This window comes from Nelumbo lutea, chromosome 4, assembly GCF_056320005.1.
Source record: "Nelumbo lutea isolate HS-2025 chromosome 4, American lotus-T2T, whole genome shotgun sequence".
In the NCBI taxonomy this organism is placed as follows: domain Eukaryota; kingdom Viridiplantae; phylum Streptophyta; class Magnoliopsida; order Proteales; family Nelumbonaceae; genus Nelumbo; species Nelumbo lutea.
This window is the reverse complement of record NC_142687.1, coordinates 37,319,806-37,463,984: the sequence shown is the minus strand read 5'-3', so window position 1 is coordinate 37,463,984 and position 144,179 is coordinate 37,319,806. Positions and strand designations below refer to the sequence as shown.

Sequence of the window (144,179 nt, the reverse complement as noted above, 5' to 3'; positions counted from 1 at the left end):
ATATATGTATTTTCATATTCCCAATCTTATCTTCCTTTAACCAATTTACCACTACCTCTGAATCACCTTCAATAATTAGTCTCCTAATATTCAGTTCTCTTGCCCTTTGAATCCCTTCCAAGATTGCTAATATCTCAGCCCTAAAAGAGTTACCCTCACTAATCAAGCAAGAGAAAAGGGCAAAAGCATTTACTTCATCATTTCTGAAAATTCCCCAATAATTGATAGCCCAAGATTCCCAATGCTCAACCCTAACTCAATTTTCACTATATATATTAATCTTATGTTTTATTAGTATTTGTTTGTTGATGTTTTTATTGGTTCTTTTAATACAAAATTCAGAAAAAAAAAAAGTAACTTTTTGAAATGACTATAGTTTATTATGAGTTATGACTTATGACAAATCTTTTATAGGTGGCAAACATTAGAGAGGAGATGAAGAATAAGATATTCAAAGAACATAAAATATGTTATTAAGATTTTAGTCTTTTCATTTGGAATTAAGTGAATTGATTATCTTAAAAGAAAGACATGATAGTATGTAGTGAGGGCTATACAACTATCATACATCTAAACAAATCAATGTATTATATATATATATATTAAAACAAAGAAGTCAAGAAATCTTCTCTTTTTTTGGAATTTTTTGTTTTTTTTTATTCTATGTCAACTTTTAAACAACCAATGAGAAGCACTTTCCCAATAACCTAAATAATCTATGCCCCTAAAATTTATCCCAAACTACCTCCCACTTTCTCCATAATTATCTCTAATTCCTATTTATCTTCTAAATTATCTCTAATCCCTATTTATCTCCACAATTATCTCTAATTTAGTAGAGAGTTTCTCTCATAAAGTATCTCTAATTCCTATTTATCCTCTCCCCAACTTTTTATCTATATCTATTTAAAGAAAGTTTGAATTTAAAAATTTAAGAATTATTTAAATATTCTAACAAATTTATATAATAACTTTAAAATATTTATTACAAACACAAAAAAATAATTTGATATTTTTACAAAATATATCACGAAATTATGTACTAACAATTTAAATTATGTTTTTCTGGATTATCAATTTAAATGCTTTTCAAATATTTAATAATATGTAATAGCTTTAAATAAATAAAATTCAAATAACAAAAATTTTCAATATTTAAATAACTAAATATTTATCATAATTATATTTTAAATAGTTAAAATAACGAAATTATCTAATAAATAATTTTATATTTTTGCAAAATATATTACGAAATTATTTATTAACAATTTAAATTAGATTTTTTTGGATCATCAGTTTAAATGTTTTTCAAACATTTAATAATATGTAATAGCTATAACTAAATAAAATTAAATAACAACAAATTTTAAATATCTTATAGATTATTTAAATATTTAAATAACTAGATATTTATCATAATTAGATTTTAAATAGTTAAAATAACGAAATTATGTAATAAATTTAAAAAATTTTCTTTAAAGTAGAAAAATTAATTATAACATAATATCGGAATTAATAATAATTTAATATATTACAAAATTCATGATGAAATTATTTAATAATAGTATAAATTATGATTTTATGGATAGTTAAATTCCATAAATAACTAATATTCTAAAATTTAAATATTTTACATATTATTTAAATATTTAAATAACTAGGTACTTTAAATAACAAAATATTTAACATAACTAGATTTTAAATAGTTAAAAAAAAGAAATTAGGTAATAGATTTTAAAAAATTCTAAAAAGTATAAAAATAATTATAGCATAATATTGAAATTAATAATAAATTACATAATATTGTAATCACTTATATCAAGTAATAATTTGAGAAAATAACTTTCAAAAAATTAATATTTATTAATAATAATTTTAAACTCTTAATCTGTATTTATTATATAGTTATGTATACTAAAATTAATATTTATTGTATTTCAGTAATTATTAATTGTTTTTGTCATAAATGTATTTTCAAGGATTATGTATAAATTTATTTTGTTTTGTTGTTTAATAGAAAACTATCAATAATTATTGGAGATTAAACTACTATTAGTGAAATTTTTAAATTTAATTTATTGTACTTATTGTATTTGTTGTATTTTTTTATAACTGATTGATTAATATTTATTAGAAATTAAACTACTATTGAGATTATACTATTTATTGACTAAGTTAATATATTTTCAGTACTTATTGTATTTTTGTAATTATTATATTTTTCATTACCAATATATTTTCAAAAATTGTGTATTTTTGTTATAAATTTTCAATAATTATTGGAGATTAAAATATTGTTATTTATTAGAGATGAGACTAGTAATTTAGCTGAAATTATGAGTATTCATGAGTTGGTTTGGTTCGGTCATAGGCTATTTGGCCAACCATATTGACCCGATCAGGTTGGGGAGTTAGTCAGCTGAAACTGACTGACCTTTTGTGAAAACTGAACCACTCAACTTGTATCGGTTTGGGTCAATTTTTTTGGTTTGGTTAGTTAGTTCAAAAGATTTAAACTTAAAATTTTAATTTAACTTTAAAAATTATAGTGCAATTATTAAAAAATAAATTAAAAATTTAGATTTATGATATGAAACTTTTTAGACTAAGAAATATGGGAAATTTTCCACTTTTATGTTAAAAATTATATTTAAAATATAATATATATATATATATATCCATGGTTAGGTCATTTGATTTTGGTTGGTTTACAAATGGCCAAAGTGAAATTGATCCAAATTGGTTAAATTGGGAAGTTTTTGAACCAAAGCCGACCTAAAATACTAGAAAACCGACCAACTCAAGTCGAGCTGATCGGGTTGGTCGGTTTCATCAGTTTGATGAATAAACCTAACTGAAATTAATTATTGTTATTTTTGTATTCTAAAAAAATTATTAAAAGTAGTATATAAAATATGAATAATTATTAATTATTTAAAAAGTTGAAAATACAAAACAATTGTATACTCTTATGTGATTCTATTAGGGTCATTTACTAGAACATATCTTATAGTTTTACATATTTACTTAAACCTACCTTATAGTTTTCATTTTATTAAAACATCCCATATATTTTACAACTTATTTATTTAATCAACCTTTCATTAAGGGGTGTTTGTTTTGCCATTAGGCCCATGATTTTTTATTCCAAAAATACCCTTAATATTTGTTTTTTACAAAAAATAAAACTAACCAAATATAGCCAATAGAGTGGTTGACCGTGTCTTATAAAGAGCAAAAATGATATTTTTGTTTTTATTTTCTTTTGATTAAAATTATTTAAATGAACATTAGGGTCAACACTGTCATTTTCCACTGTTATCTAATGAAAGATTGATTAAATCCATTGCAAATTATAAGTGATGTTTTAGTAAAATTTTAACTATATGGTAGATTTTAGTAAATCCAAGAAACTATAAGGGGTATTTTAGTAAATGGTCTTTTCTATTACTTAGCTTTCATTTAATAAATCTCGTGCATCGCATGGGTCCCCGCTAGTATATACATATGGCATATACTATAGAGTCAGGTTTGGGCTGGGTTGGGTTGCCCAAGAAATCAACCCTAACCCTATCTTGAGCATTAACTTGGCCCAACCCAATTTGACCTTCTCTAGTTGGGTTCTGGCCGATCCAACCCAAGTTGCAGCCTTAGATAATACCTTACACCAATGATAAAATACATACCAATACTAAAAGGTTAAATGGTTGTGGGTTTTATAATTGATTTCACATCCCCTAAATAACTAATGTGTTTAGTTAATCTTTTTTCGAATCAATTAGGGAGATAACCCCAGTGGTAAAGGATTTGATCCCAAGTCTCTACTCCGATGAGTCAAAGGCCCTACCATCTAAGCCACTATCAGTTGGTGACACTTGTAATTCATGTTAATATAATATTTTATATTATATAATGTATAAAAATAAATTTGTTTACATATTATAACATAAAAGACATAGGCCCAGCCTAGAATTCTGATTGGGCTCAACAGAATTAAGAGCCATGGTAGTTTCTTGTTTTCTTTTTTTTTTCTTTTTCCTTTTGTTATATGTTAAAATCCACTCAAGCATAAATGTAGACTAGGGGGTGAGCAAATGCATAGATTCTACCTAGAACCGAATGGAACCAACCCCAAACTGACCCTAACTAATCTGTTACAGGGTAGGGCGCCTGGTTCCAAATTCTTGGAACTAACTCCCACCCAAATTCTTGGTTGGCGGAGCCGACCTTGGAACTGAACTTGCCTTGAAATAAACTCTAAAATATTTATAAGGATGTGAAAATTTGAACCAAAACACTCTTGGTACAAAAGCCATGGTCTCACTTTACCATTGAGTTACTTAAGTTATTTGATGATTTATTTTCACTTTAATATTTAAATGTGTATAATAAATAATGTAAAAGGTAATTATATGTTTTCATTTCCACAGGTAGACCTTAGAACTAACCCTGGAACCGCCAAAACCAAAATGAACCCTCATAGAATATATTCCAATTCCATAAACTTGGAACTAATCCCTGCAGGGTAGGTTACAAGTTCTACCATGAAACTAAACTGAACTGACTCATGCTCACCCTTAATATAGATCGTGTCTCAACCCAGAACACTTCAAATGAAAACCCCATTATTTCCAAAGACAAGGTTAAGTATATCTTTGGCATTGATGCTGGTGCTGCTGATGTGTGGGTTAGAAGCACCGTTAGAAAACTGTCTTTCTTTTTTGTTTGGAAATGTTGCTGCCAGGTAGGACATTTCCTGGAGCAACAACAACGCTTTCTGTTTGGTACCAATGCTCTAGAAAATGTTTTCTGCACTGGTACCCATTATCCAGTGCTTCTACTATGTATATATTATCTTACATCCAACGGTGGAAAAAAAACACATATTTTATCCTATGGTCCCAATTGTTAAATATACTATAAAAAAAAAGAAATTCAAGAAATCATGAGAAAAAATGGCAAAAAATCTGAAAATTACACAGAAAAAAACCAGAAAACTCATACATTAATATAGAAAAATTCTAGACAAATGGAAAAATATAAAACAAAGTATGAAAATCAGAAAATTGAATGAAATTGCATGGAAAAAACAGAATATAAATATAAATATATATAAATATAAATATACACATCAATGTCTTCATTTTATTTCTTTTACACTATGTATGTTAACCATGGAAATATATTGATATCTTCCTTGGTTATAAAATGCCATAATTTTAACTTATGACAGAGAATAGTTAATAGATGAATGCCAATCGCTTGCTTTGCTATAAAAGATATTCTTAATTATTTTACTTATAGTGAAAAAATGAAGAAGAGCAAACTAAAGTCTCCTCTGTAGTTGTTTTTTTTTTTTCTGATATGGTTTTAGAAAATAGTTTAATCTGAAATCAAAGAGTTATTCGATTTCAACAAACAAAAATTATGAATTTATATATCCTAAAACATATAAGAGTCTCAAATGGACCCAAGGGTGAAGGAAACACCGCTTTGTTTTTCCAAGTGATGAAAGAGCAAATATCACACTAATCGACCAAAACATGATCTCCAATGACTGGAAATTAGAATACACCAAAAAACTGAAAAAAATAACTCGGAATGCTTGAAGAATACAGACCTGGTATCTCCGACGACTGAAGAGACGGTGACTGAAAAAAGAACTTGAAGAATACATACTTCTAGTGAATGAAAAAAAGTCTAGTGGCCGAACAGACAGTAGAACTAGACCTGGCAATCGGGTTGTGTGGGTCGGGTTTGGGCTGGGTCAAGGTATTTCAGGTTGATTTCGGGTCGAGTTGAATTTTGGGTTGGGTTGTCAAATTCTAGACCCTAACCCTAAATGTTTGGGTTAGGTTTGACCCATGGGTCAATTCAGGTCATCCCAAAAAATAATTGAAATAAAAAAAAATAAAGAAAAATTACATAAAAATGTTAAAATTAAAAGAATTAACCTTAAAATTTTAAATATAAAATAAAAACTTGAATATTTAACAATTTAAAGAGTAAACAATAAAAAGTAAAGACTAAATAGAAAAAATTAAAGAGTTGAAACTTCTAACAATGCATAAATAATCTCAATTAGACTTGACAATCGAGTCAGCGGGTTGACCTATGACCCGACCCAACCCAACCCAACCCAGATTTTTTCAGGTTGGATTGGGTTGGGTCATTTTCACGCTCGGGTTGCTAAATATGAGACCCTAACCCTATTTTTTCGGGTTGGGTTAGGTCAGGTTTGCGGGTTGGGTCAACTTTTTGCTAGGTCTAAGTAGAATTTTAGATCTTCGGCGTTCTGTTTGATTCTCCTATGACTGGCTGCACTCGACCTCCAATAGCTGAAAAAATGCAAAAAAAGATTAGGGTTCATTAAAAGCAAAGGAGAATCATTTTACGATATGGTGCATTGCAGTGCACCATATCAATTCAAATAATGACCACATTGGGTGTCACATCATTGTCACCTCATGTCCCTATTGGCATCAATGATCTGCAATATGAGAAAACGTTAAATTCGGCATTGCTCCAAACCACGTCTTCTCTATTTCCAAAATAGCTTAAAACACCATTTTTTATAGAAAATAGTTTCAAACAAACAAATCTTTTCTAGAATACCATTTTTCCGATGTAACAATGATGTATCACCGTTTTCTGAAGCAACGGCAACAATGCCTAACAAACGCTAACTGTTTCAAATTCAAATGCACAAACTTTACAAATTCCTCTCTAGGTTTTGGTTAAATCATGAGCTATTTAGCTTATTTTCAGTGTCTGCCACGGCCCACGGGCCCTAGCAGATTATTGGCTTCATAATGATTATCCATTTTCCTGACCAGCGCACTTTATTTTAATGCATATTAAAGTACTTGTCCACTTACCAATCATCTCTACTCCAAAAATTCAATTACACTTTATTCACCAATTCAAAGTTCCACTCACTACTGCACTACTGGCCCAATGCAAAATGTGTTCGGGAAAGAGTGATAATTATATGGGGAGCATTTACAAGGGAAAAGCCCGTCTGAGTCACTCGATTTTTCAGTACTATTTGATTTGGGAATCAAAAAGGACTGATCAACTTTTGGGATTTATTACTGAGGCTTTCCTTTTAAACGTTGTTATTTAGAATTTTAGATGCCTACTCGCATAAGTTGATGTGTGGCAAGGAAAAGGGCTTCTTGTAATAATAATAATAATAATAATAATAATAATAATAATAATTTATAAGATCCCCCCTCTATTTTGCAATTGCTTTATTTGATACACCTTTTATTAAGAATCATTTGTATATTTGTCAGAAAATGAATTTTTATTCCAAAAGTATCAATAAAAACGTCTCATATCAACCTTCTAGAAAGAAAAACTTCCCCCCACATTATTTTATTTCAAACATAAAACAAAAAAAAGGAAGACAAAAAGTAAAAATAAAGTAAAATTGATCATAAGAGAAAATATTAATTTTATTGTCTATTATATTTTTATTTTCTATTCGTGTAATTTCGAATCAACATATTTTGGTTATGTTTTTTTTTCTTTTAATTATTTTGGTTAAATAGATGTCAGGGTCAAAAGTGTCATTGTACAATTTGTCTAAGAGAACCAGCAATAACTCAAAACTCAAAAGGGTTACCAACATATCCAATCGATTTGAATCTAGGTAGATTCAAAATTGATTCGTTTATATTTGAATCCGAATCTTGTATTGTCCATCGGATTTATATCATATTCAAATCAAATTTGAATTGTAATCGGATATGGAAAAGTAAAAATAAATTAAACTATAAAATGATCAAAATATTATATGTTAATAATAATATGAACTAAAAAAGACTCAGATACCATATTTCATGAATAAAATTAATTGAAACTTACTTGTTTGCAACTTGAGCTTATGACATTTTAGTTAACACGACAATTAAACCATCTTTATTAGTAATAGATACAATGTAATTTAAGAATATATGATTATGTATATTTAAGTCAAATCAGATCAGCTTGGACATGGGCATGGGTAGCTCCATATTTGATTCAATTATTTACAGATCAGATTTGTATCATTCCAAATTTGAACAATCAGAAACCATTTGTAGCCCTATAGGTGATTGCAAAAGTGATTTAGAATCATGCAAACTATAAGGTAGGTCTTAGTAATTAAGGGAAACTATAGTGGGTGTCTTAGTAAATGACCCAATATGAAATGAACGGCTCAGCTCCATAATGGTTAGTGTTTGACAGTATTTACTTCATTTTCATTATGGCTGTGTTTGGTTTGTACTTTGAAGGAAATGGTAGGGAAAGGAAGGAAAAGGTAGGGAAATTCATACAAGATTTGTAAAAGTTTCCTTACCTTTCCCTACCTTTCCCTACTTTTTTTCTTTTAAGCCAAACACAAACTAAGAGAAAGAGAAAGAGAGAGACTAGATTAATCTTCAATTGCAAGGTAACATTTATCAAGTTATATATACTTTTAATGTAAAGGGACTTGGATGTTTTTCATATAGAGGGCTTGTGTGGATAAAGTATATGGATGACAGTGCTTAGTTCACCAACCTCTCTCTCAGTTTCTCTCTCTCTCTTCTTTTATATTTCAAACATAGGATTCCTCACAAGTCATAATGCAGACAAACGCAAAAAGATCATTACTTGAGATGTGAAGGCATCTTGCCCTACTCACTGTACCTACTCCCTCTCTCAACAGTCTCCAAAGGTGGTCGGGGCCCTTTGAATCCATCTCTCCTTTACTTCCCGTTAAGTCAAGTCTCTTGGGCAAAAGGCACACAACGTGATTGAGGGACCAATTCATTTCTGGATTGGTCCCAGAAAAGCTTAAAGTAATTTTCAGAGTGCCAAATTTGGACATGGTTGGACGATTCGAAACATTCACTTTAAATGGGATTTTCCAAATAATCCTATACTCAACAACATTGGCCTCTGTATTTCTTCTCAGACTCACCAATATTCCAAAGAAAAGCTCTATTTTGGGTTCCAGACATCCCTTCCAAGGGAAGCCTACTTTGCCATACATTCTGATGATTAATTCCTCACTCATCACTACCTAGCTTATTAGCTATAGCTGGTCCCCTGAATAGATTATAGAGCCTTGGACGAAATGACCATCTTAATTTGGAGATATTGGATGTTGATTTGTTCTTTGTATAGAACTCATTATTATGGCAATGTGCACACTGCGTATTTGTTACGTTGGGTTTTGTTCTTTCATTGGATCCCAGAAGTACAGATCGATGAAAGAAACAAGAGTGGGCGAAATGGGTCAGCTGATTCTTGGTGAAGAAGCTCATTAGAGAGAAAAAGCTAGCTATCTGAAAAAGAAATTATCACTTTTGTTCATTAAGCTGGTTTTAGCAATGTCGGCAGCTTCTACTTAAAGCTAGCTCGTCCTTGTATTCTGGGGTCACGTTCAGGGAGAGAGGGGAAAAAAAAAAAAAAGAGTGACCTAAATTAAGCTACTCTTGGAACCTTTTTATTTGCTTAATTTTATTTGGATGAGGAAGCTTTAGCAATGTCGGCAACTTCTACTTAAAGCTAGCTCATCCTTGGAAGCTTTTTAATTGCTTTTATTTATTTGGAGTCTTGGATTAAATGACACTGAGGGAATCTTTATCCGTAACTGCATATAAATAGAAGTAACTTGTAAATATTGTATTTCATGTATGAAATACTTGTTGGGTTGCTACTTGCTAAGCATTGAAGCTTTCTATATTCATTTACTAAATAAATTAAAAAAGAAAAAGGCTAAAAAAGAGACTGTCTAGGAAGGAAATTTTATTTGTAATGCAATTTTATCTGCATCAATACAATTGTATGGGAGTGCAAATTAAAAGAATGCATGGGTTGAGCATTTGTCAGATTTTGAATGGGCCTGGATCTCAAGTCTCGATCCGAAGTCCGAACCAGATGTAGTTAAAATTCTTTAACTTGGGCAACCTGATTTGCATGAGTCGAGATAGCCCATCAGTCACAACTAGACCTGTTCACAGGCCAGACTTTGGGCCCAATTTTACAGTTCTGTCTCGGGATGGGCCCATTAGAGTTTTGGCAAAAGCCAGGCCCAAGCCCGGCCTTTGAACAGGTCTAATTACAACAAAAGATATATTTTTATACATAATATGTAGTCATTTTTTCTTCTTTTTTGGGTACAAGATGGAGACTAAAGTCATGTTTGATTCGTTTTTATGGGCCTCATTCAATTTAGAATCTCTAAATTGAATAATTGTGCACCATGTTGCTTATTTTCATTCTTTAAAAAATCTCTATGCCAATGGCCCAACACTGCCAGCCTAGGTCTCTAAACTGACAACATGTGCTTTATGGAGAGATATTTCCGATGTAAGGTTGCAACAACATGGGCCATCATTTACGATGTTTTATTATATTTTATGGTTTTGTTATCTTTATTTAATATACTATTATCAATTTGATGAAATTATTAAACATTGTGTATTACATGCTATTAATTTTGTTTGAATTTTACAAATTTTAAGTTCCACTTCTATTTACAAGTTTTAAGATCTTTTCTTCATTTGCACAATTGCCTATTCATTTCAGCAATTAGTTTTAAATAAGTGCCAATTGATTTCTTTAAGTTTTCTTTTATAGTTTTTCTATGCAATCAAATGCAAAAGCTTTGCTAGTTTCTTGTCATTTTTTCTTTTTCATATTTGTGTTATTGATATGGGTTCACATGTTTATATATATATATATATATTGATGAAAAAATTAATAAAATTGAAATTTGAAACCAAATGGATTCAAACTTTATTTTCCATTCTTGACACAAAAAGAAATCTTTTCCTTTTTTTCAAAAAAAAAAAAAAGCATTTGGTTTGTAGCAGCATTTTCTCATTCTATCCATTCTGTCTATTCTATAATTTTATTTTTGGAAAATTACAAGAATAAGAATTGGACCAAACAAAACCTAAAGCACCAGCAAACATGAGGGGAAGCACAACCCCAAAGATCCTCCAGCCTTGCTCTTTCAATAAGACACTAACATCTAGAGGTGATCATAGGCCAGGCCGGGCTTCACACTTATGGTAAAGGCTATAGCTTAAGCCCAGGCCTGACTCAGCCCAAGGTTCCAGGCCTAAAACATAAGCCCTAGCCTAGGTCTATACAGGCCCAGACTGGGCCAGGCCTGATTCTAGGCCAATATCTTCTGTATATAAAGCATTATATATCTATAATATTTTATATTAAATGACATAACATGCATACAAATTTATTTTATACATGTCATGTTATAATATTTATATATAAAATATATAATATAATGTAAAATAACATGTATACATTATACACAAAATGTTTAAGTTTAAATATATATATGGGACATTCCGGGCCTAGGCCGGGCTTGAAACATTAAGCTCAAGCCCAGCCCTAAAATTTGTAAGCCTAGTGTGGGACCGGTCCCAGGCCGAGCCTGAACACAAAACCCAAGTCCAAAACCGGAATTTCTGGGCCGGGCTTGAAATATTATGCTCAAGCACGACCCTAAAATTTGCAGGCCTAGTGTGGGACCGGTCCCGGGCCAAGCCTAAACACAAAACTCAAGTCCAAAACTGGAATTTCCATGTTGGGCTTGAAACATTAAACTCAAGCCCGACCCTAAAATTTGCAGGCCTAGTGTGGGACCGATCCCAGGGCGAACCTGAACACAAAACTCAAATCCAAAACCAGAATTTCCGGGCCGGTCTTGTACAGGCCTGACTGAGCTGAGCTGAAATGATCACCCCTAATAAGATCTGATAATGTCCATATCATGCGCCATAATCACCAGAAGATCAGTGAGATCATTGGCTTATCTAAAAATATGGGACACTTTGATGGTCATTTGGGGATTTATATATGATGTTCCAGACATGTTTAATGTGGCGAAACTTTCCAAGGAGGAGAAATTACTCTATCAACGCAGTTAATGACCAATTTCAAGTCTCAACAAGTATTGTGGTTCCATCACATGTCGTCGACCTCGAAGCTTCAAAAGCCGCAAGCTTCAGCAGCATGGTTTTCAAAACCAAATCGGATCAGACAGTTGAATTGGAAAAACCAGAAATTCGTTAGGTGATCGATTCTGTTTTATTCTAAAATTGTTATTTTCTTAAAAACCGTTGGTTTGATCAACAAAACATTAACCTGGGCGTTCGAATCGTTTGACAGTTTAGCCATTTTTATTTTTTCTGTCAGAACGGGCCGTCCGTTCGATTTGAACTATCAGCTTCACCATTCAAAGAAATCAATCCAATTGCCATCATGATCCATAGTCCATATTTTAATGCAGATTAGATAAAATAAACCTCTTTCATTGTTAATAAGGCTGCATTTGGGTTGCAGTGCAATTTTATTTGCACTAGTATAAATGCATTGGAATTAGTTTAATTTTTTGTTTAATTTTACTTAATTTATTCTGCTTCAGGTTTTATTTTACTTCATTTTAATTTGTATGCAATAAAATAAAATAAGGTAACATTTAAAACAAAAATAAATCAGAATTTGCACCCAAATCATTTATACTACTATTGTTTGCATCAGTGCAAATAAATCTGCATTGCAACCAAATACAGCCTAAATGTTGTTGGGATATTGTCTCCTCTCAGTACTTTCGGTCAAAACGTAAATGATATCTAAATGCCTAATGACTATGATAATTAGGGGTGTCAATTGGACCGGATTTGGTTCAATCCGATTCGATCGATTATGAATCTATTACAAATAGACCAGGTCCAATCTAATCTGATAAATACTTTGGACCATTTTGGACTGGTCAAATCCAATGTCTAGACCATCTAATTTGTTCACATTAGTTTTATTTTAGATTCATTCCGATCTAAACCTGGTTTCTTATCTTCTATCAATGAACCAGATATATATTGGTTCAATCAATCTGGCCCAATCCAATATAAATACATTATGGATGGACCAGGTCCAATCCAATCCCATAAATATTTTGGACATTAAGTCTAAACTGGTCCAATTCAATATGTGTTATTGATCTATCTAATCCCCGCTATATTTGGCATTCCTTATTTTAAGTACTTATCTCTTTTTTTTATGTTTAAAATGCCACTAGAACACCGAGTTCTTAAATTCCAAAAGAAGATAAAACCTTGAAATAAGGAATGTCAAATGCATCCTAAATTGATTTTGATTTAGATGGCTTTAACCCAAAACCGTTCCATTGACACCGATGATGATAATCTCATGCTTAATGTTTATGTTCAAAAGGCTGAATTTATTATGATATATAATAATGAATTATGTTACACCCAAGCATTTTTTCCGAGAGTCAATTGATAGCTTGATAGATTTCTGATGTAACCGTTTTCGGCCACGTACCAATGTTTTGTGATGTAAAATTTTTTGGCTAAGTACCTCGTTATTTGACCCGGTGGTGGCGTGTCTTAGTGATGAGCTACTTGGTGGTGAACTGCTCGGTGGAGAACTGCCTGGTGGCGAACTGCCTGGTGGCAAATTGTCTGATGGCGAACTGCCTAGTGGCGAACTACCTAGTGGCGAACTGCTTGGTGGCGAATTGCCTAGTGGCGAACTGCCTAGTAGCGAACTACCCAGTGGCGAACTGCCTACTAGGTGGCTGGTGACTTAGAGAATATTGGAGCTCCCTGGTGCGGCGCAATCCGACTACCCTCAGCATGAGGTGGTCTTCTTTCCTTTGTAGGCTGCGGGAGCTGAGGGACCTGCGAGAACTTCATCTTTTCCTCCTCTTTGTAGGTGGCGGGAGCTGAGGGACCTGCGAGAACTCCATCTTTTCCTCCTCTTTGTAGGTGGCGGGAGCTGAGGGACCTCTGAGAACTCCATCTTTTCCTCCTTTTGTAGGCGGCAGGAGCTGAAGGACCTGCGAGAACTAAATCAGAGGTCCCGGGGGTATTTTCCCGGCGGGGGCTCTCCGACGCTTAAGTTAACACTCTTATTGTAGAGAGCTTTGAAGATAATATGAGAGAGCTAGAGAACAGGGATTACTTCCCTTTTTTCCTCTCCCTCCCCTTTGGGGGGTGAGGTCTTTATATACCGGAGTCCTCGCGGGTTAGGTGGGTGAAAAGCCTCCAAACGGTAAGACTCGTCGCATCCGGTCAGAACCGAGGTACGGTGGTGAACTCCTCGAGGTCGTCAGGCTGGCGCTTGTGTCAGGCGGCCAGGTCGGCGCCTGGGCCGGGTTGTCAGGGGGGCGCCTGCATCATCGACGGGTCAGTGTCTAGGCCAGGTCGTCAGGTCGGCGCCTGTGTCAGTCGGTGGGTCAGTGTCTAGGCCAGGTTGTTCGGTGGGCGCCTTATGGGCGGCTTGGCCGGATCATGCGCTAGGCAGGTCCAGGTCGGCCAGGTCGCGCAGGCCGCACGCAGCTCGCGCAGGCCGTGCGCGCACCGTGCAGGTCACGTGTGCCGCGCGCAGTTCGCGCAGGCCGCGCGCAGGTCGTGCGTGCCACGTGCAGGTCGCACAGGCGCGTGTCAGGCCGCACGCAGGTCACTCCAGGCTGGCCAAACTGGTGCCCGAGTGGGTCACCAACTTCATAAATTTGTTGGCTAGGTATTTTCCCAGTTGTCACGAGGTGCCACGTGTCACAATTTCACTGGAGGGCTAAATCTACTCTCATCAATTTCCATTGACTCGTTAATTGATTCATAAAACAGTTTTGGCTTAGTAACAGGTCTTACATTCATAATTAGAGATCAAATCCGTAGATTCTAATTTCTCTACCGTCCACTCCTATTGTGACCCGCGACTCGACCGAGTCAATCTCGGGGCCATGTGACCCCAACCCCGAGCACCATCAGGCATCAATGGTCATTTTCTCAAAAAGAAACTGTCAATGGGTGTAATTTATGTCAATGGGTCGTTCAAATTCTGAATTTTTGAAATAGGAGCTTATATGGCACTGTCAATGGGTCGGGTCTACCTGACAACTGAACCTATCACATCGATTAAGTTGGTTCTCATTGTGTGGTTCTGGTTTTGTCCCAATTAATAAATTGGACAAGGACCGGTTCTTGCTGTTCCGAATTGATTTGATTATATAGTTAATAATTGGTTTCTTAATTTTTTTTAATTTGTGCTGTAATTTATGTCTAAAAAGATGAATTTAACAGATTATATATATGATAATTTTGATTCAAAATACTTATTTTGAATATATAATCATTTTATTAAGGTTATATACAATTAAACTTTAGTAATTACTAAATTATAGACTAAGAAAAACTGGGTCAAACATGATTGTCCCAATTAATAAATGGGACGATTTGGGTCTATCATATGGAATCGGTTAATTATATCAGTTGCATCCATTGTGTAGGCATGAAGCAAAATTAATAAGAAGAAGAAGAGGAGGAAAAGATAAAAACTGGTTCAACTGTGGCTCGAATATGTCTCAGTTGGCTTCAATATTTTTTTTTAGAAAAAAAAAAAGAGAATGAATCTATGTTGCCACTTCCAAAACACAATTCAATTTGAGCTCAATTCACAATATGCAGAAATTCATAGGTTAGACGAATCCAGTTTGCTATGTTCGATTCACATGACAATGATTCGCAGAGTTCATGACTTCCATTCTAAGATGAAATGATGAATAAGGGGGTGTTTGCCATTAATTTTGTTTCAAAACAAAAATCGCCATGAATAGTTTGTTGATTTTCTGTTGGGGTAATAGTATATAAGTGCAAATTCTGGGGTTTAATATCAATAAAAGTAATATATTTAAAAAAAATTCAAAAATATGTTAAATTTTTAAAAATAATATCAATAAAGGGAAAAACACTGTTCTTCTTCTTCTTCTTGCCATTTGTTTACCAGAGCCGCCGCCCGTTGCCACCTCCGCCCACCACCGCCACCGCCTCCAGCAACATTTGTTGGAGGTGGCTAGAGGAAGAGGTGGCGGTGAAGATGTTGGTGGTTTTTCCGTCCAACGCCGCCACCTCCACCTCCGACAACGTTGCCAGAGATGGGTGGAGACTGAGGTGGCGGCGGCGGGTGGTGGCGGGCAGCGGCGGACGGTGGCTTTGATGAAAAGAAGATGAACAGTGCTTTTGCCCTTTATTGTTATTATTTTTAAAAAATTAACATATTTTTGAAATTTTTTAAATATATTACTTTTATTGATATTAAACCCCAAAAGTTGCACTTATATGCTAGAAACCCTTTTTTGTTTTCTAGTCTGTATTTAATTCTCTATATTTATAATTTTTGAGCTTTTAAATTAAATGATTGGTAAAACAAGATAACTGACCCCATAAAGATAAAGGCCCAAATGAAAATAATGTCAACAATTTTAAGGGTAGAATACATAGGCCTATACTTTTGGGGTAGTGACATTTAGATTCCTTAGCTTCCTTTGCAATAAAGAGGTACCCTATGTTTTGGGATTCTAACACTCTATTTCGCAAGGTTTTTAAAACCAAACCGAACAATGAATCGATCAGGGGCGGTTCCCAGGTCGAACAATCCGACTGTTTGAATTGAATAGATGGTCCGTTTTAACAATAAAAATAAAAAATGTCCAAATTATTGAACAGTTCGATCGCCTAGGTCAGTGGTTTGCTGACCAAATCAATGGTTTTGGGGGAAATAACAGTTCTTGTGCAAAACAGAACCGGTCACCTAACTGATTCCCAGTTTTTTCGGTCCAGTCCAATTTTAAAAACCATGCTACTTCGATTAGTTTTGAACCTTTATGAGATCATTTTGTCCTCTCCTTTATTGGATCTCCAAAACTTTTTCTCTTTTCCTTCTTTTTTATTTTCTTTTCATTTGTTCAAAAAAGAGACAAAGGAGTTGAAAAAGACCTAAATATCACTACCCCCAAGCTAAAAGGCCTCGATATGAGAGTAGAAGCGGGATAAATTTGGCCTTGTTTTGTTTGTTTGTAATGCTCAGTTTGAAAGGATTACAAATACAAATATATAGAATGCAAAATCTTATATTTTGTATTGTTTTGTTGTATTTATATTGTACATATTTGCATTTATACTCGAAGACTCAGTTTGAAATGAGTATAAAATTTAATTCCAAACTGAGCCTAAGAAGTAAATAATGATATACCAATTTATATAAAAGAATATGCAGGTGGGAGGAAGCAGGGGAGGAGCTAGGGGTTTGGTCCCCCTATGGGTTCACCAAATAGTGTATACAGTTGACAGTGCATTTACTTATAACTTGTATTACTATTACCTATTATTTGCAAAGTAAAAAAAAAAATATAATTAAACCAATATTCAGTCAAAAAACCCGATACCTCTACCTAGAACCACTATCAATTTGAACACTCTTAGAAGAGAAAGCTTGGAAATGTGGAACCAAATTTGCATAAGTTACAAGTTTGAACAATTAGATTTTTTTTTTTGTTTTTTTGTTCATTGTTCAAGTTTTTCTTGAAAGATTGAACACTTTCCAACAACCAATAGTGCCTAAAAGGATCAGATTCCATAAGGTGGAGAACCGATAGATTGTTGAGAACTTGAATTGAATGAATTTGATTATTCGTTTATTTGTATAGCTGGAGTCTAACTTTTGATATTTTAAGTTTGACCATAATGTCAGATAGACATGATACTGAAAAAACGTATAATTAATCAACTAGGTCATAAAATTGATAAGCAATCAGGTGGGTTTTCATCTCACGTGGGCTTTGATTGGTTTTGGAATCAAATGATTACCCTTTTTAAATTCTTAAATTGAATACAAAGACTAGTAGATTGCATAAATGCATAAGTAAATTGTAAAAGGTTTTATTACTTTGAACCTCTTCCATTTTAAAAGATCTTTTATCATGTAACTAATTAATTAAAGGAGTTTATTGAATTTCTTTTCTAATTTTTTATTATTAGTTTGTCATTGTGTGCATACTGAAATTTCTTCATTCAATATATGGAAAATGAAATACCAAAAAAAAAGATTTTATAGTACAGATTTGAGATACAACTTATAAATTGTTTGAATTTTTTATATTTTTTTCTTTATTTATTAGTGTATTTTTTATTAGTTTAGTGAAACACCAATTTTGAAATAGATAAGCATTAGCAATGAATTATATGTTTAAACAAGAGTCCCAAATAGGACTTTCCCGTGGGCGCATGCCATGACCTGTCCAATGCACGCAAACACTTACATCTCCAGGCCACTGCCTAGCCTGCCCTATTTGGGCTTGCCCAGTACTAGGGGTGAATTCAAGCCGAGCCAAGTCGAATAGTATGAGGATTGAGCTCGGTTCGAGACTGTTCTATAAGGCTTGAGCTTGAATTCGAGTTCGGTTCGAGCCAAAATCTTGAACTCGAGTCGATTTTGAGAAAATATATTTTATGAAAATAAAAAATTATATATAAAAATATTTTTTATTTGATATTTAAAAAATTAAGAATTATAATAATTAATAATTATAATATTTTTATTATATATATTTGAGCTGGCTCGTAAGCCTCACGAGCCAAGCTCTAGTAGGCTTAAGCTTGGCTTGTTTAATAATCAAGCCAGTGAATTGGGCTCAAGCTCAGTTGAAACTGAGTCGAGCTGAGCTTTTCACGAGCCAAGTTCAAGCAGCTCGTGAAAAGCTCGACTCGTTGCCACCCCTACCCAGTACCCAACCCACTCACTTGCACTTGGCTACCTACCTTGTGCCCTCACCCAACCCAACCACCCCGTTGTAATTAACAAGGCAAAAGGCAAGGAAATCCAATTTAAATATATAAATGTTGGGGTAGGTGCTAGCACAGAATTGATACCAATTCACAGGCGGGCATTGGTGCATAGAGTGTGGGTATTTGATATTTTGGATATTTATAGACCTACAGTGAGATTCGGGAATCTGCATTATATATATATATATATATATATATATATATATATATATATATATATATATATATCAACGTAACAGAAATTATCAAACAAAAATGAATGTATAAACATAATAAAAAATTAGAATTTAGCTACAAGATTCAAATTAGAATGATTAAACTAATCTAATAAGCAACAAAACCACAAAATTTTGAATTAGGAGCTAAGGAAATCTTGAAAGCACAAGAAAAAAATCTTATATATTAACTTTAGAACCATGTATTAGATTTTATTTTTATTATTAACATTTTTACTATGAAAATTGGGATCTATGTTTAAGTAAGCATATTAGCTTCTGGCCCCTACTAAGAAAAAATCCTGACTCCGCCCCTAGAGGAAGGTTATTCACTTATGGATTGGAGGAATAAGATAGGAAGAAAATTGATGTGATCCCCACTTTATACAAGAGAGAATTAAGCTAGAGGAAGTGGTGCAAATTTTATATCAGTCACAAACAAATTAGGTCAAGAGTGTAAATGACAGTCACAAGCAAACAAATGCAAATTTTGTAGCAGGTCAGATTTGCATTATAAACAAACAGAGCATTAAAAGCGATAAAAAAAGTCAACAAATTCGACTAACAACTCAGGTTGGGTTAATGTCAACCCCACCTGACTTGCTACCCTAGTTTGTAGGTCCAATTAGGTGGTGAATGTACCAACATTTTGTGTCACTTGTCCCAGAAATTTGACTTAAGGTGGTTTAGAAAGAGTTCCTCAGCGTTAAAGAGAGGGTGTTAGGTGCCTTGTCTACGTTGGGTGCAACTTGGTTTGGGTTGGTTTGAGCATATTTTCAAATTTTGAATGGGCCGGAGGCCCAGAGCCCTTTAATTGAATTTTCTATCGAAGCCTACCTATCGGTCGAAATTCTTCACTCAGGATATGCCTAGGGCTGTCAATGGACCAAATATCGGTCCAACTCTGGTCGAATCCAACATGCCATTATAGATGGATCAGGTTCAATCCACTTTAATAAATATTTTGGACTGGTCTGGTCCAATTTAATGTTTTATTGGACCATTCAACCTGTTCAAATTGGTTTTAATTCAGATTGAATCCAACTCAAATTTGACCCATTGACATTCCTACTCTTATTTTCTATTAACACATTAGATATTGGTTTAACCTGACCCAATCCAATACAATTCCATTACAAAATGGACCAGGTCCAATTCAATATGTCTTATCGACTGTCCACCCCGTTTAAAATTGGTTTTGATTCGGAAGGATCTAACTCAAACTCAGGCGATTGACAGTTTGGCACCTCTAAATATGCCACTTACGGCGTGGACCCTAGGTGTTTGGGTCACTCCTAAAAGTAAGTGAAAAGGAAAAACAGAAAGATAAACCCGAGGCTAATCACACCAAATTGCTGAAAAACAATAAAAGGTAATATGTGAGTTTGTGCAAACTTTCTATATTATAATATAAAATTTGCAGAATTTGTCCATGGTATTATTGTAGTTCCCACAACTACAAAAGTTCTCGTGAAAATTTGCCCAAAAATAAAATGGTGATGTTCCCTGATGGTGCTATAAATCCATGACAAGTTGCTATTTTTTTATTTCCGAAAGTAATCGTGTTGAAATTCCGGTATCCCCTATTGGCTATTGAGCTATCGAAGAACAATTATTAATTAAATATAAAGGGCATTTCTTACGCCTTTTTTATGAAGTACAACACGAGGACTTTCCAGAAGGTCACCCATCCTAATACTAGTATACATTAGAATATTAGCTATAACCCCCAATACTGGCAACAACAGGATTTGATCCCAAATCTTACAATTACCTAGAAAACTTACCAATTAAGCGGCTCAAAGATGAACCTCTATAGTGTTCATTTGGGACGGTTAAACTGCAGTGGCTTCTGGATTTCCGAGATGAACAACCCCGGGCAATAGACTATTCAACCCCCCAATCACGATGGCAGCAGTTTCTTAAGTCTCCACTACAATCAACAAGAGATCCTATCAACTGAGCCGCCATCTATTGGTTGCCTATAGACTTTGTTTGGCTTCAACCTCTTTAAATGGCTTAAGCAAACGACCACCTTAGTTAATAATCAGCTGAATGGACCCTTAGACAAGAATCGACTTGCCTAGAGCATCAGGACGCAAATCAACACAGCTTCCAATTAACACTGACACTGTATGAAGCCATTTTAAATTAAAAATTTGTATCATGTTGAAGTATCTAACCTTTTCTTGATGTACCTAAAGAATCTTAGATTTTCTGCAGCAAAAACCTATACACATATCGTGAAAGCAAAGGATTCCTTCTGGGAACATCTTTTCATGAATTAAACATAAATATATACAATATATTCTCAATGTACGATTGGATACTATGTGAGCATAATTTTTGCCATCAGGAGATCGGGAAGATATTTTTAAATAACTCTTGGGCCAAGTCTCGTTTGTCCTTCCTGCTCCATGGGCCTATTGCTGGACCAGCCCAAGTTTCGTTAACTAGCTGGGCTCTTGGTACGGACGACGGTGTCCGTGAAGGGCCTGATTAAACACTGCGATATAGGCTCTGACCATGATGGCTGGGACTTGAGCCCATCTTTCCTTCAGTAATGCTTTCAAAACTCTTCGAATTTCTGTATGTTCAACTAGTTACTCCAATGCTTTCTTTGTCATTGTGTTGCTTTGCAGAAAATGATTTTAAGATTCATAACTAAGGCTGTGTTTGGTTTGAAAGAAAATAAGAGAGCAAAAGAATTCTCTCAAACTTTTTTCTTCTCTCTAGTTTTCTATCAAACTAAACATAACCCAAAAGTTTTCATTCCAGCTGCAACCTGACACAACCCTCCTTTCTGGCACATGGGATGGCGCTTTGAGACAAGCTTTCACTAGTCTATTGTCTTACATTTACTCATTTATATTTTGCGTTCTCACTATGAGGCGTTGAATTGTAAATTTTTTGGCTAGTGGAAGATGGGTGATAATGGGCCGGCCCAGGCCATGAAGTATTGGCTGAGGCCCAACCCTGAAGGTAAGATGGGCCTAGGCCCAATTTCCACATCAGCAAAATTCAAAAACAAAACCAACCATGTTGATGCATTGTTTGGTTAGTCTGCATTTTAAAAGGGGGTATTCGATAAAACTAAATTGTTTGATGATATGATAGCTGCTTCAACATGGCTCTCTTGGCTAAACAAGCCTGGAGAATTTGTACTAAGGAGAATAATCTGTGGGTTAGAGTAATAAAAGCTAGATACCTTAATAGGAAGGATTTTCCCTCAAACAATCTTCAGAAAAAAAGGATCTTGGGGTTGGCAAAGTATATTGGCTGGCAGGGTGACCCTCTTTCCCCTTCGCTTTTTATCTGTGTTATGGAAATCCTCACCTTGTTTTGTAAGAAGGCGGCCGATGTTGGCAATTGGAAAGGCTTTGCTATCTGTCCAAGGGGGAAGGTCAATATTCTTCAGTTTGCTGATGATACCCTATGTTTTGTGAATGCTTCTCCATCCTAGTTGGATTCATTCTTGGAATCTTAGTCTGATTTGAGGTGGTTTCTGGACTAAAAGTGAACTTGAACAAAAGTCATATCAATCCAGTGGGACAGCTTTGTAACTTAGAGGAGTGTACTGTGGTGTTGGCTTGTATAACTAAATTTCTTCCCGTGAAGTATTGGGGTTTGCCTTTGGGGGCTAATTGGCACTCTTCTTCGATTTGGGATCTGGTCATTGAAAGATTGGAGAGGAAATTTTTATCTTAGAAGTCTAAATACCTCTCTTTTGGAGGAAGGGTGACCTTGATAAAAAGTACCTTTTCAAATCTGCCAACTTATTTCCTTTCCTTGATCCCTATCCCAAATAGAGTAGCTAAAAGACTGAAGCAACTTTAGAGGAATTTTCTTTGGAGGGGTTAGGAGGAGGAGAACATGGTTCATCTAGTTAATTGGGACCAAGTTTGTCTTCCAAAAGCTGAAGATGGTTTAGGAATAAGGAAGTTGAAGAATTTTAATATTGCCCTCTTGTGCAAGTGGACTTGGAGATTCTCGACTAAGAGGAATGCTTTGTGGAGATTCCTTATTGTTGACAAGTATGGAGTGGAATGGGGAAATTAGAGAACTAGAGCTCCTCCTCCAAATTAGGGCAACTCTCTTTGGAAAGGAATTATGAAGAATTCTCCTATTTTTTGGGAAGGGATTTCTATGAATGTGGGTAAAGGTGATAAAACAAAATTCTGAAAGGATGCGTGGTGTTTGGATGGCTCCTTTGCTGACTCCTTCCCTCTCCTTTTTAGATGTGTTGTTAACCAAGATGCTACTATGGTTGATTACTTCTCTTTGCTTGAGGATTCAGTGTTTTGGTCCCTTCTCTTAAGGAGGAATTTGTTTGATTTGGAGTTGGAATAATTTTTGGAGCTGATGACTCTCCTTCATAAGCAAAAGATATATGTGCTTGGGGATGATAAATGGTGCTGGAAATGGAAGTCGGATGGTGTTTTTTCTATGAACTCCATGGCTTCTAAGTTATGCATTGTGAGGCATACTGATTTCCCAGCTACACAGATATGGAATTCTACAAGCCCCTCTAAATCTAATTTTGTGGTTTGGATGATAGCCCTCAACAAATGCCTTTCCAAGTCCAATTTTTTAAGGAGGGGCATTCAAATTTTGGATTCAGCTTGTTTCCTTTGTGAGACTGCTACAGAAACTATAGATCATTTGTGTCTTCAATGTTCATTCTCCTTTCATATTTGGATGCATTTTCTCAAAGCGTTGGGTGTTAGGTGGGTCATGCCGAGATCGTTTTAGGAGCACCTTTGTAGTTAGAAATCAAAAGGTCTAAGAAAGGGAAGTTGATGTGGAAGACAATCCCAATTGTTGTTTTGTGGTCCATTTGGGCTGAAAGGAATGGTAGAATTTTCTATAATAGATTTAAAGGTCTTGATGATGTAATTCAGAGAGCAATGCGCAAGTTGATTTCTTGGATTTCCATTTCTACGGAGTTTAGAGATCTTAGCTTGTTCGATTTGTTTTAGTCCTACTCCTGGTGGAGATTGTAACCCTGACAGTTTTTCAGATTGCCTTCTTAGGTCTAAATTTCAGTCTACATTTGAGTTTCTGATTTGAATAAAATTACGTTACCTTTTACAAAAAAAAAAAAAAGAAGTATATTGGCTGGTAGGAAAATTCTATTAGAAGGAGCTTGTCGGGAAGTAAATTTAGGAACTATAGTGTAGATTTCAAAGAATCCCTGGCTCAAAAATCTGCCTAACCTGCGGGTAACGAGATCAACACCTCAAAATAGTGAAGTCTACTAGGTGAAGGATCTAATAGACCAAGATTCCAGATCCTAGACAACTAAAATAGTAGGAAACATTTTTATTGATGAGGTTGCAAATCATATTCTAAACATTAAGCTGACTGACTTGGAAAAGATCTCCATCAGGAATCCTCTGAGTGAAATAAGCTTACTTCTTAGCAAATAAGAAGTTATAGGTGTTGATATGAGTGTCTAGATGCTCTCGATTGGAATAATATTGGTGTAAGGATAAATCCTATGCCGATGGCATGGCCTATAATGTGTAAAAGTATCTTTATGCATAATGTAGTATTATTCTTCTTATTAATTGTGCTTGTTTGTTTTGTTGTTTAACAAACTATTGCCATGTCAGCATAACTTGTTTGGCTTGGCCAATAGGTTGACTAGGTAATTGAAAAAATTTTGGCACCTAATCCTACTTAATGGACAGTTGCATTTGATCCAACGGGTAGAACTAGTCCAAGTGACTCTAAATCCAAGCTTATCACCTATCTATTGGGCAACCTCAAATGGTAACATTTCCTAACATTAGTAAGAGTCCGTACATATATAAATTGTGCCCTTCCTTGAATAACATAACACAAATCATCTTACAATTGATACTTTGGGAAAAGTGTCACTTCGGACAAATGCCAAGTTGGGTCATCTAAGCTCTTTTGAGTGTTGCTAAAGTGATGGTCAAGTGGACTTGTTTTTCCATTCAAGATTCTTTTATTTCGGTTGTGTATAGTTGCATTCAGGTCTATGTTTAATATTGGTATCAGAGCTGTGTTACAATCAACTACTATAGGACTGCTACACTAGATCACTTCAACCTATTAAATCTTATATTCACCTCCATTTGTCTTTGTTGCTAAACAAGAGAGGAAAGAACCCCACTTCATTCGACCTAGAGTAGGAGGGTGGTGATTCACTTCCAGCTAGATCCAAGAGGTGGTCTAACTCATTGTATACTTCAGTTTGCATCCTTTGTGCAACCCCACAACATTGCACCATTATAGGCTTGGATATCATTTTCGTATCAGAAATCGTGGAGGCTTTTTTTTAACTACAATTTAAAATGAATTCTAGAAAGGGCTAAATTTGTTTTTGGGCAAAAAGATAGTGATGAACACCCTATCTTGTTCATGACCCAAGACAAGCCTCAACAATCAACTAGTGATTTGAAGCCTCCTACAAGTTATTAGTGATTAGAAACCCTAAGGGTTTACTTTGAACAAACCCTACAAAGTGAGTGGTTTCTTGTCTCCATTTCATTTTTTTGTGATTCAAAAAAGAAGAAAAAAAATACTCACGTTAGTTTCAATACTGCATTTATTATCACTTGGGATTGAACGAGTGTTGGCACATAGTGATCATTCAGACCATCAAAATACAAAGGATACCAAATCAGTACCCCATGGACTCCTACGATGAGTTCACAACTCATCAGCTACTAGCGATGAACTCCATTGGACGACTGCGATGAATGTATAACTCATCACATAATTGAGACAAACTCATACTTAAGACAATTCGCGATGGACTCTAGTTAATGAGAACTTGCGATGAACCTTAGATGCATGTGGCTCTACAATAAACCTCGGATATGCGAAGTTATGCGATGAGCTTCAAATGCACGCAGTTTTGCGATGAACCCGAGATCATTACAAAATAGTAGGATCACTGTGAAATGGAAATAAGTATCGGCTATACGTGCAACCTTAAGTTACACGCGTGGTAAGGTGCCATGTTGGTTTAGTAAAAGTGTGCCTACTAAATGATTATGTCACTAATGCCACATCGGTTGAATGGACACGAAAGGAAATAGCACACACGGATTATGAGAATCCTCGAAAGTAAGGAAAGTCAGTCCTTGAGGGATCTCATAAGATACATGGCGAAACCCTAGCAGTGCTCCTCAATGACTGACAACGAATACAATATTCCCTTTCCTAATGGCAATCAAACACTTTTGGCTCTTTTTTTTAGGGACCTCGGGATCTCCCCTCATAAATAAGAGACAGCCTCATAATGCTTCCGTCATTATTCGATCATTTAATCATCTTATCCTGCTGCCTTATTACTTTCATTTACCCTAATCCCCAGAACCTATCTTTTGCACCCAGTCTTCCTTCGTCCTTCAATGAGACCCCCGAATGTAGCCTGACCACCTCACTTACAACGAGAACCTATGAGAAATCAACGTTGCGCTAAGATCATTATTAATGAGAGAACACTAACATCACCTGAAAGTTTAATTGTTTTTGTTGCAAGCCACTACCTGATCCATACAACCTCTGAATAGAGCTAAATACTTCTAACTTCTCTGCATAGTTTGATCGATTGAGTGTGCTATTTTTTCATATGGATAGAAAGGTTATTATTATTGAATTAAGTATAATCGAGAAACTAAATGGCACTAATTTCTCCACTTAGAAAAGAAGGATTAGACATATTCTTGCCCAAGATGATTTGGATTACTTATTAGATACTGAAAATATACTATTGAAAATGCTTATTAGACATATTCTTGCCCAAGATGTACCTACAAATCCTATTGAAAATGCTTTTCTTGCTTAGATTAGAAAATAAGCTAAGTATGAAAAAGACAATAAGCTTGCTCGTTCTACTATTTTGACTTTTATGGATCCTAAGGGTGAAATGTTATTTAAAGAACATAAACACACCAAAACAATATTTGATGTTATTACTGGGACAAATGGAAAATTAACAAAATCTTATATACAACTTCTCATTGAAAAATTCTATGATTTTGAAATAAAGGAAGAAGATTCCATTACTAATAGTGTTAATGACTGTTATTGCTAAAGAATTAGTTGTTGTTGGTAACCCTATACCGAAGAGAATTCAGGTTTCTACTATTTTGCATAGTTTACTAAATCATGGAAACAAGTGGTAATTTCACTCAATTTGTCTGGTGCAACTGTCACTATGGAAAATTTACCCATGTTACTTGTTGTTGAAACTGAGAGAAGAAATAAAAATAAGAACCCCCATGCCTTAGTAACTAGTCCTACTCCTGAACCATCTAAATCGGGTGAGAAACCCAAACCCAAGATCCGAAAGGGAAAGGGTAAATGGTTCAAAAAGAATAACTTTAACAAAAGGAAAAAAATAACTTGTTATAATTGTGGAACTCCGGGTCATTCCAAATACCACTGTCCTCCAAAGAAACAAAAGCCTGGTACTAATACTAAGGACATAGTTTGGGTGGTTTCAAAGCCGTTCATTGCTGATTCTGATTTGAGCTTGTGATGGATTGACTTCGGATCATCTCAACATGTTGCAAGATCAAAAGAATTCTTCATTGACTTGAGACAAATGCAACCCAACACAAGCTTTTCATGGGAAACAACTCTTATTCTGATGTCTTAGGAGTAGGAACCATAAAAATCCCTATTAAAAATGGAACCAATTTCATTTTGTCAAACACTTTGTATGTTCCTGCTCTTAGAAAAAACCTAATTTGTGTACCTTGACTTGATGGAAAGGGATTTGGAGTCTATTTTAGGAGTGGGAAGGTATCCATAGGAACACATGGGAGAATTCTATTATGGGGGATGAGAGAAGATGGTTTGTACCAACTTTCTATTAATAATAGGATTTAATGCTTCTGCTTATGTTGATTGTGCTTTTACTACTTGCTTAGACTCTTACAAATGGCATTTGAGACTTGGTCACATAAACATAGACAAATTAAAAAGGGTGTGACAATAGTTTGTTACCTCAAATGAACATAGATTTTAAAACTTGTGAACCCTGCTTGCAAGGAAAAATGCATAGAAAACCATTTGGAAATGATAAGAAACCTAAAGAACTCCTAGAAATAATACATTCAGTTGTTTGCTGACCAATTAATGTGAAAACTCATAGGAAGATGGAGTACTTTGTAACTTTTATAGATGACTTTTCAAAATTTTGCTTTATTTATTTATTAAATAAAAAATTTGATGTTATAGATGAATTCAAGGAATTCAAAACTTTAGTTGAAAACCAAACAAGAAAGAAAATAAAAATACTTAGGAGTGACATGGGTAGATAATACATCTCTGAACTATTTAATAGTTTTTGTTTAGAAAATGGAATTATACACCAATTAACCATTTCTTACAGACCCCGACAAAATTGGGTGGCTGAAAGAAGAAATAGGACCCTCTTAGACATGACTAGATCTATGCTTAGTCATTCGAACTTAGGAAACCAATTTTGGGGGGAAGCATTATCTACCGCAGAGTCCCTACAAAGATTACTAAATAGAGTCCCTACAAAGATTAATAAACTAACTCCATATGAACTTTGGGAAAGTAGAAAATTTGATCTTACAAATCTAAAAAATTGGGGATCTACTAACTATGTTTGGGTATCTAACCAACTTAGAAACAATTTGGATCCTAAATGTTTTAGAGCAACATTTATTGGTTATTCTGAAACATCAAAGGGTTATATATTTGTGAGACACAAATATGATGGTTCCATTGAACTAATTGAATGTAGGGATGCTGAATTTTTGGAAGATGAAGTTGACCTTAATGATCCTAAGAAGTTGGTTGACTTTCTTGAAATAGAAAAATAAAAGACTGTTGAAAGTCCTATTGACTTTAAACCTCCTAAATTGGACATAATAACTAGAATACAAAAAGAAAGAGTTTCCTCTTCTAGGTACAAAGACTTTTATACATTTCAAAATAACTACATAGTAGATTGTGAAGCTAATTTGTATAATTTTACCAATGTAGTGGCCTCTATTAATCATGAAAATTGGAAAACAAATATGGACAAAGAATTTGACTCAATGGTTAGGAATCAAGTTTGGGACTTAGTGGAACCACCCAAGGATAGGAAAGTTACAGGCTGCAAATGGATACTTAAAAGAAAGTTAAAACCCAATGGGTCAATAGATAAATACAAAGCAAGATTGGTAACAAAGGCTACACACAAAAGAAGAAATTGATTTTGAAAAAACCTATTCTCTAGTTGCTAGATTTACATCTATTGGAATAATACTTGCTATGGTAGCTTATGTTGATAGGGAACTATTTTAAATGGATGTAAAATCCACATTTTTAAATGGAGAACTCAATGAAGACATATGTATGCAACAACCGGAAGGATATATAGTGAAAGGAAAAGAAAGAAAAATGTATAAATTAAAATGGCCACTATATGGATTATAACAATCTTCTTGTATGTGATTATACACTTTTCACAATGCCATTATAAAACTTTGTTTTATTCCAAATACATTTGATCACTGTGTATATGTCTTGAATAGTGGGAGCTCAACTATATTACTATCTCTTTATATAGACCATATCCTAATTGCTAGAAATGATAGAAAAAATAAAGAACTTGCTGAAATCTCAATTTGAAATGAAAGATTTAGGAGATGCCTCATTTGTTCTTGAGATAAAAATAGAAAGAGATAGAAAAACTAGAACACTTTCATTATCTCAAGAAAGATATATAGATATTATTCTTAAAAGGTTTAGAATGGATGAGTGTAATCCTATTGACACACCAATCATTCAGTCTACAAAATTGACCAAAGACATGTGTCCAATGACTAAACAAGAAAAGGATGAAATGGCTAAGAAACCTTATGCTAAAGCAGTGGGCAACCAAATGTATGTCATGTTGTGCACTAGGCCTGATTTAAGTTTTGTTGTCAACTTAGTTAGTAAATATCAAAGGAATCCAAGAAAGCCTCATTGGCAAGCAGTGAAAAAAATTTTTAGATATCTAAAATGAACTAAATGTACTAAGTTAACACATTGTTGTGATAACTTTAAAATATTAGGATATTGTGATGTTGACTTTATAGGGAATGTTGATGATAAAAAGTCAACAACCGAGTATGTCTTTCTTTCTGGAGGAGTTGTTTAATGGGCCAATAAAAAGCAAGGATGTGTTGAAAAATTTACAATAGAGGATGACTTCATAGCTTATAGTACAACAGCCTCATAAGCTGTATGGATAAAGAGGTTTATTGAAGACTTCAAGATAAGAGAGTTGCAAAGTGATCTGGCTCAAATATACAATGACAATGAATCTACAATTCAAACAACAAAGAATGGCAAAATTGGTCCCAAGGGAAAACATATAGAACTTCAGTACAAATACTTACTTGATATCTACCAAAGAAAAGAAATCCGGGTAGATTATGTGCCTACAAGAAACATGCTAACTGACCCATTCACTAAGCCTATATTAGGCAAAAATTTTAAAAGGCACATACATGAATTGGATCTCAAAGGCTAGTTGGCATCTCGGGCCTAAATGGCCAAGTGTAAGGATAAATCCTAAGGCTGATAGCATAGCCTACACTAATGGGTAAAAATGTCTTTATGCTTAATCCAGTATTATTCTTCTTATTAACTATCATTGTTTGTTTTGCTGTTTAACAAACTATTGCGATGTAAGCATAACTTGCTTGACTTGGTCAATAGGCTGGCTAGGTAGTTGAAAATTTTTTGGCACCTAATCCTTACTAGTGGACACTTGCATTTGATCCAATGGGCAAAACCAGTCCAAATGACTCTAAATCCAAGATGATCACCCATCTATTGGGAAACCTCAAATGGTAGAATATATATATATATATATATATATAGATATTTAGAGAGAGAGAGAGAGAGAGAGATAATGGGCCCTTTCTTGAATAACATAACACAGATCACCTTGCAATTAATAGTCTTTGGGAAAAGTGTCACTTTGGATGAATGCCAAGTTGGGTCATCTAAGCTCCTTGGTGTGTTGCTAAAGTGCTGGTCAAGTGGGTTTGTTTTTCCACTCAAGATTCTTTTACTTCTGTGGTGTACAGGTGCATTCAGGTCTGAGTTTAACAACAGGAGTGAAGGATGAGCAATACTCCTCAAAGAATCCATGGTGTACAGCCTAACTGTAAAGTTTGGAAAGAAATCTAAAATTTAAAGATAGATCCAAAAATTAAACATTTCATTTGAAGATGTGTTTGAGAAGCAATGGAAGTAAGAGCGAATCTTAAAAAGAGAGGTTTATCTAATTCTAATACTTGTCTGGCTTGTGGTAAATCTCCTGAAATTGTTCTTCATGCTCTCTTCCTCCGTGAGCATGCAAAAGTAGTGTGCTTTGGTTCAATTTTCAATTATTATTCTAATTTGGTTAAGAATTTTGTAAACTTTGTTAAGTGGTTGGAATTCTGGGAAACTTCTTGTTCTGTAGGTAAATCCAGGAAGGAGGAGCTATTAAGTCAATCTGCTTTCCTACTATGGATCATCTGGAAAAGCAAAAACAAATGCATATTTAATGATTCTCCTCTTAATCCTTATTCTTCTATCGTGGATTTTAATAGGTCTTGAAAGGAGAGGAATATGACTTTGCCGAGAAAATGGCAAAATTCTTCTCTCAAGTGTCTAAAGAAGTCAATCAACTAGCTTTTTGGAATCCCCCACAAGAAAATTTCATGCTATTTTTGTGTTTGGCTGCCTTACAAGCTGAAGCCATATCTTGTCTCAAAGGTTTAGTTCTAGCAAAGAGCTTCTTCAATAGGCCATTCATAATGAAAAGTGATAACTTATCTCTCATCATAGCTCTAAAAGAAAAAGAACCCTGTAGTTGTTCGAGATGCCTATTTTTTGTGTAAAGACATACCTGAAGTCTATGAAGATATAATTGTGTTGGTTTCATGTGTCAAGAGTAGACCTGTTCATGGGTCGGGCCAGGCCGGGCTCAGGTCAAGCTTTCACTCTGTATTAATAGATTTTTCTAAGGCTCGAGCCCGAGCCCAGCCCGACCATCGGGCCTATAACTTGGGACCAAGGTCGGCCATCATAAAAAGCCCGAGCCCGAAATTTAGCCCATACTGTTACTACTGCTGAAGCGGCTGAATATATATATATATATATATATATATATAGAGAGAGAGAGAGAGAGAGAGAGCGAGAGAGAGAGAATATATATATAGAGAGAGAGAGAGAGAAATTATGAAAAAAATAATAAAAAATGTATATATATTAAATTATAAATATTTAATTTAATAAATATTATATTATGTATATATTTTATATAATATATAAAATATATAATGTTGAGTCGGGTCGGGCTAGGCTCGGGCTGAGCATTTTTGACAAATCCCAAGCCTAGCTCGAAACACAATCAGGCTTACTGTGTTAGGCCCAAGGTCAGGCCTACGGGCCTAATTACTTGACCAAGCCCAACCGGGGTGCAGACCGGGCCGGGCTGGGCCTTCGGGCTTTAGTCCAGGCACCCTATATCAGGGCACCGTTCGCGCATTCAGAGGACGCATGGCACACCCTCCGAATTGTGTGAAGGTCTGAAGATAGTCTCGGTTAAGCAAAACACCTCTCTTCTCCTCTCGCATGTGAAAAATCTCTGTTCTCTCTCTCTCTCCCCATCCGCCCATCGGCGACTGCACAACCATCACTGACAGCGAGATCAATCTTAAGTATTGTGTTTTTTGCATCTCTTCTTCTTCCATGAAAATAATCCTACTGGTTTTGGATGGCATTCATCCACCCGGCGGCAATAAAAAACCATCACCAGTGGCGGAATCAACCTCATGTATTGTCTACTTTGCATCTCTTCTTCTTCCATGAAATTAAGTGCATTGAACCAGGAACCCTAAGATATTTTACAAGGAATTGCATAAGCTTGATTGATATAAAAGTGTCCATTTTTTTATCCTATAGCGTCTAATTAATTGATACCCTACACTATCAATTTGTGATATTTATCTGTTAGATTCACCAATCTAAGTAATAAAAGATCTATTAAATTCAGTTATGCAGTTCTTTGTTTCAAATTTCATTTTGGGAAAACAAAAAAGTTGGGTTCTGCAGGTTATGTGATTTATACATTTATAACACATTAACAAAATAATTTAGCTCCAATTGACTAGTTGTAATACTTTGAAGAACTCAGGTCAATAAAAAAGTAACTTTTGTCAGTTGTTTGAATTTTTAAGGTTTAATTTTCATGCCCAAATTTCATTTATTGCTAAAAGAAATTTTGAGATCGATTTCTCTTCCCTGTCATCAAGTCAATAGATAATGAATGTTGTACTGGATAAGGTTTGTTCTAAAATTTGGCCTTTATTTGGTTTGACTGCATATAATTCATCAGACATGCATTTCTCTTATTCTCCTTCTTTTTTAATAAGTTAATCGATATATACATTCATTGGAACCTTGGCTGCAATGACTTCAGCCCGTCACTTTCTTCTCACTTTATTCCCACTACATGTTTGTTGTGAAAAGCAGGCAGCTAATCAGCTGCAAGCTACTGACGAGGTACAAATCAAAGAAAAGTAGAAATCTTCTTGTGTCCTTTGCTTGTAGGAAAAAATCCTTGCTCCAAACTATATGGGATTGTTAAATTATGGTCTAAATCAGGAGAAAGGGTCTCCTATAATCATTATCATAAATCCTTGTCTTTCTGGTCTATGAGATTAATTTTTCACAGCTTGTCCAAAAGCCCTGCTTGATACCCCAGATATGGGGAGAAGACTTTGAACTAATTCTGTAAAACAACCATAAAAGGGTCATCTTAGATCCTTGCCCCCAAGTGAGCCACCCCCAGCCACTTACAAGATAAACTAAATTAGATTAAACCAAACAAAGAAATTATTAGACTGAGATCTCCTGAAAAGTCAAATATGTTCTGTCCAGCAGCAATTTCAACCACAAAAAGAGCATCTTAAGGTTGTTTGAAGATTGTAGGATCTTCTCAAATTGGTTTCACTGCTAAGCCAGCTCCCGTGTGGGCCCCATTTCATCTTAATAATGTCAAACATGGTTTTCAAAACCAAACCGGATGATCGAACCAGAAAAACCAGGAATCGGTCACCTGACCAGTTCCATTTTTCCCTAAAACTGGATTTTCCCCAAAAATCGTTGATTTTGGTCAGCAAACCACTGAACCGAGTAATTAACCGTTCAAACCATTTGGATTATTTGAATGTTTTTTACCATTTTTTATTTTTTTTTTGTCCGAATGGATCGACCGTTCGACCCGGTAATTGGACCCCTGACCGGTTTGGTCTTCGGATCGGTTTCAAAAACCATTATGCCAAATAAGCATAGGAGAGCAGCTTTGATTCTTTTTTATATGCCTCAAGTTGATTCCCATCACTATTGCAAGTAGAAATGGATCATGTAATTTTTCTTTTTTTATGGTTTCAATATAATGTAATTCTTCAAAATGAAAACATCTCTTGTATTATGTGTTATAGGATTGACATCATAAATTTAACAGCCTGCCACATTGGTTCATGTGCCCTACCTCATTTGTTAATAATCCTTTACGTAAGTAAGTGGTGTGTGGATTTTCTTCATATGACCCATAAAATTATGTTCTTTAGCATATTATTTTTTACATATAGGAAGAAGCATTGGACAAGTATTTAGTGAAGTCATATCCAATGCATCTCAACCAAGTCAGGTGAATTTTTGTTAGAAACTTTAGATCCTAATCATTTTTACAAATTCATGCAACACTAATAAGTTATAATGTTCACATGTATGGGTCATCGGTCATCATGGATTGGACATTATGAAGACCAACAACCACATGTAGGGGTCATCCCTTCAGTAGTAGTAGTTCTCAGAAAAGAGGATAGTATGGTTAACTTGAATGGAATTTTAAGTATGGTTTAAATGCCTTCGATTGGAACCTGTCCAATTATGATACAGCCATACGGGAAAGACATGATACCGGAATCTGGTATTGGGTGGGTTGTCAATTGTCATACACAGAGAGAATAAATTGAAAGTGAACCTTCTCATCCAAATAGATGGTTTTGTTTTCATTTTCTATCAAGTTTGCGAAGAGGCTACACAATGGTTATTCTCCAAATATCCGGAAGTTAGTTACAAATCATCTCCATCAGTTAGCATATGTTACCATGTGAGCTTATTTATCACCATTTCAGAATGTTAACTAAAACTGGAAATGGCTTCCTCCACTGAGAACCTGAAATGACCCCATTTCAATTTTCAATGAAAATACCTAATTAAAGTTAATTCGAATGCAACAGAATAACTTAATAAACTGTATCAATTCACTTCATGAGGCCCCCCATAAACAATTTTCCTCCAAATTGAATTGTTGAATCACTTAGACCAGTCGGTCTTACTGTAAAGCTATATCAATCTATTTGTGAAAAAATTTTCTACCAAGACTTGAAAGAAACAGGATTCAGATCGGATAATAAGAAGCTGATAGACCAGCCTTTCGGTTTTACGTAAATATAATAAGAAGCTGATGAACCAAGATTCAAAATTTTTTAACTGAACCGTTGGTATCTTCTCCTAGATACACATAAACTCAAGTCAGTGCATTTAAATTAAAAATTGTAATTACAAGCACATAAAATACACAAATAAAGTACCGGAACAACTATAAAGCAACCTTTGCGGGTTTAAATTTATCCCCGACACACGGATTATACATTTCTTTCCACAATCACATTTTTTACTTCAATAGTTTTACAAGATGTACTCTGAGAAATCGATTGGAGCTCATTTCTGCACTAATAAATGAGATATTAAATGATCAAATGGCCTTGTACGTATTCTGTATTGGGAGCTCATTCCTGGTAATAACAAGTTATTTTCTAATGGAAATTTGTGTGTGCTATGAAATTCAAATTAAATGGATGATAACCATGAGTCCATGGCTGCTTAAGATAATCTGTTTAATACAATCTAACAAACTCTATTTATCTAGATGACCATCTATTTGAATTATGATTTGGAAGGCATTGTTACATCACTCAAACATACAATGCTATCTACACAAAACAAATTTAGGCACAGTTTCCAGTATTGGTTAGTGTGTATAAAATCAACAACATTAACTCACAAACATCTATAAAGAAGCAAAACAATTCCGTGTTATTTTTTTATCATTAGTGAGATCAAAGAGTTTTATTAGTAATAAACATAGAAGAAAGGAAGAAACAATCACTTATGGCACCCGTGCAAGAGACAGATAGAAAGCCTCTCCAGATTCCAAAATTAAAGGTAAAATCAATATACCAAAAATGGGAAAGGAAGATATGGTCTCTTTCCCCTTGTGCGTGTCCTTGGATTGAATGAGGAAAAGTGTAAAGTGTCTTTTCATCCCTTGCCCTTTTGCATCTCCGTATGGAACCACTTTTTTGCTTCTTTTTAGTGAGGTATGGTATCTGCCTGCTAGTATTACAAAACTATTTCCTTTGCAACTTACCACATGTGTATACCAAAAAGGGGAAATTCTGTGGCAATGCACTATAATAGTTGTAATAGGAAGCTTATGGGGTGAAAGGATTGCTAGAGTTTTGAAGAAAAGAAAAGAAACTGAATGTACAGCTCTTGATTGGGCTCATCACAGTTAAAAACGCTTGCTAGGTTTTGACAGAAAAGGAGTTCAAGGGTGTAACTGTGGATGAGATAATAAAGGAATGACAAGTGCTAGCAGGGTACTCTGTGGAAGACATCAGAGGGTTGCCGATTGAGTGGTGTACGAGGAGGGGGAAAAAAAATTATACTTTGATGGTTGTCGATTGGCTATTCAGATTCCTAGTTAGAAAGCTCAAGTACTTGCAATTCACTTGACATGCTTGTTCAAGCGAACCCTAGATATGCAAACAGTTCACTCACTTCACTGGATGCTTTAGCCAGGGATGGGGTCACTGAGGAAAACCTAGTACTGCTGGTTGTTGTGGCTTCCTGCATCTCTAGGTTTTGGGGATGCATGGAGTTATTCTGATTTTTAAATAAAAAACTATAGAAAAACGAAAAGCAGTTGTACTTCAACTTTTTACAATAACAGATTGTTAAGGTTGATGATGTTAAAATTTCATGCAAATTGCTGATGTTAAAATCGTACTAGATTTTTAAAAGTTAGTGATGTTAAATTACAAAACTAGAAAAACTAAGATAACTGGAATAAACCCCTCTTTTCATGGAAGAAGAAGAGATGCAAAGAATCATACAAAGAATTTTAAAATTTATTGATGTTAAATTACAAAGTAGAAAAAATAAGGTAAGTGGATTAAATCCTAGTTCTCATGGAAGAAGAATAGATGTGATAAGAGCAGATTTGGCCCTCCAATGATATTGTGACATATGGCATCTCGGAGCAAATAGGTGATACTCAGAACCACTTAGGCAACAACTTGCCTTAGCCAAGATGATGGTATCCAAATCTGGCGACCTGGCACAGGCGCTGAACTAGCGGCCTAGCATAGGCACCGACCTGGCGACCAGCGAGACGTGCTCACTGACAAGTTCGGCATGCATATCCCAACACTCCCACGATCCTTGAAAGTTGGCCCATGCATCGAACAATCCGGAGGGTGGTCAACATGCATGGCGGTTGCCTCTGGGAATCTTAGACCACTTAGATGACCTCTCAGAAACCTCGGATGCGGTGCGTGAAGCCCATGCCAAACAATACCTATATAAAGGCACCAACCCCAATGGCATAAGGGGGCAAGTAAGCATATTCTAGCTCTCATACTTTGTGATTTTTAACTCGCAGTCTACTATGAGAGTACTGACTTAAGCATTAGAGCGACCTCACCAAGTTAGCCACCCCGGGTCCTCTGACAATGATTCCTTGCAAGTCTCTAAAGAACTACGAAGTTCAACAATCAATCCAGCTCGGCCCCCCAATCAGTTCGGCGCCTAACCTGCCTAGCTTGGCCCAGTCAATTCAACACCTAACCTGCCCAGCTCAGCCTAATTAGTTCAACACCTAACCTGCCTAGCTCAGCCCAATCAGTTTGGCACCTAACCTGCCCAGCTCGGCCTAGTCAGTTATGCACCTAACATGCCCAGCTCGACCCAATCAGTTCGATACCTAACCTGCCTAGCTCGGCCCAGTCAGTTCAGCACCTAACCTGCCCAGCTCGGCACCTAATTTTCCCCCAGCTCGGCACCTAATTTTCCCCCAGCTCGACCTAGTCAGTTTGACATTCAGTTCCTCATCCAACAAAAGTTCTCCATTTTGACCTCTAAACCATCGACCACTTGGAAGCAGACCAAATGACGAGGTACTTTGCCAAAAAATTGATTCATCAAGATGCAAAAAAGACAATACCTGAGGTTGATTCCACCGCCGATGATGGTTGTTTGTCACCGGCGGTGATGATTGTGCAATTGTCGTCGGGTGGGTGACTGCCATCCAAAACCATTAGGGTTAGTTTTCATGAAAAAATAAGAGATGCAAAAAAACAAAATACCTGAGGTTGATTCCGCCGCCAATGATGGTTATTTTTCGCCAACGGACAGATGGGGAAAATGAGAATGAGCAAAGATTTTTCACTCGTGACAGGAGAGGAGAGCAGACGCATTTTGCTTAACCCAAACTACGGCAATAGCCACTAACACCACGCATCCTCCAAATGCGCGAACGGTGCCCTGATATAGGGTGCCTGGACTGAAGCCGAACTCATAGGCTAGCTTAAAAGGAAAATATGATTCCGGTACTTTTGTATAAGCCTTGCCCCAATTTTTCTGGCTAACTTGCTGGACTCAATTCCTTCTCATCATTGAATTAGCTTTTACAAAAAACATAAAAAACAAATCAACCATGTTGTGGAAAAATTATCCTTTCCTCTAGGTTAAGTATAAGCCCAATGTAACACTATAAGATTTTTGATCGAACAACTTTATTCCATTATATCCTTGATGAACATCAATATCTTACACCCCAAAACAATCGACTTTGGTTGCAGCCATTCTCAAACTAGTAAGTACCATCAAAACAGTTGATATCAAACACAAATTACAAATTAAGAGATGATCAATAAAATTTAATAACTGCAAAGCTCAATAAGAAAGGCCATTACCAGTGATGGTGGGTCTTGGGAGGAGGGTGGACCTTTTCTTCGGCACAAAGTGGTTGCTCTTTGACTTGAAATCATGTTCTCATGCTTGATAGTCCAAGATTTTACCAATTTCATTGCTCAAGTAATAGTGAAGATCAATATCATTCATTTTTGTCCGGTTGAATGAGTTACTATCTTAGAGAGGAAGTAAAAAGATTTAAAGGACTATAGAATAGGTAATGTTTATATTTCTCAAGATCTTATTTAAAGTCATGTATCAACAACCATTCAACATAAAAGCTTAAGCTTAAGATGTTAGATATGAGTCTCCTGAATAGGTTTTTATTCTCTGATACACCTAGGGGTGAGTAAGAAAAACCGAAAAATCGACCAAAACCGAATCCAAAACTTAGATAATCGAACAGGTCGATTTAATTTCGGTTCGATATTTAACAAAAAAAAAATCTAAGGTACCAGTTCGATTTCGGTTAACTAATATAGAAAACCAACGGTTAACTAAACCGACCAACATACATATATTTCTATATATTTTATGTATACTTATGTATATTATATATTTTTTATATTTTCCATATATTATAAATTAATAAATATGCATTATGTATATTTATAATATATAATATATTATTTATTACTTAAAATATGATATTTTATATATATTTATAGCTTTTTATTATATATTTATATATTTATTTATAATATATTGTAAATATAAAAAAACAAAAAACCAACAAACTGAACAGACAATTAACCGAATTGGTCAATCGGTTAACTGATCAGCTTTGATTCGGTTTCAGTTACCAATCTTCTAAAAACGGGTTATACTGGTTCGGTTTCAGAAATAGGCCCACAGTTAAATTAACCACACCATGAGCACCCCTAGATACAACTTTTCATTTGGAAATCCATCAGGCTTGAAAGCATGGACAAGCACAAGCATGCTTCTACCTTGTGCTGAAATTTAATTACTTATAATAGGAACGTAAATGATCAAATTCTAGACTACTTGATCAAATAGGCTCTGATACCATTTCACATAATCATTTAACCTAAAAGCTTAAACAAGTGATAACATCACTCTGATCCTAAAAGCTTAAACAGGTAGATATAGACGTGACGTGAAGCAGCTGGATTGTATGGCCAAAAGGCTCCACCTATGCTTCTCTTCGTTCAGACATTTTGTGCTAAGAAGACGTTTGACTCTAGCCCAGTGTTGATGCACCATTAAAGCTACTGCTTCACTATGTGCTTGGAGTGGAGATGCCCCCAGAATATTTTAGCCCAGTGTTTGATTGTAAATTCTGATTTATTCTTGTTAAATTTTCGCTTTATTTTGTTTATTAATTTTCATTACTGATGAAATAAAATAAAACCAAATGAGAGCAAATTTTTTATCCAATTTGCACTCAAAATAGGTCAATGTAAAAAAATAAAAAGAAAAATTAACCTAGGAATTTGTGTTTATACCCATTACAACTAAAAATAAATATATCAATACAAAACTAAACCAACTTTATATTTACATGTATCAGAATGCATTCTATATATTTGCATTTACACTCTTTTTAAGAGAAGAGTGCAAATACAAATATATTGAGTGCAAAACCGTGATCTTGTTCGTTGCACTGAACATATGATCTTGTTTTTTCTAAACAAAAAGGACTGCCACCTTCGTTTCATACACTTCTTACACCGACCAATCACTGCATAACAGGTGTCCAAGACTCGTTTAAAATTGAGTTACTCCCATGTGTACTGGTCTGGAACACCTCTCATAAGGTGATTGGCTAGCATAGGAAGTGTAGGAAAGAACACCCACTTAACTATAACAAGGTGAAAATGAGCTACTAGAGACCTAACTTGTTTCATTATGAGATTGATTACTTTGATTCTTCCCAGTGTTCTCGGATTGATTAATAGTAGAGAGAGAGAGAGGCAATTGATTCCTCTCCAATGTGATTGCAGGGCAAAAAATTAAATAAGCCGCTCCATTGTTGTTACATGTGAAGAAGCATGTGTATTTGTTCTGATTACAAATACCAGTCCATTTTTGTATGCAGCATCGCTTCCGACATGACAAACTTTGTTTCCCCTAGCTAGAATCTAAGAGAGGCTTGGATTTTATCAACCACCAATTTAATCATGTCTAGATTAATTATGTTGTCTGAATTTAGATATGTTAAGGGTCGACCATGATTCCAGAGTCTCTTTTTTAGGATTAATGCATGCTTCTTTATAATAATAATAATAATAATAATAATAATAATAATAATAATAATAATAATAATAATAATAATAAAGAAGAGTGCACATGAGTCCCACTGGTATATCATGGAGAGCCCACGATTTTGTGGGTTTTATCATACCCCTGATATTATGGAGGGATGCCGACTGACCATCTCAGCTACCAAACTATTGACAAAATTTTAATACTTTTATATAGAGGATAAGATAGTTGATGCCCCATATAAAAACAATTAGTTGGTTTTATCGCATCATATCTAAGTCTGGATCTGCTAGCAACAATGTTACCGACAAGCCTATCCAAAAGAAACTACAGCCATACATCAGAAACATCTTGATTGTCATCCAAAGGGAGATGTTCCAAATGCATGATTGTAGGCTATTGTGTCTTGTGAGTAAAAGACCCGAGCACAGCTTACTAGTTGGCAAAGTTTAGGGGTTCTAATTTTAAGGCTGAGTTCCAATCCTATTTTCATCTTCTATTACTAATTGGTGAAGTCTCTAGGGTTTCTAATTTTAAGGCTGAGTTTTTTTATCCCATTTTCAAATTCTAGTAGTCCCATTTGCTCTCTAAAGAATTTCATAGTTGATGAAAGGTAGTTGTTAAAAAACAAAAAGATCATACAACTTAGTAGGCATAGACTACAAATTGATCAGATCTAATCGGATATGCATAGATAAATCCAAACTTGACTTGTTAAAATTAAGACTCCAATCAATTCATATCAGTTTTTATCATATTCAAATGAATAAAACAATGATCGAAATATTATATAGAAAAATGCACTACACCATACTGCAGAATTCTGAAATCTACTGCAATCTTATACAATTCAAAATGATAAATACCCCTATTCTAATATACTAATACCCGCCTGTGTATTGGCATAATTTCAAGCTGACACCTACCTCAACTATACTGTGGGACTAAAAATTCTTAGAGTGTACTGAACAGTCATTCTCCCAGTATTATATATTATTAATAAAATAAACTAAAAATAACTATGATTATGAACAAGATGAATTGGAAATGAACACTGTTGATCGAATCGATTCCGATTACAGCCATGACCAAATCAACCACACTGCTGAGGCCGAACTGTTAGTATTACCTGGTCGTGATCCTTTGAACATGTCAACAAAAAAGTAATGGTGGCCCAAAACCAAATTCCTGTGGCACCAGATCTCAGAATAATATCTCTCTTCTTAAAAAAAAAAGTGACTAATGCAGGCAATGCCCCAAGCCCTTCACATGTCATTTGTCTCCATCTTTGTCTATAGCTTTTAGTGTAATAAGGTGATTGACAAACACATGAAACCCTGCTCCAGTACTGCAACCTCAGAATCTGCGACATGAAAGATTCATGGGTCACGGTCTTCTTGATCTTTGTTAGCACCACCTTAGAAGCTGTCACATGGAAGACTCATGGCTTTGTGGAGAGAGATTGTGGGGCGGCCATTAATTCCCCAGCCACGACACAGATGAGGCCAAAATATTTCAAACACGATGAATCCATGAACACAAGAAAGCAAAAAAAGGAACCAGCAGACGCTCCCTTTTTAATTGGCTTTTCATGTCTCGAATGTCGAGGATTTCCGACATGTCATCTTCTTTCCATACCTATCACATGTCATATAACAATTGTGAAACTGTGTAATCTTTCTTCTTTTGAAAGATAAATTGTGTAATCAGATATTTATTTATTTCTACTTTAGTTTTTAATTTTTACTTTTGCATGGTCCATGATCAAATTCATTGTCGGTCGACGCTTCTTTTGCCTACTCTTCCCTCACTGTATTCTACTATTCTTCCTTTTTGAATAAACCCTAAACCCGTTACTGATTTGTTTTTTTATACTCATATTAAAGTGTTCCTTCAAAGCAATATATTGCTCCTTAATCAGATTCAAGATACATGAGAATGCACCCATGCGACAAAGTTTAGATGATGATTATGATGATCTTGACCCAAATAATCTGGGCTGTACTGAATGAAAAGGAGGCATTCTCACTAGTTCCATTAAAGAGGGTTTTATTTTTTTCTTCACTTCCATTTTAAACTCAAAGCCACATGAACATCATCTCCAATACGCCAAATTCGTTTGGATTACTTCTAAACCTTTTTCTTTTTTAAAACTATAAAACATAGGATGCATTATGGGGTTGTTTGGCATCATTGCCGTTTTCTAGAATAACGACGCCACATCAGTGTCACATCGGAAAAATTTGTGTTTCAGAAAATAGGTATTTGTTTGGAACCATTTTTTTATAAAAAACAGTGTTCCAAGCCATGCCTCAGAAATCGGGAAGCTATGACTTGGAGTAATGCCAAATTTGACGTTTTCTAGAGCTGCAGGTCGTTATTGCCAATAGGGCAGTGATGTGGCACTGATGTGACATTGGATAATGGGTATCAATGCTAAAAACATTTTCAGGAACAATGGTACCAAATAGAAGCACTGTTTTTTTCAGAAAACGGTACTCCAAGCCACACATCAACAGCACCGTTTTCTCAACTGCAACATCAATGCCAAACATATACCATATATATCCGGTTCAAAGTATCATTACGTGTGATTTAAAGGGAAGATACCCATCATGGATTGAAATTGTTTCTGTTTAGAAGTTTTGAATCAGACCATCTATAGGAAGGGTATTAACCAATAATTATGGCCATTTATCCTAAATCCTACTATTTAGCATTTAATGAACTTGAAAGCTGATACATATCGTAAGCCAAACTCTTTCTTGAAGTTGTTTCATTGATAAAATGAAGTCTAGAACTAATCACATTGAGTTCGATCCGATCACCAAAAATTTAAATGCAAATTAATCTAAAAATGAATTTTAGCGGCATCCACCGCACTTTTTTAACTCCACACATTATTCTAGGTGGAGGGGTGACAACCTTAAATTTTTATTAATCATTATCAAAAGAAAAATTCAAAACTGCAGAACATAACCCACTTTTCCCCAAAACTCAAACTTACGTAATTCTCTCTTGGACACAAGTTCGAATTGGCTCCCCATAGAGAATGCACCACATGAACCCCCCAACTGTGCAGGGGGACAAGCAACACCCACCACGTTTTTTTAACCCCATACTTTATTCTAAGTGGAGGGGCGATCATCTTAAATTTTTACTAATCATTATCAAAAGAAATAGCACCATAACGTTGGGATAAATAGCACCGTAACGTTTTTTTAATCCCACACTTTTTTCTAGGTGGAGGGGCAACATTTAAAATTTTATTAACCATTATTAAAGAAAAAAAACAAAGATATAGAGGAGAACCTAGCCCATTTTGCCTCAAAACTCAAGCTTAAAACACTTCCTCATAAACAAGTTCGAATTGGCTCCCCACAAAGCACACGCCCCACATGAACCCATATCGCATCCCAACCGTGCAATGGGATAAGCAGCACCCACCATGTTTTTTAACCCCACACTTTATTCTTGGTGGAGGGGCAGCAACCTTAGAATTTCATAAACCAATATCAAAAGGAAAATTCAAAAATAGGAGAAAGTGTAGCTCAATTTACCCCAAAAATTCAAGCTTATATAACTCTCCTTGAAAACAAGTTCGAATTGGCTCCCCACAGAGCACGCCACACATGCACCCCCACGGCATAAAGTGTGGGCTTAAAATTATAAAATGTGGCATGCTCTACGGAGAGGCAATTCAAATTCCTAATTCCAATTGATGTTGTTTGGTTAATTTGGAAGATAGCATTGGAATTAATTGGGATTTCAATTTTATTCCTTGTAAAAAAGCTTCAAATTTTGACCTTTTATTTTTTTTTTCTTTTTTGAAATAGATATTATTTGGCATTCAATTCACATATAAAGATATAAAGAAAACATGAAAAAAAAAAAGAAAAAGAAAAAAACACATAATAAGATAAACAAATCTCGCCAACAGAAAAAGACACGATTTTTTTTTTGCATTTTCTTTCAATTTTCCTATAATTTTCTTTTTTTGCATTTCTGTAATTTTTTACAATTCCCATATTTTCTTGAAATTTTTTGCATTTTCCTATATTACCTTGCAAAATTCTACACTTTCCTACATTTTTTCTGAAATTTCTTACCATTTTCCTACACTTTTTTGCATTTTCTATAGTACATTTTTTATAATTTCTTCAATATGGGAAATGAACTAGTGGGCCATTATGAATGGGTTGGTACTCAACGCACACCCAATTCACTCATTTGCCACCCCTAACCTAGAATTAATGAGATTCTCAATCCTAGGGGAAGGATTGGAATTAGGGGTGCAAGTCGGGTTGGCCCAAGTTAACAGTTTATACTGTTTCGGGTTCAAGCTTCGGGTTGGGCCCATTGAATTTTTTGACAAAGTTCCAATCCTAACCCGAAAAAGTTGCACCCCTAGTCGGTATGGCCATACCCTCAAATGGGAGAATGTCATTCCCCCACAAATGGAAATAAGGGTGTAATGGACCAATTTTGGACCGGACCTCGTCCGGTCTAAAATCAATTTGGATAGATTGGATTGACCAAAAAGACATAGTAGATTAGATCAATCCGGTCCAAAATATTTATTAGATTGAACTGGGTCTGATCCATCGTAATAAATTTATATTAGATTTGATTGGATTAAGCCAATATTTGGTCCATTTATTTATATAAAATAAGGATATAGGTGTAAATGGATTGAAACCAATCTAAATTAAAATGAACTTGAACAAATTGAACTGCTCCAAAATGGTCCAAATTATTTATTGGTTTGGATTGGACCAGGTCCATTTGTAATGGACTCACATTGGATTGAATCGGATTGGACCAAATTCAGTCCAATCAACACTGCTAAATGGAAATGATACTCTGATTCTATCCAATTAAACAATTATAATTGGAATAGCTCATTTTGATTCTAATTTCAGATCCTATTCCAACAAACCAAACAGACGCTCAGTATCAATAATTTCTGAGTTTAGAAACATTAGAATCAACAAAAGCCAATTTTAGATTTCTGATCAATTGTTTTTGGAACCAATTTGTGAATTTCTCCACTGATTCAAAAGAAAATTAGCATTTTTTAAATTTAAAAATCAGATTTCATTGTCCGTGGCTTCCATTATCAGTTTATCACTCTCCTTAATTTGCTGACCTTTTGCTACAGCGGTGTCTGAGTCCCACATGATGGGTTCAGATTTAAAAACACCCAATATTTTTTACATAGATACACATAAAACAACCCCCCCCCCTAATGAACATGTTCTTTCATAAGCCTTTGAAATGTAGAATAAAGCATTTTTCCACCAAGTTTCAAACTGATTTTTCTGCCACCAATCATCTTCAGGATCATAGAAGTCGGTTATGTGTACATTTCCTTTAAACATGGAATATATGGAAACTTGTAGCTTTCCTTCGTTGTGTTTTTTTCTTGTCCTATAGCCCTAGAATCCGGTTTCTTTCATTATTTATAGATACAGTACTTGAGATACAAAAAAACTTATTGCACCGAAAACAAAAGAAGAAAAGAATCAAGTAAACTTCAGTCCCATTGTCATTCATCACTGTGACAGATTCATCATCCAAACTTGTTTGGAGTCGGCTACATGGGCCTTTGCCATTTGTTTCCTCCGTGGAAATTTCTTCTAATAGATCATATCTTACAAGTTTATCTGATGATTGTGACTACGAAAGTTGATGGGACCCTGGATCCAACCCCTAATACATGAATTTTCTGCAAGTACATAGATTCTCGTGATCTAGACTGTATAGTTCATCTTCATGAAGTCATGAACTACTTTCCATTGATTGCTTCCAAGGGCGAAATTTTCATCTAATAATCTGTATATTTCATGTCCACTCAAAACTTATAAATTTATATTATAATTGGACCCCTCCCTTATAATAATCTTTTTTTTTCAGGGAAGTAGTTGTCAGTAGTTGCCAAAGATATTGTCTTCAAAATTAATGCATTTCTAGGCTTGTAGAGCCATGTTCATCCTAAGTTCACCTATATAACATCGTCTCTTTTAGGGCAACTGTTTTCCTCTCCCCTATAATATAATGAGAATTATATCTTTCTCTCTCTCTCTATGTATCTTTTCATATCAACACCCATGAAGTTAAAAGTTTAATTATTTCAAGAAGTGATATCACAACTTCAATTATATTCTCCTTTGGCCCTACTACGCTGCCTAACAATCTTTAACCCATAAAGTACATGGTAAGATTTCATTTTCTCACTTAATTTAATTTCATAAACCTACATTTTTTTAAATTTAGAGGTTGAAAACTTCTGATCAATGTTTGATGAATTGATAATAAAAAAATGTCTCAAGGTTAAATATTAGTAATTTTAATTTCTAGAAATGTAAATTTAAAAGTACCCCTTTCAAGGAAACAAAAACCCAGTATAAAATTAAATGAAAAAAAAAAAGCTATAACTTAAAGGAAAATTAGATTTTCATTAATTAACATAAATTGAGACCCATTTTGGTAAACTAATCAAACTTTAGTTTTTCTAGATACAATTATAAATAGAATTACTAGAGAACATATATAAGTCAAACCATTGGACTAGAAAAGAACTAGACTTATCCTTTCTTTCATGAAATGTAAAGATGAAAAGTGGGGTGGGCCGGTTGGTGGACCATATATAAGTTGGGTTATTATAACCTTCCAGTCAAAGTTATTATAAAACCCCCAACATGGGATAATGGATGGAACTGTCTTGTTTGAATATCCAACAGAAACAAGTGTTGCACAAGCTAGAGGCATGTGCCTATAGCGCTAGCCTTTGTCTAAACCCAAGATAGGAAATATGTAGTGAGAAGGAATAATAATGCTGAGTCTACTGACTCTACAGGTTAGAAGAGTTCACAAGTGTCCAGGTAAGCTCCATCTAACTACTAAAGCACCCTCTAGGCTCTACCATGTCCCAACCCTATTGAGTTTTAGAAAATATAATCTTATGGTCAAGATTTCAGCAACTATCCAATTATGATCAAATTTAAATTGTCTTGAAAATCTTTATGGAGGGACCATTCAGTCATGGACAACAAACAATGTTTGGGTCAATTAGTCATGGGTCCTTTGCACAATAAGCCTAATTCTATATATAAAAGAGTTTTTAAAGGGTGGTCAGTTGGGAGTTGCATACTTGGATTGATACATGCATCTCCATCAATTAGGTTGGATCATGCAGGGTGGGTCCCAACAAGTAGATACCCCTTGGATGGTGTTTGTGTGTGCATTGTGACATGCTGTCTAACCTTAGTATTCCACAAAATCAGGGGGAAACAGCAAGCCTTGAAGCCAAAAGATGGGATGGGACACAAACAGTCAACCAAACCATTGTGGAACAACTCTCTTCTACTTGAAACGAAATTCTCTTGATGTTCTGGAGTCCCTATAAGTATCCGTTTGGGAGGATTAAGCCCAACGATTTCTGGCTTTTCAAGGTGGTTTCACTTGAACAATTCATAAGTCATATATGGCAAAAATCCAAATAGCCCAAATTGGCTATCAGTCAGTTATTTGAAGGGCTATCCGCTTCAAAGCAGCTAAACCAGCTATGTTCAATCTTCAGTTCAGACCTCCTAAATGGGTTTGTAAGTGCCCATTTGGAATGACTGAACCCAGCAACTTCTGGTTTTTTAAGATAGGCCCCACATGGTGAAAAATCCCAAAAGACCAAATTGACAATCAATCGGTCATTTGAAGGGCTTTCCACTTCAACCTCTTTGACGATTCTAGAGAACTCCAAAGCAGATGAACCAGCTTTGCTGAATCTTTGGCTCAGCCTTTCCAAAGAGGCCCTAAAATAGAACTCTCTCCGGTTCAGCTGTAATTGTTAAGTTATTCAGAGCTTGCAAAGAAATCCCGGTTGCTCAGGAATAATGGGGCCAGAGCAAGAAGCTGTTTGGAAAGGGACATTATCAAGGAACAGATGCTCTATTGGCTATTTGGCTCTACTTGTTCTCCACTTAGAAACAGCAGGAATCCATATTTAGCCCCTTTCTCAATCAGATTTTGTTTTATGCACAAAATATTCACACATAAAAACACCGCCCATTGATTGCTTTATCTTCTCTAGTTCTCTTCCACAAGTAGTCTTCGTATTTATTTTCCTGCTAAATGCAGCCAAGTCGGGTCAAACCCAACCTACCATCATCCTACTTGCAATGCAACAAGGGACCAATTAGCTAATCCACACCAAATCATCTAGAAGAATTTCTGCAGATCATGGTTTTAAGTTTTGATGAAATTCTGCAAATTTTCAACTGAATTTCATTTGGAGAATATTTTGGAATTCTTTGCAGAATTTGGGATTTTGTTATCCAAAAATTTAGATTTTTATGTAAATTTTACAAAATAAACAATATAAATAAGGGTTTGATTATAATATGATATCGAAAAAACTTATAACCAATCAATTGGCATCATAAAGTGGTAACCAATCAGAAGGATTTTCATATTTTCAGTATCATGTCTTTCTGGCATCATAGATTTTCATATAATTATAAAAATAATTAAACAATATTAAAAATATAAAACTCATGAAAAATAATTTTACCAGAATTAGGATCTTTTGAAATTTCTTCACTGGCATTGGGTCCAAAATAGACAAATCTATCAAATTTGTTAAGGAGCTGATCCAAATATATCACATCACAGATCCAAATAGTTATTATACTAGCCAGAAAAACTTTAGCTGTTGGGGGCCAAGATCATAGGCTGTTGAGACAGTTTCTGAAAATGCCAGTTACCATAAGAATATGTAAATTAGTAATTACATCTCAATTTATTTTGACTAAATACCAAAGCATGGGCGTGAATTGGTGAACTGCCCCAGCCCAGAAACTGTCTTAAAAGCATATATTGTTGGGCCCCAACAACCAAAGTTAACCCGTACTAACCAGTCCATTTTCGGTTTCTAGTCGATCAGATCAACTCTTGGGATTCATGTCAGTTGGTAGGTTCTCTGACTCGTCCGAATAAAGACCTGGGATCAAATCCCGCTGCCACCAGGGGTTGGGGGATTTAAGGGAAAGGGGATGGGCTGCCTCCTGTTGTATAGCTTCATGAAGTGAAAAAAAAAAACTCTTGGGATTCGTGTCTAATCAGAAAAATTGATTGGATTCGAGTCTGATGATTCAGATCACAAAGGTGGTGTGCATGTATCATAACTCATAACAACTAGAAGTCTGATCTGTGTAGTTAAGCTCAAACTAATCCCCCGTTTGGATAATCTTTTACTTTTGAGCTTGGGGCTGGGATAAACAAAATTGTCAAAAATGAACCAAATGTGTTAAGAATTGCTTTCTAAAACATAACAATCTAAATCTAAAACACCCAAAGCACTTTTAAGCCTCAAAGCACAAAGCCTCGGTGCGAGGGCTTTCTAGTTACCACTTCTGGCATTCCAAATTAAGTACCATACAGAAAATTCTGAAGTTGTGTTTGGTGAAAATTCTGAAAATCAACAAGAGTGTTCCAAAAGCTAGAATCATGACCGTAAGCTACTGTGAATGGTTTTATCCAGAACAAGATTTCTCAGCCAAAGCAGCTCAGTTAGCACAGCTCACCCCAAACTTAGAAGCTATTCCAAATAGGGCCTAAAAATGGCGTTTTTTTAAAAGTGGGCCTTGTGGGCTTATCCAAACACAACGTAAGCTTTCTGATCAGCTAGAGACTGGTTAGATGGATGACGAGGTCACGAGGGTACACCTTATACATTGGCCGGGAAAAAATGACACAGCTAATTCAGAGGACCCCCTATCCGACGAACGGTCTAGATGGACACCATCTGTCCGTGTGGACCATTGATTTACAGGGCTGTCTACTCATCATCAATCCGAATAACCAGATGGTTTATGGCCCACATCCAATTTTTAATCTGGGCAATCTTAACGGTCCTGTGGGGTGGGGCCATACCATGTACGAGGACAGTTAAAAACTTGTTCTTCTCAAGTCTCAACAGCAACGACAAATCTCCATTGATCCGACAGTTAAGATCAAATGCTCAAAATGCAACGGCCAAAATCTCCTGGAGTCATGATCCAGAGTGGCACCCTCCAAATTCCCAATTTGAATGAACACGGTTTTGGGAAATTTGGCTCAACCCAATTGGCCAATTCCCTTAATTAGAAAACTTAATCCATGGCCAAAAGAAATTAATTATTTAATAGATCTACTTATATTAAATACTCTATGGCCTATGCTCTACCAAACCACATCGTTTGGGTCCCAAAAAATTCAATTGGGTCCCACTTGATAAATCTCAGACAATCAAGACCGTCCGATCCATTTCATTCTTTTGAGTAGTCAAAAGAAATGTTGGTGAACAGTCCAAAGTTCTTGTTTAAAAAATCATAATCAATTTATTAAAAAAGCAAAAAAGCACAGATCTCACAAACTATATAAATAAAATAAATAACGCTCAATTCAAAAACGCGTTAATTTTTGGCGTTTTTTGCTCTCACACCTTCGGCCCATTCAAACAGTGTATAAATAAAACCGCACCACTCAATAAACCTTCCGAACTTCACCACTATTTTCTCTCTTCTCTCTTTCTCTCTCTTGCTCGCTGGCTCGCTCGCTTGCTCTCATGGCTCTCTGCAACTTTTTCCTTCTCCTTCTCATCGTCTCTTCCCTCTCCCTCTCAGTCCAAGGAAACCGGAACTTCAACAAACTGAGACCCTCTTTAAAGTACTCTTTCTCGTTCCCTCTCACCTCTCACCGTCTTTCTCACCCCGACTCTCCTGCCACAGCTACTCTCCTTCCCTCGCTCGTTTCGGCAACCAGACGGAAGCCTAATCCAAACCCTGGTTCTCTGAACAAGCCCTCTGCGTATAAATCTTCGTTTAAGTATTCAGTGGCTCTGATCGTTTCTCTCCCAATCGGCACCCCGCCACAGAGCCAATCAATGGTGCTGGACACCGGAAGCCAGTTATCATGGATCCAGTGCCACAACAAAACCGTTGCAAAGCTTCCTCCAGCATCGTTTGATCCTTCACTCTCCTCCACGTTTTCCGTTCTCCCCTGCAACCACCCTCTCTGTAAGCCCAGGATTCCTGATTTCACTCTACCAACCGATTGCGACCAGAACCGTCTCTGCCACTACTCCTACTTCTACGCCGACGGCACCTTGGCTGAGGGCAATCTTGTCCGGGAAAAGATTACGTTTTCCAGGCTTCAGAGCACCCCTCCTCTGATCTTGGGCTGTGCTCGGGACACCGGCGCGGCGGAAGGCATTCTGGGGATGAATCTCGGCCGCCTGTCATTTTCTTCGCAAGCAAAGATTTCGAAGTTCTCCTATTGCGTGCCGCTTCGTCGGAAGCTCGCGAAGGTCCCACCAGTAGGAACATTTTATCTTGGTGAGAACCCGTACTCCGGCGGGTTCCGGTACGTTGACCTGTTGACCTTCGACCGAAGTCAGAGTCAGCAAATGCCAAATTTTGATGCTGCAGCGTATACGGTTGTGATGGAAGGAATACGAATTGGCGGAAAGAGGCTGAACATTTCGCGCGCAGTTTTCCGGCCGGATCCCAGCGGGGCCGGTCAGACGATGATCGATTCCGGCACCGAGTACACGTTCCTGGTGGAGGATGCGTATGTTAAAGTGAGGGAGGAGATTGTTAGATTGGTGGGACCGTCCAAGGTGAAGCAAGGGTACGTGTACGGTGGAGCTTTGGATTTGTGTTTCAACGGAGATCCCGTGGCAATGGGACGGCCAATAGGCGACGTGGTGCTGGAGATGGAGAAAGGAGTGGAAGTTGTAGTTGAGAAAGAGAAGGTTTTCACAGACGTTGGCAGTGGGGTCCATTGTCTCAGCATCGGACGGTCGCAGTTGCTGGGGGTAGAGAGTAACATAATCGGGAACGTTCATCAACAAAATCTATGGGTGGAATTTGATCTTGTTAACCGTAGAGTTGGATTCGGAAGGGCGGAGTGCAATATGTCAGCGTAGACATGCAGAAGCACCGGAAGACTATTCTATTGTGAATACACTTGTCCATATGTTAACCGTCGTAGAGTGGACTCCGATACTGTACTAGGGGGCCCACCCCACTACTCAGTGGGCCCCATGAAAAATCAACAGTGATGATCTAATTAGGTAATCTATGTACTATGATAAACTTATCATGGACACCCATGAGAGTTTACCTACCGTCCGATGTCACTGGTGGACCCGGGCCCACCACGTTGTTTCATGCGTGGACCTTGGCCCATGGGTGCTGCTGCTACGTGCATCATCTGCAAACTCCCGACATGAGTATCGTTCACATCCAACGCATAGCATAAATTCCCGTTTTCCCGACATGCACGCGAAGAGAAGTATATTCCCTACGTGGTTGTCCTTGTCTTGATTCATCTACTATATTAAATTTTGGCAATAAATAATTCATTTGTTTATTATTTATTATGATCTTGATTCTTCGATGTGATCAACGGTTCTGATGCCTGATACATGTAAACCTATCTCCGGCCTCTGGTGGGACCCTTCATTGTAATAGTCGTGTGATGATGGTAAAAGAACAAGTGAGGTGGTGGCGGATCTTCAGGTGGACTATTAACGCGTTTTGGATGGGGTGGGCCATTTGTCCAGACAGATGTCACATAGCTGATTGTTTTTTGGGGGGACCCACTGACTGAGATTATCTGATGAAATGAATGAGGCTTTATTCAGCAGTAATAGAAATACGAGATCTCGATGATTTGGTTGAAACTTGGAAGGCACAGGTGCAATGATGGTCCATGCGGATAGCCGGTCACTTCACAAGATTCTTGCAGGATAGCAGGAAAAGCTCTCACGTTGGCTTTGGTGGAGCTTTCACCGTCAACTGTCAAAGGCTGAGAAGCTGGGAGCCTGGGACTGAGGAAGTAAGTACTTGGGGAAGTGAAAGGTAAAAGCGAGGGAGGGAAGGGTGGAGCTGGCTGGGGACTCGTGAGCAATAATAAGTGGCAGATGGTGAAGTGATTGGTAAGGCGAGAGCGAGAGGACAGCAAGATGAGCGTGGGCGTGGGCGTGAGAGTGCGTTCAGTAAATGCAGACGTGATCAACAACGCAAACCAAAAGAGGAGTCGTTGGGATAAAGCCGAAAGGATTCGTGGTCGATATAAAGGGCGAGAACAGCTGGCGGAAAAGAAAGAAGAGACGAGAGAGAGAGAGAAAGGGATCACTTTCAATTCTCGAGAATCCATCCAATCTACAATTCTACATTGCATTTGCTAACAATCTGGCTTTCCGTAAAGGAAGAGAGATGTCAGCACTTGAGCAGCGATCACCTAACGCTACTCTTCTAGTGGTTCTGTTCTGGCGAACTCTTTATTTCTATCTGAGGTCCCACCATCACTTAGTAGTAACGCCCACGCGTTTTATTTTTAAACAGGCCAGTTTGCTTCTGGGTCATGACTCGTGGATGTGGATGGGGACGTGAAGATATCTTTGTTTTTCGATCCAGAGTCTATACGAAGATGATTAGATACTAGACAAAGCTAGAAGCTTTGGTAGGGGCTGCTGGTCTTCCTAACTTTAACCAGTCAAAGGGAAAGGAGTTCGATGTCTAAGAAGGGAAATGTATCAAGGTCACGGTCACACAATAAATTTGAGTACATACTGGGAGTTAGTGTAGGTCCTGGAGGATATGGTGAGTTTTGTTTTATTGCAGGATGCGACGACCCACTCTGCCCGGATTGTGAGGGTGGTAAAGCCGTAAAGGTAATGTGGGTTCAGTGCAGTGGACTTGCTCTTCATTGCTCCTTTAATTTGTCCTTGTCTTTCAATGGTGATAGCAACTAGTAAGCTTTGTTAGTCAAAAAACAAAAGCACCTACGAAGCTTTTAAATGTCCAAACTTTTGTCATTACAACACAGTTTTCCCTTCAATAATTTCGAAGATTAATTTAAGCTAGGGGTCTGGAATCAGAATCGGAATAGCTCATTAAATTCTTATTCCTGTTGGGATGGCATTCTCCCATTTGAGGATAGCTCATTAATGGTCATTCCCTGCCCCTCCCAAATCCCATTCCTACTTATTTTAATTCCCATTTTTATTCATGTCTGCACATCAGACTATGAGAATGGACGTTCCAATTCCGAAGGATTTCAACTCCAAATTAAACGGACCCCTATTCCTGCAAACCAAAAGGGGCCTAAATTTCTTATAACACGGTACATGTGGTAACTTACCAACTTCAGGTGCATTGGTGATTGAGACCCATGATTTGGCTTTATTTGTATGATCAAAACACACACACATGGAACTGCATCTTTCCGCCTAAGCAATTACTTGACGCCCATATGTCCCAACCACTATCTGGACCCCTTACATTGAATTATGAAGGCTTTTGCTTATAAAAGAAAAGGACTTATAAGGGCACATTTGGATATCTACCTTTCTGGGATCTCTGTTTTGGTAATCCCGAAATAGATCTCACATTCTCTGTTCAATTTTTGCTGGATGATGTGAGCCTCACAGTTGATGCTTCATCTTTTTTCGCCACAAAGAGACACACCCATGGATGCACTAGTAGAGTTAGGTAGAGAAAATATCTAATCTAGATGACCAAAAAATAATTTTGAAAATCTGTAGCTCAGATGGTTGCTTCAAAGCGAGCTGAGGGCTACAGGTGTTGGCTACCTTTTCTTCTCCTCATGCTGAGTTGTGGCCTAAAAGAGTTACATCATATCTCGTGGGAAGTACTCTTCTCTGGGCATTCTATATACCTGGCACTAGAAAAGAAAATCTAAGTAGAATTTGAACCATATGGTTGATCTGAACATGAAAAAAGTAAAAGTAAATGGTTAATGCGTAAGTACTTGGTTTGTTTGTTGGAGGGTATAGATTGGAGCGAGGTCCACTGAAAAGGTTGGTTTACGTTTCTCCTCCAAATAAGTTCTGAACTCTCACACTTGGATAAATAGATGAATAATTATCATTTTATTTGTGGGCCCTAAGTTCATGGGTTCAACCACCCATAATATGGACTCTAGAGATCTGAATCAATTAATAAGATGAAAGACCCACCAGATAAGCATTGCTGAAACAGCACATTCTCCACTCCCATGGGCTCAAACTTCGATAGAGTTCTGAAATCATTAACGGACACGTGGAGGAAAAAGATCTGCTTTGGCTTAAAGTTTAGTCCACAAGCCCGTGCGCGGAGGATCAATTCAACCGCAGGAATCGAGGCCCAATTGTCTCACATACGAGATTTGATGTCATAGCCAACAAAGGATGAAATCTCATTGTTGACATTCTTTTAAACAATAAAGCACTCGCTCTGACTACACACCAATTAGGGTTTGTTCAAGAAACAGGTGCTGAAGGTGAAATGGTGATAAGATTTCAAAATGAGAAAGGTTTTATTGTTGGTATTTGATAATATTTTATGAATAGAATAATCACGTCAACTCTTGTGTTTCATTAATCAGCAATAATATAAGGTTGTTTTATGTATCACTGTCATTTCTAGTTAGCAATGCTTTAATTTGTTCAATACAAATTTTAGGAAAAAGGAAAAATATATTTTTTTACTATAAATGTTTTAAGTTATCAATATAACATTTGGTATCATTTTTATTTCTTCAAAAAATGTTAAATTTAGTGTTTCTCAAGTTTTTTTTAAAACCAAAGGACATATAACCGTTCTGGGTCTGGTTCCTAAGTTAAATGGTTTGATCGTCTAGTCCAAACAAACAGCCCACTCTAATTTAGAAATTTGGAAAAACAAAAAATGGCAAAAAAAATATTGTTCAGGTCAATGGTTCGATCAGCCGGATCAGTGGTTCACTAACCAAATCAATGATTTTTTACCAAAAAGCAGTTTTGGGGTAAAACATAACCGATCAGGTGATTGGTTCTCAATTTTTCTAGTCCAATCATCCGATCTGGTCTGATTTTGAAAACACTAATGTTTCTATTATGAATGCCAACACCCAATCCAATGCTTCTATTTTTTAGTGGAAATGATCTTGTATGCGTTTGGTTCCATGGACATTTATGGGTAAGCCGTTTATTTGTACTTTTTTTCACTTTCAGAGTGTTTGGTTCTGTTTACATTTATTTAGTAAACATTTATTGGTGGTGCCACATAGGTGTCATATTAGCATTTTCTCTCTCTTGCTCTTCTGCATACATCGAAAATGTAAAAAGTGAACTTTGGTTTATGTGCATACCAGTCGTTTGTAGAAGTTATTTTTTGAAACTTCTACAAACGGTTAGGCATTTATTTACTGTTACGCTGAATTGGCGCCTATTTATCATAAATGGTTGCAATTATTGCATTTCTCGGTTTTACTAGCAAATAAAGTATAAATGTTTATTCAATAAACATAAACGGAACCAAACACACACTTTAAACATTTATTTATACATTTTCACTTTAAACGTTTCATATTTTTGTTGTTTGGTTGAGTTTCATTGTAAACATTTTTTACTCTCCACCTCATATTAATACCCATTAAAGTGTGTCACATCAGCATTTGGTTTCAAAAAAAGTTGGGGTATTGGGAGAAAAAAGAATTTAATGTATCATCAAATGCCTCATGTACAAAAATCAAAGCGTTTTATTTTTCTACCATTTATTTAATAAATAGTGAAACCAAACAATTCATTTTGCTTCATATGCAATAAACGTTAATACCTATGTGGTGCTGATGTAGTGGCTTTTTTTTCAATAAACGTTCACAAAACCAAACAACATTTATGATGAGATGTAACAATACACCTAAAACGTTGAAATGATAAATGGCTTTTTTAACTCTAAAAAATTTCAGCGTTCTGTTTTGAGTTCTTTCTTCAAGAATTACCAAATCCCCAACTAAGTATTCAAGGAATTTTGAGGATTGAGGATGCACTACTTCCATATACGTCTAGCTTTTCTATCCACAAAAGCTATCCATAAGATGTATTCTTCCATACTACTTCCAATATGATCTACAGGAGACCAAATCAGCCCCCCCACAAAACATCTTACAACACATCCTCATTATGTATTAGGAATATCTCTCGATAATAATCCCAGAAATAATGATGTCATCATTGAGAGATGCTCCTAATACACGACGAAGATGTACTGTAGGACATTGTGGGGGGCAATCTCATGGGGGTGGATTTGAACTCAATTTACAGTGGCACATCTCAATCATGTATTGATTGCCATATCAAACAATACGAAACATGTTTGAAAATTGTGTGGAAATGTAGCATATCGGGTCTCCTTCCAGATTTATAATGCTCTTTATTTCCTTGCTAGTTGGGAAGAGTACAAACAGAAATATGTACAGTACGTGCAAATACAAGTTTAAAAATACAAAATATAAAGCTTTACAAATTGCAATATACCTTTTTGCATTTACACTCTTTTCAAACTGAGCCATAATCAAAAGAACCCATACCCAGAGAAATTTGAATTCAATAAACTCAAATAAGAGGTGAAGATCAAACCTTTCTAGGAATGGAAAAACACTGAGGAAATATGCGTCAGCAGTTTTAGCCCATTTGGGACAGTTGAGGCGTTGAGCTCAAAATTCAGTTCAGCTGCTTTGAAGCGCTCTAGATAAACTATACAAAAAGTTTAAAATCACAACCCTTCAAAAGATTGACTGGCATTATATTTACTCCTTGCATTTTTCACGAATTAATAGAAATTAAATCTAATGAATTTGATTGATCAATTGCATGAAAAACACATTTGTACACATTTTAAAAAATAGTTTTTTTATTAAAATCAGTTTTCAACTTGGCTCACGTTATAAAATTACAAAACTTGTTTTGAGTTTGTAAATAAGAGCTTATTTACATTCCTTAAAAAAAATAGAAAAGTATAGAGGCTTGCTACTGTGCAACACGCACGCAGGCGTGTTTGTGCATGTGTGTGTATAGCGCAATTAGGTGTACTTTGTTCACACCTGCATCACTTGAAAAGGGAGGCTTTAACTTTTGGTGCGAGACTGACCGTTGATATTTCAACGGCCACGATTCGATCAGGTGCGATCAAGAGGCACTATTCAAAATTAATAATCATTAACTTTTAACTATATTGTGACTGTTCAAAGAGCCTTTTTTAAATCAGCGGGTTCCTCTACCTCATAATTCTTCAGAAACTATTTATTGCCATGAGTTGGAAGATTTGTGCAAGGGTCATTTGGAAACAAAGAACCAACAGGGTATGTAAGGTTTAATTCCAACCTCGAATTAGCAATGGATTGCATTTATATATTCACGTCTTCTTTTTGTACTTTTAAATTCTTTATGCTTTTTTTTTTATTTCTTACTTATTAAGCTTATGTGCATCCATGCATTTGTGCATGGGGACAAGTTGTTTAACGAGATTTCCTAATCAACACAAAAAATTTCCACGTGGCAACCCATTTCTGGGTCCAAAGGCCTTAGAGTTCCTCTCTCAACCCTTTTTTATGGGGTAAAATTAGGCCCACAAAACTTTTTGTCAAGTATCTAAAATAAGTCTTTCCTTATGAACGATTCAAAAAAAAAAACTCCACAGCCTACATGATGGGTTCAAAATACTTTAATAGAGGTCCAATCCAAAAAGGGCTTACATGAAGCTTCTAGCTTTGCAAGGTGGGTCTCACAAGGGAATCCTAGAAGCTATATTTGATGAAACACCTACAAAGTTCATGTACAATATGACTCAGTTATGAAATCTGACTTTCTAGTGATGTGAAACTACTACTAGCTTCTTCAAAGTGGTTCAGTTAATAAAATTCAACCAAAGTTGAAGCCCTCCCCAAAAAGCTCTAAGCATTGCTTAAAAAGCTCGACGCATAACAAAAGCCTGTGGTTAATTAGAAGCCCACTCCTAAGAGAATTTTCAATTAATTCAAGAGAATTCAAATAAGATTTCTTGGTGTGATTGACAAATAAATAAATAAATAAGTGTTAAGACCACCTCTTTCCAAGAGGAGAGAAGGGGCAAAGACATGATTTTCGTCTATTCCAGCAGCTATTGCATCCAATAGCTGGAAGGAATGCGTAGTGGTCTATTGGAAGCAAAGAGCCACAACGTTAGGAAGGCTATATATGATTGATTTCAACTTCAAATTTGTATGGATTCCATCAGCCAAATTGGCAACTTGATGCAACCCATTTGGTTTGTGTAGGAATACAAACAAAAGAAGCATTCTCAAAATCTTGCATTAGATTTAATCCTGTGAAGGTGTGTGTCCATTTGCCAATTTGGTTGATGGAATGCATATAAGTTTGAAGTTAAAGTCAGTAGACCAAATGGAGATTTCTATATGCATGTCTCTATGTGGATAAAGGTTATTTAGATTTTGCATTGCTGTTTTTACGAAAAATGTGCTTTGAGTTGATTAATATAAATTTGACATGAGGCTTTTTATGGCTGAAACAAGCATACCTTAGTGGGAGGCTGTTTGGGGAAACGTTAAATCGACATTTTAAGTAAATCTGAAGTGATTCTTACATGTGATGTGATGTAACAACACATCTTTCACTAATTTTATATTATATTAATCAACTCAAAACATGTATAATCAGTAATGGTATTGGTACCAAAAAGGATTTCACATGTTTCTTAAGCTCTTTGTGGGGTAGATGTAGGCAAGAAAACTTCTCCAAGTGTCTAGAATAGCCTTTCTTGATGAGTTTATCCTAATCATGTTCTTCAACCCAATTCAAACAGAATTTGGTAGGCACATTTGGTGAATAAGTGTGCTGACATAATAGAGGAAGCATGGAATTTAGATTCGAGAATATGTGGAATTTAGATCAATCAACAAAAATAAAATAATAATAGAGGAAGTGTGGATCCTACCTAGAAAGGGTTCAAGAGGCCAATAATTCCAAGCAAAGTCTAAAATAGTAGCTCAAAAGGTCAAAGAATGGAACAAGATAAAGAGTAATCGGCAACATTTTTATTTAAAAGAGAGAGAGAGAGAGAGAGAGAGAGAGAGAGAGAGAGAAAGCAAATATTGAGAATGTAATCATTAAGGCTCATTTTGGAAGGAGTACAAATACAATTTTGTAGAGTGCAAAACCCTGTATTTTGTATTATTTTGTATATATTTGTATAGTATATATTTGTATTTGCACTCCTCCCAAACTAAGCCTAAGAAACAAAGAAGAAGCCTTGCATGCAAAAGAATCTTAAGAGAGAAGAAATATTTTGAGCTCAAAAATCAAAAAATACCTAGCTAAAATATGGTGACAACAACACCAAAATTCTTTCACACAACCACCTTAATAAGAAGAAACAAGAATCCAATAATTGGAGTTAGAATCTGATGATATCTAGGCACCTGTTTGGCATCAATGTAACGGTGAGACATCAGTGTCATGTCAGAAAAAACGGTGCTCCAAGAAACACCTGTTTGTTTGAAACCATTTTTTCATAAAAAAGTGTTTTTATAAAAGTACTTTCGCAAAAGTGTTTTATAAAAGTGCTTTTGTAAAAGTCATTTCATAAAAGTGCTTTTATAAAAGTACTTTCATAAAAGTGATTAAAAAGTGCTTTCGTAAAAGTGCATCTATAAAAGTGCTTTCGTAAAAGTACATCCATAAAAGTACTTTTGTAAAAGTACTTCCATAGAAGTGCTTTCATAAAAGTACTTCCTTAAAAGTGCTTTCGTAAAAAGTACTTCCTTAAAAGTGCTTTCATAAAAGTACTTTTTAGTGGGGATCCAATGGAGCGGGGAGTGCTCTCTCTGTTCTCACCCCATCCTCGTTTCCCCATTCCCGTCCCCACATGGGAAAATCATTTCCATCCCTGGCCCATTTGGGGCAGATCCCCATAGGGATAAGGGAAATGGGGAAAATAGCCATCCCTAAATAAAATTATTTTGGAAACCAAACCAAAATAATAAAGTCCTTGGGAATGCCATTCCCATTCTGGTTTAAGGGAATAGAAGCCCAGAATTATAATCAAAATGGCCCATTCCCATTCTAGGCGGAATGAGATCCCCATTATGGGGAAATGCCCATTCTTGACCCCACTTTAGGGAATGTCATTTCCATTCCAGTTTAAGCCTTTTGATTATCTTATATTGATGAAAATACCCTTGTTGTTTCCAACCCTAATCAACCAATGTTGGGAGTCTGTTATGGCTATGAGGAAGAAACGTAGACCTCCAAAGTATCAGTTGTCACCGAAATGATCTTCGACAAGGTAAGACTAGAGCTATAAATCAGACCATGCCACCCACGGCCCAGCATAATAGAACACAGGTCATGCCAAGCACGACATGATCCTATGGGTTGTGTTGGGCCTAGGGTTTCTAGTCCATGGACCGGCACGACACAACACCACTATGTGTGTCGTATCGCCTACGGCCCATGTGTCAACACAACCTACAAAGGGCCGAGTATAACCTATTTGGGAAACTAGTTGTTGAGGCCCTTAGGGTGAACATCCCCTCCCAATAGCTAGTTTCGGCTTTTTTTAGGGGGTTTATATAGAAAAACCCCCTTAACAACTATACACTATAGCCTATAACTCTATAAACAACTATATAGGGGGCATTTATGTATTTTGGCTTTAAGGAGAAGAAAAAGACAATAATGCCCCTCTAATAGCTATATCCTATATAACATCTAATTAAGACTTTGAGGCAATTTGGGTAATGTGATAAATGACTTTATAATGGCCAAAATACCCCTCCTAACAACTAAAAAATGATGAATTTTAAGGTATTTTGGGTAATTGAATTATTTTCAATTCTTATAAATAGCCCCATCCTCCACCATTCTCATCACACCAATTTAGCAATTCTCTTCTCAATTATCATACTCTCTTAGTCTCTCATACAGTCGCATACACTTAGCAATTTAGGAGGAGGCTTTAAGGCTTCAATCGTTGAAATCAAGTTGAGATTCCGAACAGATAATCTAGGTAAGTGCAATTAAATTAATTTTTATTTTTTAGAATTAAAAAAAATGGTTGGCTTCTCATTCCAAAACTAATTCCCCAACATTAAGTTGACTAGCCCAACATGGAAAATATTTAAAATAGAAGAAGTTGAGCGGAAGGGAAAATGAGTCATTTGCCAAAAATGTAAGATTGACTTTAGCTTCAGTAGCAAGGGTGGTATTGGCCACTTGGACAGACATTTGCTCTTCCATGAGAAACAAGAAATAGACATCTACTTTAAAAATTTGTTGGATGTTGAGGATAAATTACAAGACAAATGAGGACATGACACTACACAGTCTACACCTAATGAAGCAAATGATTAAAATCAAGGGGATGGAGTAATTTTTTCAATTTTATTTAAATTATTTGTTATTTTTTCAACAATGTAATTTTTTATTTTTAAATTGTATTTTTTTATATTTTAAATAAAACAAAATTCTTTTTTTTCAATTTGTTGTCCATTTTGTATTTTGGTAAGTATTTTTTTCAAATCTTTGTTCAATTATATATATATATATATATATATATATATATATTTTAAAATCTATCAATACCAACCAAATTTATAATGTGTGCAATACATCTCATGTGAATCAATTTCCCATCTAAAATACTAGTTCCCCGATTAGCAATTTGATTTCTTAAAAATGCAACTGCAACATCATTTGAATTAGCATTATCAACTGTGATGGAAAAAACTTTATGAACTCCTCATTCAAGTAAACATTTTTCTATTGCCTTACCAATAGCCTCCCCTTGTGATTGAAATTAGACAAAAATTAAGATTTTTTTTATTCAATTTCTAGTCATTATCAATAAAGTGGGCTGTTAAACACATGTAGTTAACACTTTGCAAGGAAGACCATGTGTCAGTTGTAAGACAAACCCTTTAACACAATTTTTTTAACAAATTCTTTAACTTCAACTTTTCATCCAACTACAAATGATAACAATCCCAAGAAGCAATCCATCTAAATGGAATACGAAACCTTGAACAAGAAAGTGTTATAAATTTCTTAGAACCCTCACCATCCACAAACTTGAATGGGAGCTCATCAGTAATGGCCATATGGGTTAACCTCTTCCTAATTGCCTCGTGGTCAAATTTCTATCAACTAAGTTCAAGGGGATTCATATTCTCACCAGCTCCCTCCTTTGAGTTCAAATGCAAATTCAATTTTGCTTGTTTCGTGCCCAAGTTATAAGGGTTTTTGCATATATTCATGTGATTTTTTAGTGAGCCAGTCTCATTTTTTAGGGTCACAACAAAATTCCCTATTACAATAGTTACATTTAGCCTTTGGTTCACCATTATCTAAAACAAATTTAGAAAAGTGTTCCCATACTTCTGATGTTGGTTGTATAGTTTTTCTAGTTCCTTTAGCGGTTGTACTTGTAGTATTTGTCGAACCAGTTTGACTTTAGGGTTTGGGATGTGAACTCGCATCCTCTATAATAGTCAATGTATCTCTTGTTTGATGTGACATCTTCAAAGAAAATATAAATTAGAATTAAAAAACAAATGAAACTAATCACATAATATCACATTTAAAAGTCAAGAAAGAATGAATTAGCTTATATTGCATGGTGAAACTGTTGAAGCCGTGATTAAAAATACAAACAACCTAAGCCAAGAGCAATTAAGTTAAGTCCAAACTTGAAACCCCCTATTAAAATAAAAAATAATAATGTACAAGAGGCATGATGTTTATTAGCATGATAAGTTTAATGTTTAATGAAGAGAAACAAAGCTCATAAGTGAAGGTGAATGATGCGCTCTCAAATGGCTTACTAGTTTGACTGATAAGCAATTACATGCTTCCATATATGGTCTCCAAAAAACCTAAGACTACAAATCCATTTGAGAATATTCTCCAATCACTATGATTTCTAGTCATGGCGGATCCAGGAATTCAACTCATAATTTTTGAGTTATCAAGATGAGAAGTTGAAGAAAGAATTCACATAACAAAGTTTTATAGTTTTCAATGAAAACTAGACCTTGAAGTTCTTCTATTAAATTATAGTCTTTAATTATGAAATGTAGAAGGGCTAGCAATCTTTTGGTAGTTTTTGTTTTATTTTATATTGTTGCCTTCTATATATGTTGAATCCTAGCTTCGTAAGGAGTGGATTCCAAGTTATTCTTGGAATTAGTCCATTTCTTGGTTATAGCATATCTATGGATGGAGTAGGGGTTCCATAGAATACATTTGTAACAATCATTTCCATCTATTATACCCAGTAAGTCTCCGCATCATACATTTTTTTTTGTTTCAAATGAAGCAAATTACACTTAAAATTGTTTCTTTCTGTTTCAGATATGGGTTGTTCACAAGTTTGCATTATGCTTTTTTTTAGTCAAAACAATGTTCAACCTGGGTAAGCATTAATCTCTATTTTTTTTTTAATTTTAATATTCTTTTTGTTTGTATCAAAGAAAATGTAGTCAGATATTGATTTTTATTTGGAGTACAGATTGTTTTAAGCAATTCTATGTATAAGGGCCTATTCGTTTCCTCTTAACTCTTATATCTTAATAGGAACCATTTAACGTTAAGAGAAAAATGGTTGTTCATTTCCTCTTATCTCTTACCTCTTAGAGTGCAATTATATAATTTTTTATTTTCCAATAATACCCCCAAAAAGACAAACTAAAACTCTCATATATGGGGTCAAAATTGATATTTGATAATTTTCATAATTCAAAATTCAAAGTTCAAAGCAACATTCTATGCATTCAGAGTTCAAAGGAAAGAAAAGTTCACCAATACCAATATACCTTTTAATGTAATTATTGCACTTTCAGATGCCAGACTTCAGAGTAAACAAATAGGCCCTAAGTTTACTTTACAAGATGGGTCTGTGTTAAGCAATTCCCTGTTAAGTAAACCTATGCAAACCTGCCTTCATTTTTTTAAGAGGGGAGTAAGTAATGTTGTATATGTTGACTTTAACTACTATGGAGTTGTATGGGTGAAGGCGATGATTATTTTAGGTAATTAATGATCTTTTGTTAGCTTTTTATGGTGTTAGATAGTTTTTGTGTGATTTTGAACAAAGATAGCCGAGTATGTAACAAAGGGGAAAAAGAATCAAAGGAGATTGGTTAATGACGAATAAAAGGGAAAAATAACAACACAAAAATATAGTACCTGAGTTGTAGAGTCATCGTTATCACCCGTCGTAGTATCACTTGTCAGCATTGCCATCGTTGTTGGTGAGTGGTGCCAACCTGCCAGATCAAAGAGAGGATGAAGAGAAGACTATAAGAGTATCAATATTCACTATTCAGTAGTGAAGAGGAAGACAGAGATTAGACAAGATGAAGAGAAGCATAGAAGAAGTCAAGAAGAATTGACGAAGAGGAACTAAGGAAGAATCGAGGGTTTTGGCCTAATCTGGTAATCCCTAATGAGTAATGGCCAATGTAATTATCTAATTACTTATTTACAAATAACAATTCGATTAGTTTGATTAACCGAACCTTTAAATAGCACGCTATAAACAAAAAAACTGATTCTAATAAAACTGTATTTAAAAACCATACCCTAACTGTTTATAGCAATTGTGTTATAGCAAGGGTTTTAAATAAAAGTCATTGCTATGGATGTTTTTAACAACAATTATATAAAAACCCGTTGCTAAAAGTGTATTATAACAACAATGTTTATGATAAACTATTGCTATAGATAACTTATAGCAACAGTTTTGCACCGTAACCATTGCTAGAAGTATGTTGTAGCAATGGTTTTCATGGTAAAGCATTGCTATAGATATCATTTAGCAACGATTTTCTTATTGAACTATTGCTATAGGTGTCCTTTAGTAATGGTGTTTTTAATAAACCGTTGCGAAAGGTTATAGCAACGATGTTTATGATAAACTATTGCTATAGATAATTTTTATCAACGGTTTTGTATCATAAATGTTGCTAGAAGTTTGTTGTAGCAACGGTTTTCATGATGAACTATTGTTATAGATATCATTTAACAATGGTTTTAGAGAATAACCGTAGCAACATATCCACAAATTTTCTTTTCTGTACTATTTTAGCTACAGTTTTATCTATTGCTATAACCATTTTACCAATGGTTGACCTAATGTTTGTTGCAAGAGATTAAGATTATAGCAATGGTTATATCTGTTGCTAAATGATATCTATAGCAACGGTTAAATAGAACCTATTGCCACGGTGGAAGAGGCATCAATTTTGTATCTGTATTTAGTCCATTGCTATAGCTCTCTAGCAATGGTTTTACTCACAACAGTTTTGTTCGTTGTTAGAAGTTAAATTTCTTGTAGTGTATCTGTGCTTATCCTTTTTGATAGTTCTGTCTTAGTGAAGGCTTTATCAATTGGTGTTTTTTATTTGCTTTGGAAGTGTTTACATTTGTTTGACAAAGTTAGTTTTCTCTTTAGGCTCTATTTAGAAGGAATATAAACACAAATATGTAGAGTGCAAAACCTTGTGTTTCGTATTATTTTGTATGTATTTGTATCGTTATATATCTATATTTATACTCCTTTCAAATTGAGCCTTTGGTCATCTAAAATTGCAAAAGTTTGTTATGTTAATAGATGGTCAAATATGTCAGCCCATTGTATAGCTAGGGAGATTAAAAATACTATGCTCGATCTATTTTGGGAGGACCATCCTCTACCTTTTTTGGAAAGTAATATTGTACTTGACTCTTTCTTATAATGTTGCAAGTTTTTTAGGAATAAAAAAATAATTAAAAATTCAAAAGATTGAGAAAATAAAAAATAGGGATTTATTACTTATATATAACAAGAATGAGAAATTATATGCAATTTCTAGATCCAACATGTTTCTACCTTTGAATGCATGGAGAATAGGGTCGAAAAAGGTTTCAAAATATGATCCATTTACATTAGGTTGGCAGTAGGGTCTCCAATTTACAAAAACCCTATGTGAACCGGCCCCATTGCAATCCCTATTTTGAAGACACATTATTTGCCTCACTACTTTGCTAAAATTAAGGGTGTAAATGGTACTTGAGTATCCAATTTCAAATTTGATATCTGATGTAAATGAATCAAATTCGGATTATTCAATTAATTTAATGGTCGAATTCGAATTAAGTTTTAATATCGATTCATTTATGGAATCAAATTCAAATATATATTGATTCGATTCGATAAATATTCAAATTCGATTAAATATAAATAATATATATATATATATATATTTATATATTTGTGTAATATAAGATTTTGTCTTATACATTTAATACTCTTACACCGTTTTTAGGAAAAAAAAGGTGTAAGAGTATTATCAGGACATTTAAAAATGTACAACCTTTTTCATAAAATTGACAAAAACCTAATAAATGATGCAACAATCAATTGATTTTTTATATTCTTTTTTTTCATCGAGATATGCATAACCCCTTTGTCTTCACCGAACCTCTCCCCACAACCCACTTACTTTCACAAGACTCTTCTTCTCCCATTCTCCTAACCTTCAACTCTTTTCACTTTTACAAACTTTACTTCTCCCCATCTTCTAACCTACAATTTTGTTTCTCCCCATCTCCGTCTTATCTCCCTCTCCTTTGGTCATGGTTGTGTTACCATTCTTTGTTTTACTGTTTTAAACTTGTGATAAGAGATTCAGAGGTAGAAGAAAAAACAAAGAAAAGAGCACCGGGTTTCGTCAAAGACAAATGAACTTCATGGTGTTCTTTAAACTTCTTCCATTCAAATCTCACCTTTCTTTGTTACTTCTTTATATCTCTTTTTTATTTTTAGATTTTCAGGTTTTTTTTGCTATTATTTTCTACTTATTCTAGTGTTTTGAGGCTTTTTGTTTTTCGCTCACAAACCACAACAAAAGAATTTCTTCTTGTGTAATCTAATTTTTAAATTTAAAATTTTTAATATTTATAAAATCAATCCAAATCGAATCCATTCAAATATTTAATATTTTAATTGAAATTGAATTCAATTGGAATTTATAAATATCCAATGGATTTCAAATCTAATTCGAATAAGTTATTTTATAATCAGAGTCCAATTCGAACATGATTCGATTCGAATTCGCTCCGTTTACGGGCATACCTAAAATGTGTTTTTTTCGCTTTAAAATCTCAATTTCAATATAAAAATTAAACATGAAATTACACAACTGGCCCTGAACAGCTTTCTCCGTGTTTATCATCTAAGTTCTAACGTGGCACTGAGTTGGTACAACGCTTCCAACTCTGGCTGACAGACGGTCACCGCTAACATCGCCAATCCTTCTAAAATCAAATAAAGCGCGCGAAGAAATCTGACTAGGGTTTGGCGCTTGACTGATGCAAGGAGAGCAAGAACAACTCCGGTTATCGGTTAAACAGTAATGACGCTTTTATGCCATTCCATCATTGCTCGGTGGTGCCAACTGTCAACTCTCCGTGCAGGAACGGTCAAGGGTATTTGTTATATATCTCCAGGCCCTCGAGTGATAGCATAGCACACAGTATCTGCGTTTTTTTGGTTGCAGCAGGCCCCCGTCGATTTATCAGTTGCAGAGAAGCCATGACTATTGAATGCCTTGTTCTGGGTTAGTTCTTCTATCCAATTTCTCTGTCTTCCCAATGGATTCTTATTCTTTGATATCTATTGAGTGAAGAAGTCGAAATTCCCCACTTTCAGGGGCCGGGCAGGAAGTTGGGAAGAGCTGTGTCGTGGTCTCAATTGGCGGGAAGAGGATCATGTTTGATTGTGGGATGCACATGGGGTATCTCGATGAACGACGATACCCAGATTTCTCTCTTATCTCTGAATCCGGGGATTTCGATAATGCTCTTACCTGCATCATAATCACTCATTTGTATGAAACCTCTCTCTTTCTCTCTCTCTCTCATACAAACAAACAAACAAACAAACAAACAGAACAACACATGCACACAGACAGGCAGAGTCTATAACTCTATATATACCCTATTCAATCTATTTAACTCAACCTTTGCAGTCATCTGGATCATGTGGGAGCCCTTCCTTACTTCACGGAGGTCTGTGGATATCGGGGCCCGGTTTACATGACTGTGAGTTATTTTTATAGGCTTTTTTTGTTATTTATATTTATGTTTCCACTCGACTAATGTGGCTGTAATCTGATGGTGCTAATCATGTATCGATGGTATTTAACGGGAAATTGTAGTTCTGCATAATGTTAATCGTGTTAAATAGGAACAATGGTCATCTTTATCTCTGTTTAAAAATCTTTTAATGCTACGAAGATAAAAATGAAACCTTAGAGATACAGTTTCTGAAAAATTTATGTAGTTTTTTGATAGAGATAACTCGAAGACAAGCACATTTATATGAGAAAAGAAGAGAAATGGAAATGAAGTGAACTCATTTTAAGGTGGAAGGACAAAGATTAAGGAAGAAGATTAAATGATTCAGCAATTCAACCAGATGGGTTATCAGGCCATTGACTGAGTCAACAGTTTTTTCGTAGGTGAACAGTTTGGGGGTGAAATGGGCCCGAAATCATAGCCAGATGACCCATCTGGTTGAATTGCCCGAAATCATAGCCCAAAATCATAACCAGCTGGGTAGACTGGTCCAACCAGCCAATTCAACTCCATGTTGAAAACACTTGTAATTATTTTATGAATTCCAATAACTTTTATCTTTGTATTTGTCTTCAATTTTTATGCCTTTTTTTTTTCTTAAGCTAGTTTTTCTTTTTTTTGTTTTTTTTTTTGAGTTAACCCAAGTTTTTTATGATCTTTGTGTTTACAACAAATAGACATTTCCTTAAATCTATAAAAAGAGATAATTATACGACCAGACATGTTTTATGGGGCAGAATGTTGGGAATCAATAAGTACACGTTTGTAGATGAGCAGCTCATATTAGGATGCTAATTGCTCTGATGGATTGGTTGTGTGACTAGAAAAGGGTAGTATTTTAAATGAATGCATTATTGGGAACTTAGGGATAGCCCTAATAAGTGGCATGTTGAATTTGTCAGTTGGGGAATTGCCTCTAAAGGATCTTTTTCCTTCATCTTTCTCTCTTTCTTCTTCTAAGGGTAAGCCCATTGCTGATTTTATTGTGATTCCAAATTCTCCTCAAAGGTTTGATTGGAATCTGGGTTTTAGGAGAAATCTTAGAGATTATGAAATTTTACTGCTCTCCAATTTGTTGGGTATTTTGGATGGATTTACCTTGAGCCTGGAAAAGAAGATTGCTGTATTTGGACTCCTCATGCTTCTGGGTTCTTCTCGTGTGCCTCTTTCTTCAAAACCTTAGTCCCCTCTTCGTAGGATCTGTAATCCTTTCCAGTTAAAGAGGTTTGGTGTAATTCTATACCTTCTAAAATTAGGGTTCTCTGTGGGAAGTTTTTCATGAATGTATGAACACTAGTGATTTATTGCAAGCAAAGAGGACTAATTGGTATATGTCTCTATATTGGTGATTGGTGTGTACTATGTAAGTCTAATGGTGAGTCTTTGGGGATTCTTCAAAATTTTATATTTCTTGTAAGTTTAATTGATGAAATGTTTCTGTTTCTTGTAAGTTTTTAGTCCATTTCCTGAGGCCGCCTCCGAAAAGAGGCAGAATATGTTGGAGGTAGCAAGGGTAGCAGTGGTGGAAAAAAGCAAGAGTGCAAGTGGAGTGGTGGAAAATAATGTTCAAGGTTGCCAACTAAGTGAACATAATAGAGACTTTCAAAGAATTTAATGTCAATGAAATGGTGGGAGCTTGGAGAAAGTGTCTACTTCTTCAAAGACAAAAGATAAATCTGTGATAGAATGTGAACCATTTATAAATCAGGGCCTAAAGCTAATCTTTGACGGCAGCTCACCAGGCAATCCAAGACCGATAGGAATTGGAGGTGTATTTAGAGATGCAATAGGGGCTATCAAATCTCTGTATTCAGGTCCCATTGCAATAGGAGATTCTGTTAAAGTGGAAATATTGGAAGTACTTCACAGGTTGAGGATAGCCAAGAAGCTTAGAATCCCACTATTAGAGGTGGGGAAGGGATTCCAAGGTGGTCATTTCTTGAATAAGTAACAATTTTCCAGGAGCTTGGGAGTATAGACAGACAATCAGGGAAATTCAATCTTTAGCAGAGGAGGTGGGGGCACACTTCGGTTAGATAAGGAGAACAACAAATGAATGACAGATCGCTTGGCCAAGCAAGGGATAAATAGGGAACAATTGTTTTGGGCTGAATTGTAATTTTGCTGGGTGGAGTTCTATTGGGTGACTGGACTGTCTTCCAGCCTTCACTTATAAAAAAAAGTGTAGTAATGATTTTAAAATAAAAGCAACTTGAAAGATTAGGAAAAAAAGAGATGACAAAATATAGCACTAGATACTAGTTGAATTGATTTAGATCACATGAATCATATTAATCATACGATATAAAAAATTGAATCATAAGATTCAATCAGTAATCAAAAGTTCTTTTTTTTTTTAGAAAAACATATTTAAATTGGAATACTTGGGATTTATGATTTGAATTGTTAGTTGTATACTAAATTGCAAGGTTTTGACAACTATGACTGCAGTCTTGTGCATGACATTGGGAAAAGAGGAACCATAGAATCTTCAATGGAAGGGAAAGATAAAAGGAAGCATTATTAGAAATTATATTTTGACAACAATGACTGCACTCCTGTAGTCCTGTGGACAACATTGGGAAAGAGGAACCAAAGAATGTTAAATGGAAAGGAAAGATAGAAAGAAGAATTAATAGAAACTAAGTTTTTGAGAGCCATCCATTGGATTGCAGCTTTGGACATTTTTTACTCCTTTCTAGCAGATGACATGCTTAAAGAATGAGAGATGGTTGCATCTTCTCCAACAGTCAACTCTAAAGCATTAATACTTTGAATCCCATGACTTGTTAGACAGTTGTATGCCCTTAGCTCCAATCAGAATGATGTACATTATGAATTTATTGTAAATGAATAAAGTACATATTTGATTCATGTTCTTGTGGTGTGTTTCTGTGTAATACCCTTAAACTGGATACTTATGAGACTCGTGTTAGTTTAGAATGTTCACAGCCGTTGGATAAGTCTGGGGAGATTTATCCTGCCAAGGCTGACACTGGTGTGTTGCCAATTGTTGGGGTAGCCTGTCTCAGCCGCCAGGGTGAGACCCAAGGCACATGCAGTGTAGGATTAATTGAATCTTTGAACTGGACTAGATTTCCAGTATTTTCCTGGACATTGGAGATTGATGGACAAAATTGGAAAGTTACACTTGACCCCTAGACTCGGTTATGATACTACACTAGGTGTTGGATTGGGGTGTCTTTGATATGCCAATCAGTGAGATCCTTAGCGGGGGTCAAAACCTGGGTATGTTGGGACAGTCTGATAATTCATTTGAGTGGGTGATCATAGTGACAGGATCAGCTCCTTTGTCGGACAAAGGTAATGATCAGGGATGCATTCTCTCTGATGGAAACCAAGACTTGCCGATAGCTGATTTCAATTGTTGAGATTTGTTTTGCAAAATATATTTTATATGAGATATAAAAAAATATATATATTATGGTTTCTAAACGTTTGCAAAATGTTTTAATTCCTGGGATCCATGTGAGTAGAGAGTGCAACACTATTCCTTGCAACCGAGGGAGAGGTCATCCATTGTCGGGCAGTGTTTGATCATTATGGGCTGAGAGGTTAAGTGTAAGACCATTTAGGGTAATATCTGATGGGCTAATCTTGCATCTGCCCACTTAGGGTAAGTGTTGGGCCCATAGAGCCCATGTGATGGGTTTCAGGGGGTGCACTGTCCATAACAGTGTATTCGGCCAGGCTTTGTAACAAAGGCTGGACTGAACCTATGTGGCTGATGTGTAGATCAATGTTTGAGTCCCATGCCATACAAGGAAGCCTAACTGGGCAGTAGTTTGGAAGGCCAAGTGAGCACATAACCATAATGGGCCTAAAGCCCATATCGAACTGGGCTGATTTGATCAGTTAAATAAGGGGCGAATTCTGGGATTAGATTAGCAGATAGGATTGGGTCTTAATCCTATCCACTCAGAGAGTCCATATATAAATGTGATTCAGATTTGGAAACCTCCTAATGAGGTTAGGAGAAGGCTGATCTAATCTGCAGATAAGATAAGGGTTTACCCTTATCACTTAAAGGGAATTCTGATCCAAATATGATTTGGATCAGCAACTCCTAATGGGATTAGGAGCTGATCCCTTTAAAGCTATAAAAGGAGGAGGGGGCAACAACCTTTAGTAGATATACATTCACATCCTCTTCAGAGCTGAAATCACAGAAGGAAGAATTCAGCAACCCCGCGAAATTCTTTCTTGCCGCCTCCTTCTTGCCGCCGCCTCAACTGCCAGTTCGATTTCTAGTTCAGTGGGAGAAATCAAGATTGGATCTTGATATCAGTTCCTTGTGAAGGGACTGATAGGAAGCTGTGTTCACGTGCCGTTCTGCTAATTCTTGTGAAGGATTAGGTTCTTGGGAAGAACACTGTTGATTCTACTCCATCTTGCACTGCGCCATTTTCAGTGGGAGCAGTATTTGGATTATTCCTTGGGCATGAACACCTTCGTTGGGAGATATTATTTTTCTGTATCAGGTATATCCCTTTCCTAGTGCTTTTGTTTAGATCTGGTTTGGTTTATGGTTCAAGATTGACCATTGAAAAATATGACTTTTTTAAAATAGGGAATACGATTCCTAGTAGGATGGAGAGAATTTTTTTGAAATTTGCCCATTCTATTCCATAAGATTCGGGCGTCCATACGATGGATATCTCATCCCTTCATGACTAACCAAATTCAGATAATCTTGATGGGTGTAGGATGGGAAACCCAAGACCCTCATGGATAGGATTAAGATTGGTGATATCATTAAACTACAATAATTTTCAGGTGTAAATGACTCAGGAGTGGTAGTGGACTGGTTAAAAAGCATGGGCAGGGACAATGGCAATATTGACACATTATGAACAAGGTTCAAAATATTGAAATGTATTGTATGATGCATATAGATTTAGTGTCATCAATGCTCATTTACTAAAGAGTTTGAACTTTTTAAAACATCACATCATTAATAGCTGTTGTGCCTGATATATTTATGAGCTTACAAATAAAAAACTAAAAATACATAACGGTTTCAATAGTTCAAAATCTTGATACATGACTTTCATATTAAGAGTATTGATACTTTGAACCTTGATCATGAGGGAGATTAGATGTTTGGCAATGGAAGTTGGTTCTACCTTCTCATCATTGTTGCGTAGAATCTCCTAAATGGATGTTGTATCTATGTCAGACATGCATGAAGTTCAACACTGCACAGATTCTTAAGGACACTTATATGTAACATATCTTTTTATCTATTAGCTTATTTGATATAAATAGACAGCTATAGTTCAAGATGCACACAATTTTGTGTACCAAAAATTACTTAGTAGCAAAGGCAACATTTTTTGCGGGTATATAATGTTAGAATTCAAAAAAATGAACCATTTTAATAGTACATACTTTTCTGTAAACATTCCCATGAGTCCATGTCCATGCAAATAGTTTAGTTGATGTACAAGCTGAACAAGGGGTGAATGGGGATCAATTCTTTTAGGGTCTCATGCATGTAGAAGGAATGTAAACATGTTGGTAATTCAGTATTGGGTTTGATGGCAGAGGCCTGGCTAAAATTCTTGGGATGGTTAGCATAGTTGTACATAATTGTTCTTTATCAAACTAACAAAGTTTTTATAGTTACCAACCAAAAAAAAAAAGATCTTGACAACTAAGGTGCTTGGTTGAAAGTTGAAGGTTCTAAAAGAATGGTGGAAGGCTAGAAAGGATATGAGGAGGATTGATGACAATAGATAGTCATCAAGAAAAAAAAAAGGATTGATGACAATAGACTTGAAGGCCCATGATTTGACAGAAGAATGTTCACAAGATAGCATGCAGTAGCAGAGTATATTCATGTACCGGGCAGGGATCTGTGTTAGTTGAGATGAACTTAATTGATAGCCACTCTTTATAATATTATTGTTTTGAGATTATGGCCCTATACTCTTCTGGAACTTACATAACTTCCTTTTCTTCATTTGAAAATTCAGAATTCATGATTGCTGATACCTCAATTTTTCAATGCAGTATCCTACAAAGGCTTTGGCTCCATTGATGTTGGAGGATTATAGGAAAGTGATGGTTGATCGAAGGGGAGAGCAAGAACAGTTCACTTATGATAATATAATGGAATGTATGAGGAAAGGTATTTGCCTTTTATTTTTGATTTTTTTTTGATCGGAAGTAGTAATTTTCAATTAATAAAAATAGATGTTACAATAGCTAACCACCCATGACAAGAGTGCTGAAATCAATTACAAAGCAGCCCAAAAGAGTTCCCCTCTATTTGCCCCTTGTTTGACTAAACTATTGGCCATCCCATTGGCTGATCTTCTACTCTACTTGAAGCTAACACCAATTTCCCTTGATAAATGAAATATCTTCCTCATGACCTGCCTGTTGGGCCACACCCCAAACTTATTGTTTACATCCACCCTATCATTAGCTTAGAGTCACTTTTCACTTTTATCAGCTGAAATCCTAACCATTTGGCCAATTTCAGCCCCTAGAGAAGTGACATAATTTTTGCTCTCAATGAGTCTCCCACACCTATCAGACCAGAAAAGAGAGCCAATACCCTTCCTCCCTCATCTTTAAAAGCTCCCCAAATGCTAGATGGTCCTGGATTGCCAAAAGAGTTCCCATCAAAGTTAAGCTTAATTCTTTGTCTTACTGACAAAGACCAACTCTCTTGAACCACAGCCTTGATGGAAGATGAATTAGCTACTGCATTCCACCCCCTGATTATATCTTGCATTGAAAACTCCTTGAACAATTCAATTGTTTTTACCCAGTGTGCTACTTTGAAAGTGATGTTTTCTATTAGTTCCTCTTTGGACTTTGTTGAGCTTGAAATATACGAGTGTTACCGTCCACAAGATTGTTGCTCTAGTGGCTCTCCACGTACACCTTTCTCTCTTCTTTGGTTGTTTAAAGAAACTAGCATCAAACAAAGTTGCCATAGAAAGGGGAGTTATCACCTACAGCCAAAGAGAGAGGAAAACCAATTCCAAATAGGCCGGAGATTAATAAGTTTGTTGTCGTCTCACCACAATTATTGCAAAGAATACAAACACGGGGAGAAAGGCACCAATTTGGCCTTAATTTCTGAAACACATCACAAATGTTAACCTTGTGAAGAGCTACTTCCTAGCAAAAAGCCCTGATCTTTGGAGGCACTATATTAAACCACAAGTCTTTAGCTGGAAATGAGAAAACCTGATTAGGGAAGTTGAGGAGGGCAGTAAAAGAAGAAGCACAATATAAAGAGCAAGAAGGTGAGGCTGTGTAGATCCTATCATCTGGACAAGACTGGTCCAAGAAAACATTACTCAAAAGTGAGAATTTCATCAATCTCCATTTCAACTTCCCTAAGCCCTCTCCTCAGACCCAAATCCCATAAATCCTTATCACCACTAGTGGAAGAAATGTTTTTTTAACTTATGGAAGACAAAAGGCCACGTTTGTTTTTTGGTAAATGGAGGGAGGAGGTCAATCAGAAAGTGGTTCCTGTTGATCAACAATCCTGTGTTCGCTTTTCAATGAACTATGGGTCCCATGGTTAATTGCTTTCCCTTGGATATCACTTACTCAGGTAAGTGATACCCATTCCTAGATGGGTAAGTAATTTTTCCCACCTGGGGGGGGGGGGAGGGAAATCCCGGGGGAAGGTGGAGATATGGGCAGGGGATTTTTTCTTTCTGGGTGTGCATTTGGCAGGAAAGAAGGCCATAGGTTTGCCGGAGGGAGAATAGGGGATCAAGATTTGGGGAAGGAGTCGGAGAGGGAGGATTCAGTGTTGAGTACGACAGTAGTATTGGTTGATGGAGAGGAGAGCTTGGGGGAGGGAGCCTTGATGGAGAAGGGGGAGACGATGGGAGAGGAATGAGCACAAGTCCAACCCGTGCTGAGTATGGATACCATTCACCCGAACCAAAGCCTGTGGAGGGACACAGGCTCCATTCAGTCACCTGGGAAACGTCTGATTAAGGATTGGGCGATGGTTAAAAAGGGTAAAGAAATTCAAAATTTAAATGATTGGTAGAATTGGTCGGGGCTCCCTTAAGTGTGGCTTAAGGAAATTGTCCTGGAGTGCCTACAAGAACTGGATTTTCTGCTAGCAGCTTGTCTTGTAAAGCGAAGGGTCAAAGGGCTTCGGTTTTGGTGGAGAATAAAGAGAAAGAGGGAGGGGCTTTGTTGGAAGGGGATGGACCATAGAAGATTCCTGGGTCGGGTTCAACCAGGAGGGATCAGGATGCTGAGAACCGGTCACCCCCAAACCCAAACCTGATTCAAAGGAATAGGGTTGACGGGCATCTCCTGGCTTTAGAGGGCCCGAATTGGCTGTCGTCTTCCTCTTAGTACTTTGTAGAGACAGAGAGAGTTACAGCTCAAGACCCAGAGGGGAAGAACAATGGGTGACAGGGCACGCGAGAAGACCTCTTGCGGTAACGACAAGGTACTCAGTTGAGGGAGGTTCCTACTTTGTTTTCTGATAAGGACATGGGAAGAAATGGGGAGTGGGCGATTGATGCTGCTTCGTTTTCTGATAAGGATGTGGAGGAGGTAATCCCTCTGGCAATGATGAAAGGTCCAAAGGCTCTTGGTGCAGATGAAACCCAGTTAGCAGTTGTCGTTGAAAATCAGGTACGGATTTGGATTGGGGGGAGGGAAGAGGGAGGGGGTTTGAGGCTGGTACCTACGGAGTATGCAGGGGCAGGTAGGAACGAAGATGGTTTGGAGGGTGCCAAGGGGATGGGGATGGAAAAAATGTCGGCATGGGTGAATTTGAAGCTGTTAGGATTAGGAAAATTCTTCGGGGTCTTAATTGTAGGTTTGGTAGAAGAAACAATAAAATATTTGGAAAGTATTGAGAAAAGATGGTTAGAAGAGAAAGAAAAAACAAAAGAAAAAAAAGGAGTTTGGGAGGGAAGAAAAACAGGGAAATGTTGCAGCTATCCTGGGGGTTTAAATGAAAAGGCTGGGAAGGGGGAGGGGTCGTCTAGGGGAGGAAGGGGGAAGAAGATGTAAGTTCAGGAGTTGGGGCATTTCTGTTTGTTTGCTGATGGAATTAAAAGTGCTCTCGTGGAATGTTAGGGGTCTGGGGTCAGGTAGGAGAAGGATTATGATTTGCAACTTGTTAAGCAGGTGGGAATTGGATGTGGTATTCTTTCAGGAAACAAAACTGGAGGTAGTAGATGTAAGTTTAATTAGAAGTGTTTGGGATGAAGGCCAAGTGAGGTGGGTGAACAAGTCAGCTAGAGGTACAAAGTCAGCTAAAGGTACAACAGGAGGTCTCTTAATTCTTTGGAACAATTTAAAATGTAAATTGGTTTCTTCTCATGTTGGGGAGTTTTCAGTTTCGGTGATTCTGGAGTTTGAAGGGGGTTTCCAAGGGTAGTTCACAAATGTTTATGGGCCAACTAGAGAGAGAGAGAGAGAGAGAGAGAGAGAGAGAGAGAGAGAGAGAGAGAGACTCTAGGAGGATCTTGCTGATGCTAGAGGTGGGAATTCCTTACCTAGGGTGATTGGAGGTGATTTCAACGTAGTGAGATTTTTGGAGGATAAGAGGGGGTGGGACTCGAAGAACTAGCGAAATGAGAAGGTTTGCGGAGTTTGTGAATTAGTTTGAACTACTTGATCTCCAACTATTATGGGCCCAATTTACTTGAACAAACAACCAGGAGAGCCTAGTTCTGGTAAAACTGGATAGATTCTTGGTCTCTCTTGGGTGGGGGATACTTTTTCAAAACCTAAAACAGGTTGATCTCCCAAGGCTGGTCTCTGATCACACTCCTATACAGCTAGTCTGTGGAAATCAGAGGACTAGGAAAGTTCCCTTTAAACTAGAAATTGCTTGGTTTGAAGAAGAGGAGTTGGTCCCTTTGCTTTGTTCCAAGTGGACAGAATCTCAAATTGAAGGTACAAGCTCTTTCATTTTTGCAAAAAAACTGTCTTATTAAACAATCTCTGAAATGCTGGAATCAGGAAACCAAAGGTGGCTCAGAGCAAGAAAAGAGGTTATGTCTAGATGTTATCAAGTGGATTTGGCAGAAGAGGTTGGTCTTTCGTTAGAAGAGGAAAGGAGGAAAAGGGAAGAAGCTAAGCTGAATCTAGACAAACTAGCTTATAAGGATGAGCTGAAATGGAGGCAAAGAGCTTAGGTTAAATGGATTAAATCCGGGGAAAAAAATTCCAGCTTTTTCCACAAGATGGCCAATGCAAGGCAAATGTTTAATCAGTTGGAGAGGCTGGAATTGGATGAAGAGGTGGGAGAAACATGTACAGAAATGAAAAGCATTGCCACAAGGTATTTTTCAGATTTCTAAAAAGAAAATTGGACTAGAAGACCCCTCCCTGTAGATCTGATCTTCAAAAGGCTTTCAAAGGGACAACAGAGGGAACTAGAAGCTCTTTTCTCAGAGGAGGAAGTTTGGCAAGTGATTAAAAAATTGGAAGTAGACAAGGCTCGAGGGCCGGATGGTCTGACCAACTTGTTCTATAAGAAATGTTGGGAGGTGGTGAAGGAAGATTTGCTGAAGGTATTTCAGGATTTTCATCACAATGCTGCCCTGGAGAGAAGTCTGAATTCAACTTTCATCTCTCTGATTCCTTAGGTTTAGGGTGCAACAAATATCAAGGACTTTTGGCCAATCAGTTTGCTGAACAGCTTCTATAAGATTTTGTCTAAGGTTCTAGCAGAAAGATTAAAGGTCTTATATTTAGTGACAGAAAAAAATTGGTTTGCTTTTGTGTAAGGCAGGCAAGTGCTAGACAGTGTGCTGGTAGCTAATGAATTGATAGATTCAAGGAAGAGGGAGGGAAGCCCTGGTTTGTTGTGTAAACTAGACTTGAAAAAATGCCTATGATCATCTGAATTGGAAGTGCTTGGACTTTGTCCTTGAGAGCATGAATTTTGGTTAGAAATGGAGAAACTCGATGAAGGTCTGCATTACTTCTCCAAAATTCTCAGTCCTAGTAATGGTCAATCGGCAGGGTTTTTTAAAGGCCTTTGACAAGGGGATCCCCTTTCCCCTCTTTGGTTTATTTGTGTGATGGAGATCTCAACTGCTTTTGTGAACAGAGTTTGGGAAGTTGGGCTCTGGAGAGGTTTTGAATTAAGCCCGTGGGGGGGGGGAGTCCAACTGTTCCAATTTGTTGATGATACTCTTTGTTTCATTGATGCAGAAGCAGATGAATTGAGAATTCTGCTAGGGGTGCTGAGTTAGTTTGACGTAGTTACAGATCTGAAAGTGAACCGGTCAAAGAGCAAATTGATTCCAACGTTGGTAGGATTTGGAACCTTGAAGCACTTGCAGAGGTTCTAGTCTGTCAGATTGGATTTTTTCCCACCATTTACCTTGGTCTGCCTCCAGGAGCTAAGTGCACTTCTTGAATAATTTGGGACCCTGTGGTGGAAAGGCTGGAAAGACAATAAGCCTCTTGGAAGGCCAAATATTTATCTTTGGGAGGTAGGATCACTCTCCTCAAAAGTTCCTTTTCAAATCTTCCCTCATATTTTTTCTCTCTTTTTCCTATCCTAGCAAAAGTGGCTCAAAGGATGGAAAAACTTCAAAGGGATCTTTTGTGGAAAGGATGGGATGAGGAAAAAAGAATTCGCTTGGCCGGTTGGGACCAAATATGTTCCCCAAATGGAAAAGGAGGATTAAGGATCAGAAAGCTGAAATTATTTAATAAAGTCCTTTTAGGTAAATGGATCTGGAGATTTGGAAACAAGAAGGAAAGTTAGCGGAGAAAACTGGTAGCAACTAAATTGACATTGATAGAGGTGACTGGGTAACCAGCTCTAGTGTTAATTCTTTAGGGTGCTCTCTCTGGAAGATCATGAACATGTTGAGTAGAGGTCTGATTCTGAAGGTGGGAAATTGACAACGCTTAAGCTTTTGGAAGGACAAATGGTGTACAAAAAGTCCATTAGCAGAGATGTTCCCCCAGTTGTTTCTTTTGGCAGACAGTCAGGAAACTTTGGTGGAAGAGTGCTATGACATCTCAAATAATAACATCATTTGGAGCCCCTCATTCAGAAGAAACTTCTAGGATTGGGAAATTAATTAAGTGAGAGCTATTTGAGCTGATATCCAATCAGGCCTTGACCTTGTTGGAAGAAGACAACTAGAGCTGGATCTGGAGTACAAATGGATCATTTTCAGTGAGGTCCTTTGCCAAAAACTTGTTAGAAGGAGATAGTCCTGAACTTTCTGCAGCTATTTATCTGGAATTTGACAGCCCCCACCTTGGGGTGTCAACGTATTCAAAAATCCGATTTTGAGTTCGATATTTGACATGAACTGAATTTGGATTATTCGAATATCTAATTGGTCGAATTCGGATCTCCTATTCATATCGAATAGTTAATTGGATTCAAATTCGGATATGACCTGATTTGATTCGATAAATATCCAAGTTCGATCGATTATTTATTTCTTATATATAATATATAAAATATTTAAATGTTTTATATAATTTATATATATATAATAATTAAATTATATAAATAATTTATATATTTATATACTTTATAGAAATAAAATATTTATTTTATATATTTATTAATTACCTAAAATAGTTAGTTGGTTGAATCCAAATCGAATATTCGAATATTTAAATATTTAATTGGATTCAAATTTGAATATTAATTTTCAATATCCGTCGGATATCAAATTGAATTCAGATATTGGATTTTCTAGTCGGATTCAAATTTGGATATTGCTTGATTTGATTTTAATTTGATCTGTTTACACCCCTACCCCCACCAAAGTAAATGCTTTAGTTTGGGTGGCTGTGTTGGATAGGTGCCTAACCAAGAAGAACCTGGTGAGGAGAGGAATGCACTTTCATTAGGTAGGCTATGTTCTCAGCTTAAGTTTTGGTTATTTTTGGATCGAGCTTCATGACAATGTTCTTCGGAGGGCTCCGTTTCCTCTGGGTGATACAAGGATTGAAGAGTGGAAAGAGACTGTGGAGGATGAGATGGAATGAAAAGAGGAAGATGGCACAAGGGAAGGGAGTGCACTAAAAGGAGGATCTAGGGGGGTTGCCGAAAGGTTTGAAGAAGGATCTTTGTGAATGGCAAAAGTAGTGTAAGGATCTTTGTGAATCACTTTAAGTCATTCTTCTCAGAATCAGTGAGGAATATTTCGGGCCTAACGGAGTTGGAATGGAGAAGATTATCTGAGGAGCAAGCACATGATTTGGAAAGTAAGATTCTCTCTAGAAAAAGTTAAGGACACAATCTTTGCAATGGATAGGCTCAAAGTCCTTGGCCTTGGTGGTTTCTTAATGGGTTTTTATCAAGAATGTTGGGATTTTATCAAATTGGAGTTGTTGGAAGTGTTTCATGAATTCTATCTTAAAGGGAAGATTTCTTATGGAGTAAATGACACCTTTATCTCCTTAATTCTCAAAAAGAAAGAGGCTTTATCTCCAATGGACTTTAGGCCAGTAAGTTTGATATGGTGTCTTTACAAGATCATCTTAGAGGTTGTGGTTGAAAGGATCAAAAAGGCCTTGCCTTCACTAATTTTACCATTCCAAGGGGCTTTTGTTGAAGGAAGATAGATTGTAGACCAAATCTTAATTGCAAATGAATGTGTTGAAGAGAAAAGAAAGAGTAGATCAAAGGGGCTGATTAGCAATTTGGATCTAGAAAAAGCTTATGATTTAGTTGATTGGAATTTTTTGCTAGCGGTTTTTGAGAAGGTGGGTTTTGGTGTTAGATGGAGGTCCTGGATGTAAGGTTGTGTTAGCTTTGTCCATTACTTAATCCTTGTTAATGAGGTTGCTAAAGATTTCTCTCTGGCTAAGAGAGGTACAGACAAGGAGGCCCTTTATCCCCTTTCCTTTTCACCTTAGTATGAGAAGTGTTGAGTGATATGATTGCGACTGTAGACACACAAGGTCTGATTAGAAGGTGGAGAATTGGTAGGGATCAATTAGTAGTTTCCCATCTCTAATTTGCCGATGATACTATCATGATATGTGAGGATATTAATCTAGAGATGGTGAGAAATGTGAAAGCATTAATAGATAACTTTGTGGGTATTAATAGATACCAAAAGTGGAATTATTGGTATTAACTTGGAAGAGGGGGAACTCTCAAGTCTTAAGTTTGGCTGAGGTGCAAGGTTTGAAATGTTGATGTTAGTGGAAATGTTGGTTATCCAAATATAAGAAACATGTTGGAAATGCCCGAAATATCGTACGAAAATATTGTAAAAATCTTATCCAATCCACTTGTTGGAAGTTTTATCCAACAAGAAGGGAAATGCAAATGTAGCCATTACACGAGACTCTTCATCCCCTCTCTTACAAATTGATTGGGAATCCATTGCAGTAGCAGTAGTGAGAACAGAATTTGAGAGATTTGGACAGCTTATGAGTAAGAAAGATTCACCTAGCTCTAGCCTTCCAGATGGACAGCAGAATGCAAGAGGCAACTACACTTCCTTTGCACATATAGGTAATTCATATGCAATTGCAAATCTTGCATCCACTTAAGGTAAGGAGGGACCTCCCTGGATTATGGACTTAGGAGCTTTTGAGCATATGACTAATGCCCCTACCATTTGAAGTTCCTATCAGTGGTGCTTTGGTAGAGACAGAGTTTCTATAGAAAATGGTTCACATATGTCAATTGCAGGAAGGGGACAGTTAGAGTGACCAATGATATAAATCTGTCTTCTATTTTACATGTCTCTAGACTTCGTACCAACCTACTGTCTGTTAGTTCATTGACAAAATATTTGAATTGTTCTGTGACCTTTCTTCCTGGTAATTGTGTTTTGTAGAATCTGGAGTCAAAGAAGATGATTGGGAGTGGTCATGAGGTGAATGAAGTCTACCTTCTGAATGAGATTCCGAGGCATCAAGGCCATCATGTTAGCAGCAACAGTAGTAGTGGGTCAGAGTTAGTGAATCAGATTATGCTTTGGCACAATCACTTGGGACATCTTTCTTTTAGTTTTTTGAAATGTCTTTTCCAAAAGTTTTTTGAATATGTTCAATTATCTACTTTGAAGTGTGAGAGTTTTTAGTTAGGAAAGCGTTGTAGATAATCTTTTAAACCAAGTAATTAAATAAGTATTTCTACTTTTGATATTGTTCACACTGATGTATGAGGGCCATATCATATCCCTTCCATGGGAGGATTCTGTTACTTTCTCTTGCTTGTGGATGATTATACATGATATTCTTGGATATATTTGATGAGATCACGTAATGAGGTTCCTAACTTGATAATACAGTTCCACCAGATGGTTCTCACACAATTTGGAGTGAGAACTAAGGCTTTTAGATCAGATAATGCAGAGAGTACTTTGAGAAGGACCTGGCCACGTATCTCTTAGAACATGGTGTAGTTCATCAGAGTAGTTGTGCATATACACTGCAACAGAATGGAGTTGCTGAGAGGAAAAACAAACACATTGTGGAGGTGGCAAGGAGTCTTATGGTGTGTGCTTCAGTTCCTGTGCAGTTCTGGGGAGATGCAACTCTTACAACCGTGCATTTGATTAACCGTGTTCCTTCATGGACTTTGGGGTTTAAGGTGCCATTTAGCCATCTGGAACATATACCTTTGAGGGTTTTTGGTTGTTTTTCTTTTGCTCGCATTCTTGGCCCTCATCACAAGAAATTGGATCCTAAAGCGAAGAAATTTGTTTTTCTTGGGTATGCTCAGAACCAAAAGGGGTATTGCTGTTATGATCTAGTGTCGAGGAGCAGATTTGTCACTATGGATGTTACCTTCTTCGAATCCACATTCTTTTTCTCGAGTGGTTCTCCTCAGGGGGAGAGTTCTGGGGAGGATAGCTCACAATCTGTTCCTATTCCTGTTTCTATGGTGCTTCCATCAGTTCAGCCATCACCTACACCTCTAGTTTTATTACCTGAGCTGCTACGGGCAGCCTCGCAGAAATATCAACGCCGGCAGATGATGGTTGACTTCACACATCCTCAACCCACACCACTCTCTATCAGTCCTAAAACTTTAGATTCGATAGATACAATTCTAGGTATTCCTCTTGAGCCAGAGCTTGTTATGTTTTCTGATGATAATGTTTCTGTCCCTAACACCATTGTTGCAGCTGATCCCACTGACCTTGATTTTCTCATTGCATTTCATAAGGGGAAGAGAGTGTGTACAATCCACTGCATTTCACACCATCTTTTCTACAGTGCCTTATCACCCTCCTACCATGCTTTTCTTTCTTCCTTGGATTCTGTGTCTATGCCCATGAATGACTGAGGCTGTATCCAAACCTGAGGGAAAAACAACCATGCAAGATGAGATTGATGCTTTGGTCAAAAACCAAAATTGGAAAATAGTTGATCTCCCCCTAGACAAGGAGAAAGTCGTATGTAGATGGTTATTCACAGTGAAGTATAAGGCCGATGGCAAGATAGAGAAGTACAAGGCAAGGTTGGTAGCAAAAAGGTATACTCAAACCTATGGTGTTGATTATTTAGAAACCTTTGCACCGGTAGTTAAGATGAGTTCAGTTCGTATTCCTTTATGTCTAGCAGTCACTTATTCATGGCCCTTGTTCCAGCTTGATGTAAAAAATGCTTTCCTCAATGGTGTTTTATAGGAGGAGGTATATATGGACATTCTAGCAGGCTTTTATGAAAATATTGGTAAAGGAAAGGTGTGCAGACTCAGAAAATCTCTGTATGGATTGAAACAGTCACATAGGGCTTGGTTTGACAGGTTTAGAGGGGCACTCATCCGTTTTGGATACACATGATCACACCCTCTTTGTGAAGAGGAGAGATGCTTTGGTGTCAATTCTAATTGTGTATGTGAATGATATAGTGGTGATAGGAAATGACCTGGAGGAGATTGGTGATTTCAAATAAGAGAAGATTTATAGAGTTAAATATGTTTCTTCCTCTCTCTGTCTCCTTTTTAGTCATTTTGCCATCTTCTCGTCTATATGTATGCCATCCGCTTGCCGTTTTGATCTTTGCCTTTCTTGTTACTATATATTTTGATTAGATTTTGAGTCTTTCTTTGTTACTATATCCAATTGTTCTTGCAGGGAAATATTTTCAAAAAGAAATTGATGATTTGAACAAAATATCAGAAAGTTTTGATTGCATTCTAAAATTCTAAAGCCTAGATGTATATTTTATCAATAAAATTGAAAATATAGTCAATATATTGTAATGTATTGGACATGTGAGGGAAAAAGATTCTAACAATATTTAGTATGTCCCTTTTGTGAAATGAGGAGATTTGCAAAATCTCATTGATATTGTGAACCTTGCTGCAGGGTTGTTGCTTTAATGTTTAAACTTGTAGGTGCTGATTCTTTTCAATTCTTTTTTGATTGATTGATCTGCGTTTCTCTTTGTTTCCTTTCTGTTTCTGTTTGTTCTGCTTTCTTTGTCATTCTGTTTATCTGTAGAAGATGTCCCTTCTTTGACCTGGAATCTCTTAAGGCTATGTTTGGTTTGAAGGAAAAGGTAGGGAAAGGAAGGGAAAGACAGGGAAACCAATACAAGGTTTGTAAATGTTTCCCTACATTTTCCTTCAAACCAAACATAGCCTAAAGGTCCATATTAGTGAATTCTACCTCATGTTGATCATACCATTATTGAATTTTTTTTTTGACCATTTATTGTTTGATGCCCTATAGTTATCAGAGTTATCTTACATTTGTTTTGGCTAATAGAGCTGCTCTATAACATCTATTCTGTTATCAAATATACCGTTTATTATCAGTTTCCTCTTCTTGTGGCTACATTCATCAAGAAGTGAATTAACTTGCCTATTACTTGGGTAAAAATGCTACATCTCTGAGTTGGTTATAATTTCTGGACTCTTTTAATTGGTTATGATTTCTGTAGCTGCATATACTACGTTGTGAAACTATGGTGGAAGACATGCACACTCTCTTTGTTTGTGCAGGGGGGTTTCAGTCTCTAAATCAGTTTTGGTTTCTTATATCTGTAACTACTTGTACTACTTTGTCTTTCTACACTGGACGATATGCAAGATTTCTCTCTCTCTCTCTCTCTCTTTCTCTCTATCTCTGTGATGATGTTGGTTTCTGCTATCATTGCTAATTTCTTTTTCTTCTTGGTTATCTGAAATTCACCTACGGACGTGTGTGGCCTTTTGGCTTCTGTTTTGCAGTTATAGCAGTAGACTTGAAGCAGACTGTGCAGGTTGACAATGAACTTCAGATTCGTGCATACTACGCAGGACATGTATGGGCTTTGATCTTTACTTCTTTAGCTGTGCCATGCTGAAGTTACATAAAAATATTACTAAGAAGTGCGAAGAACTTAGTCTTGGGTTGCATTTGGTTTCTAACTGATCTACCTTTTCAAGACTTGCGTGAATTTTCATATCTGAGCATAGTTGTCAAGGCGACGCCTAGGCGGCAAGGCGCCTTTCGTGGCTCACCTTGCCTAATCGCCAAGCAGTTTTGTACTATGCATTGTAAAGTATTTTTTTATTCTTTATTTTTTGACATTATAATTATAAATTAGGCACTAGTAAACTAAAATATTCATTTTTGTGTTTATATACTAATTTGTTTTTATTATTTTCTTATTTGTTAGGATTTAATCAATACAAACATTGCTAAATGCTGTATTGAACCTTCAAAGACTTCAAAACCTGAACCAATAAGTAAGGAAGAACTTAAAATTTTCTCTAATCAACACATTTTCTACTACTACTACTACTACTACTACTACTACTACTACTACTTTTTCTTTTATTCTTTTCCTATAACAAAAATAAGGGTTCAGCCCCTATATTTTTTGAATTTTCTTCTCTCTTTTTTTTTTTTTTTTCTTATCATGAATATGTTGATTTTCTATACTTTAACATGAACTCTATACTTTTCTTGTGAAAATTATGAATAATTATTAAGGAAATATGGCTATGGTACCTAGGGAACTACCCTAGGGTCTATGTTTTCTATATAAAAAAATCCATCGCCTAGGCGACTAGGCAACAAGGCGCCATCCAGATGCCCAACCTAACCTTGGCGCCTTGAAAACTATGGATCTGAGTTTTCTTTTGGTCCATAGTTGTAGTTGGTACTATCTATTTTTTTTGTTGCTCCTTAGCTTCATTTTGGTGTGAACCTCAAGGGATAAAACTAACTTCATGGGATAAAAGGAAAAGCATTGGTAGCTGAAAGCAAAATAAATAAATATTAAGTAAAATGCACATTTCAAAAAGACCTAGGTGTTGTTTGGTGTGTCCTTTTTGGCACACCTTTCAGTCTGCAGAAAGCTCAAAAGACCAAAAAATTGTCTTTTTCTGTTTGGTATTGTGTAGTCCGAAAATTGGGAAGCTTCAAATGAAGCTTTTGGTCTTTTCACACTGAAAATAGCCTTCCTAGCTGTTTTTAACAGCCTGGTAGACCATGATGTGAACTGAACAGTCTTTGGTCTTTAAAGACCAGACCCCAAAAGCTCAGTGTGCCTTCTTGTCTATTGGGCTGTTGAAAGATCTACCTAGATAGACTTGCCAAACAGCCCCCTACTCTAGAGAGTTGACTCAGCAAGGATCTATGAACTTATTACCAATAAGATGCATCCATTTACTTAATGCATAATAACAAGAATTCTAACTCCTCTACGGTAAAGCCTAGATCTTTTCTCCAACAATGTTGTTGTAATGAAAAGAGGCAAAGCAAGCTGGGCGAAGGATTCCTAGTCAAAATGGTTTGTCAGCTCCACCATTTTCTTTTCCCACCTTAATGTGAATATTTTCCTTCAATCCCCAAATCCACTCTAAGATTGTTCAAAGATGCTAATACAACTATACAAGTAGATACTTATATTGATTTTTTTGGTGGGTTTTCACTGATGTTGGTTAATTTTGTAGATACTTATGTATGCATATTATCCCACTTACTTGTATAGTTTCACCTTACACCGATATATTTTCTCTTTTTTATTGGAAAAAACAGGAACTGGTCAGACTCGTGAACAAGCAATCAGTTGATAAGTCTCTACTTTTCCTGTCATCTTTTTTCGTTCCGTGTTCATAAATATTCTAAGTTTTTAACCTTAAACTGTTGAAAAGTAGAAGGTTGACTCTGATTGATTCTTCATAGTTTTAGGTCCATCAGTTTAGGAAACATACATAAGTTAGTTTCCTAAAATCATGGGATATTAATTGGAGAATCTCACTGATATAGAAATTAGTTTTCTAGGAAAATATGCTCTTTCCAAGACAATACAATCAATTCATTTTTTCTCTCAAATTCTCTCATGGTATTAGAGCTGGTCACGACCTAATCTACACATAGTATCTCTTCGGTCATCTCTGCTGCCGTTGGTTCAAGAACTCTCTAACAGTATTTGGGAGGTTCTTGAATGTCCTTGATTCTTCTTCGAGATCGGCTACAGATCTGAACTCTACAATTTTTTTTCTTCTTTTGGACTGCTGCGCCATCGGATTCATCCTTTTTCTTAGATCTCTTTGTAGAGACATCGGATCATCTACAATCTTAGATCTGGTGTTGCTCAGAGCAGATTTACTGAATCCCTTTGGTTTGGTTTGGATCAGTTTTGATTTTGAGAGGTTTCGATCCACTCTTCAATTTGGTGGAGCATTACAGTTACCTTTTTTTAGACATTGAATGAAAGATTCTTTAGGCCTTCATTGCCAACCCTTACTAAATTTTTCAGACCTTCATTGTCTGTTTTTTCTCTCTTTCTTGAAGCCCGCTCAATATGTCAGAAGCCACCGTATCAAATACCACTGCACAATTGGAAGAAGTCTCCTCCCATCAAGCATCTGGCGACCTACAAAACATTTAGGCAACATATAGGTTGAACGGGAAAAATTATTTGAAGTGGTCTCAGTTTGTTCGAACATATTTAAAGGAAAGCTTAGCCATCTCTTAGGGATGGGACCGAAGGAAGGAGATCCAAGATTTGATGCATGGGACGAAGCTGACTCCATGATCATGTCATGGTTATGGAATTCAATGAACCCTGAAATCAGTGACGCGTGCATGTTTTTATCCACGACTAAAGAGATTTGGAATGCCGTTCGACAAACATATTCAAAGGCACGTGATGCAGCACAAGTGTACGAAGTTAAAGTCAAGACTGGAGCGACTAAACAAGGCAGCAAAACAGTTACCGAGTACGCAAATTTACTGCAGAACCTGTGGCAAGAACTTGATCATTATTGGTGCATTGAGACTAAACGTGCAGCGGATGCAGCAATCCTAAAGAGTTTTATCAAAAAAGATTGCGTTTATGACTTTCTTGTAGGACTCAACACAGAATTTGATCAAGTTAGGGTCCAGATTCTCGGCAAAGAAGAGGTACCATCTCTAAATGAGACTTTCTCTGATTCGTGCTGAAGAAAGCCGTAAGGGGGTTATGCTTGCACCCCAAGTACTAGAAGGTTCAGCCATGGCTACAAGGATGGAACAACTGAAAATACTGGAAGGAATGAAGACAGATTTGTCCTCTGCATGGGACAACAAGGAGTCTCTTTGGTGTACCTATTGCAAGAAACCAAGGCGCACCAAAGAGAAGTGTTGGAAGCTGAATGGTAAACCATCGAACAGGGAATGGGGCTACCGAGGAGGACAACAAAAGAGTCGAAGTCAAGCTAACTTCACCACGAATCAGTCGAGCCAAGAAAAGCCTCCAGACAAGACCAAGTTCAATAAGGAGGAGATCGAAAAGTTAAGGGGGCTTCTGGGATCATTGGAGAAACCTAGTGGTGCAGGCTCTCTTGCAATTTCAGGTAAGTTTTCTATTCCTCACGGACTAAATGTCTCAGATGAACCTATTAGGGATTTATGGGTTATTGACTCAGGAGCCACAAATCACATGACTTACTCCTCACTACATTTTAGCACTTATGCCCCCTGCCCAAGCAATCGAAAAATAGCCATTGTAGACGGTTCCCTTACTACCGTAGCTGGCCTTGGGGATATCCATATTAATCCATCACTTACACTAAAAAATGTCCTTCATGTTCCCAAATTGTCCAGTAACCTGGTATCCATCCAAAAACTCACCCATGACATGAACTATAATGTGCTTTTCTATCCTTCTTACTGTGTATTTCAGGACCAGGATTTGGGGAAGAGGATTGGACTTGCTAAGGAGAAGAATGGACTCTACTATCTTGAAGAATCATGCAAATCAAATATTGTCCAGGATAAGTTATGTCTGTCATTCCTTTCATCATCCAACAAAGACACCATTTGGCTTCATCACTTTAGACTAGGACATCCATCTTTTGGAATTCTGAAAACTATGTTTCCCTTTTTGTTTAAAGGATTGAGTGTTGAATATTTTCATTGTGATGTGTGTGAATTTGCAAAACACAAGCGTGTGCCCTTTCCAACCAGTAACAAGAGAAGTTCAATCCCATTCTTTTTGATCCATAGTGATTTATGGGGACCCTCCACAGTTCCAAATGTGTCTAGCTCACGATGGTTTGTCTCTTTCATTGATGATTGCACTAGGGTCTCTTGGATCTTTCTTCTTAAATCTAAATCAGATGTAAGTAGTGTACTCCCAAATTTCCATAACATGATTCAAAATCAGTTTGGGGTCAGAATCAAAAGATTTAGATCGGATAATGCACGAGATTATTTCAACCAAACTTTATCCCCATATTTTCAAAAGGAAGGGATTATCCATGAATCCTCTTGCATTAATACTCCACAACAAAACGGAGTAGCAGAAAGGAAGAATGGTCATCTACTAGCTACAACCTGAGCCTTACTTTTCCACCAGCATGTTCCAAAAACCTATTGGGGGGAAGTTGTGCTTACAGCCGCATACATTATAAGTCGATTACCTTTGAGGATGCTGGGATTTAAAACACCAATGGAAACACTTTCTCAATTTTATCCCGATCTACGTACAACAAATAATCTCACCCCAAGAATCTTTGGATGCACAACTTTTGTCCATGCCCATAGCCATAATAGAGGGAAGTTAGACCCAAGAGCCGTCAAGTGTATTTTTGTGGGTCATTCGTCCACCCAAAAGGTTTTAAGTGTTACCACCCACCTACCAAAAAATTCTTTGTCTCTATTGATGTCACTTTTGAAGAAAAAACACCATATTTCACTCAACCTTATCTTCAAAGGGAGTGCTTGTCATTCATTGAAGATAAGGACAGAGATTTGTTCCCGCTTGGTCTACCTACAGTTTCTCAACACCCAAACTCAACATCTATACCAGTTCAATCCGTATCTGCACCTATCGAACCACCTTAAACCAAACCAGCTTCTTCACCCATTCATACCAGACCCATGACAGAGAATGATGAACTTTGTGACTCTATGAGATTGCAGGTATATTCAAGAAGAAGAGACTAGGATCCTTATCTTGTGCAGGTTCAAGATTCAACTCCTAATCCTGAGAATGAGGTAAATAAAGTTCCAGAAATTTCTTCTGAATTAGCATGTGACCAAGATCTTCCTATTGCCTTAGGAAAGGCACAAGAGAATGCACTAAACATCCCTTATATCCCTTAGCAAGTTTTGTGTCCTTTAAAAAATTCTCACCATCACATAGGAGTTTCCTAGTTAGTCTAAACACCATTCATATTCCTAATACTTTATTTGAGGCATTATCTGATGAGAAATGGAAAGATGCTATGAGAGAAGAGATGCAGGCTCTAGATAAGAATCAAACATGGGTAATTGTTGACCTACCACTAGGAAAGAAACCCGTGGGCTGCAAGTGGGTTTTCACAGTAAAGTACAAGTCAGATGTCTCTCTAGAAAGATACAAGGCAAGACTCGTGACAAAGGGATATACACAAATCTATGGTGTTGACTATCAGGAGACATTCGCTCCAGTGGCTAAGATGAATACGGTAAGGATTTTGTTGTCACTAGCAGCTAACTTCGACTAGTACTTTGAGCAATTTGATGTAAAGAATGCTTTTCTTCACGGTAATTTAGAGGAGGAGATATACATGGATATTCCTCCGGGCTTCAAAGGAAATCTAAAGGGAAATAAAGTTTGCAGGTTGAAGAAAGCACTATATGGTCTCAAGCAATCACCTAGGGCGTGGTTTGGAAGATTTACTAAAGTTATGCTTGCCATCGGATACAAACAAAGTTAGGGAGATTATACACTCTTTATAAAGCATTCGGATCCAGGGGGAGTCACGGCTCTTTTGGTATATGTCGATGACATAATTGTGACAAGAAATGATGAAAAGGAGAAGGAAGCCTTGAGAAGTTGCCTAGTCAGAGAATTTGAAATAAAATAACTTGGGAGATTGAAGTAGCTCATTCTAAAGAAGACATCTTATCTCACAACAGAAATATGTAACAGATCTTTTAAGAGAGATAGGAAAGTTAGCATGCAAACCATCCTCGACACTGGTTGAGCCAAATCACAAATTGGGATAAGAAAATGAAGATCCAGCCGTGAATAGGGAAATGTACCAAAGATTAGGAGGAAAATTTATATATCTTGCCCACACAAGGCCAGACATAGCATATGCCGTGAGCGTGGTTAGCCAGTTTATGCACAACCCGAAAGAGGTTCACCTACAGGCGGTCTATAGGATACTACATTATCTAAAGGCTAATCCTGGCAAAGGAATCTTGTTTAAAAGAAATACTGGATTAGCCCTAGAGGCATACACCGATGCTGATTATGTAGGCTCTCCTGTGGATAGGTGGTCCACTACAGGTTACTGTACGTTCTTTGGAGGAAATCTTGTGACATGGAGGAGTAAGAAGCAGAATGTGGTAGCTAGATCAAGTGCGGAGGTAGAATTCAGGGCAATGGCTCTGAGAGTATGTGAATTACTATGGCTCAAGATAATTTTGGTAGACCTAAAGATCAGATGGGAAGGTCTAATGAGATTATTCTACGACAAGTCAGCTATTAACATTGCTCACAATCCCGTCCAACATGACAGGACAAAGCACATTGAGATAGATAGGCATTTCATAAAGGAAAAGCTGGATAACAGATTAATTTGCACTCCATACGTCTCAATGAATGGTCAACTGGCAGATGTGCTGACAAAAGGGCTTTGCAGTGTGGCATTCCAAGGACTTATCTCCAAGCTGGGAATGAAGGATGCATATTATTCAGCTTGAGGGGGAGTGTTGGAAAGTAGAAGATTTACTCTTTGATTGATTCTCCATAGTTTTAGGTCCATCAATTTAGGAAACATACATAAGTTAGTTTCCTAGAATCATGGGATATTAATTGGAGAATCCCACTGATATAGAAATTAGTTTTCTTGGAAAAGTTAGTTTCCTATTTTATCGCCCTGTAAGTTAGCTCTGTAATTCTATATAAAGCTGTGTATATGCTCCTTCCAAGACAATACAATCAATTCATTTTTTCTCTCAAATTCTCTCATTAACTAATTTAGATGTGCCATTATAAGCCTTAAGCTCAGCTTTGCATCCTGCTAAGCCTTATAACTTACATTAGTGACAAATTTTTATCTATAGAGAGGTTTATCATTACATAATAAAAGGAAGTGGTACAAGAAATATTTGAGGTATTGTGAGGTGGATCTAGATATGGGTGAGCATTCGGTTCACTGAAACCAAATTATAAAAACCGAAAAAACCGAAACTGAATTTTTTGTTTAAAACCGAATTTTATTATTATTATACTAATACATATTATATATTATATATATTAATATAATATGTATATTTATATATATGTATATGTTATTGTATTTTATATAATATTATATTATATACATATTATAATATATTATGTTTTACATTTTAATAATATATATATATATTATTATGTATATAATAAATTTCAGTTAATTTAGTTTTTTCGGTTAACCAAATTTCCAATCCTGAAAATCGAAACCGAAACTGAATTTTTGAAACCGAATTTATTGAACCGAAAAAACCAAACCAAATAAACCAAAACTGAAAATTTCGCTTTGGTTTTTCGGTTTTAACCGAACAATGCTCCCCCCTAGATCTAGATCCTAACACAGAGAGGTGAGCCTACAATAATTAAACACATTTTAACAACAAAATATGTTACACAATAAACATCTATCAGCAAGTGAAGCACCTTAATGCTTCCACTTCCCTTTTTTAGCTAGGCATATTGAGTTTCATCATATTACAACTAGATTTGTTTATATAATTGCATTTGGTCTTTCTCCATTTTGTTGCTTATTCCTTTTTTTTTTTAAATAAATAGGAAGCTAGATATGATATTACCTGGAGATTCTGGTGCCTAATTTGGCATGAGCTTTCTGCATGATACTGTTTACCAAATTGCATTTAACAGGGCAAAGTGAGTGATGAAGCTAGACATATAATTTGTGTTTGGAAATGCGAAGTGAGCAGAAAAAAGAATGACTCTTTAATTCAAAGTTCTTTTATTTGTTGTTTGGTTTACTTCATGAGTAGGATAACATAATCTTTATTTTTTCTGCTTCTTTTAGAGTCTCCACTGTAAATCACCTTTTCCCCTTCATCTTCACCTTCTGTCAAATTATACCCTTGTAAATTTCTCTTAACACACCTTGTATATTCTATATTTCTCTCCATCTTGTTGGCCTGCGTTTAGCACGTGCTGTGTTATTGTTGTTTGATTTGCTTCATGAGTAGTGTAACATAATTTTCTTTTCTTTTGCTGCTTCTTTTAGTGTCTCCGTTGTAAATCACCTTTCCCCCTTTTTAAACTTCCATCAAGCTCTATCTTTGTATTGTTGTCTTTAAATATATGGTATACTAAATATTTTTTATCCTCTTCTTGGCCTGCACTTATCACAAGCTATGTTTTCAAGGTTCTTGGGGCAGCGATGTTTTATGCAAAAGTTGGAGATAGTGCTATTGTCTACACAGGGGATTATAATATGACACCTGATAGACATCTTGGAGCAGCCCAAATTGATCGACTACAGATAGACCTCCTCATAACTGAGTAAGGGGCATATTGTATATCTTAAAAAGTTAATTTATGCATTGTTTTTAGAGGTTGCACCCTGGAATTGCTCAGTACAATTCCTATTATAGAATATGGTGTTGATTTAATTTGCCCCAATTTCAGGTAAAGATTTTATAAATGGGCCACTTTACAAACCCCGATTCATCCTTTGTTGATTAGAGTCATTCTGGTTTGTTCTATTATTTTGGGTGTTGAGGGAGGTTGTAGAGGCTATTGCCTGGTGTGTTGGCCCTTTTGGATGTTCAAGGAATTTGTGAGGATGAAGGCATGGGTGGCATTGCTCTTGTAAATTATAATCTCTCTAATTTTTTTGTGGCCCCTTCAAACGGCCGGGCAGGATTCAGTCTGCTCACCCTCAGCTCTTATTCTTGATCCTCCTTTTTCAAAATATTGGGCTCCAGCTTGCATCCTTGACTATTATCTTTATTAGTTTCTTTTGTGGATCTTCTTTATTTTTTATTGGACTTCCTATTTGTTCCTAACAACCTTTATTGCAGATCAACATATGCAACCACTATACGTGATTCAAAATATGCTCGTGAAAGGGAATTTCTTAAAGCTGTAAGTGAACAATAATCCTCTATGACAACTCTCAATAATAATATTGTATTCTACGTTTCAGTTCTTCTGTTTACCTTGCAGTGATTCAGCCTTGCCAAGATGCCAACTATCTTTATCTTTCCTATTTTTTCATTAAGACTGACCAAAGTGATTTTATTAAATAAAGTTCTAGGGGAACCCAATAATATGAATTAATTAGCAGGTGACAAATACATTGCAGTATAGAACCAAGAGGGTTGTATAACTCATAACTGACCATAACCTAAAGGGAAATTTAACAAACATAATCAATTCTGCGTGTGCCCCTGCCCTGGAATCCTTCAAATGAATCCTGCCTTTTTCCACCATTTCTAGTAATAAAACCTGCAAGGGTGTTGACTATCCTAGGGACCAAAGGAACTTTCTATCTCCCATCATCCAGTCCATAACCACTTGCCCTCAATTATTCATTTTTACTAGAAATGGTTAATTTGTCCATAAATTGTAAGTGCCTAAACCAGCAATCTTTCCTAATACAAGGTTAGCTAGGGGCAAAATGAGGCGTCTACAAGACCTCCATATGGTAACGATATTTTTTCAAGATTTCTGTATTAAATGTATATTTTTGGGATCAATATCAGCAATGGAGTTTATCTAACAATAATCCTAATTCAAATGACTGCTAAGACAATCAAGCCCGACAGAACAAATGTTGAATTAAAATTTTCCAGTTTCTATTCCAGTATTTTCTGACAATTTGTAATTGTAATTAATCCATTATTCTTGATTTTTGGATCTACAAAGAAATATAAAAAGGAACAAAGGTTCGGTTTACTTCAAAATAAAAAATAAATCCTACTTTAACTTAATAATATTTCTAACATGATTCATGCGAACTTGTATGTGAATGGCTAACAGTTAAATTTAATTTAAAGAAGTACATTATGTCCTTGGGATTTTATGTTGGCAACTTGTTTCACATACCTATTTTTGTAGCTACTCTCTTATGATTTTTCTCTTGTATATAACTGGGAAATAATTTCTGACATACTGTTTTTTAGGTTCATAAGTGTGTTGCTGGTGGAGGAAAAGTACTAATTCCAACATTTGCTCTGGGCAGGGCCCAGGTGATACTCATAAAATCTTATTTTGTTGAATTTCTCATTCTTTACTCTTGATTTTGGATTATTTTGTATCTTCGCATTGGTATTTGAATTTCTTGCCAGTAGAACTGTGGCACCTGGTTATTCCTTGATATAGGATACATGTTTTTGAATCCTTCACTGTTATTTTATGGGTCCTTTGCATATTCATGTGTTGCATTTATTGTGAAATATAAGTGGGTTTGGAAACTTGTCAAAGTTGATTGAACCCTTACTGATCGTCTGAACCTGCCTTTTGATCCAAGAAACCAGTTGGGCATCTCTAGCATCTCCTAAATGGTTTAAATTATGAATTTGAGATACAAATCTAATCCAATCATTGGTTGGTGTGCAAAATATTAGATTCAGATCTCCAATAATCTATAGCAGTTCATGTTGGCTACTAAGGTAGTTTGGTACCCAAAACACCCCTAGTTTTTTGATAGTCAACAGTAAAGTATTCTGTTGACAGAATAAAATAAACAATAGTACCATGCTATCTATAATTGAAGGTAATAGATAGCTGCCTTTTCTCATTATTTTGCTCTTTACAATTCTCCTCCTGGCCCCTATTTACTCTATATGAAGTTTTCCTTTGCAATCCCTACTCTTGCTATTTGCTAGAGAGTCTGTCAACGTGTTTGCAGCTCTATGAATCCACCTGAATGAGCAATTTGGGTTGATGCTGGAGATTGCTACTATTCATAGCATCCTTTTCCCCAATATCATCCAGTTTGCCACTACTTGTCAGTCTCTAATCACTTCTTCAATCCCTGAAGCACTAGGGTTCCCTGGGCTGCAACCGTCAAAGTTAACTTTTGTCTGCCTTTCTCTGGATCCTTCTATTCCACATTTCTTTCCTTTCTGTTAAGAGAAATTGTGACAGTTATCTGCTATCTTATCAAATTGCTTGCAGTGACTCCCTTGAAGTTTTTGCTAGATGACATATGTGACATACCACGATGAGCTCTATCAGGTCATATGCACTTTGTTTCATGTTTTTAAAATTCTTGTATTCCTTTCACCCAATAAAGGCCATATTATGTCAACTCTAGTGAAATGCCACATTATGCGTGGTCTCCTTGTTTGACAAGGAAGCATATTTAATATGAAAAATTACCAAGCATTAGATTGTGGCATCTTGTAACATGAAGGGATAAAGTGGTTCCATACTGGCAAAAAATGGTTCCATACTTCTGATGCAATCTAGCAAGACAAGCATGAAGAGATAAAGACCACTTCTTCCTACTTTGTTGGAGCATCTTGTAACATGTTAATAACTTGTAGAGCAACCTCCAACAAACAGCTTTGACCTTTGGAGGAGGGAGACCCTCCCCAACAAAATTCAGAGGAGGTTGGCTTGAAGGATTGGTGATAAAGTGTTTTAAAAATAAAGCACAAGTGGAATAACACCTAGAATAAAGATACCAACTTCCCTACCTTTTCCATATAGAGTAAGGAAGACACTTTTGATGTTTTCTAAAAGGTTTTTTGTTTTTGCAATTTCTGAATTTATCAACTCCCTTCTCAAACCCAATCTTAGGAGGCACCACGAGGTCGAAAGGGTGTCAACTCAAAGGTGGATTTGTTTTGTTACTAGATATGGCAAAAGCTCTAGCAAATGTTTAACATAAAAGGTTCCTCCCCCCACCCCCACCCACCACAGACCTTTCAAAATTTCACCCTAGACTTCATAGTGGAGTCATACCTAATATGCCTTGGAAGAGTAGGGAAAAAAGAATTAGTGTCCTTCCATGAGCACCTAAGAATGACATCTCTATTCAGTCTGTAGTCCCCATCAAATTTGTTTAAAGACATGTATACTTTTGATCACCAAATGTTATTGTGAGGTCATTTCAATATGGAATCTCCACAAGTATTTCCTCAAAAGGTCAATATTATTGTCTTTTAACCTTCCCAACACCAATCCCACCTCTTTAATTCTGAAAATCTCCCAATTCATTACGCGGTCATCTTATTTTATCACTGTTCCTACAGTAAGTCCCAAATGGTTTTGTCAGTTCTCTTTACTACCTTCATAGGAGCTCTAAAGATTGAAAGAAATTAGACAGGGTGCTTATAAAAAGTGGGCTTTATGAGTGCCATTCTTCCTCCTAACAAAACATAATTCTTCTTCCAAGTCAATAGTTTTTAATCAAAATCTCTCAATTGCATCATCCCATTAGGACACCTCCATAGGTCCCTCATAATGGAACTCCAAATCCATAATTGGCAATGGCTTCAACTCACACACTAAAATATTTTGCACATTCATCCAGTTCCCCTTGTTCTAAATTTAAGGAGCTGTTTGATAATAGTTGAAGTGGCTTAACTGAATAGTCTATTGCTTTATCTTTTAGTGAAGTGGCTTGTTAGAGTCAACTAAAGAGGGGTATTTTGGTCTTTTCCCTTAAGTAAGGTGTTAGCTGTATGTCTCCTCATATGCAGGGGCATTTCAGTCCTTATAATTTTTATTTTTGTAATTTTTAAACATGGTCGACTAGGTTAGACGAAGAGTCTTCTCAATTTGACACTTCTTCTTCTCCCTCTTCTCTTCTTTTTCTCTTCTTTCTTTCTCTTTTCTTAGTTCGATTGAACAACACAAACATGGTATCAGAGTGCCATTGACAACAGTCAATTATAGCTTCCTCAACTAACATTTCTCAGTTCTTCTTTTTTTGTTTTTTTTTTCCTAGTGCGAGAAATCTGGGGTAGAAGACTGTGACACAACCCAGATTCCTGTGGCAACCTCTAGGGTTTCAGAGGCTTGACTTCTGGTGACAAGGAAAGAGTACAACAGTCGAGTGAACAGAAAAAAAAATGGTTTTTTTTTTTGTGGACTGCTGTCACCATGTGTGTGATTTGCACTCGAGGTGGTTCTTATGGACACAGAGGAGGTGGTCGTATAGTTTAGGGAGGCCATGGTAACCTTATGGGTGGTCGTGGTAGTGGAGGAAGTTGTGATTCAGGGGGAGGCCGTGGCAGAGGAAGGGGGAGCAGTACTAGAAAATGCACACATTGTAGGAGAGAAGGACACACTGTTAACTTCTGCTATGATTTGCATGACCCACCATCAACATGGGCTAATCATGTAGCTGTTGGTGGTAGTGAAGTCAGTGATATTTCAACCAGTTGATCCAGTGTCCTCTACAGTCACTACTACTTTTGGGAAGGAGACGATGATTATTCCAAGAGAGGAGTATGAGAGTTTTCTTCAGGCCACCTCACATCAGAATACTGCCACCCTTGCTCATTTAGGTATAGCTTTCCTAGCATCCAAACCTTCACCCTGGTTAATTGACTGAAACCTTTGATCACATGATTGGGATTCCAGGTGTGTTTTCCTCCCTTTCTCCAACCTCTACATCAAATAATGTTACCCTTGCCAATGGATCTATTTCCCCCATCTATGGTGTTGGTAATGTTAACACAACATCTCTTTCTTTGACTTCTGTTTTATATGTTCCCAAGTTTCCTTTCAATCTTATGCCTATTAGTAAACTAACCAAATTCCTCAATTGTTATATCACATTTTACCCTTTCTCTTGTGTTTTTCTGGATCTAACGACGGGGAAGAAGTTCGGTGGAGGGCATGAAGCTGGCGGAATGTATTATCTTGATGGTGGTGGATCTACGGTTGCACTTCAAACCTCTTTGACTCCTCTTTAGTGGCATTGTAGACTCGACTATCCATCTCTTAAAGCTCTCAAGCTTCTTGTACCGTCATTGAGTTGTCCTTCTTTATAGTGTGAGTTGTGTCAGTATGGGAAACACCATCGGGTTTCCTTCAGTCCTAGAGTTAATAGTCATATGTTGAGTCCTTCTAATTTAGTTAATTCAGATGTGTGGGGTCCAATCAGAATTGAGTCTTATAATGGTTACAAATATTTTGTTATCTTTGTTGATGACTATTCAAGAATGACATAGCTTTATTTAATGAAAAAAAACAAGTGAATTATTTTCCGTTTTCCAAAAGTTCTATGTTGAAGTGCATACACAATTTGGTGTTTCACTTAAAATTCTTCATTTTGACAATGGCAAAGAGTATTTTCTTTCTTCATTCTAATAATACTTGGAACAACATGATATTATTCATTAGACATCTTGTGCTCACGCCTCTTAGCAAAATGGGGTGACTGAGAGGAAGAAGAAGAACCGACATATACTTGAAACAACTCGGTCTCTCCATCATATGAATGTTCCTAAAAGTTTCTAGAGTGATGCAGTCCTGACTGCTTGTTTTCTCATTAATCGCATGCCCTCATTTATTCTGAATGGTCGTTCTCCGTTCTCTATCTTATTTCCCACTTTGTCTCTATATCCTCTGACTCTAGGATCTTCGGGTGTGTGCTTTGTTTAGAATCTTGGTCCTGGACTCGACAAGTTGGATGCTCGTTCCATTAAATGTATCTTCCTTGGCTATTCTAGGACCCAAAAAGGGTAAAAATGCTACAAGCCTGTTATTCGAAAATCCTTTGTGCGTCCTGATGTTACATTTTTCGAATTGGTGCCATACTTCTCTCCTTCTGATATCCCTTCTCCTCCTACAGAGGTTCCTCTTCCTCTTCCAATTTATAATTCCATCCCGGTGGTTGCCATTATGCTTGAGTCCACACCTTCCCCAATGCAGGAGCGTATTGAAAGACCACCAATTCGTCAAGTGTATACTCATTGACAGAGGCCAACACCTCCACCACCTTCTACTCCGGTGGCTGATCCAGCTCTTTCCACAACTAAATTGCCTTCTGATCTTGACTTTGCTATTGTAGTGCAGAAAGGTAAATGTAGTTGCACACTACATCCTATATCCTATTATGTTTCTGTATCTCACCTTTTTGCTTCCCATTGTGAGTTTATTACTTTGTTATCTTCTGTATCCACACCTAAGGATGTTCAGGAGGTTCTTACCTCACTAGGGTGGCGAAAAGCTACGGAAGAAGAACTCTCTGCTCTTCATCACAATCATATATAGGAGCTCACCAATCTTCCCCGAGGTAAACATGTTGTTGGTTGTAAGTGGGTGTATACTGTTAAGTATCTACTAGATGTGAAAGTGGAATGGCTGAAAGCCCGTTTAGTTACAAAAGAGTACTCTCAACTTTATGGTGTAGACTATGTCGAAACCTTTTCTCTAATTGCAAAGATTGGCTCAGTACTTGTGCTGATTTCCTTAGTTGCACTGCACGATTGGCTTCTCTTTCAGCTTGATATTAAAAATGCGTTCATCCATGGTGATCTTCTAGAGGAAGTGTACACGGAGCAACCACCAGGGTTTGTTGCTCAGGGGGAGGATGGTAAGGTGTGCAAGCTCAAGAAGGCGATCTATGGGCTCAAACAGTCTCTTCGTTCTTGGTTTGTCAAATTCAATGAAGTGGTGGAGTTTGGAATGAAACAATGTCAAGTTGGCCATTCAGTATTTAGCTATGACTCTGTGGCCGGGAAATCTTGCTGGTAGTGTATGTGGATGACATAATCATAATTGGTAGTGTTAGAATTGGGATTGATAGATTGAAGACATTACTAAAAAATCACTTTAAAACGAAAGATATTGGGAAGTTGAAGTATTTTTTGGGTATAGAAGTTGCTAGATCAAAGGAGGGCATCAACCTTTGTCAGCGGAAATATGTTCTTGACGTGTTGGAAGAAACAGGGTTGCTAGGTGCTAAACCAGTTGAAACTCCATGGAACTGAATGTGAAGTTGGGAAGTGACACAAGTGAATTGTTTGATAATCCTGGAAGGTATAGAAGGCTAGTGGGAAAATTGAATTATCTATCACTAATACCTGACATCTCTTTTGCTGTCAGTGTGGTAAGCCAGTTTATGCAGAATCCTCGGGTGCTTCACTGGGATGCAGTTCTTAGAATTGTGTGGTATTTGAAGGGCCCCCTAGGTCGTGGGTTACTATACAAGCCAGTAGGTGATCTTGAAGTAGTTGGATACACCGACGTAGACTGGGCTGGCTCTGTATCAGACAGGAGACCCACTACAGGTTATTGCACCTTTTTGGGAGGAAATCTAGTGACATGGAAGAGCAAGAAGCAGGCTGTTGTAGCAAGGAGTAGTGCAGAAGTAGAATACAGGGCCATGGCACATACTACATGTGAGCTAGTATGGTTGAAGAATCTATTGCAGGAAATTGGGTTTTCAATAAGCAAACCCATGAAGCTATATTGTGACAACCAATCTGTAATTCGCATCTCATCCAACCTAGTTTTTCATGAGAAAACTAAACATATAGAGGTAGATTGCCACTTTGTAAGGGAAAAGGTCATTAATGGTGAAATAAGTACTGAGCATGTGAGAATAGGTGATCAATGGGCAGATCTGTTCACTAAATGGTTGAGTTCGGGAAGAGTGAGCTATATATGTAACAAGCTGGGAATATATGATATATACTCTCCATCTTGAGGGGGAGTGTTAGAGTCGACTAAAGAGGGGTATTTTGGTCTTTTCCCTCAAGTAAGGTGTTAGCTGTATGTCTTCTCATATGCAGGGGCATTTCAGCCCTTGTAATTTTTATTTTTGTAATGTTTAAACATGGTCGACTGGGTTAGATGAAGTCTTTTCAGTTCAACGCTATTCTTCTTCTCCCTCTTCTTCTTCTTCTCTTCTCGTCTTTCTCTTTTCTCAGTTCGGCTGAACAGCACAAACATGGCTTAACTAATGGCTGAAACTGAAGTTGGGCTGATTACTATGCACTCAAATGTTTAATTAATTAATTTATCCACTAACAAACAAAGCAATAAATCATTCAATTGTCACTTAAATTGTTATCAAATGACCCCTACTTTTCAATCTAAAAACCAGTTCGGCCAATTTGAAGAACATTTTCAATGTTCTGACCTCTTGGGTACCCTGGATTCCTCCAAAACAACAGTTTCATTAGAAAATTGCAAATCTGAATCAACTCCGTCTCTTCCCAACCTAGAACTCTTAAACATAACCTTTTTCATTTTTTCTCCTCAACAATTTGAAATGTCAAAAAAAGGATGAATACTATTAGGGAAATTGGATATCCTTGTCTCAATCCTTTTGAAGTTTTGAAAAAGCCTCTTGCACCTGAGGTGTCAGCGCCTCTGGCATACGCCTCAGGGCGTTTTGGGAGCACCTCACCTGGAGGCGCACCTCCAGGCATACGCCTCCCATGCCTTATAGAACACTGAGAAATAGAATTTTGTACTGCATGTTCTAACAAGTGTCTTCTGCCCAGCCTCTACCAGGGTTGAGTTGAGACTGCAATAAGATTTTCCTATCAGAGGTTTTGAATCTAATGAGTGAAGATCTGTGTACAAAAAACATGTATAGGAATTGTTTTCATGTTTAGGATATATTAGTGTATCTAATTTACTTCTCTTAATTTATCAATAGCTTAGCTGGGAAATGTTTCCACTATTTTTTAAATTGTTTCTTTTACCTTGGGGGTGGGTGGGTGGGAGATTTGATTGCATCTTCCAATATAGTGGCTGCATGGTAATAGTTTTGACAATCTTTTCTCTTGTGGAGTAGGAGCTCTGTATACTGTTGGATGATTATTGGGAGCGTATGAATCTTGATATCCCTATTTACTTTTCTGCAGGTATGCTCATTGGACACTTTGTTTTTGTTAACTTCTACTTGATGACCCATAAATGGTAATTCATAAATTTCTAATGCTAAGTTAGTACCATATCCCCTGAATCTCAAATTCCTAGATGCGAAGTTTCTTTTTTCATTTTTTGAATTTTATGGTTGGGCTCAAAAGGGCTAGATATAGTTTCAAAATTATGTTCTGGAGCAGTATTTGTTTGAAGGGAGGTAGAAACAAAATATCAAATTGTTAATAATGGGGGAAGGAAAAATATGTTGTGATTTGCATATGTTGCTCAGTTTATGAAAAAAGAAACCCATTACAGATTCCGAGTTTTTATAGATCATTTTCTATCATATATTCTGCCTAAGTCATTTGTAAAATCAGAAATCCCTTACATGAAGTTATAAAAAAGTAGCATCCTACAAAATTTTCCAGATGATTTCTTTGAAATTAAAATGTCAATTTTGACAGCTGAAAGCCTGAAACTCCTTTGGATTTTTTTTTATCAACAATAACAACAGCTTCATTAATTATATGAAAATTGTGAAACTTTAGATACAAAAAGGGGAGATAAAATGTCTTAGCTCCTCATTAACAGAATACAATGGAAGAAAATTAAAAATTAGCCCAAAAGATCGACTTCCTATTCACCCCTTGCTTGGCCAACCCATCCGCAAATGAGTTGGCATTCCTCTTCCCTTAGCTGTATTGTATCTCAATGTCCCTACACAGCCATAAGAACTTTTTCTTTTCATTGTTGTAGCTCCACAATCCACTGTCCTCTTTCTTCAACCAACTAACCACCACCTTCGAATCACCTTCCAGGATCAACCGACTGATATTTAATTCTTTTGCTCTTTGATTTCCTTCCAGCGCTGCATGGATCTCAGCCCTAAGAGAGTCACCTTCTCCAATAGGGCCAGAGAACAAAACAATAACAATCCCTTCATTCCTAAAAACTCCTCCAGTCTTAGAGGGCCCTAGATTCCTTACACTACTGCCATCAAAATTCAATTTTATAAATCCAGAGGGAGGAGGGTGCCAAGAGGGACTAAGAGTCCTCTTGCACTGAAAAATGGTAACTGCCTTTTCCCAATTTCTTAACAAGTCAACCACCGAAAAGTGAAAACAATTCCATAGATTTTAGCTAGTGGGCAACCCTTAATAGTATTAGGTCTAACAATTCTTTCATGGTTCTTTCCTTGTCTGAAAAAATACGTGAATTTATTTCTTTCCACAGGGACCAACACACGGCTGCCCTAATACTCCACATAATCTTCCTCGCTTCTTAGGCCATCTGAAAAATGAAGGAGAGAACAATTTTTGGACACTCTCAGGAGGATTCCAAGAACACCCAAAGCGGCAAAAAACCCACTCCCATACAATTTTAGTAACCTTACAAGAGACCATGAGGTGGTAACCAGATTCTCATCAGCTTTACAAAGAGAACATCTATTAGGAAGTAGACAATAGTTGGGTCTCTTCCTCTGAAGTAAGTCATTTGTGTTTATTCTTTATAGGAAAAATTCCCAACAAAAAAAACCAACTCGAGGAGGAATAGGCTTGCTCCAAATTTCCTTAACTGGAAATGACAACTTAATAGGGGCAGAAGGCTGAATAAGGTTCAAAGAACGAAGCACAAGAGAAAGTACCTGAGGAGGAAGGGGTCCAAATTCTGGTGTCTTTCTTATTAGAGTCTAGGAAAACATTCTCAAGGATGGCTAGCAATGGTAAAATGCTGTCCAGGTCTGTATCCCTAATTGCCTTTCGCAGGCCTAGGTTTCACCCAAAACTAGAAGTGGAGTCTGAAGGACCCAAGAAAGAAGAGATAGGTTCATTTTTCAAGTCTGGTAGTGCATACAGGGAGGGAAGTTGTTCCCAGAACTTTATTCGGCTACCAGAGTTTAGACCATACCTGATCCAAGGGGAAAAACTGGAAGCAGATTGTGAATGGATTTCCAAGGAGAAGCAACTATAGTCCTTGCCACGATTCCAGGATCACAACGATTGTCTTCCAGCCCATGTATGCTAGCCATAATCTTAGTCCACAATTTATCCCTTTTAGTTGTAAACCTTCACAACCATTTTCCTAGCAAGGCCGTATCCCTTTTCTTGATGCTACCAATCCCAAGGCCTCCTAGTTTTTTAAATCTAATTACCACCTCCCAACTCACCCTATGATATCTCTTCTCCTCTCTAGGCTCCCACAGAGTAATTCTCCCGTCTAAGGAAAGATAATTTCTCTTCCAAGACACATGCCTCTTCTCAAACCTCTCCACTACCAGATTCCAGAAGCTTATATTTTTAGGATTATCTCCTAAAGAGAGGCCCAAGTATGTCAAGGGCCCATCCGAGATTGCACAACTTAACTCACTTGCATATTCCCTTAACTCCCGTTCCTCCACATTCACTCCCACCACACAACTCTTATCAAAGTTCACATTGAGGTTAGATATATGTTCAAAGAGTTGTATTGCCATTTTTAAGTTCCGGATCCAATTTATGTCCCCTCCTTCACAAAACAAAATTGTGTCATCTGTAAACTGTAGATATGTTAGAAGAACCTCCTCCCTTCCTACTCTCCACCCTTTTATCAAATTCCTCAAATCTACTCTATGGATCAATCTCCCAAGTACATCAACAATCAGGGTGAAAATAAAAGGGGAGAGTGGGTTTCCTTGTCTTATACCTCTCGAAGCAAGAAAGAAGTCAACCATAGTTCCATTCACCAATATAGAATCATAGTTTTTAAGGCATTTAGGCGATTCTGGGCGACATTGGGGCGCCTAGTTGCCTAGTCACCTAGGCGATAAAAATTTTATAATATGAAAAATTGGCTTTTGCCTAGTTTCCTAGTTTTATATACCATTCAACATGTATATTAATTGAAAAATAACAATTCTCTTTATTAAGAACATTAAATTTCCTCTAAAAATGTGGCAAATCATCACATCTAAAAGATAAAAATCTTTTACATATATTAATTTCATTATTTTCAAAAATAATGTTTCTATAATAAGTATTTAATAGAGCAAATTCATATTAATAAGCAGATAAAGAAGGTTCTTAACTTTATATGTCAATATAAATGATATTAGATTTGAAATTCTTTCTCCTCCCATTTGCCATTGAATGGAAAAATCTGGTGTTTTTATCTCTCTTTTAGCCACTTACACCTGGATTTTTGCCTCCAATTAATTTCCTCCTTAACCATGATATTCTCCATCTGCTTCCTCAGATCCCATCTCATATTCCTTTCTTCCTCTCCAAAGGACCCTCTTTCTTCCTTCAGGTTCAATTCCTCAATCTGCTCCATCATTACTTGTCTCTCCTCTCTACTTCCAAATTCTAGCCTATTTTATCCTTTATTTGTGATTTTAGAAATTGAAGTTTCTTGTGGAACCTCATTCCCTCCCATTCTACTACCGGATTAAATTGCTCCCACCACTCTTATCTTCTCAATGAAGCCCCGATGAGTCAATCACATATTTTCAAACCTGAATGGGGTAGGTTCATCACCTCTCAAATCCTCCTTACTCGTCACTATAGGCCAATGGTTTGAAGTAAGTCTTGGAAGTGCCCTAAAAGTTAGATTACCCCAATGTTCCTCCCAATTTGTTGAGAACAAAAGTCTATCCAGCTTAGAGCATATTGGCCTAGATTGAAGGTTGGACCGTGTAAAGTTATTATTTAGGAGTGGAAGTTCTTCAAGTTCAAATGTGTACACAAATTGGTTGAACTTCCTTATACTTGTTGTCACTCTTTATCTGGGGTTGTTAGTTTTTTTTGTAAACCGCACTACATTAAAATCCCCTTCCACGCACCAAGGTCCTTCCCAGAGGCCTCTAGTATCACTCAATTCTTCCAATAATTTCTCAATCTTCCTATAGCAAGGTTTAAAATGTCGATGTCGATGGAAATGTCGCTTACCAACATATATGACATATGTCGGAAATGTCGAGGGGAAATATTGTAAAAATTAGAGACATTGTGGAATTATTATGAAATATGTGAAAATATGCAAAGATATTTTGTAAAATGATAAAAAAAGCATTAATACATATTTCTAGACTATTATCTTATTCCCAACCATTATATAAAGCTAAGAAACTAAGATCAATAACAAATTAGTAAATGACGATTTACTGATTTGTTATGCATTTTGATGTTTTTACAAGGTTATCTGATATTTTCTTTTCTTATTTTTAGTTCTGATTTATTATAAATTCTAATATATTTATTTCACACTAGTAAATAGAAATACATTTATTCTGATTTTTTAAATATTAAAGTTATAATACATTATGTTTTATTATTCTGATTCTCCTTTTTGTAGTATTAAGATTATGATAAATTATGATTTCTTATAAAACTTAATGAATTTATTATGATTTTTAACACTAAATTTATAATAAATTATGATTTAGTATAAAATTTATAAAATTTATTCTGATTTTTTATATTAAATGTAGAATATGGTTTACTATAAAATTTAATAAACATTTTCTGATTTTAATAAATATTTTAAAAAACACTAACTAGTTAATATTTTATTACTTGAAAAATATTTTATTTTTTATATTATAAAGTAATTAATTTATTCTTTTGTTTTTATATTTTGTTAATTCTTCTTATAAATATTTTATTTGAAATATTAAATAGAAATATTAATGGAATAATCTATATTAATATACTGTATTATATTAACATAATATACTAATATATTATTTTTTTAATGTACATTAGTCGACATAATAGGAAAAATTGTATTTTTTTGGTTATTTGGACCAATTTGGTCGACATTTCTGAAATATAGGAAATGTCGACCAACATAATATAATTTTTATATTACCATCCATTTTCATGTCGGTGAGCCTCGACATCGACATATGTTGGACGACATTAGCGACATTTGGCGACATTTGAAACTATGTCCTATAGTCATTGGGGCCATATACATTTGTTAGTACCCATTCATACCCGTCATCCACCCGTTTGAACTTTAGTGAGACAAAATGATCTCCTATTAACTACTCCACACTGATTAGTATTTTTTCTCCATAATGTCACAATCCCACCTTAGGAATCCCCACGAAAGAGCAGTTATTCACTTTATCCCCCTAGATCTCTACTCATCTGCAATCAAAATTCATTCTTTTGGACTCCTGATGCATTACCACGTTCCTGTTAAACTTTTTAATCACCTCTTTAAATGTTACTCTCTTTCTAATATTGCCCAATCCTCTTACATATTCTCATTTTAACTTCTTAAACTCAACCGTAACACCTCTAAAATCTATTTAAACCCTTAACTCCTAGGAATCTTCTAATTTCTTTCATTACCTCCACCTACAGCCCTTTCTGTTCCCTCTATAACCCCCCTTTGCAGTTCCTTCCTCTCCACTTCACCCATTAAACTCTCAATGATTTCCTAATTTTTTGTCTCTTGCATGTTTTCTCAACCACTTCCTCTCCTTGTAGTCTAACTGTGGCTTTCTAACCATGGGCCTGCTTTCTAACCATGGGCCTCAATTCTTGGTTGAGAAGGGAATTTAGAACAAGGGACAGAGAACACTCATAAATAGCAAAAATTGAATTGATAGAGTCGAAAGATTTACCTGAGGTCAACTGAGGGTTGTGAGGAGTATGCAAATGAGGATAGTTGATTGTCACTTCCTTTTTTGAGAACGTGGAGTACTTTGTCTCCTCGGTTTGGGGGAAATTATTCCCTATCACTTGATCTACACAAAGACCTCTTCCGGTACCCAATTGTTAACCTCTCTGTGTTGTATTCAGACCTGAGTAAGCCCGAACTAACTCCTTTTCGGCCTCTTGAAATGCACTAAACTTGGGAGGGGCTCATCCGTTTACAAATATTTGTTTCATTCACCCGTACCTCCCTCTCCTCCTTTTGTTCCCTCACCGTATCCCCAATGAACAGGTGTTCCAGATTGAACATCTCCCTCTTCTGATCTTTAGAAGGTTCTTCATCTGCCACACTGCCTAAACTCTCACACTCTTCGGAGTTTTCATCGCAATCATACTCTGAACTGTAGCTTTTCCTCCCTTTGTCTGCCTCTTCGCTCTTTTCTGTTCTGTTTCTCATGTAGCGCGGGTCCGGGCGATCAAAACCGTGGCATTTCTGCTCGTTGCCAGCTGGTCGACTTACCCAGCTCAGAGGTTGGCTTCTCCCTGCCGTTCTCGCCTTCTGAAGCTCTACACATTCGGCCGAACGAGACTTAGACGATGATAGATGATAAATTTCATCTGTTGCCGTCCAAACCTTTCCCCGTCCCACGTGATGACTTAAGTTGTCACGTGGGCCTCTAATAATACTAACGAGTTCCCTTGTTGGCTCACCCATAATTCCAGCCGGTTCGATCTTCCTTATGACCGGTTCAGACAAAGTCTTTTTAATAGAATCCGCCCGAACCTTTCCCCTTCTGGCCACATCAGCATAGGATTGGCCACCCCCCTCATTACTCATCCCTGCTTCAAAAGAATTTGAATTAATAGCCTTATTAGGAAGGCTTCGGAACTTGAGGCACCCCTGCGATTGTTGCCCTTCCTCTTTCACTTTCCCACGCGCCACAGGCTTCCCCGCCAGTCCCTGAGAGCCATGTGGGCACCATCCTGTAGACTCCTCTTCGCCTCTGACCTCTGTTCGTCTTCTCCAGAGCGACGACTCAGCTTCTGAGGCCAACCAGACCTTGTACCGTGCATCTTCTGAGTGCACTTCGAAAGAACGAGGCAGGTTTTCTGGTTTAACCCCTGCAACCTTTAGTTCCACGGTTCGCAGGTTCCTTAACTTCCAGCAGAACTCCACCCAGAGCTCTGACGGTTTTCCTTAGAGTTGGTTTGTTCCATAGATTGAAGGGAAGTCCTAGAAGTTTGATCAAGAAGCTATCATCTCTTGGCTCTACTTCATTGCAAACTGGAGCCCAGTTCTGTATCTGTATCAGTCTACCTTCTATTTGGACTGTGCTAAAGTTCAGTTTCTTGTCGCCAATATCTAAAATGGCTTTCTTCTCAGTGAACAGTAATAAAACTGCATCTTCTTCTAGGTCCAGTCTCTCTGCAACTGCTTCTAAGATCTTCGTCCAGTCCTCTATTGCCCTGTCTGCCATTAATACCATCCTGTTCTCCCTAATACCTCTCCCTTCTTTAAGTGCTATTGTCTGATGTTCAATTGAACTAGATACCAATACTGGGGCGCACAGATTGGTTGGGTTACATTCCATTGGGCTCCTATCAGGTTCTTCTGCCACTCTCCTCTCAACTTCTATGAGAAATGCCTGAAGATTAAGAGCAAAAGAAAACCATACTCGCCCCTTCTGTCCTTCCGGTATACATAATACTTGCCTTTTGTTGTTGCCAAAATGCTCTGTTACCATTATAAACCACCCTCTTCCATTTTTTTTTAGTACTGATTCAAATCTCTTAGCCCCACAGATCACCGAGTTTCTCCATCCTTTCTTCCCGTATGGTGTTAACAGTTCCATCAACAAATCCTTTCAACCAATAACACGCTTCCTCTGGTAGAAGAATCGTCACCTTGCTACCTTCTTTGATTTTCAGGTAAACCTTCCCCTTTGTCCTTCCCTGCTCGAAAAGGAAGTTTTTTGCTTCAATGATCATCTCCAGTCGCCATTTCCCCGCTGGCCTGAAGTTTCTCTCCTCTCCCATTGTCGCCTTCCTCACACTCCCTCCTTTGGATCTTTGCTATCTTCTGTAACCATTCTTCTTTGTGACAACTATATGATTCTCACCTTCTGATACTTGTGTGGCTTTTCTTAAATGTTCCTTTTCCCTTTAATTTTTGCTTTATTCCTTATAAGTTTGCTATTGGATAATTCTTCATTGGTTCATTCCATCCTACAGAAGCCTCTGTCCTATATATTGGATCTCATTTCTCAACCTTCTTCTCTTAAGCTATAGTGACCCTTCTCTTATCATATTTCTTATTAACAGATTTAAGTCTACAGTTGGACAAACATCACCCATTCTCTTCTGAAAAGAGAGAGAGAGAGAGAGAAGGGAAGTATGCTTGGTAATGGGAATTTTCGAGGGCACCTTTGTAGTAAATCTGCAGGCCATTTAGCAAGTCAGTGAAGTCTTTCTAGCCAAGTGTTTCCCCTCCCTTTTGCTTTCCTTTGTCTTAGGATGTGACAAGGAAGGTACTAAAGTAAATCTAGAGCTTTAAAATGTTGACTACTTTGGAGTCCAAGATTTTTGAAGTTGAGTTATATCTGAGGTTCTGACATTCCATTTTAAAAATATCCAGGACATTTGTAGTCTTTCTTTTGTATTTCCCTCAGGAAAAAGTTGATTCTCTTAATGAAGCTATCTCTAGATCCTCCCAAAGAATTGATATGGATTAAAGAGTAAGAATTGTATGAACTTTGTATTACCATTGGTTGAACTTTGAGTCAGCTAGTGTATATATTTTTTTTAAGCCAGCAAGAGTTCATGTTTGAAGTGATTGAAGTAAGATTGGATTCTGGAAGGTAAATATAAGAAGTCTTGGGCAATGATATTGCAGTCGATTCTGAGATCTCTCCCAATTCTATGCTGGCTTCCTCTATGTTAGAGGGATATGAAGTTTATCGATAAGACTATCCACCTGTGGAAGGTAACAGTTAGGTTCATCTGGTAATTTTTAGCAGCCCTTGCTGCTTATTCCCAATCCTACAGTCATATGATTGAATGCTTAATCTTTTTTTTTTTTTTTGTAAGTGTTATAGAATGAAGCATGACCAAAAACTACTGCTTGTGGGCTAGTGCATTATGGATTTTCATAGAATGTGTCTGTTACTGGTGACCGAGTACTTAGCATGAAACCACTTCTTGTTTCTTTTCATGTGGCTCTGGGAATCACATCCAGCAGTTATTGAATTATACAAGCCTGAGCAGGTTGACATGGTTCTGATCCAATTATTGTCAGACCTATTGGAATAGAACCCAGGCTACTCAAGAGGGCCTCTACAGTGATGTAGTTGAAGTGCATTGTGTCTATAGGGCAAACTTAACCCACTTAGAGCCTTATTTGTATTAGCACTCTGCTTCGGTGGTAATCTTCTTTTATGTGATACACATCACTGGGAATTGATTCCTTTTTTAGGTGCTCATGGAATCTTGCTTTTGCGACTTTAATATGCATATTTCCATTTTTACTAATGGTATGACTGTTTATGTAATAGTCCCTGGTATTTATGATCTGATGCATTTCAGGTTTGACTATTCAAGCCAATATGTACTATAAGATGCTTATTGGGTGGACTAGCCAAAAGGTCAAAGATACATATGCAACACGGAATGCCTTTGACTTCAAGCATGGTATCTCTGTTATGTATATCTTTTATTTCTATCAACACTAGTAGTGTTTTACATTACCAGCATGTGATAATATATTTGGGTATTCTTATTGTAGTGTTTGTTACAAGTTAATAGAGATCCATATCCTTTTATAGGAGTTTTAATATATTTTTAAATGCATCTTTATGAGCTAGTGAATGGTGCATCATATTGTCCACTTCAAGTAGTACTTTTTCCTTCTCACTGGCTGTTGTTTCATGGAAAGCATGAACTACATGGAGATGCTCAAGTATGAGAATAAGTCAGCCAGTAGTGATACTAAAGTATGATATTATTTTATTCTTTATTTTTTGGTTAGATGGAAGGAGGTGCCAAGTACATTACAAGGTGAATTCCATGATATAATTTCTGAGGTAATACACAGGTGTCATGGAGTTCCCTTCCTAATAGAGCGATCTCTCAGGGGAGTCACATGAGTTTTAGGGGCACTTTTGTCATTTTCAATTTTTCATGAAGCTTGTAGTATAGATCAAAAGAAAGAATGATTCAGATCTATTTTTTTTAAGGTTTTCTTCTGAAATTATTTTTTGCCTATCTTTTCTGCATTGCATATCATTTTCTAATGTTCCATCAATATTTTCTCACTTGATACTTCGAAGGGATAGGAATTATTGATATTTTGCTAGGAGAAGGGAATGCAATCTGTAGGAGGGTGGGATTGGCACTGAGAAGGTCTCTGTAGGAAGGATAACCAATTAGCTTGCAAGATGGGTGGTCAGAGGTAGCAGAGAAGGGGGATCTTAGATCTGAGATATGAGAGAGTTGAAGCGGGAAAAGAGGACTCTTGGGCGGGAACTCTTAGGGGACTCACGAGGATAGTGTGTGAATTTTGTTAGGGCCTCCCTCTTTTGGAGATCCTCCTATTTATAGCTTTCTCCAAGGACCTTTTCCTTTTGGGAGTTCATTTTTGGCTTCCTTTTTAGAAGGTTGCTTCTAATTAATCCAATATGCCCCATCTGGGTTAGTTAGAAGTCACCACGTGTCATCATGGGTTTTGGTACTTGGATACTCTTTTCCCAACATGTGCACACAAAGACATGAACTATGGCATCCTTTCCCCAGTCTTTGGCGCTCGTGTTTTAATTGCCTGTGATCTGGCCAGCTGTTTGCCTTAAAACTTGTGATTTGAGTATTTGGTAAAATAGTTCGATGTTTGACCAAGTTTGATGTTGTGATACGACACACCTAGCTTGCATCACACTTTGGGTTGCAAGTTGTGGTTGCCTAACCTCTGCTTATAATGCAGGATTGCTAATCCCATGTTCTTACACAATCACTTTGACTTTTCATTTGGGTTGGACCACAGTTTTGGTAGGGGAGATGTGGGTTAAATGATTGACCCTTTTCTACATTTGGTTTTGGTTAAACAGAAAAACTGGAGCAATTAGTTGGAAATCAATTGGACTGAGTCTTGTTTTAGAATTAGAGTTTAATAGAGGGTATTTTGGTAATGATCTTATCCCTTCAACAATCAAAGGGGAGATTGATAGATGAGAATGTAGATTGTAGAGTTGCAAATGCTATCCATTTGTTCAAATTTGAATTTGAGTTCAATCTGGTTAAGGGTATCTGTGATCCATCTGTTTATAATTGGATTAAATGGGATTGATCCCTATCTGTCTGATCTGATGTGATCCTTATATTGTATCTGTCATTAAAATTGCTTTAAATGTTATATTCTCACGAAAGAGTCAGAGGTTTAAGTTTTACATAAGTTATTTTCAATTCATGTTGTCCATGATATACAATATCAATGTAATTTTTAGTGTATTTTGTTAATAATATATAATATTTTGATAATTGTAGTTCAGTTTATCAATGTTCAATATGCGATTGTGATCGGAATTCTATTTGAATCAAATTCTGATCTAGGTATATCCAATTTAATCCTATTCCTATCCATTTGCAGCCATATGGGAATGGACTTAGCCTTTGATCAGAACTTGCAATTCTCAATATGAAATATAAGAGTTCATTGCTTGGTTCTTTTTATGAGGTAAAAAATCTCAATGGGAAGCAGATCAGAGCAAAGGTGACCAAAGACAGGAGGGAGGAGTTGTGGATGGAGGGTTTGGGTGGCTTTGAGCACAGAGAAAACAACTCAGTTTGAAAATGGTTGATGAGGAAGAAGAGAGATATTAAGTTCTCTACTAATATATATTTCTTTTTTTTTTTTTTGAGAAAGGTAAAGTGTTGTATTAAAATAAAACAAAAGGTTTCAAGATATACAATCAACCTAGAATCCCTGTACAGAGAGAATCTGTACTGGGGAAAACCCAACAGACCCACTTACAATAAACCCAACCAGCAAGAAATTTACATATTCCTGACAAAAAGAAAATCTCTATTGAAAAAAGAACTTGTATGTTTGAAATTCTGAATTTGAACAGAGAGTGATTTGCCAACCATGAAAACAACATGCCCAAAACTTTTTTGAAAACCTCCTCTTTTGAATTCTGCCTCCCTTTGAATACTTTGTTGTTTCTTTCATACCAAATTGCCTCAAAAACTACTGACCAAAAAAAAGCCCTAAAAACTACTGCATCAGCTGGAAAACACAAGACCCAAATTTCTAACATCCCCAAACCAAGTCAGCAAACTCACAATGAATCAGAAGATGACTTGGGGTTTCCATACTTCTATTGCACAAAACACACCTCTCATCCTGCACCTGTATACCTCTTTTGACTAGGTTTTCCTTTGTAAGAATTTTATCCAGGACTGCGGACCAGACAAAGAAACCCATTTTAGACAGTACATTCCCATTCCAGATCCTATTATTTTGGAAATTAAAGTCTTCCTCCCTTGTCAGGTTGTTGCAAAGAGATTTAACAGGGAAGACATCTGAATTCTCAAAGTTCCACTTTCCTTGATGCCGGTCACCACCATGAACTTGTATTGTTGTCCATCATCATCTTCTTCAATTTCAATCATATCCTCGTGATCATCAAAATCAGGAATCCTATCCACTTCTTCCACCACCATGTTTTCGTTTACACTTCTTTTCTTTTGCATATATGATAAAATTTATTCTCTAACTTCTTTAGGGCACTTGGTACATTCTTTAACATTCGTCCTACCAGCAACAATATGCACTTTTGCCCTATAGATTCCTCTATTAGTTACCTTTTCACAGAACTTGCAAGTGACTGAGTTTGTATTATTAGGGTCTTGTAGATATCAATACTTCCATGTTGGATCTCTCCTATTACTTTCATGAGAAGTATTGCCTTCTTCCTTATCTAGTTATATAAAAAAGGAGAAAAACTAAATTAATAATCAATAAACAAAAATATTGCATGAACTAAAACAAATGAACTAATATAGCTAACTGCTAAAATCTAAATGCTAACAAATAGATTAACAAAGCTAACTGCTAAGTGATAACAATAAACAACTAATAAATCAATTAACATGATAACATACTAACATGAAAGAAAAAAATAAAAGAATAGGGTTATCTATATCCCTGTTTTTAGGCTAAAAAACAAAATCAGATATAGATAAAATTAAAAAAAATAATGAGGCCGAGCCCTTATTTTGGAAATAAAACAGAATTAAAAAGTTGATATTGATGAATGAAAAAAAAAAAAGATGTGGGGCAGAGCCCCTGTTATAGTGTAAAAAACAATGAAAAAAAAAGAAATCTCAAGGAAATGTCAAAAAGTGAATAAATGGAGAAAAAAACTGATCACAGATTCACAGTTCATGGTGGAAACTTAAAATAATGAAACAAAAAAAAAAGAGAGGTTGGAGCCTCTGGTTTGTTTTTATTTAGTTAGGAAGTTGTTGGGCTTTAGGCCCATTAGTTTATGTTTTTTAAGTTGTGATTGTTCAGTTATTTTAGTAGCCGCCCTACTAAGAGCATCCTTGTAATATCTCATATTATAAGTTAAGTATAAATATAATGAGAGGTAGGTGGCTAGGGAAAAAAATTACAATCTTGGTTGACTACTAAAATCTTCATTTTCCCCATCTTTCCTTTTTCTGTTGGACTCTTCATTTTTTACATAGGAAGTGGCGCCCTAATTTTTTAAAGTTCCTTGGAGTTTTTTTGTAAGGGGCGATTCAAGTCTTGCTTGATTTGGAGGCTTCTAGAGAGGGCGACTGCCTCTTCTCTCTCTTCTCTTGTCCTACAGAAAAGGAATCTTTTATAGAAAGAAAGTCTAGGACACCAGAAAGGTGTTTTGTTTGATCTTGCTGCAAATTTTAGTTATTTTCTTTACGTTTTTTGAGAAGCATGGAGGGCCACGGAGTTGAAAATAAGCCCGGGAGTGAAATGGGACCAGTGGGAGGTGTTGGAGACCCTTTCGGGGCTGGGGCCATTACTAGAGTTAGGTTGGATGGTGCAAATTACTTAGAATGGTTACAATTTGCAAAGATGGCCATTAGTGCTTGTGGGAAATTAGGGTATATCACTGGTGAAGAGGTGAAACCCGAAACTAGCAACTCCCGGTGGGTACAGGAGAATTATATGGTGATGACTTAGTTGTGTAATTCCATGTTGCCCCATATAAGTAAAATTTTTTTATGGGCAAATACAACTAAGGAAATATGGGTTGGGGTTGCAGAAACCTATTCACAAAAGGAGAATGTTGCTAGGGCTTATTAGTTGAGAAATCAGATTATTTCTACATGGTAGGGAGGTAGATCTATTGTAGCCTAATTTCCAGTCCTTAAAACCTTGTGGCAGGAGATTGACCATTTAGAGACATTTGCTTGGGAAACCACTAAGGATGCAACTACCTATCAGAAACATCTAGAGAAGTATATGGTGTTTGAATTTCTTGCTGGCCTTAATCCTGAGTATGATATTGCACGATAACACCTTCTTTCCAAGGATAATGTTACTCTCTCCCAGGCATATGCCTTTGTGTCAGGGGAGGAGTGCAGGAGAGATGTGATGAAAAACCTTATTTCTGATTAGTCTTCCATGGTAAGTGCTGTGAAACTTAAACAAAGTGGTAGTGAAATCAAGAAGATAGAAGAGATTTGATCTGCGACTACTGTAAGAAGCCTAAACACACAATAAACACTTGCTGGAAGCTTCACCCACATCTTGTGCTGACTAGATTGAAAAATAAGAAGGGAAATGCGCACATGGCAGTTACTGGTGACATTCCGGCCCCTCCTACTACAACTGCTCTGGAGTCTGTTGCAGCTACTGCAGTAAGGGCCGAACTTGAGAGGTATGGGCAGCTTCTGAACCAGCGGGATACAACAATGAAGGCAAAATTTGAAAAGTATGGAAGGTTGTTAAATCACTTGGAAGCCACTGCCTCTACATCCCACTCTTTAGGCAACACATCATCATCATCTGCATTTGCTCACTTAGGTATTTGTGCCTTTGCAAACCATGCTTTTGTTTTAGGTAATCATAAAATCCCTTGGATCATTGATTCTGGTGCATCAGACCATATGACTAGCTTGTCTTGTCTTTTTTGTTCATATCATCTTCTCTCTGGTAAATATCTCTTACTGATGGGTCTCTTGCTCCTATCTTTGGCAAAGGGGATATCAAGACTTCTGACACACTTGTTTTATCCTTTGTTCTTCATGCCCCCAAACTTAATACAAATCTTTTATCTGCTAGCAGCTTAACTAAATCCATGAACTATAGCATAATCTTCTTTCTTACTCATTGTGTTTTTCAGAACTTGAAATCTCAAAGGATGATTGGGAGTAGCCATGAGGCGATGGAATATACTTGCTGGGCACACCTAATAGGAGTCTTGGACCACCTCATGGAGTAGCCTTGGAGTCAGTTTTGTTAAAGTTTGTTGATAGAGTCATGTTATATCATTTTCGGTTTGGTCATTTGTCTTTTTCTGCTTTGAGTAATTTGTTTCCCAATATGTTTAAGGGTGTGCCTTTATTGAGTCTTCATTGTGAGTCTTGTGAACTACCAAAGCATTGTAGACAATCATATTCAGTAAGCAATAACGAATTCATTTCTTCTTTTCATATTGTGCACTTTGATGTGTGGGGGCCATATCATTTGCCTACTATGGGGGGTTACAAGTACTTTATCCTATTTATTGATGATTATTCTCGTTACATTTGGATTTCTCATAAGATCTCAGGATGAAGTACCGACTATTGTGCAAAAATTTCATGAACTTGTCCTTACCTAGTTTAACACTCGGATCAAAATATTCTGTTATGATAATGTTAAGGAGTATTTTGAGAAGAACTTCTCATCCTATGTTGAAATTTTTGGGGTTATTCATCAAAGTTCTTGTTCCTACACTCCATAGCAGAATGAAGTGGTAGAAAGGAAGAACTGTCATGTGGTTGAGTTTGCCAGATTCCTCCTTTTTGCATCTCATGTTCCTACTAAATTTTGGGGAGATGTTGTTCTTATTGCTACCTTTTTGATTAACCGTATGCCTTCCTGGGTTTTGGGCTTCAAAACCCCCTTTAGCATTCTCTTTCCGGATGAAGATCTCCTCTCTTCCTCTCCATGTTTTTGGGTGCACTTGCTATGTACATGTTCATAGCCATCATTACTGAGGTAATTGGTTAGCCTTCCTCTAACCCATCTACTTCCTTCCCAAACCTTGATCATCTTATTGCTCTTCGCAAAGGCAAGTGGAAGTGTACAACCCATTGTATCTCTAAACACCTGTCCTATAGCCTTCTATCCCTTACCCACTATTCTTTTCTTGCTTTTGTTTCTTCCCATGTGATACCCAGGTTTGTACCAGAAGCCTTATCTAAACTTGGAGGGATGCTATGATATGGTTGAACTGGATGCTTTGCATAAGAACCATACCTGGGATATTGTGGATTTGCCAGAAGGGAATAACCAGTGGGTTGTAAATGGGTATTTACCATTAAATATCATTCTGATGGCTCTATTGAGATTTAAGGCTAGATTGGTTGCTAAAGGCTAGACTCATATGTATGGTATTGACTATCTTGAGACTTTTTCTCCTGTGGCTAAGATGACCTTAGTCCAGGTTTTGTTGTCCCAAGTTGCTACTTTTGATTGATCTCTCCACCAGTTTGATGTTAAAAATGTCTTCTTGAATGGAGATCTACATGAAGATGTCTACATGTCTTTGCTTTTGGAAGTGTATGGAAAGAAAATGCAAGGGAAGATGTATAAATTGCAAAAATCCATTTATGGTATCAAACGGTCTCCTTGGGTTTGGTTTGAGAGATTCAAGGCAGCTCTTGTCTCATTTGGTTACACACAATCTCAATATGACCATACCTTATTCTTGAAAAGAAGTAACTCTTTGGTGACTTTTTCGATTGTTTATGTTGATGACATTGTTGGTAAATCAAAAAGTTTCTTAACTTGAATGTGTGATCAAGTTTAGGAGATCTCAGGTATTTCTTGGGAATTGAAGTTGCTATATCTAAGAACGGTATCTTCATTTCTCAACGCAAGTATGTTCTTGACCTCCTTGCAGAGATTGGTAAACTTGGCGCTAAACTGGCCTCCAACCCTATAGATCCCAATCATAAGCTTTCTGCTACTAATGGCGAATTTTTATCTGTTAGGGGAGTGTTTCGGAGACTGATTGGGAAGTTGTTATATCTCTACATGACTCGATCGGATATTTCCTATGTAGTGAGTTTTATTAGTCAATTTATGCATTCTCCCAGAGATAGACATTTAGTTGCTGCAAAAGTAGTTTTGTGTTACTTGAAAGGTATTCCAAGGAAAGGTATTCTATTTGACAAACATGGACACATGATGATAGGAGATCCACCTTGGGATATTGTGCTTTGGTGGCAGGGAACATTTTTATGGAGGAATAAGAAACAATCTGTAGTTGCTAGATCCTCTATTGAAGCATTATATAGGGCAATGGAACATGGTGTGTCAAAATTACTGTGGTTGCGATCACTTTTAGAAGATATGGGAGTTGACTACGAAAGCCAATGATGCTCTACTGTGACAACCAGGCAGCTATCAACATTGCACATAATTCTGTTCAACATGACAAAAGTAAGCACATTGAGGTTGATAAACATTTTATATGAGAAAGTTTCCTTAGGAGAAGTTTGCTTGCCATTTATTGCCTAAGAAGAACAATTGGCTGATGTTTTTGATCAAGGGAGTTCCAAGAGGGATGCTAACACGCTATATAAGCAAGTTGTGTTTTACATTTATGCTTAGCTTGAGGGGGGAGTATAGAGAGACTAGGCCAAATGGGCCCTTGTATCTATTCTTTGATTCTTGTGGTGTGTTATTTATTTGTTTGTTAATGGGCCTGTTATTTCTTTTTTATAAGCTTACTTTAAGTTCCTGCTTATCTGGCCACCCACTTAAGGGCATACTTGCAATTAGCTTAATGAATGAAGATTAACAAAATGATTAGAGAGGGGAAAGAGAGAAGATTAACAAAATGAAATTATTCTTCTTCTTCTTCCTCTTCTTTTCTCCATCTTCTTCTTTTGTACTGTTGTCTTCTACTTTTCTCTCTAATTTTAGTCAAGTTTATATCAGTTTTAGAGGACTGGTTCACTTCTAGTGTATTTCTTTTAATTATTATTTGAGAGTGTGGAGAAGTTGGAACAACAGTTGGAGGTTTGGATTGTAGAAGGATATGGTGGATGAAATTGGTTATAAAATTTAACCAATAAAAAAACTCATCATAAAATTAAAATTTGAAAAAAAAAGTGTGATTAAGTGATAGGAGTGTTTTTTTTTGCCCTTTTATTGGTGAATTAGAGTTGGCAATGTGTTTAAATATTTGAGTGTTGATGATGTAGTCCTTTTTGGGATTATGAGTTTAGGCTCTTTGCCGAGGTTTGGAGTTTTTCCTTTAGATGCTTGAACCCAAAACTCATATACTTCTTTTATACCTTTCCCCTGTCTACTAAATCCTACCTGATTAATGCCTTCAGAAAACCCAATGTCCAGCGTTATCTACCTTACGCTTATTTAAGGAAAGCATAGTTGTGTTACCTGCAAGCTGTGAGACATCAACATATTGGACCTCCTGGTTAAAAATTTGCACTCTGACTTTTGATTAGTTTGAACAACAAACCAACTATCATACTGTCACCGGATGATATCCTTTTGCTTCTCCATTTTCCTTTAGATGCTTGAACCCAAAGCTTGGATACTTATTATATACCTTTCCCCTCTCTTTTCTTCCTTTTTTATGAAATTTATTTCTATTAACTATAAAAAGCCAACTCTACTAAGTCCTACATGATTAATGCCTTAAGAAAACCCAATATCCAGTATTATCTACTTTACCTTTAAGGAAAACATAGCCATATTATCTCCAAACTGTGAGAAATCAACATATTGGAACCTACTGGTGAAAAATCTACACTTAGACTTTTGATTAGTTTGAACAACAAACCAACTATCCTGAGTCACTGGATGATGTTCTTTGATTCTCCATTTGAACCCATAATTTAAATGCTTCTTGTAGGCTCATGAACCATGTCGAAATTCAGATCAATCCAATGGTTGGATGATGAACTATAAGCTGTTAAGCAGATCCCGAATTTTGAAGCTGCATTAGCGTTTGTGCCTCAGCAATTAGTTTTTTCGTTCTTTTGTTCTCTGTATTTTCTTGTTGGGCTTAGGAACTGCTTGCCTGATATTGTGTTTGCATCACTTTTCTGGTCTTGAATCTTCAATTTGAACATCTTTATCTATTGCGAACTATTAATTTTCTTTCTCAACAAAATGTGGTTTGTCTCATTTAGTCATTTTGTCTTATTAAATTCTGTGTTAAAGTTTGATATTCATTACTCACATAATATTATAGCACCGAGAAATGAAATATCTTCTTCAGCCACTGAGCCCCAGATCTTTCTTAATCTTTCTGTTCCCATGGCTAATAAGACTGAGATAAATGCACTTCTGCTATCAAAGTATTGTGTTGTACCTCCTTTTCTCTCGTCTTGTCAACAAATGTTACATTAGTAACATATCAATGAATTTCCTTTAATGATGATTTAAGGGTGGGTAGCATCCTCTGCCTCCTCCTAGGCTGATTGTATTCTCCTTTCCTATCTATAATAACATTGTTTACTCATTCATCAAAAAAAAAAAAAAAGAAAAAGGTGGGTACAAATTGTAAAGTAGATATAAAGATCATTATAGCAATCCACTAAATTTATATTACATTAGACTGTTAAGAATTAACCAGCATAATCTTAGTATTTTCAGAAACTTCTGTGTGGGAATTCATTGTGCCTTTTTATGGGCAAAAGGGGAGGCAAACTGTATGGCTGATGCTATAGCCAAACAAGGGGTTTATAGGGATAATCGTTTTCAGGAATGCCATTTGTGAATGCTAATGCTATGGGTTAGTCATCTGATATAATCTAAAAATATCTTGGGGTTCAAGACACCCACAGTTCATAATCAATAATTCCTTTTCAATTAATAAGGTTACAAGTTATCAATCATTATTGCGGACAAGTTCCTTGAGTGCATGTTGTGTCTGCAAAGCACTAGAAATATTGTTTACTTAATTTGCTGCTTTTTGGAATGTTACACAAAGTGTTCATCTGGGATAGTGGAATATGAAACAATTAATATCATGAAGTTTTAGAATTATCTTTAATCTCAGAATAGAAGGCTTCCATCCTTTTGTGTTCCTAACTGTTATGCAACTTTTACAGACATTCTTCTTTTGATAAGATACACAACTTTTAATTTATGGGATTGCAACAATGTACATTACTTAAGTATTGAAATTTTGTTCTCTTTCTTTTCTTTCTTAATAGCTGTTATGTCTATAAACAAAAGCAGTATATGTGTTCATTGGTTTTCAGTAGTTCTCATACAGTTCTAATTAACCAAAAAAAAAGGATCTTGATCTCATTACTTTTTGACTCGTTACTTTGTCACTCACTTATAGGTCTATGTGCATTTCAGTTCGCAGTTTTGAGCGATCTCTAATAAATGCTCCTGGACCTTGTGTTCTCTTTGCTACACCTGGGATGATCAGTGGTGGTTTTTCACTTGAAGTATTCAAGGAGTGGGCTCCATCTGAAATAAATCTTGTTACACTGCCTGGGTACTTTTTATTATTGATCATTCTTACACTTTTGTCTTTCAAGTGTAATTATTAGATGCAATGTAATTGTAGTGTCACCTAGGCAATTGTGTATGTATGAGGCCAACCACCAAGGTGATCAACTAGGCAAGAAGTATGGGTATTAACATCTTAGTGGTCGGAATATATAGATATCCATGAATGTAACCCATTTTGGGTTGGTAAGAGTGTATATGGAACTAAAAGCATGGCTATTAATCCTTGTTTGTGCATGTGTTCTCCTTTGGACAAGAACTTATTAAAATATCATTTTTATTGAAATCTGGTGCAAGTTTTAATATAATAATTTCTTGATTTAATTTTTTGTTCCAATTAACATGCAACTACATGATACTTGTGAATAATTACATCCACATATTATAAGATATGTACATATTTCTCTATTACACACTTGTTGTATTGTAATAGTTTTTGGAGTATTGAAATTTATGTTGTTTAAAATGCTAGTGCCTTCTGAATATAACGAATTACCATTTCTATATGATATGCATGATCATTTAGTTAAGAACTTTGCTTTTTTTCAGTTTGTAAGCTTGCTACTTGGTATAGAAAACTAGGAAATCAACCAAAAATTTAGGTGTTTTTTCTTTCGAAAATTCTATTGTGTAGATGACACCTAGACAAGCAGCTATGTGCCTAGGTGACTAGGATCCCTACTGTCACCAAGAATTCCCTATACTCGTAAATTATGCATGCAGCAATTATTTATTTATTCATTCTTTTTATTTGTCTGTCTGCCATCTAATTTCTCATTGTTGAAATTTCTATTACTTTCCTATTTATGGTCCAACAGCTATAGTATTCTTAATTGCATCTCAAAATACTATCAAGTAAACATTGCTTATTTACTAGTTTAATGAATTTGTGATATTATTATTATTATTATGGGGGTGTTTTTGTCTTTTCAAAGATGTACTTCTTGTCTCATGATTAGGGGTGTGGCCCTTTATCAAAAATGGGAAAATGCCAATATTACTTCCCTTAGAAAAATAAAATTGAAATGCCTTAAAGCTATTTTCCCATAAACCTGATCAGTAAATCTTTGTTCTATGTTTAGCACCTTGTGGTTTCAGCTAGAAATTGTTTGCCAGCTTCCAAGTTTCTCAACTGAAAATATTAAAATGCAAAGCATGAATCCTGGACTGCTTTCAACTGTCCATCTTATTTTTTCTTTTCATTTTATAGGTATTGTGTGGCTGGAACAATAGGACATAAGTTGATGTCAGGTAAACCCACCAAAATTGACTTGGATAAAGATACTCAAATTGATGTGCGATGCCAGGTTTGTATACGTTCTCAACCTCTTTAGTCATGTATTATGGTTATTATCCAGCATCACTTGTTTTTTGCTGAAACAGAAAATATTGAGGATTTAGTCATTACTTTTCAATGAAATAGTTGAGAGTAAAAATTTCTCATCTGCTGTCACTGCCTCCACCTCTTCCTCCTCCTTTCTCAGACACCACCACTACCACTGCCACCATCACCATCACCATCACCAGCATCATCATTATCACCTCATCTTCATATATGCATGTAAGGTAAAACCTGACCTAATACTCCAATCTAATGGTTCATATGGAGATAGAGAAAATATTGAAAATCTAGTCATTACTTTTCAATGAAATAGGAGAAACTAGAAATTAATCAGCCACTGCCACCATTTCTTCCCATCTATATTACCTGCTGGCTGTTACCTAGAACAAAGCATCGATATGACTTTATGCTAAAAATATAAGTACCTGAAGTAGATGTAGTAACCATATTGAAGTGCAGTTAAGTTCTGAAGGAATTTACACTGCAGTTAATAGGTGTAGTCCTAGTTCCTTGTATGCTGATCAACCATGCATCCGCCCTGGATTTCTATCAACTTTGGACATACAACTTCAGGAATACCATAAAATTCAACATTTTTAGCTTACATAACTTAAAAGAAACTGCAACTGAATTAATGACTTGAATAAGCTGAAGCTGATACTTGTTCCACTGACCAAAACATCCTGCTCATTGTTGAGCAATTTTGATAATTATTTACAGTTCTGAGCAATTTTTATGTAATACAGATTCATCAGCTCTCTTTTAGTCCTCACACAGATGCCAAAGGGATTATGGATCTTGTCAAATTTCTCTCTCCAAAGCATGTGATTCTTGTACATGGTGAGAAGCCTAAGATGGCCTCATTGAAAGGGAGAATTCAGGCTGAATTAGGAATTGAGTGTTTCTATCCTGCAAATAATGATACAGTGCAAATTCCATCAACTCAGTATGTGAAAGTGGATGCCACATCCAAATTTGTCCAGAATTGCTTGATTCCAAATCTCAAGTCTATAAAGAACTGTGTAGAAGGTAAATTAGATGTCAGTTCATCAAATACCAAGTCCTTTCCAATGGTGCAGACAGGACACAACAAGGTATCTGAAGGAATCCTGGTTATGGAGAAAATGAAAAAAGCACAGATTGTACACCAGTCTGAATTGCTGCCAATGTTGGGAGTGGAAGAACACCAAGTTCAGTTTGCTTACTGCTGTCCTGTACATGTAAGAAACGTGGATAACTCCAAATCACATGAACATGGGAGTGAATCATCAGAGCCTGTTGGGTTTTCCACTTCTCTACAGCCATGTGCCATGTCAAGTTCATCGATAAAAATTGCAGATCCTTCTTTGGAGAACATTTGGCTTTCTTCTGAACAATTTTTGTGGCTCCACCTTTTATTTGTAGAACTCTCCAACAAATTTCCAGGAGAAAAAATCCTAGAATTTCCTGACAATCTACAGCTGCAGTCATTCCATGTCCATGTTTGCCCAGATGCCAACTGCCCATACAAAGTCAAGGAGGTTATTGAAGATAAGCCTGCAGTACATTTTTGCTGCAGGTGGTCTACTCTTGATGAGAAGCTGGGATGGAAAATCATTTCTGTCATGCAAGGTTTGTATTTAACATATTCAAGACCTCATACTCCATATTCTAAAAAAAGAAAATCAGAGACGAGCTCTTTTTAGTCCTATTTGGACTATTTACCTTAAGTTCCAATCTAGTAACTTTCAAAACCATTTCCAGTTGAGGATCGTTCCAGTTCATCCTTGTGTTTATGATATAACTACTGAGCTGCTGAGTGGCTGATCATTCGTTTGACAAGGAGAAAGTAGTTCATCGTATCCTTTATTTTTGTGTCCAGGCAAATCGGAATGAGTTTAGACAGAGTGGGCTCCCCATAATACTTAAGTCAATCATGTTAATACGTTTGTTCTGATGCATCATTTTAGTAGGCACTCCAGTTTCCTTGGTGAAGTAAAGATGGATACTGAATTAGAATACCATGGGAAATTCTAGATCAAACATGGTGGAAGTCTTTGTAGGTGGAATTCTAATCCTACCTGTTGCAAACTTTCTGTATTTTGGGTGGTGTGAGTTAATACTTTACAATGTTTTCCAAGTGTCTCCCAATAATTCACACTCCAGATAAATTATTAAAGTATTATTTTTTTGTATATTACCTTAATTAAACTCATCCAAGAGACCAAAACTTGTATTCAGTGTTTTTTATATATATTTTCCAGCCATGTGTATCTTAATGCACATCCCAATGTTTTCATGAAGAGATATTGCACTGTTGCTCGATAGAAATAGAAACTCAAAAGCAAAGCACTGTTGTATCGCAAGGTTCAAAGTATCGAGGGCGTATCGGTCATTATCGGCCTCTTCTTTTTTTACTTCCACTTTTTTTTTTTTTTCCCGATTTTGTTTCAGAGAGGTCGGTTTAAATTCCAACGACCCTCTGAACCAGGCTCTGACCTGATACAACCTCTTAGGGGCGTATCGGAAAAGGCTCGATACGATACATATTGGCTGATACATAATGATTTTTTGAACCTTGCCGTGTCATACGATACGTATCAGATTTTATTGTTTCAATATTATTACTATATGATATAAAAAATCCTTTGACAAATTGTCGTACCAAAAAGATAGAAAAAACAGCAAGTTGAATTTTAGAACAAAAGCAACTGTGTGCCTACGTGTTTTATTGACAGCCCTTTGGTAGTGCCTTTTTGGGAGGGGTTTCACGTAGCGGCTTCTGACATTACAAGAGCAACCTGTCTGGTAAAAATCCGGAAAGTGAAAAATAGGTTTACAGAAGCTGCAAAATCGAATTTAAATGGCTCAGCCCTTCCAAATGGATTCTTAATCTGTAAACGGAAGTCTCAAGTCTCAACTAGTCTATGCCTGTATTTGATTGTAGCATCTCGAATGGATGCGTGTACCAACATAGACCACAGAGAGAGATGGTGAGTCATAGCGTGATTCTTTATAACACTGACCCATCAAAGCAACAAACTTTTAGTTAATATCACGAAGGCATACATGTTTTGTGTTAAGAGTTATTGTTCACAAACTCCATGAAAAAATACATTTATGATTCAACGGAGTCCGGATCTCTTGTCCATACAAATTCTGCCCACATCTACCCACATAATATCGCAGTCATACATGGAGAACATCTCATCCTCCTACATAGTATTATCCAATGTATTGTGGGTAGATGTGAGCAAACTTCTAATGGGCAGGTGATCCGGAGTCGATTCAACGCATTTATTCGCCCTCAAGAAATAGAGGATTTCAAAATCAAAACCGAACTGTCCATTTCAGTCTTCAGAACCCAATTTTTGGGCTAATTCTTTGAATTGATTTGTCTCCTTCATTGAAGGAGCGTAGTTGGAACGAGCTGTGTAAAACATGGCCACTCAACCCATGTTTAATCCTCAAGAAGACCGTCTAGGCTCTACAACCATGAGAGTAGCTCCCATAAGGCCATAACCATGATACAAGATTGTAATGAAATAAATTTACACTGGTTGAAATACAAGCTAAGTAGGGTGAAGGCTACAACCAATGTGGGGTGAAACCAGGCAACTGGATGTCTGGATCCAAGAGATTACTCGTCAATGGGCTACAATCAACTGGATGTCTGTTGGAATCATTCTTTAAGGTGCTGATTTGGATTTTGGGTTCAGTCATTTATGGAGCACATACCCTTTGATTCCAATAGATGCCCTTAATCTATATTTATATACTACTAATAAAGAGTGGAAATAGCTTCCCAACTTCTGGATGTTTTCTTAACTAGAATACCCCTCTACATCATTAAATTTCAGTAATTAAATACATGAACAATAGTTTTAATAGTATAAAAAGGTATATTTTTTTAGCTGTCCTTGTAATGAAATCGTGTTTTTGTAGTGGTCGGTTAGCTGTTAAACCATTTGCCTCAAACAAGTTAATCCATGATGTTATAGTAAAATACCAAAATTTAAAAAATGTATAAAAATACAAAAACTAAAGACAATCTATAAAAAAATTTGGGCACATCTCTAATATTATATATACACATCATCCTGTTAAACAAAAATAAATATGATAAATAAGAAGTATTTTCATTAATGACAGTAGAAATAAAATTGTATTTCTATTTTGGTATTAGTGGGTCCTGCGCAAAAGAATGATTCTCTAAGCGGCTTAGTTACCTAGGCAAGTAATACCCTCATACGATTTAAGTAAATTGTTTATACATCCGCACTGAAAATTGCTAATACGTGATGAAACAATATTATCCCTTCAACAATACCACATTTTTTTTTTTGGATAAAACAGTCACTGTGTAATTTTACCTGGGGAATAAAGAAAGTCTATTAAGTTCACTTATCTATCTATTATCTATTATGTATGTTTTTCTATAAATTTAAAAACCAATAAACTGAAACTGTTAATCGTTTAACCAGTTGACTTGGTTCAGTTTTGGTTCACAAATATTAAAACACCAGAGGATTTAAGTGAACCGTGAGCCAATATTTTAAAAACTGACCTGAAACCTCTTTGGCCACCGGTTTCCAGGTCAGCGGTTCAATAGTCTGATCCAAATGGATGGTCCATTGTAATTTAAAAAAGAAAATTAAAAAAACAGCCAAAACCATTATTCAGGTAGATGATTTGACCATTTAGGTCAATAGATTGTTGACCAAATCAGCCGTTTTTGGCAAAAGAATGGTTCTAGGGGGTGAAACAGAATCGATTGCTTGGATGGTCTCTGGGTCAAACGGTCCAATCATCCAGGTTAACAACAGTTCCAAGACCATGCCGTGAACACCCCTTCTGGATGACAATGCCAAGCATCTTGTTTTGTTGGAAATTTGAAAATGTCATAAAAAAAAACCGGAGAAGTATGAACAGGCCCATTGCAGATTTTTGAATCCCACTACAGAATTATAAATATTCAAAAATGTCAAATACGCCCGCTCTACGCACCAATGCATGCTCGTGAATAGCATCAATTCCAAATGGCACCTACCCCAAATGTACTTTGAGCCTAAAAATTCTGATACTGGGTTGAACTGTCATTCTTCAAAAAAAAAAAAGAAATTTCTGACACTATCGATATGATTGGACACCACACATCTCATACATGGTGGATTCCATTTTGATAATCCAGATGGTTGACGCTCAATGCAGGCTGAGATGTAGGAGATATACAGTATTGTACAGTGTTAGATCATGCCGGTATTTGGTAGTTTGTTGGAGAGTGTTTTATTAGGTAAGAGAAACAGGATTCAGTACAATGAGATGTTCCCTATGCAATGCTGTAAAGGATGTTTGAACAGAGTTTGAATGGATTGGAATTCTGTCAGTGCAAGGCATAGTTTCAACACAGAAGTATGGAGATGTTCCCAATGCAATGCTGTAAAGGCTGTTTGAACAGAGTTTGAATGGATTGGAATTCTGTCAGTGCAAGGCATAGTTTCAAAACAGAAGTATGGAGATGTTCCCAATGCAAGGCTGTAAAGGCGTGTTCGAACTGGTCTTGCACTGATTGAAGCCGATCTTAGTTTAAACGGGTCTTACACTATGATGTGATATCAATAAGAGACCACAGCTCAATTCTAATACAGAATGAAATAAAACACCACGCCTCCACAAACAAAAGGGAAAGAATTCAAGTCTGCACTTTACAGAAGGCGCCTTACAGCACATCCCAACCATCTCCCATAGTTGTCACTGGGATCTGCTCACACCAACCTCATAGCCACATCTTATCCTGTATTGAGAATATCTCCCTACAAATAATAAATATAAATACATGAGATATTTCTGAGGTACATTTAGGAGATACAGTCTGGACTCCATTGAGGCAGGGAGCTAGAGGTGTAAAGTGGGCCGTGCCGGGCTTGCATGGCATGGCCCGTAGGCAGCCCGTGGGCTGTCATGGGCCGTGCTGCCCTCCCAGGTGAAAATTTTGGGGGTCAGCCCGGCACGGCTCACGGCCCAGGCTCAAGTGGGCCCGTACCGTGCCATGGGCCGGGCTGGCCTATGGGCCAAGCCTTGGCCCAAGTCAGGCCATGGACCAGGCCAAAGCTATTTTTGCCTATTTATTTAAAAAAAATAAAAAAAATTAAAATTTTAATTTTATATGAATTTTGATGTATACAATTGTTTATATATATAATAATTAAATAAATTAGTATAATAAAATTGAAAAAAAATGTTTATTTTATTAATATATTATACACTATATATTATTATATAGTTATAATTTATATATATATATATATATGGGCCATATCAACACACGGGCCACGAGTGGCACGGCCCGCTTGATCATATCATGTCAGTCCGTGAACTTCAAACTCTAGGCCCTGTATGGTACGGATTATCATGCCGAACCTAACACGGCCCGTGGGCTATTGTACCAAGCCATGTTGGACCTGTCCAAAATCATGCTAAGCGACACAATCTGATTTACACGGAGACTGGATCTGCTCCTTACGATTAGCGTCTCGCTGGCGCCTTATATGCACATTCTACCATGCATCGGAAATATCTCTTGTACTTATTAATAAATATTCACGAAAGATATTTCGAATACACGGAGGATGTGCGTGTGATCCCGTCACCTCAAGGGGGCGCAGACGTTAACACACAGGAAAAATCCGTAATAACAACGAGAGTCGACGGATGACGAGTTGGTAGAAGAGACGTCATGACGATCCAAATTATAAGGTGTGCCATTGTGTCACAAATAAAATGCCTGAAGCCGTGAAGCGTAACCAATAATCATTTTAATTAATGTTTTCAGATACGTGGATCCCACAAGTAGTCGACACTGTTGGAGTCACCCTCACTTGTGTCCAAGTCCAAGATAGAGCTTCAATGCCACTGTCACGATTCACGAGAGTGAGTGCCAACTGCCAAGGAAGGAGGCCTTTTAAGGCTTAAACGTTAAACCACTGGGATAGCTTCACCAGAGTGTAGGGACCAGTTTCTTCATTGTAAGATAGCTTGAAAAAACACACTCTCTCTCTCTCTCTGACAATGAAGGGTCTTTTAATAATTTCAATAGGACTATAAGCCTGTAAACCTTAACTGATTTTCAGAATTCGAATTCCATCCTATTGAAGTTGATCCGATCGAATTCACTCCTTTTATCTGATCTCATACAATCCATTCTGATTCAATTTAAATGCAAATGTTTAAGGTAAAACCTATGCTGTTTGAAAGACATGATACGACTAGGGCTTTTATCAAGCAATCTCCTGAATTTTGATAAATACTACTTCGATGATTATCACTTGGTTCATTAGTTATTAGTTATATAGTTTTTTTGATATATACTTGGGGGGTTTTCGAACATCGAGATTCAATGTGTATCGATACTAAAAATTATGTGTATTTATTATTTTTTTAGTTTTTTGGGATGTTTTTAAGAATACTTTTATTAAGAAAAAGGGGTCTCAAAACACCTGTAAATAAGTGTTTCTAGACCCCAAAATACAATATGAAACGCCCGTACAAAGCATATTGTATCAAAATTTTGATCATCGGCCAACATGGCCTTGTTTTTTAAAATAAAAAACAATGGCCACACCAGAAAAACTATATTATCAAACACCCCCTTAATTGGTTTGAGTTGTGTTTTTATTAATTTTTCATAGATTAAAATTACATACAAATAAATTTTAATTCATTTTGGTTATGGATATAATATTCAAGTCATTTTTACTTCATTTTATTGATAATATATAATATTTTTTATGTTTTATTCTAATATATTTATTGATAATATATAATATTTTTTGGGTAAATTAAAAAAATCCCCTGTACTATACTTTGTTTTGCGACAAAGACCTTTTTGTACTATTACCTTAAGACGAAGACCCCTTCCGTTAGCTTTCCCGTTAAAATTAAAATCCGCTGTTATAATATTTTTTAATACTACCTTTGTAATAATTATTCGGATAATTGAAAGAAAAACACTGTTAATCTTCTCGAACTCACCATTTCTCTTCCTCTCCCCAAGACAGGACAACTGGAAGAAAAAAAGAGTCGTCGTGGTCTTTGTTCCTGCGCGGTTGAAGCACGTGGTTCTTCTGTTGCTCGCAACTCGCAATGGTGTGAATGAGGATTTGATTTTGGAGACTGTAATTAAATTGGTTCTCACCTGTTTACGCACAACGCACAGCACCTCAATGAGAAGTGCAGGAAATCCGGGTTCCAAACAGACAATCACGAAGAAAAGAAAATCTCGTACAACAGACACAAAGATAAGTGAACGACACAGAAAAAAAAATCTTATACAAACAACAGAGACACACACAATCGCTATTTTACTTCCTGCTTTCCATCCCTGCGATCTCTCGTTAATGGTTATTTGTGAGATACTTCACGAACTTATTCATGTATTCCGCTTCCCGTAGACGATTGCAGATTATTGCAGCAGTTTCCTTCGCTCTCTGACTCATTTCGTCTCCTTCTTCAGACGCCATCGCTCGTTTCAATGCCTTGGCGATGGACTCCCCGCTGAACGACCCATCTTCATTTCTCTCCACCTCAATCGCTAAATTCTTCTCCACCAGCAGCTTTGCATTTATACCTTGATCGATTATCAGTGGCAACAAGACAAGGCGATGAACATACTGTAGGGTCTCTATGACTGAACCCCATCCCGAGTGAAACAGGGATCCCCTGATTGAAGGGTGGGCTAGAATCTTCAATTGTGGGGCCCATCCCATACCGACGATTCCTCGGCCGGAGGTCCGGCTGCTGAATCCCTGAGGTAGAACTTCATCATCGTTGCCTGCCCAGTGAGATTTTCTAAGTGCCCAGATAAATGAGAAATTGGAGAGCTCTACCCCACGAGCTATCTCCTCAATTTGTTCTTTACTCAGTCTGCACTCGCTTCCAAACCCAACAAACAACACAGATTTGGGTTTCTGTTGATCAAGCCAGTGTAAAATTTTGATCCACTCTTCACACTCTTCGTCACCACCATGATCACTTGGTGTGGGAGATAATAATCCAACTGGAATAACTTCTTTTTCGTACATCGTCTCCAGCACGTCGAAGTAACCACATTCAAAATCCGGACAAGTACGTATGGCCACGGCCTTGCTTTCACGGAGAACGGTGGCTATCTTTTCTGCTGGACCATCTTTCCCAAAAAAACCATGGAAAAAGCTAACAGCTTCGTAGGAGGGGAGGCCAAGAGAAGACTCAAAACGGATCCACGGGGGTGGGGACATCAGACTCTCGGCGGTTGGTCGAACGCTCTTACGAGCATCTCCAACCATGAAATCCGGCGGGCCAATAAAGGCGTTGGCTATAGCAGCGAACACGGAGAACCCGATAATTGGTATGCAGAGTTCTTTGGCAATGTCGATTGTCCAGTCAGCAAGAAAGTCTTGGATGATCCAATGGGGTGATTTGTCAAACAATAATTGCTTGAAGGGGTCACGAAGGAGATTGTAGGCGGCATCCAAGAGTGGTACCTTGTCTGCAGGAACGTCGACGGTGGCCTCAGCATTTGGAGGCAAGGTCTCGCCATTGGTGTTGGGGACGATGGGCAAGGGAAACGGAACAAATTCTAAAAGAGCTGATAGGTTTACAGGTGGTTTAGGGAGCCTATCGATGTTTCTGGGAGTTGATACGAAGGAAACTCGGATCCCAGATTTGGCCAAGGCAATGGAGAGATGGAAGAATGGGATCATGTGGCCAAAGGCCAAGTATGGGAGCATCACTACGTGCACTTCACCGCCCATGATTTCCTTCTTGGATAAAAGAAGACGAGCAGGAGAAGAAGAAAAAGAAGACCACTTTCAGTTATTTCTTGGATAAAAGAACAGAGTAGAAATTCAGTGATCAACAAAGTGATGGGGATGATGGGAGGACTGGACTCTGGACTCTACTTAAATGAAATACAGTATCTCCAATGGGGCTTGCCTAGTTCTTACCTCTATACCGTTTACTGTTTTATGTCTTTCTTTTATTTTTATTATCTGAAAAGACTTTTTGGCCCCTTGATTATCATTTATTGGACGGTGGACAGTTATCACTGTCCTCTAGTAGAATTTTCTCACTGCCATCCAAATCCAAATGAAAAGAAAAAAAGGGTTTTTAACGATGTTGCCAGCTGTCACAGTTGTGTAATTCCACTGTCTTCTTGTACGAACTATTTTTTTTCAGCTCAGAAATCATTTATCTCGGTTTATAAATACTTATTTACTTTCAGCTCTACCCCGTACCAATTATTTGACACGGACAAAAATGTCCTCTTGAACTCGGCGTTTTCTTGTAAAATTGAATTTGGTGAGCGTTGGGCCTTTCCCGTATCTTTGCGCTTTCTCTCCTAATAAATCTCTCGCGAGAAAATTGAACTTTGTGACTAAGACCGTTTTTTCCTTCTCCTAATACTTTTAATAATTACTTCGGACCACACATTAGATTTCAAATATTTATGGGTATTTAGTAAAAAAGTGGAGAAAAATATTTTTTTTTAATTACTTCTTTGAAAAAGTGACTTCAATTTAATTTTTTTTAAGTACTTATTGAAGCACACCAAAATATTAGAACAAACTAGTCCATGACAAATTTGCATAATGACTAAAATACCTCCATGAGGTTATACCTCCCCCTTCTCCGCTCATTCGACTCTCAAACCCTAGTAGCACACCAGTTGTAGATCCACTGGCGACAATTGGCGGTGAGGAATTGTGGCCAGCGGACTTGTCGTTTGGCCTCTTTCCTCTATGTTTGAAGTTAGATATCTAAAATATAGCTCGTAGCTCGATCTCAGATATTTAAAATAGAGGAACAATGTCTTGTTCGTGGAGAGGAACCAGACGATGAACAGTGTCTCTGAAATAGGAACTAGTCCTTGACAAATAGGTTGTTGAAGAACAGAAAGAGAGACGTTTAGCCATCGCTGATTCTCTTTTGGAGAGGAAGATGAATAGTGTCTTGTTCGTGGTTCGGTGGTTATAGAAGAACAAAAACAAAGGAGAAGAAAATGAAAAGGAGAGATAGAAAGAGAGGGAGAGAAAGACTAAGGAGAGGTTGTTGACCTTCTCTACCGCTCGAAGGGAGAATAGGGGAGTTGTAGTGGTGACAACCTCCCCCCTGATCATCATCATCTTATTATTATTATTATTATTATTATTATTATTATTATTATTATTATTATTATTATTATTATTATTATTATTATTATTATTTATTATTATTATTATTATGAATTTATGATGATTATTATCATTGTTAATATTAGTTATTATTATTATTATTATTATTATTATTATTATTATTATTGAAAAGTATTGTATATATGAACGGGAGAAGTGAGAGCTAAAATTGTTATTTGAATAAATATAAGCACTTATGGGGAAAGTAGCTTACCAAACATTCCCACCCCAATAAGCACTTAAAAACATAATAAGTGATTTGAAAAAGTGGGTTACTAAACAGCCTAAAGGGTTGTTAAAACAAGTACTATTTCTTTTAACAAGTACTTAATCATCAACTGGGGCCTAAATCTCTTGCGAAAAACGTTTTCTGCTCTTGCTATTGAAGGGATGAGATATCCATCGTATGGACGCTTGAATCTTGCGGAATTGAATGGGCGAATTTCAAAAATTTCTCTCTATCCTACTGGGAATCGAATTCCCTATTTTAGAAAAAATCATATTTTTCAAGGATTAATCTTGAACCATAAACTGAACTAGATCTGAACAAAAGCAGTAGGAGAGGGATATACCTGATACGGAGAAATAATATCTCCTAACAAAGGTGTTCACACCCAAGGAATGATCCAAAGACTGCTCCCACTGAAGATGGCACAGTGCATGATGGAGCAGAATCAACAGTGTTCTTCCAAAGAACTTAATCCTTCGCAAGAATTAGCAAGATGGCACGTGAACACAGCTTCCTACCAGTCCCTTCACAAGGAACTGATGCCAAGATCCATCTTGACTTCTCCCACTGAATTGGAGATTGAACTGATAGGTGAGGTGGTGACAGGAAGGAGGCGGCAAGAGTGAATTTTTGCAGATGTGCTGAATTCTCCTTTTTGTGATTTCAGCTCTGAAGACAGGTGATGAACTTGTGTATAAAGGCTGCCGCCCCCTCCTCATTTTATAATCTAAAAGGAATCAGCTCCTAATCCTATTAGGAGTTGCTGATCCAAATCATATTTGGATCAAAATTCCCTTTAAGTGATAAGGGTGAACCCTTATCTTATCTATAGATTAGATCAACCTTCTCCTAATCTCATTAGGAGGTTTACAGATCTGAATTGCATTCAAATATGGATTCTCTAAGTGGATAGGGTTAAGACCCTAACCAATCTGCTAATCCAATCCTAGAATTCGACCCTTATTTAACTGATCAAATCAGCCCAGTTCGAAATGGGCTTTAGGCCCATTAAGGTTATGTGCTCACTTAGCCTTCCAAATTGTTGCCCCGTTGAGCTTCTTTGTATCGTGTGGAATCCAAACATTGATCTACACATCAGCCACATGGGTTCAGCCCAGCCTTTGTTACAAGGCCTGGCCGAATACACTGTTATGGACAGTACACTTAAAACCCATCACATGGGCTTTATGGGCCCAACACTTACCCTAAGTGGTCCCTGGGCCAAGCCACCTTGTAACACCTAGGGGTTGTGGGCGGATGCAAAATTATCCCATCAGGTATTACCCTCAATGGTCTTACACTTAATCTCTCAGCCCATAATGATCAAACACTATCCGACAAGAGAGGACCTCTCCCTCAACTACAAGGAACAGTGCTGCACTCTCTACTCACATGGACCCTGGGAATTAAAACATTTTGCAAACGTTTGGAAACCATAATTTATATACTTTTATATCTCATATAAAATATATTTTGCAAAACAAATCTCAACGATTGAAATCGGCTGCCGGAAGTCTTGGTTTCCATCAGAAAGAGTGCATCTCCGATCATTACCTTTGTCCAACAAAGGGGCTGATTCTGTCACTATAATCACCCACTCAAATGAAGTCTCGGATTGTCCCAACATACCCAGGTTTTGACCTCCGCTAAGTGTCTCTCTGATTGGCATATCAAAGACACCCCAATCCGACACCTAGTGCAGTATCATAATCTAGTCTAGGGGTCAGGTGTAACTTTTTAGTTTTGCCTATCAATCTCTAAGGTCCAAAGCAATACTGGAAATCTAGTCAAGTTCAAAGATTCAATTAATCTTACACTACATGTGCCTTAGGTCTCACTCTAGGGGCTGAGACAGGCCACCCCAACATTTGGCAGCACACCAGTGTCAGCCTTGGTAGGATAAATCTCCCCAGACTTATCCAACGGCTGTGAACATTCTAAACTAACACGAGTCTCATACGTGTCAAGTTTAAGGGTATTACACAGAAACACACCACAGGAACATGAATCAAATATGTACTTTATTCATTTACAATAAATTCATAATGTACATCATTCTGATTGGAGCTAAGGGCATACAACTGTCTAACAGTTATTGCCTTCCCCCTTCTCTTTAATCTCTGGCAACCATTGAGCCTTACTGATTTCTGCACTAGCTAAATCGATAAAAGTTGAACTTGGCGACCGTTGAGACTTCCACCTTCTGTTCAATCTTTGGCAACTTTTCATCCTTCCCCCATCTCTCTGTGCTCTCTCTTTGGATAATAAATCTCAGGCGATCGTTCCCCTCCTCTCCGCTCCTCCTATCTCATTGTGACGTTTGTTTTGTTCTTAAATGATCACCGATGACAGTTGTAAATGTGAACAAAAGTATCACCCACTGTTTTGTTGGAGATAGAAAGGATTTCTCAGATGGTTCCCATTCCCAAGTTGAACAATCGGACTTGATACCAGAGGCTAGCAGCGGCAGTTGTGCTTATCTAAGACACAAAACTTGTGTTGCATTCTAACTCACTTTAGTAGTGATGTGGGCTAATCTGGCCTAGCGTATAAGGGAATCTTGGCTATAGGGGTTACACATCTCCTATCTTGCAGAACATCCTGCCCTCTTCAAGATAACTCACCTCAACTACTAGCCCTCTTATAAGGGAATCTCTTCTCAACTACGAGCCTTCGGGCCCCTTGATCTCCAGGAGACCATTCCCCTTGGCATCCATTCCTTCACCTTGATTCACACCCTCCGAAGCCTCAGAGCCCTCAATTCTCCACCAAAGCTTGGGAGCGAATTGACTTTGTTGACCTCAACCAATCTGAGTGTCAACAATTGGCGTTGTCTGTGCGAAATATCACTACAACACTCCCATCTAACTTAAACCTTGAAACTCTTGAGCACTGATCACCATGGTACGAAGAGCTAGGAACACTCAAAACCTGGTCACTCATGAACAATTCTAGGTGGTCCTCGATCACTTGGACCACCTCACAAGGCGTGTGGAGCAAGTCTTCCCGTAGGTAGGAGGTCCCCATCTGGGCGATTGCCTCGCTAGGGCATCAAAACACCTGAGCCGATGAGAGCATGTTGACCCACCAGCCCTTGGCCTAGTTGACCCCCAACGGGTTGAGTCCACAGAGCCCGATTGCATTCGACCTGTCAGCCCAACTCAAAGGAAAGTGAGACCTCCTAGCCAAAGGGAGGAAGAGCAAGAGCAGTCCGAAGATAGCTGCCAACCCTCTGAATAGTCCCACCGTTGTTGGAGGGAGAACCCCCGGGACGAAGGCAAGCACCTCGGTTGTCGTAGCGCCCACTCAAGGGTTGAGGGTCGATGCCGCACCTCTCCCTTACCGGTCTCGGACCTCTGTGATGTCCCAAACGACCACCGCGCCATACGGGAGGCACGCAGTCTTACCTTGAAGCATTCTGGAGTTTGTGCCGACCCTTACCATGCCCGTGAAGACAGAGATGGGTGGCAAGCTCCATTCGATCCTTGGATTACAGAACTGTGAGCCGAGCTTGGGGCCATCAAGTATGAGCTCCTCCAAGTCCGAAAGATCCAAGTCGATGCCTCGGCCGATCAAAGCAATCCGATGGGGAGAATGGATGCCTTCACCCCAGATATCATCTTCGAGCCTCTCCCTCAGCACTTCAAGGCTCCCACACTAGAGATATACAATGGGAATTTAGACCCCGACGATCACCTAGAAGGTTTCAGAGCACTCATGATACTCTACGGGTATTGTGATGCCTTGACGTGTTGGACTTTCCAGGGGGCCACCCGTTGTTACTTTGCATAATAGTGAACAAGCTTTTAAGGAGGTTACGAGTTTCTAAATGGTTGGAAATGAAGATAGGTTGCTTACTATAAGATCAAGTGTTTCATTATTTCATTATTTTATCAACTACAAGTCTACAAGACAAAGCAATAAGTCATTTAGCTATGCCACTTCAGCTTTCATCAAACTATCCCTAAATAAGAAATGAGTTTTGGATAACATTTAAAATAGTTAATGAATAAAGAGGAAAAAATATAACCATTTCACCAGTGGCAGTCACAATAGAAACACAGTAGCTAATATGGACATCCTTAATTGTGCCTGCATTGTTGAGGTTTTGGAGTGGGAATGATGCCAGAACAGAAACTAAATCAAGGATCCATGCTTCTCAAAGCAAGCTATTGAGGTAGATTTCAAAGAATAGACGATTGCAGTGGGGAGTGATAACAGGGAAAATGAAGTTCAAAATTAACATTCACCAGGCTCCAGCACTTTGTAGTAATCTTAATGAGTATATAAATATTTCTATAATTTGTTATTGATATATAATAAATAGCTTGGATTTTGAACTTCAGATTTGTATTTTCTCTAACATGGTTTTTTATCAATAACAGATATTGAAACATTATCCAAAGGTATAATTGGAATAAATATAAGAATCTCCCAACTGGAGTAAAGTTGAGCCACAAATCTCACCCACCCCATATGCATAAAAGACTCATCAGTCAACCCTAGGAGTGCAGACCTCCAATACAATTCAACCCAAATTTCTCCTTCTATTGCAAGTGAATCTGCTAGGGTGTTGACTGATCTTCTAACCCATCTAAAAAGCTGTTCATTCTAGAGACCAGAGATCTAGTCTCCATAAT

General features: G+C 36.8%; 2 protein-coding genes, 1 long non-coding RNA gene and 1 pseudogene across 4 annotated transcripts; 2 read left to right on the top strand and 2 right to left on the bottom strand.

The window, feature by feature from the left end:
• The first annotated feature begins 51,715 nt into the window (after positions 1 to 51,715).
• On the top strand, positions 51,716 to 53,618 carry LOC148855249 (aspartic proteinase PCS1-like). Its single transcript, XM_088981938.1, has one exon. The coding sequence runs from the start codon at positions 51,801 to 51,803 to the stop codon at positions 53,160 to 53,162; it is 1,362 nt and encodes a 453-aa protein (XP_088838064.1). The 5' UTR covers positions 51,716 to 51,800; the 3' UTR covers positions 53,163 to 53,618.
• Positions 53,619 to 69,051: 15,433 nt separating this feature from the next.
• LOC148855248 (uncharacterized) lies at positions 69,052 to 112,618 on the bottom strand. Its single transcript, XR_016112700.1, has 2 exons — positions 112,003 to 112,618; positions 69,052 to 69,907 (listed from the first exon to the last, which is right to left on the bottom strand). It is a non-coding gene; the product is annotated as an uncharacterized LOC148855248 (long non-coding RNA).
• CPSF73-II (cleavage and polyadenylation specificity factor 73 kDa subunit-II) lies at positions 69,466 to 130,383 on the top strand. 2 transcript variants are annotated; one of them, XM_088983446.1, is made up of 14 exons: positions 69,466 to 69,658; positions 69,751 to 69,928; positions 70,070 to 70,142; positions 76,215 to 76,332; positions 88,345 to 88,418; positions 96,970 to 97,106; positions 97,628 to 97,691; positions 98,732 to 98,797; positions 106,321 to 106,390; positions 115,616 to 115,720; positions 126,624 to 126,765; positions 127,990 to 128,086; positions 128,868 to 129,732; positions 129,865 to 130,383. In XM_088983446.1, the coding sequence occupies exons 1-14, from the start codon at positions 69,466 to 69,468 to the stop codon at positions 129,897 to 129,899; spliced, it is 2,217 nt and encodes a 738-aa protein (XP_088839572.1). In that variant the 3' UTR covers positions 129,900 to 130,383. The 2 variants fall into 2 exon arrangements, with proteins under 2 accessions (XP_088839572.1, XP_088839573.1); XM_088983447.1 differs by having other exon boundaries at positions 128,868 to 129,962.
• A 6,110-nt stretch (positions 130,384 to 136,493) lies between these two features.
• On the bottom strand, positions 136,494 to 137,891 carry LOC148855246 (UDP-glycosyltransferase 91C1 pseudogene; annotated as a pseudogene).
• Positions 137,892 to 144,179: the final 6,288 nt, after the last annotated feature.

What these genes read in the sequence shown, in the direction of transcription:
- LOC148855249 (XM_088981938.1), top strand. Translation starts at nt 51,801, where the DNA reads ATGGCTCTCTGCAACTTTTTCCTTCTCCTTCTCATCGTCTCTTCCCTC.
- CPSF73-II (XM_088983447.1), top strand. Translation starts at nt 69,466, where the DNA reads ATGCCATTCCATCATTGCTCGGTGGTGCCAACTGTCAACTCTCCGTGC. An exon ending in GGGGCCCGGTTTACATGACT is followed by an intron (nt 70,143 to 76,214) that starts GTGAGTTATTTT and finishes TTTTCAATGCAG; the next exon opens with TATCCTACAAAGGCTTTGGC. An exon ending in ATAGACCTCCTCATAACTGA is followed by an intron (nt 97,107 to 97,627) that starts GTAAGGGGCATA and finishes CCTTTATTGCAG; the next exon opens with ATCAACATATGCAACCACTA.